Raw genomic sequence first — 142,536 nt, forward strand, 5'->3', positions numbered from 1 at the left:
CGTGATGCTTGTTGACGTTGAGTTCGTTGTCTGAGAATGGTTAAGAAATATAACTGAAACGGTTGCGATTCGCTGGGTCAACAATGGTCAAACTCCTGCCAAGAATCTGATGTTATCGTGCAAGCATACTTCAATAAATGCTCCACCACTAAAATATACTCAAAATTAATTATGGCTTAGTCCGGATCAAGTCCTGCATCGCAGGCCAGCTGTCAATCGCCTGACAGCACAAATAGTTATTTAAATATTCATTTATTTACACAGAGGTTGCACAATATTCTGTGTAGTTACCCTCGTTATGGAGTTGGCTGCTTTATGGTAACATTTTCAATAGAGAAACGCTAGTTTACAAGTAATATTGCAGAGTCAGTTATCATCAATTTATTTTTGTCAGTTGATTTATTAGACCACAATTAAAAACAACAAACGGTGACCAAAGGGCTTTACAGGGATATTAAATTATGGGATCATTTGATTGATGATTACAATCAAATGAAATCTCAGGAATGATCAAATAAAAACACAGACACGCATAAGAGGATATAAGTACGTTAGTAAAAGAATAGAGCATCTGGATTAAATCATAAAAACAACAGCATTGGGCAAAGAAAAAGTAAAATACAAACACATAAAAGATGGAGTGTGGTTAGTCATGTCTTCATGTTGACAATTGAGAGGCTAAAGAAAACAGATCGGTCCTTAGACCAGTTTTAAAGATATCAATGGAGGGGGAAGATTTAATGTAACATTGCAGATGACTGACAAAAAAGACTTCTTTATTCGGAAAGGCAATGAGATAACAATGATATCTTTTAATACCCTGTCATAGGATGAGTATCTTAACCACAACTGTCTAGATTATTTAGCAGGAAACATGGAAAACATCTTTTTTTTTTTTCCTTTGGAAACTCACACACAGCGAAGCGCAGACCAGTGTGAGCTTCAGTGCAAGTTCATCCAAATTGCCTGAAACTTGTGTACTGGAGAGGAGTTTTGTGTTGTGTCTTAATCTAGATTCAACAATGCCGGTGATGCAGACTTAAGTAATGACTTGAATGTTTTCCTTATCACTGAAGAATATCACATGGTTTATATCTGTGCTTTAAGGTTTCAAATTTGGTTCCATGCTTCCTGTTTTCTGGTTCTCTAATTAAAATCTTTTTGACTATCACAGATTATGCCTTAATCCTCAGACCATAAATGTTATGAGCAGTTTATTAAAGAAGACTGTGGTATGTTTTTTTTATTGTTTAGGCTCTAAATATAACCAACATAGCCCGCCAACTTTATCTCCTTTTTTGCAGGGGGGAGTTTCCTGTCTCACTGCAGGAATGCCGGGTGGAGAGTATGGGGAGCTTGGGGGCAGCCTCCCCGCCATCGCCTCCCTGAACGCTTCCTACTCTACGTCACTGTCCCTCCCTTCCCCGTACTTGTTTGTACCACCTGCGGAGCGCAAGGCCATTTCCGATGTCCGTCGCACCTTCTGTCTCTTTGTGACGTTCGATCTGCTCTTCATCTCGCTTCTGTGGATTATTGAGTTGAACGTGAGTGTTGAATTTTTTTTGGCCACAGAACTGATGGTCAACACTCAATTTGACTCTGATGTGGACTCTGCTGTGTTCTCCTTTAGATCTCCAGCACAGTCTGGGACAGTTTAGGAAATGAGGTTGTCCATTATAACTTCAAGTCTTCATTCTTTGACATCTTTGTAAGTGGTTCAATCCAAGTCTGTGTACATTTCATTTGATTTCAATGTAGAATAATAGCATTTTAATTGATAGGTATTTGTGTGTAACCCTGATCATATTTTGAAAGCTTTCGCCCCTCAGTGACTAGTCATAACAGGTAGATACTGTAAATCAAGCCACATAATAATATAAGTATCTGAATTAGCGTGTCTGCATTTGTTGGTGCAAGTGGAGAAAATATTAACAAAGTCAACATCTCTGCAACACATGTCAACATGAATTGCCTGAGCTCATTTTCCATTTCTGTTTCTTCCTCCTGGTCTCAGCTCCTTGCCGTGTTTCGTTTCCTGTGTCTACAAGTGGGTTACGCTGCTTTTCGGTTAAAGCACTGGTGGGTGATTGCGGTAAGTGAGCTTAGTCACACACACTGATGAAATACTGTAAAATCTCATATTTTCGGTGCTAGCCATGAAGTATTTAACACATTCAAATCTTCCTTCCTCCACAGATTACCACTTTGGTGACCAGTGTCTTCCTTGTTGTTAAGGTCATTGTATCTAATGTGAGTTGTGTGTGTGTGTGTTTGTGTTTTTAAAAAAAATGCCAGTAATGTACTATCTGATAATTGATCGTCTTTTCTGTCTGATACATTTAAATAGCTCAATGAACTTTTTATATTCAACAACGGCCAAGTAAACCAGCATAAAATGCAACCGCCACTTATGTTATGGAAGCTGTGATAGTGTATCTAGTCCTTTTTAATACTGTGGAGCCTTAGAATGACATAGTTTCGGTCTCTACACAGCTCCTGTCCCAGAATGCCTTTGGCTATGTTTTGCCCATCACCTCTTTTGTGGTGGCCTGGCTGGAGACCTGGTTTCTTGACTTCAAGGTGCTCACGCAGGAGGCAGATGATGAAAGAGGTGAGAGAAAGACGGCAGACAAATTTGAACATGACCCGACAAAAATCAGTTTCTCCTTTTTTCTTTTTCTTTTATTTTTTGAAACTGTTTTCCCTCTTTTACCTCAGCCTACCTAGCAGCAGTGAACGCAGCCTGTGAACGCGCCCCCATGATCTACCCCCGCGCTGTTTCAGACGGACAGTTCTACTCTCCACCTGAGTCTGTCGCAGGTGATGTGTGCTTATAGATGAGTAATTGTTGGGTCAGCCTCAGGGACAGTCTGCTTCAGTGGATCCATTCTTTCCAGTGTGTTTTGTACATTTCCCATTTGAGCTACAAACTGAGATTTGGCCCTGCACTTGTGTCTGCAGGCTCTGAAGAAGATCTGGATGAGGAGGGTCTTGGGCGCAGAGCTGTCACTGCTCAGGTACCTGCATCGCTTTGACAGGTCTTCATACTTAGCTGTTATACCAGCTTGTCTTCAGCCGATGATGACTGTGATTCTTGCTATCTTAATTCCTCTCCGTCCAGGAGAAGGAGTACGTCCGACAGGGTCGTGAGGCCATGTCTGTGTTGGAACAGATCCTAGCCCAGGAGGACAACTGGAAATTTGAAAAAAACAGTGTAAGTGTATGACTTAGTTTCATTGTATTTGATTTATTCCAAGAGACCCCCCCCCCCTTCTGGTTGAGATGCACGTTCAAGGACATTTCACTGACTTGACGTGAGCCCCACTTACACCTGGTATTAACATGCGATCTGTATCTGGATAATGAGATCCGATCCATGGGTTTTTACATTTACAGCCGGCGTAGATCCAGTCACAGTGTGGGCCTGACCACCTCCACATGAGTACTGGCCGATCTGATGGCATTCTGACCCCAGTGTGTCCTGCAACTGGCATTAACATATGTTTTTAATACCAGGAGTAAGTGGGGTAGGGAGATCATCCCAGTAACCGAAGTCCAGTCTCTTACCTCTTATACGTTATCCACACCTCACGCACTTCAGCTGACGTTTTCAGTCTCGCACACGTCTGACATTTACACATACGTTTTAATCAATACATCTGTCCACACTGTTACATGTAACAAGTCACGTTTAACTAGTGTTTTAAGAACGAACCAGACCTGAAGCATCTTTTAAGGCTTCGAGGCTTTATTTTTTTCAGCTCGTGCATAACTATCCAGTAAGTATATGGCTGCTAAAACGCATCTGAAACACAGACAAAGGTCAGCTTAGATGCATCACAACGGTACCGCTGCGCCCATTTTTGGGGTTCAATAATAATTTTAAAAAAAATTGAGTTGAATTACAACTCGATTCTTCTGAATCTGAAATTTTGTGTGATTTGAATTGTCTCTTACAGTAGTTTTCCTTGAAAAGAAAGCAAAAGCATCGTGACACTAACAGTGTTCTGTCTCATGTCAGGACATGGGAGACTCTGTCTACACCCTGGAGATTCCCTTCCACGGAAAGACTTTCATTCTCAAGGTACAGTGGCCCAATGTGTATTCATTGTGAAACTGTGTCTTACCAAAACACAAACTCCGGTAGTGACCCGAAGGAATCATTTTTAGACTCATAACAGTCTTTATATTCATCATGTTTAGACATATCATATAGTAATTCCTCTTTAAGTCATTTAATGTGTTCTGCCTCACTGACATTTTATGCATAAGTCTGTGTATGTCAGTGCAGCTCTCTCAGTCCTTTATAACACTCTGCCAATACTGAATTAAGTTCGCTTCGCAGCTGATGGGCATGTACGTATATAAACAGCCTCTAGAGGGCGTAGTGGTGACATAATCAAGATTAATGGGAGTTAAATCAGTTATTGAAGAGAGTCCCTGGTGGTGTCACACTAGCTTCACAGGAATTGCAGTCATGTTACGAAGGAGCTCCTTTAGCATGTGTAAGTTGTCACAGAGGAATTCAGGGGAAGCCTGCTGTGTACAGGATGCTCCATAACTAAAGGCTGTTTGAAGCGCTCTGCTTTCCAAGGGTTTTACGCTGTTACTTGTGGAGTTATTACTTAAATTAGAACAAGAGAGAAAACAAACAGAGATTTTTACACTTGTAAGTGTGTAATAAACGTGCCCAGTGTCAGTCTTACATGCACTTGTAAGTGACATGCATGATGCTCTGCTACTGGACTTGAATGGTTTCTGCAGTTATCATTTTTCTTCTGCTATACTAAAGCACTTTTTTTTTCTTTATTAAAAACAATCTTATTTTTCTTCTGAAAATAAAGGAAAATTTGCTGCATCCTATACAGTATATACAGTACTTACAGTGACACAGATTATTAAAGATGCCCTGGGGAGTTTTCTTGTGAGCTAACAATAATTACATTTCCATTCAGTTTTTCTGCAAATGCATGCATTGTGTTTATCCTTGAAGGCTAACAAACCTGTTGTGCGAATTTATTTCTTCATAAAGCATTTGCATAGCCAGTTCTTTAAATATTTTAAATCATGATTTGTTTGAGGTCTGTTTCACTAGAGGTATGTTTCATGGCAAGGTACCACAACCTTTGGTCAACAGCACAGCACAAAACTGACGGCAGGAATGCGTATCGTGTCACCTGCCTGGTCATGCATGTGCGTGATGTAAACAAAGAAGGGACCCATACGTTAAAACACTACTCTATCAGTGGTTAAGATATTTAGTGCCACAGTCATTTATTATAAGAGTGATGTAATGAAGTTGTGGTTTGAGTAAGTAAATGGCAGTATTACACAAGTTAAGAATGTTACTTGAAACCATGTCTGTGCAAACAATTGTCCAAGAGTCCAGTATGTCTCGGAACAGAGGACTCCTTGTCAGGATGCAGAAGAAAATATTACATGATGCGGTTCTCCACCAGGACAGTGACCGTAAACACACAAGAACTGGTTTTTAAATGGCCGCTACATGCTACAGGCTACGGTTAGGTTTTTGAAATCCTCAGTGCTGGCCTCTGCCTTAGGAGATCATATAAAAAAGAGAGACTGTGCTAGAAATTCAGCAACTGTGGTTAGATTTATTTCAGTTCTGGCGGAAATGGTGAAAATAAGCTGAAGGACATGCAGCCAAATACTAAGATTGATGTTCAGTCATATTTTTTTGTCATATTACCCTTTTTTTTTTCCCTAACAGTTTGATCAAAATTCTGAATTTATGTTGACATACTTGCTTTTGATGTGTATTATGGTTTTTGGTCAGGCCTTAATGCAGTGTACTGCTGAGCTTGTGTATCAGGAGGTAATTCTACAACCAGAGAAGATGGTCCAGTGGAACAAAACTGTGTCTGCCTGCCAGGTGAGAACTTGGACATATCTTTACGCATCTTTCTATCCTTTTGAACATTTTTCTTAGTTCAGGTCACGCTGTCCCAAAGTTTAAGAGTGCTTCCTGCCCTCTCCTCAGATCCTCCAGAGGGTTGACGACAACACCCTAGTATCATATGATGTCTCTGCTGGAGCAGCAGGGGGAGTTGTGTCTGCCAGGTACATCAGCGCAGCATACAGCAGGCTTCGATATTTGGCTTTTTTGTATCGGTTATCCTTTCTTCCCGTCTTTCTGTCTCTTGTGTCCATTGATTGACTGACTGGTTTTTCTTCCTTTAGGGACTTTGTTAATGTTCGTCGGGTGGAACGCAAACGAGACTGCTACCTGTCTGCCGGCATGGCAACCGACCACGACGCCAAACCTCCAAGCGGTCGCTACGTCAGGTCAGGGTGCGCCTTTAGCCGGGCTCCGTGTCACTGATCCAGTAAATTAGAACATTGTATTGATTTAATAAAAGCGCAGCTGTGTTGGTTTAATTTCTTTAACTTCTCTGTCTTCTCTTCTGTTTTTATTGTCGGCCTCAGGGGAGAAAATGGTCCAGGAGGGTTTGTGGTCCTCAAATCCAGCAGTAATCCATCTGTCTGCACCTTCATCTGGGTACTCAACACAGACTTGAAGGTGAAAATATGCACACTGCTATTACTCGTGTACTTTTTTGATGTTTGTGACCAGATAATATGGTCTCTCCATTTTAGGATTTGTAAAATTTAAATTGTCTGTTTTTTAGAAAATGGGTTGCTACAGCTGCAAATAGTGACAGGATGCAGAAAAATAGAATGAGGAGAAAACAATTAATACTCTCTGTTTTTGTCTCATCAGGGCCGTCTGCCCCGTTACCTCATCCACCAGAGTCTGGCTGCCACCATGTTTGAATTCATGTCCCATTTACGCCAACGTATTGCTGACCTGCGGCCCTCTCACCGCTCCCACCACCACCACCACCACCACACTTAAAACAGAAGAGACATCTAATCGTGCCACAGCTGGCTGGGAGGTATCACTACTGGTTTTTTTTTTTTTTTATTAGTGAACCCCCAAAAAATGGGCCTAGCAGGGCCCTTGTGATGCATGTAAGTTGAAGGGATGTGCTACAGTATCTGAAAAGACTGCGCTTCTAAGCATAAGATATGTGAGACATGTGACCACACATTCACCACATTTCAGTCACATGAGAAGAGGAGCAATTCAGTTGTTAAAGATGATGTTCCTCTTTCTGAAACTTCAACAATGTTGTGATTTTTTTTTTTTTTTGATTTTTTTTTTTTTAGTGGGATCACATACATATTTTTGAGTGGACCTGTAATTATTTTGCCATGTCTCTCACCGTGCAATGAAAACTGTTTTGTGAGGACATCTCGCAGCAGGGTGGACTTTACTCAAACTGGAAGACTTGGATGAAGATGGGAGTGATCCTGGCTGTGTCGGGATCCGTCTTACTTATTACAAAAGAACTGATGCAATGGCATGAATGAGCCTTATCTTCCTGCAAACATTGTTAGCCATTGATTTGCTGCCTTTGTTTTTTTGTTTTGATTTTTTGTTTTTGTTTTTTGTCTGTGTTTTCACTGCAATGGCTTAAATATGCTTCACCGGTGCACCTGCCCTAAAACAAACCCACACTTCAGTAAAAGCTGTTTCCACACAGTTTATTTTCCTTTGCTACACTGTGAATGATGGGGAAACGAGTCACTGGCTGCCTAAGTACCACTAGAGGGAGACAGCACTGATCCACCCAGTGAAAGCCTCCAACTGTAAGCGTGTTCTCCGATCTTAGGGTGCAAATATCTTATCAGCTAATCATCTAACATTTAATCAACTATTGCTGAGGTTTTTTTTTTTTTAATACTGCTTTTGTTTTGCACTTTGAGATCAGCCAGGAGGTCAAACTATCAAATGAGGAGGCTGTTAGTTTTTGTTGCAAATGCATTATCAAGCCCAGTTTTAAAAAATTGTAAATGATGATTATGTTTATAAATTAGGATGCTGTACACTTACTAAGGCTATCCCTTGTGCCAATAACCCCAAGTGGCCTTGTCGTAAAAAAGCTAAACTCATTACTTGTCATCAAAAGTTATCACTGTACCGATATGATTTCCATTTTCCTTAGTAATGGCCTCCCCTCAGGCCCTGAGATGTGGTGCCCAAAGATGTTTTTCTATCATTTCTTACCTTATGAAGCATTAGGTCATGTTTAATCATTTAAAAATGCTACTTCCAGCTTATTAAGTTTTAGTTTTGTTTCAAAATCTGCACCTCAGCGTTATGATGTACCTCCAAAAAAATCATTTATCATTGCGAATGTAAAGAAATGGGGCAAATGTCTGCGGTCTGGTCATTGGTTCAAATTACTGTCGAGTTGAACCAGAGAAAGAAAATTATTGTGCTTTTCAGTCTTGAGAAATAAGACAAGAAACAACTCTGTTGAACTGTTCACACTTTAAATGTGCATATCTAGGGGTGTAACTGTGATGTTGTGACTGTGATGTGGAAAATGACCACATCAGCCACAGTAGAGGTATTTGCAGAAGCTGCCGTCACCGAGTGCAAATATTCTTGATCATGAAGTCCAAAACACGTGGTGATTGAGATTTAGCCGGGTAATTTGTCAGGATCGATCTTAGTTACTTACTGTAAAGAAGGAGTGTCAAGATTAAAGTGATTAATGATATCAGCAATTTGGTGCCTTTATCACGGTAACATTACACATCAGCCTTTTCTTTTGCTTTGCATTTATTTTACTCTGTTAAGTCAATGCTTAATACCTTCAGCAAGGGTATGCTGTGTGAATATGAACGCTGCTTAGAGTACTTAAGTTAGTGTTTTCTAAATAATAGTTTTTGAATGTATTTGTCTATAGATCATAAATCAAACGTGTTAATTTAAAGCCATCATGACTGACCAACGGTTTTTATTGAGTCTTAACCAGTGTCTTATGTCTAATAAAATACATGACTTCATGATAGTCTTCTACCTCCTTTAACTCACAGATATAACCTGTTCATTATGAGAGACCTCTTGCTGTATGTATTTTGTACTCGACCTCAATCTAACATTAATAGGATTTAATCTGCATAATGATATAGATTTTTTTTTTTTTTTTCTCCCCACTGTTTAGTAGGTGATACTGAATGACTCTTATGTATCACAGTAGTTTCTACTCATGTATTTTCCAGCATTGGATCCTTTGGGTGATTATGTCATGAACAATAGTGCCCTGTGACTCGAGCCTGAGACACATGCATGACTTACCATTGCACAATGGCCACAAGTGAACTCTCTAGAATTAATCTGGCTTCTGGAGGCCAGGTCACCCTCCAACATCATCGTCATTGTTATCCCATAGCATCACGCTGTTCACAATCCTTTACCAGAATTCTTCTCAAAAATGGAAAAGAAAAAAAAAACACCACGGACATGAAGCCATCAGAACCGTTCAGAAATTCAAAGCAATCCATTTAATAAAAAAAAAAAAAAAAAAAAAAAAAAAATTTCTTATTCAACCACTTTTATACAGATACGTGGTTATGTAATTCAATAATCACATAAAATTAAATCAAATAATCTTTCAGTAGATACAGCCATGTTAGACTTGGTACAGCCTGTAATTGGACCTACTGTTAAAGAGGAGATGTGTTGTCCTCGGGGCAAAACACAATGCCAATGACTAGAGATGGAGCAGCTCACATGATTGTGCTGTGACTATCTTCTGAGGCTATGGGCGTGTGAATATGTCTGTTTTTTAATCGATGAGAGAGTGAGCGTCTCACTGCCCTCATTGTCCTCCACGCAAGGCTGAGGAGAAGCTCCAGTCCTTGGGCTGCCATCGGCCTGAGCTTCCCTAACTAGACAGGCTCTGGCCAATGACCCGGAGTAAGAACCTCTACTGGATGTGGAGCCGCGGTGAGATCCTGGAAAATGGGAAGCTGAAAATTAGGTAGAGTCTGGGGAGCAGTGACTTTTGTAACTTTTTTTTTTTAACCTGTTGTTCTTTCTGATCATTTTTACCAGGCGCTCATCCTCTGAGATTGAAACCCAATTATAAAATTTATTCTAGTGGACAACATAAATGTTGTGCTGCAGCTACTTTTTCTTACTTTACCAAAAATCTTTTTTTTAAATATAGGCTTTGAATAAGCTCCACTTTCTAAGGAATCTCTTCAGAGCAGCATTTCTTCAGATCATCCTCTGGGACGGCAGCAGTGTGGAGCTAAAGCAGACCAGCTGAGTTCATACATATCAGGCCAGAACCAGCACTGGAATCCCCTTCACTTTTGCTTGAAGAACCGAGAAAGTTGTTCTGCCATTCAAAGAAGTGAAACACAACTTCTCTCTGGATTATCTGACATTGTGAACACCTGCTGCACGGTGACTTTGTTCTTAATAGATGGGTTTAGCCTTGAAGAAGTTTTGCATGCAGTTCTGCTGCTGCTGTTGCGCTGGTGACGAAGATGATGAGGATGAGAAGCAGCCATTAGTACCGTAAGCAGACATTAGACAGGCCAGAACAGAAAATTTCTTCACTGCATTTCACTTTGTAATACATGAGTATTGTTGTTATCATCACCATATTAGTTACCAAGTTGCAATTAACAGCTGGAGGATATAATCCACTTAAAATGTTTTTTGTAGTGTCAAAATAATGTGCTTCCTCAGGTGTGCCACACCCGGTTGTTTATCAATGAGTAATCTTTGTATGAATGTGTAATAACTGTGTTTCTGGGTGCTTTTGTGTGTTGGCTGACAAAGCAGTCAGGATCCATTGGAGTATTTCAACCGTGAAGTCCAGAAGCGTCGTGATGAGGAGACCAACCTGTGGAGTGAGCCAGGAGACCCTAGCCACTCGGAGAGAGACGACGACCGGACCCTTTATACCCTGCTGCAGGCCAGGAACAAGACCCGCATGGGATCCACGGTACGTGAGGGAGGCCTTTCTAGTCACAGAATTTAGTCTTTAGGCCTTATTTGGTCGTATTAATCTGAAGTAAAGAAAAAAAGGAAGCAACTTGTGGAAAAAAACTCCAGGCGATGCTAACTGGTGAAAAAAAAAAAAGGGCTGAATGTATTCACATTAAGTGGAAAAGTTTCAAATAAGTGAAAGAGACAGAAAACATGAATAAGTCATTATAAGCTTTATTTGATTTGAGCATTGTCCATTATAAGGACAATGCTCAAATCATCCAGTTACAAGAGAGCAGACGGGAAATGACATAAAACTGAAGGAAACTAGTTTTTAAAAGCTTTGCCCTTTTCTTGTTCAGGGCTATCGCCGCCTGAGTGTTGATATTGAAGCCATGAGAGATACCCGGCGAGAAGTCAGAGACAAATGGAAGACAATTCTGGAGAACCTAGGTAAGGCTGGACAGATGTGAGGCACAGTGTCACCTGCATACACAGAGTACCAGAAATGGTTTGCCTTCTCTTCTAGGTTTCATGGCGGAGGCAGACTCGCTGCTGACAGTGTCTGCCGGTGCCTCTCATGACCGCATGCGTAACGCCCCAGCAGCACGTGCCCTTCTGCATACGCTCCACTCTGAGACCTCCATCTTCAGCAGCAGAGAGCCACCCCCAGAAAGATATCTGTTCATCCTGGTGAGCGCAGGGGCTTGTCAGAGAGAAGCGCAGTGTCGCTGAACTTTGAACCCTTACATTTGGCTCGAGTGAGAGCGTCCCTTTTGTGACCTGGAGCCTGGGCTGAGAAAAAAAACAAAAAAAAAACACCCTTGGCTGGTTGTGAGACATATCGGTCATGCTAAACATGCTAACCTAACCCAATTTAGCGTGATTTATTGGCCCTGTGCTCCAGGCTGCAGCAAGGGGTCATTTTCCTCAGCCCCTGCAGCAGTCTTATGAAGTGGGTCTTGCACGCTGGAGTCACCTTTGAATCTTTTTTGAACTATGAGGCAAAGGGTGCGACCTCAGGATGAACCTGTTACCTAAACTGGAGGTCAGGCCCCTCCTGAGAGTCACAAGATAAATCTAAGGCCTTGTGAGATGATTAATGGGGTAGGAAAAAAAGAAAACGCAAAGTTCTGGCTACACAAATCCTTATTCATTTTTCTGCAGTTTTCCTAGTAGCTAAAGGTACACGATCATACTCGTACTTTATAACTGGATGGGACCCACCCTTACTAAATTTAGGGTGGGTATGTAGGACAGAAGCTTTGGTTTGAGGGTAAACTGTATCATTACATTCAAAATGTCATTCATAATCACATTCAAAGTCCAACGGGTTTCCCTCTCCCTCTTCTCCTCTTCACAGGATCGTCTTGTGTATCTCGATATAGCTGACGATTTTCTGGCAAAGGCAAAGCGCTTCTATCCGCCAAAGGAGGATTCCGACGAGGAGGTGACAGGCCTTAACATTAACCTGCCGCTGCTGCTGGCCAGGGTAGAGGCCATGAATGGAGGAGTCGACGACGATGAAGAGGATGAGAGCGAAAGAGAGGATGGGAACTTGAGTGACAGATCCTAAGGTCCGCTGGCTGCAATAATAATAGACACAAGGCAGGGGGCAGTAGTCATCAACCCTTGAGACCTGGATGAATCACATAGCTCCTCTCTTCAAGTGTCTGTCGCCTCGTACGGTGTTGCTGCTGCTTCTTGGAAGTTTTAGGCTGAAGAAGTTCTCCCTTCTGTCCCAGCCACAGAGCTTGAGTCTTATTCTGTGTTCTCTGGTCACAATCTAACAGAGTTAATCAGATTTTCAGGTGAATATTACAGAGGTGTCAACTGTGTGCGTGTGTGTTTTTTTTTTTTTTTTTTTTTTTTTCCTGTCTACAAGTTCCTAGCCTGTTTATTGTTTAGCTGTTGTGAACCTTCAGGGTAGCGATGTTCCTTTGAGCACAGCCTCTTTATATTTTGTCCTATGATTATCAGCACTCATTTCATCCAATCACATGTTCAATAACAACGCTGAAAAAATAGCCCTCTATAAGTAATACTTTTAACTACATAAAGACTGCAGTGTTGGCTTCGAACATTTAGGAACATAGCAGATGGAAATACAATGCAGTAAGTTCTGTATGTTGAACCTTTTAAAATGATTGCGTGTGTGACTTTCAAGCGATGTGAGGGTGCTTTTTCCCTCCAGCAAATTTGCTGAAAATGTGAAAGATTTCTAAACTCGTGGCCGTTTTTCTGTGTGTTACGGTGTCCCCCCTCATGATGAAATAAAGTTGCAGCCCAAAGCCTGTTACTCGTACAGTGTCACATGTGGGTGTGATGTCTTCCCTGGAGCTGCCTCTTGTGAAGTAACAGGAGTTTGCAGTTACTAAACAATTACTCAAATGAAAGAGAATAACGGAAGAATTTTCATGGCTTTTGACAGTCCGAAAGTCAGACAGTTGGCTGCATGGAAGTCAAGTGAATGTAGGGAAGTAATTCCACGGAAACTGCGGCACAAGAGCGACATTCCCTTGAGGTGAAATACAAGGATCTTCTTGAGTCTCTTCCCATGCCCTCACGTGGCCTGCCGCCTGTGTACCCATGGCTGCCGTCCACGCTGGTCTGCAGACATAACACAAATCCTGGCCTGGTGCAGCCTGTCCAGCATCTGACCGTCCCATTGGGACCAGACTGGGTTGCGAGATGGATGGTCATGATGCTGTTTGGTGGCCAGTTGGATGCTGCTGTTGTTATGTAAGAGAGACACTCTGCGAGGCACATGTTTAGACACGGCACCGGTTTACTGGCACACAGATAAAATACCAGTGCCGCTCTTTGGTGCTGAATCAAACACTAGAGTCAAGCCCAAGATTTTGTGCAACTATCAATACAGGAATCAGCAGAAGGTTAACTTCGTGTGTGGGAGGCTCCTATCTGTCCTCCCAAATTCACTTTCAAAAAAAAAAAACGAACTTACTCAAACTCAAACACTCCCACAATATTTTGCTTTATTTACCACTTCCTGACAGGGCCTGGGCTTTATCCTGCGGTTGCCCCTCTCCTCCCTCTCTCCCTCCCACTCCATGTCTCTTTCTCGTTGACAGCTTATTTAAATGTCACTTCCCAGCAGCTGCGGCAGTGTTGTTATACAACACACAAATTCTTCTCTGCTGGGCCTGGTCTGGTGTGAGTGGATGGATTTTGGGAGGGGGAGGGGGGCACTGAAAAATACAAATTAAAGGCATCAGTGTGTGTACTAGTTTAAAACCTGATTGCTCAGTGTCCATTTGATTCTAAAAAGATATGATCTCAACAGTGAGGAACCTTTTACGGTGACTTTTACTAGGTTCCTGAAACGGCATTTCATGGTTGCCATGGTGTCGTAACAGGGCTGAACGCATGACCCCAGGTATGCCTACGCTGCCCTCGCTCGCTTTCCGCTCCCTGACACTGGGCAACGGTCTACATACGCAACGTCGCTCTTCTGGGAAACTGCAGGAAGGAAATCGAAATATTGCCACACTTGACAAGCAGAAGGAAAATAGCACTTAACTGTTGCATGACATGTAGAGGACACGAATAGTCAGTGGAAGGCAACGCTTTACCTTAATTCCCCCTATTTGCCAAATCATACGCGATATAACATTTAATACACGGCTTAACACACTATTGTGTATTAGTGCCCACAGGAGTTATAGCTGTTGACAAATACAGTAATAAACAACAACTATAACTCCTGTCGGCACCCATAATTGGGGCTGGTGTATAAATAGATAATGAACGACAATATAGTAAAACAGCTATAGATTTAATGCCATAGTTTGGCACGGATTTAGCAGGTTACGTAATTTATCCATTACTACACATGCCACTAGGGCAAAAGACATTTAATGGCAGTGTGATTGATCAAACCTCTCGTCATCGGGGTTATCGTCCTTCTGATACATCTAACATATGCTATCTGATGACCTCAGTACCTGATGTGGAATGAATGCGTCAGACACAGGGACTGGTAGTAACATCACACCAGCGGGAAACTGTCAGAGGTGAATGTCTGTGTACTTGTGCGCGCGCGTGTGTGTGTGTGCGCTTCACAGTCTGTAACCTGAGTTGATTATGGTCACCGAGGTAATGAATCACCGGGGAAGGAGCGCACACTGCTACTGTGTAATGGCATCTAATGTGGGGGTTTGATGTTGTCACAAAGCACAGCCTTTGTAAAAACACCTCCTGAGCTTTATTATGAAGAAAACGTCCGCAGGATCTGATGAGGCCACTCCATAAAGTTTTCTGCCTTTTCACCTTTTATCCTCAAGTGACAGATGTGTTATTCCTGACCTATACATACTTACAGCGAATGAAAAACAGCTGCGTCGCTGTTATCTTTCCACATTAGCGAGGGTTCGCTTGCTGCTTTGTGTACATCAAGACCAAAACCTTATTAAGATTCCTCTCGAAAGACTAAACCTGTTGTGTGCGCCTGTCTACATACTTATATAATCTCCATAAAGAGTCTCCGTGATACTTTCCCTTCTGAGACACTGTGATCACAGCTGAAGTGGAAAATATTGTGCTGAGTGATTACTGGGGTGGCTGGGCATACAATTTGAGAATCAGGGGATTTTCAGCCCAATTACCCTTAACCCCTCCTCAGAGAGGCTTCCAGCTCTCAGGGAATGAGACATGGAACACTTGGTGTCGGATATCAGTGCACACTGATTGTTAAGTGACAACATGGATCAGAAATAGCAACAGAACAACTATAAAAGCCACGGACAGACCCAAGCCCTGGCATAGACAGCACAAAGAGAGAGAGAGAGAGAGAGAGACATTGGAAGCCAGGAGATACAGCCCGCCGAAGCATCACTGTTTCCTTGGACAAACATCTCAGACACGAGAACGAGACCAGACCTTAGGACTGATCAACAAGACCCCCTGCGAACGATACACCTGAGACAGATCTTCCCACAGCAGCGACGATGCCAATCTGTACCGTCCTTGAGAAGCGCAATGGTGAGGTGGCGGGAGCTGAGCTGAGCTGCAGCGTACGCGAGGAGAACAAGGCTCAGAGGGAGAGCTACAGTGCTGACTGGCACAGCGTCAGTCTCAAAACACAGCCTCAAGACAGGTGAGAGCTCACAGACCAGCCGCACGTCCCTAAAAACGGTATGCATTTGTATTTCCACTAATGCTACTAAAACTGTGATTTTAAACCTTCCTTACCATCGTAACATATGGACTAAGATCTACTTGCTGATCTACTTGGCAAGTTCTTGGTAGAACTATTCTCATATTGGAAGGCAATTGTAGTCTGATTAAGTAGTTAAATCCCATTGAGTTCTCCTGCAGTTTCAAGCTGTTCTCTTGATTCTTACAGGCAGACGATGAACATGAACGACGACTCTCGCAGGGAGACTCTGTCCCGGCAGTGGCGGGCCCGTTCGCTGATACAGACCTGCCCCTCTGGTGTCTTCAGAGTGGGAACCGTGGAAAGAGGGGTGAGGGAGCACCAGCTGCTGCCAAAGAGGAAAACCCTCCCCCTGCCCATCTTCACCCCCGCAGAGCTGGGTGTCCGGCTCGGACGCGGAGCCCCACACACCGCGGAGGACCTGCAGCCCTACCCCACTCCAGATGGGGCCTGTCCCAGCAAGAGGCCCATGGACGAGATCACAAGAGATCTTCCCCCGCTCAAGCCTACCCTCATGGAGTTCGCCAAAGCACCCAAAACCCTGGGTCGCTCCATGTCCCTGGAGGCTCAGAGAGGGTGAAAAGCAAGGAGGGCAAAAAGAGAAAGAGAGGATGTTAGGGAGAGACGAGAAGGATGACAGATGGAGGATAGTCGTCGAGCAGAGCGTGTCAGGAAGAAGCATGACAAGATGTATATAGATTTATCTCTAGTGACATTCATGATAAACCCTACTTACTGTAGATTTTTAGCACCGTCTGTGTTTCTTGGCGAGCACAGCACCAGGTAAATGTCACGCTTTGTCATTGTGGTCAGTGGTATTAGAAATGGTCACGTGAAGGTATTTGCATTGTGATGGAGAGGCAGGGTTCGTGCTCTCAGCCGTGCGATGGGCTAATCTCTGCCTGTGCTGGCCAGCTGGGCCCACCACATCCACCGATCTCTCAGTGGAATCACTGGGGCCCAGCTGCCGCATGCACCGGTGCATCCTTAACCACGCTGCATGCCCTTCCTTTTGACTTTCTTTTGTAATTGAAGTGTGCAAATATCCCCGTACGGTAACTGAAAGTGTTCTCGTGGCCACCTGACTCACGGAGTACACCTTTAATAGGTGGCGAAGGCATGCAACGATGCAGAAAGTGACAGATGAGAAATGACACGCAAGAGGCAGCGGCAGGTAGGAAACTGCAAGGATAGAAAGGGATAGAAAAAGGGAGGGAGAGTGAGAGGGCAAGGGGAGGGGTGAGGGCTCGGGGCACATGCCTTGGACAGCATCCAGGCCTCCAGAAAGCCCTTGATAGTCTCTGATCTCTCTGAAGAGTACAGAATGCTCCGGCGTGATCACACACTACGGCTGTACATATGTGTGTGTGTCCTTCTGTGTGTGTGTGTGTGTGTGTGTGTGTGTGTGTGTGTGTGTGTGCCGGCTGACACCTCTAGTCAAGAGGACTTAGAGCAACTAATAACCTGTTCTTTACTGTGTATTGACTGATCTGTCTTCTTAGCTGAGTAGCGGCTCATATTTATATCTGGTGGAGGAACAGATACTGTAGTAGCTGAGAATACCTAGTGGTGTAAATAAATTCGAAAATGTGTGCAATGATGTTAAAATATTTGTCCTAGATATTTATTATTTTTACAAATAAAAGCTATGTCGCTCATCACTTCTTGGTTGTAATGTGTTTTTGTCTAAAGTGCAACATGAACACACTTTGAGTACATTTGATGGAGAAGTGCAGGAGCTTTGTGTTATAGTGAACGTTTGGTTAACAGTCAGACAAAAACACAACGATCCCTGGGGATAATAGGGAGGTTGAAAATGGGGATAAATATTAATACAGCAAACAGAGGTTACAACGTAAAGAATGATGTGATATGACAGTAGATCTAAATACATATGAATGTAACAAATATATGAATATGACCAAAGGGCTTCTGAAAAGCAGCAGTGGAACATACTGATGAAAATACTGGAAGACGAATATCAATATGGAAAATAATGAATTTTATGAGGGAAAATGATAACAAAAATCTGCCAGACAAGCTGATATAAATAGCAATTTGGATATATGCATACTGTCACAATGTCCTCCACCCTCTGAACAAACCCCACATCACCACTTTATAACCCTCATTTATCTTTCGTGTTCCACCTCCCGTGCTTGTTCTCAGCACAGAACGCGCTGTTCTCCTGTTAGTGTGCAGAGCTGTAATGGATGCACTGCATCACTTCCTTTTTCTGTCACTCTCCAAATCCACAATTTTCTCAGTCCAACTTATCAATTATTACTTCTGCCATTAGCTGTCCTTCTCTAATGAAATCCCATTGCTCTTCAGAATCATATTTGTCTCTTTAACCCCCTCTGACCTACTGTGCCTCCGTCTCTCCCTCGTCGCTCTCACTTGTCTCCCTGTGATAGGCAGTGTGTGGTGGTTTGATATTAATAGCCGGGTAAACATTGGCATTGCCCTGGAGACAGTGGAGAGACAGTCGTATCGGCACGTTCTTCTCATTTGAGCTCTTAATCCTAGTGTTTTATCAGAGATTTGGGTGTGCTGCTTTCGCTCGCCATGTTTAAAATTACCCTTCCACGCCGCTTCTAAAGTCCCGTGCTGCCCGACCCGCACTGTCACACTGTGATCCACTTTTCAAATTCCAAATAAACCTCTAAACCCTGAAACTATTTTCAGCGGATGCCAAAGAATGTGGGAATTGAGATGTGTGTGTGTGTTTGTGTGTTGGCACAGACAAATCTACTAAATTGACACTGAAATTCTTTCCTATGCCTCAGCTGTCTCAGCTGCATCCTGCTCACTGTACCAACCCATTTGGCAAACTCAACCCACCTGCTACCGCTAGCAAGTTAATGCAAAGCTTAAGAATTGGGTCACAAATTGTACATCAACTTTCCCCTTTGCCTGAGTTTGAACCGATGAGAAAAAAAACACTCAAACGCCTCACCTGTTTTTCTTACATAGAAATATCCAGAATTTTCAATATAGTTCTCGAATCGCCCTATTTTTTAATACACTTTTCATTATTCTCATCACCTGTAGGGATTGAGTAGTGTGCCTCCTCTTATCCTTCCAAAGGTCATGAAGTGTTACACAAAAATAGATTTTATGTGGTGGCACACTCTTGCTATATTGCCCACAGTGGTGTGTAATGACCTACGTCGGCACTATAACATGCAGAGTCACTGTGAATGTTTGTCAATACAGCTTGTGGTCTATTTGCCATCCCAATTAACATCTGTTGCTGCTCCCTGCTGGGTAATTTGAGTAATGCATGTTGAACAAACTAAAGGTATATAATGCCATTACCATAGCACAATATCATATTTATTTGCCTCTTCCATCCATTGTAAATTTACATGAAATACATTTAATTGTCTTAGGAAAGAAAATGACAAACATAAGCATGAAATCTTTGAGTTAGGATTAATAAACTCAAGACCCCCCCCCCCCCCCACTGGTGCCCATTAAAAAACATATTTGGTGAGAGAATTAATAATCAGACTCTCTTCTTCTCTGCTTCTGCCTCAGCAGCACCGTTGCTCTCCATGAAAAAAAAATACAGAAAATAAAATATTACACAGATCTGAGGCATCTAATGAACTCATCTTTTCAGCCATTCGCAATCAACGGCACCATAATCACCAGCAGTGTCCCCGGTCGGTACCCTTCCTCAGCGCAATTACCGTGATGCTTGCTGTTGTCATCTCTCTCTTGTCACCCTACTTCAGAGAGCCCTTTGACATCATCGGAGCAGACCGTGTTAATTGGCTTGGTGTCGGCGTGTGGCTGGCTTTACCTGCCCGCAGTAGCGACGTTGACTAACATGGTCGCGGCGGGGGCCGGGCGGGGAGGAGGAGGAGGAGGAGGAGGAGGGACAGCAGGCCCGATCAAACAACGGCAAACATATTCATCGGTGTGTGATGCCTCCAGGATGTGGTTATCATCCTGGTATGAATGAGCAATTAAAAGTCTAAAGCCCACTGATAAAAAAGGGCAATGATATACAATCTAAAACACAATTTAGTCTATTACAAAATATGTGGATTTAATAAATGGATGGCAGATGCATAGTTAGTATTTCAAAGCCTACTGTAGATATTTTGAATAGTTGGGGTCCTTCTCTCTTTGGCAGAGAAGGAATGCAAAGTCCTTCTCTGCTGCTTTTTCTACTTTCCTAATAGTGTTGACAGTTTCTGAAAGGGTGAGAACTGGTCCTTCAGGCACAGCCCAATACGAGTGTAGTATCCCCCGCCTTGCTTCCCTAAACATCCCGAAAATGTCTCACGAAAACGGTTTAACGTGAGCTGTACTGACAACGGATGTGGTGTCATGCATGTATCATGGATGTATGCTGTACCTGACTTAAGTTGTAACTGCAATTTCATGGCAATAAATAACCACCATCCACCCTCTTCTAAATAAGCCACAATTCAGCAAATCCCTGGGAAAGCAGCTGCTGATCGCAGTCAAGATATCATTTCATCAAGGTGATAAATTCAGAAAAAAAACGAACCACCTACCTGAAACAATGAACCTGGAAGCTCCTCTGACGTGAAATTTACATAGAAACATCCTCAGAATAGATTTCTAGCTTTTTTTGCCAAATCCTTGCAGTCTATTAAAACGATTAAATCGACAACATCACATACAGATTCACTTAAAGTGAGGTCCTGCCACAGCTGCAGTAATTAACACCCGTTATTGTTACCAAAGCATTAGGTAATTTGAGCTGGAAGAATACGCCGGTTGAATCTGCTCCGAACAGCGGAGCCTAGGTACATAAAATGTCCTTTCCTCTTTAATTGAAATTTCATGGATTTGTGCTGTCTGTCCAAATTAAATTCTGGTGCCTGCTATAAAATCTTCTCAGCCTGCCAGCAGGTGATGATTTAATACAAACTGCCTCCTAAATAAACCCGATTACTTTTCATCATTATTCATCTCGTTTCAGAGTGGTAAATGTGACTTTGACTTTTTTCTTTAATCTGACAATTAATTCTCTGCGCCAGCAGTAATGAGCTCACTCATATGTAATGTAATGGACATGCAGGAGGGCTCTGATCACGTGTTTCTGTGTGGCGGAGCGGAAATGGGTTTGCTGGGGTCTTCTCGGTAGACCAGTGTGGCCTGAGGCAGGAGCCATGAAGGACAGGCCAGGTATGGGAACGACTGGTAATAGTGGTGGTATATCCCCTGGGTCAGCCTCACTCTTCGGAATTACTACCAGTTCTCTGGGCGCCTGACACAGGGAAGGAGAAAAATCAGTGCAGTTTCATTACTTAGTGCAAAACCATGATCAAGTTTTCACTCGTCGAGTTCTAGTTTAGAAACACTAAAACAACAAGGTGGATTCTTGCCTCAGAAAAGTCTTTACAATGGTCAGAAATGAAATGAAATGAAAATTGATTAAAGTGTTTTACCCGCCAGGTATATTTTTTTACTAATTTAAACAAGACTAGGTCAAAACCTAGTATATGACTGGACCGCCCCTTTACCTGTTACTGTCTGTGCTCCCATTTATGGTATTTTATTACAGCCAAATTCCCAATGAAGCCGTTTCATTAACATTTTTTTCTGTCTCTGTTGTCAGACAACGGAACAAGTAAGAAATAGTGAGCGAAACGTGAGACGACACGTTAACCAGCAGTCACTTCGAAGCCATTTTCAAGCTGCGGCTCAGCACTTCTCCCAATTTTGTAACCGCAACGTCGTCTGACAAAATCACCACACACATGGATTAAAGACAACGGCTGTGCTGTGATTTCGCCTATATTTACTTGTAAAATGATCGCTCGATGAGAAAGTCAGAAGCTCATTCACATCTGTGTCAGCAGCTAAGGTGGGTCAAAAATGTCGCTGGATTTGTCGCTAGGTGCTTCTGTGAAGAAAAGGCGCTAGAGGGGCCTGAAAAGTCAGTAAATCTATCGCCACCTGACTTAATTTATTAACTGAACTCACCATGACCCTTGTCTTGTACCCACCTCAGGGCCCGGTGGTGGGTCGGAGTCACCGAATGGCCCGAGAGCTGAGAAGGTCATGTCGTTCATGATGATCTGTAGCATCTGGGCTTTTTCTGGATCATCATCAGCTCTACAAGGTCTGCACATTGAGAATATCAAACACACGCTTATTCACCTCTATCTGAGCGTCCTCTAACTGTCTTATCAGTTTCATCAGCCCGCTATTCTGTCCTCTCCCCTTGGGCTGACTGTGGCCCTGTCCATACCTGGCATTAACAGGGGTCTTGGGTGATCTGATCACAAGCGGACAGCTCAAAGGCCAGCTTACGCGATTCGTACGACTTGCATTTGTTTGTGAATCAGTACGTATTTCCGCTTGAGCAGAGGATGTCGGTTGAGTAGGCGGCCCTTCAATGGGGCCCGGGACCCATGCGCGTACGCGCCGCTAAAAGAATGTGGCCATACGCAGCCCAGACCACCTCCGAATGCGGTCGGAACGATCGGTTCTCAGCGCGTCCTCAGTGCATCTAGGCTGCATTCACACCTCTACATAGAGCTGTCGACTTGTGATCGGATCAACCGGGACGCATGTTAATGCCAGGTATGAACAGGGCCTGCGTGATTAACCCACACTGCACCAAATGAGGGGGTGAATGTGAGGTGCCAGGCTTAATTTTCTCACCTCCTTGTCACTCAGTATTTTTTTTTTTTTGATTTGGCAATGACTCACTTCACTAAACTATTTAACTCCTTCCCAGCAATATAAATATGCTTTCTGACAAAGGTTTAAGAAAGTCTATTCAAATGACTATAATTAAACTGTCATTTAAAAGCTTATGTTATATATGCGGCCAAGCCATATTTTTTCAGCCTGATAAATTAGTAAACGCTTTCCAGGCCATATGAATGATATCTCTGGGATCCAGTTGTTTGTTAGCTCAGTGATGCAACATTCAGTAACTTGACAAACTTTGTAATATTTCACCATCTTGAAGGGGTAAAGTCAGTTTCATAAATCAAAAATGTCAGCTAATGTAAGTCTATGAACTATTCATACAAAGAACATGTGACTCATCGAAATATGGGATGGCCTGGTTGGGCTGGATTAGCCCGGTCTTTGTCAATCTGATGGACAACATTTCTAAAAATATAACATTTGGTTATTATATCCTCTCTGGCGAAATAGTTTTGTCAGGATTGTCACGTTCCATGGTTGTATCCACATTCTTAAAAAACTGAAAATCATTTGTGCTGGCAAATTCAATGTTCTTTTTTTGCTAGCGTCACAAAATTCGTCCCATCTGCAATAACTGAGACTCTACATATCTATATACTTCATTCCCGAGAGAAATTTGACGGGGTAAGGCCGTTTTCAGTGCACACAAACTAAAAACGAAAAAGTAACGTGCACAACACCGTATGGCAGCAGGAGAGTGAACACTGAGGAGGGAAACTTAGCGGGACTAACCTGTAAAGACCGTCTTAACCAGCCACCTTTTCCAGTCGCTGAGAGGACAGGACTTAAGAGCGAGGTATATGCCATCTGGTCATAAATAATCAAATTGCCGGATTACAGTATGTGATTAACCAAGGGTTTGGCTTTAAATTAATTCAATTTCAGTTAAAGCACAGGATTGTTTTATAATCTGTAAAATAATATATTATAATGTTTTATAAGTGACACAGTGGCTGTTAACTGTTTCCTAACATCCAAATGCACAGTAACATTTTTTTTTTTTACATTTTGGGAACGCATGTAGATAGTCACTGGATCACAAACAGAGGCTTCTGGAAGACAGCCTTAACAAATGAGTCTCTGAACTAGATGCCACTGACTTACAAAACTTGATTCTCAATAACCGAATGATACCTTTAGAGGTATTGAACAGGTCTGACTAAAACCTGCTGCAGGACTTGGGCATGAATTTAACACACTCTCATACACAGACTCATGCGCACACATTTATGCTATTGTCGAACCCAAGAGTATCCCATAAATAATATATCTGAGTGCTTGTTAGCAGGCCGGTTGTGTGACAGTTGAGAACGGAGCTGAGTGTGAAATCTTGGGGCTTAGTTTGTGTGTGGTGACAGTCTGCCATACCTTCCTCGACGTGACCGGCAGGCCCAATGGAAGGAGCCAAGCTGGGAGGCGTCATGGTCGCTGGGAGCTGCTGCGGGATAGCGGCGGACTGCTGAGGAGCCTGGGGGAGAAGAGGTGGGACTGTAATGAGGCTCTCTGCCTGGAGGCGCAGTGGCTGAAAATAAAATGAAGTATCTACCTATACAGGAGGAGAAGCTCTACTCCACGGAAAGGGGAAGAGAAAAAGAATTATCTTCCCATATGCAAACAATATTAAAAACATCAATCCTTCTAATACTAGAAATGATTGTGTTATGATGTAAGACTCAAGATCGGTAGTGGCAGGTCAAATTACCTGCCACAGACTGAATTAAAACATTGCACACTTACAGCAAATATGTGAAAAGCGTTCGATTGATACGGCTCAAAATGTGGATAGATATCTTCTGTCTGCGCCATAAGTGAGAGCTTCAGTTGATAATATTTACGAGATACACGGTATGTAATACCGACTCTAACTGCTGAAAGTGCGGAGGCACACGGTAGCAGGTTGCCCAGGTGCCAAAACACAGGCAGCAGTCTGCACGCACGCTCCCCCACACGACACGTACACGTGCACACACACTCCCTCCATCTGTGCTCACTACATTGACCTATGTATGCACTACACGCTGTTTGTCTAATTAAGCTCACTTTAGAAGCAGCTGGCAACTCAAAGAACTTAAACTATAATACTTCGCCTATAAAAAGTATCCACCCGCTTGGGACATTTTTTTTTTTTTAATGTTTTTTTGTTTCTACAAACGTGAATCACAGTGGATGTGATTTTTTTTTTTTTATGACACTGATCAAACAAAAAAAACAAAAAACAAAAAAATCTTAAATGTCAAAGTAAAGAAAAATCTAGAGTTTCATTTAAATTAAAACCAGGGTAGGTGTTCTAAGGGTAAGAATTTATTTACTCAGATGTGTGAGTCAACAATTATTCAACAACCAAGTAAAAAAGACTGGTCATTATTGTGCTAATGAGATGTTTATCCAGAGTAAGATCAAAACAAAACCACTTTAATTTAACATGGAGAACAAAGCATCTTGGAGTTTAAAGAAATATACGCTGTTGCTGATGCGTGATACATACATCACATGTCCATTAACACACACCAGTTTATTTTTATGTTAAATTACATTACTGATCCCCACATATGTTTTGAAGAGCTGCCGACAGTGTGTCCGTATTCCTGTTTCTTACATACAGGATGTGCTACGGTCTCAGTGCTATCTCAGTGGTGAGCAAAAAAAAAAAAAAAAAAATTAGAAACCACTGTTGCTCTTCTTTTCACCAGGAATGATACAAAAGAGGGCAGAGCTCAGTCAAACACAGCAATTTAAAAAGACGTATTATTTATTTCTGTTGCTGGAGCTGCCCACCATTTTCTCCAATCAGCTGTTAGAAGCTTGTCCGATTCCATTATCCATTACAGTAAATTGTCAGACAATAGTGTCCACACGCACTCGGAAGATGGCTGATTGTAGTCTGCGTTCCGACATTGACAAGTATATCATTTTGTCATTTTCCCAGCACTAACATGCAACTGAGATAATGGAACATGTTCATAGTGCTTTTCAGGTAGCTTAAAATTTAAATTAAATAAATGAGAAATATTCTGTCTTTCTATCTGAGTATGTGAGCCCAGACAAAGAAGGTGCTGCTGACATTATGGCATGTGGCTCAGTTACATGATAATATATTTATATGATGCCTATTGGCTAAAATATTACAACAGGTGATAAGTGAGACTACATCCTTAGCCAATACCCCAGAAATAAAACAGGTATGTTTAGACTCCCACCCTATTTACTATTTAGCATTTATTATCTCTATATAAAAAGTGAATACAAGGTTTGTAGCACATAATTGTGGTTATAAACAGATTTAAGTTTGGTTGTATTTTATATATGTGTGTGTTTGTATTAATATTTAGTAACAACTTGGTGACAAAGTGGTTACACACAGTTCAACTTACAGTGAGCTGTGATATGTCTTCGGTATGTTTAATTACAGTTATTAACAAGGCCATCTATGGTAAATCATGAGCACATGTGAAATAAATACTTCATAACACACTTTAAAGTTGTCATTAGGCAAAACGTAAATATCAGGAATTTATTTTATAATTGACCCATATCAGGACATTATAAACCATTAAAACACAAAGATTTTTATATGTTTATAATTACTTAAGAAATATTTACACCCTATTCTATTGTAGTAAGCAACTACAGGGATATCTTTCATTTTTACTAAATATTCATTTTTATAAACAATTCAAATCCCCCAAATGATGTATGTAAATGATGCATTGCCATTTAGGCTAGCACTACAGCACAGTGTAGTTTTTTATCGTGTTAACCATTTATTCCTTCTTATAAAAGCTCAAACGGGGGATTAAGATAAAATGTTACCCTAAAACTTTCATGCCTCAAAATCCGTATTTGTTCAATTGTAAGTCTTTTTCTCAGGTTGACAGATAATCGTATTGAACTCATGCAGAATAAGTGTCATGACTCTAGTTTTTTCCCCCTGATTGTTAGACCTAGGTGTGATACAACATCCTTGTTTTAAATTGCTCCCAGTCTCCCCAAAAGTGAACTTTGAGCATTAATATTTAAGATGCGATGCGGCCACAGGTGTGCATTTGAGGAGTGCTCAGAATGCAACAGAGCCAACAATGCTTGTATAATAGATGGTTACAGCCCGGGAGCTTCACTGTGACAGACGACACTAATTAGCACGCAGTTTACATTCACTGTACCGCTCTGCCTTCCAACTCTCCTTCCCTCCCTCAACACTCCCCACTCCCTGTCAGTGGAAGGGGCCTCAGCACCCCCATCGCATCTCCAGCTCTGTAATTAAAACGCTGTAATCTGGGCGGATCGTCTCTATTTTTAAAAGCCCTCTGCCGTCGTGTGGGCAAAGTGACACAAAGGAAAGCATCAAGTGGTGAAAGAGGAGGAGGAGGAAGAGAAGGAGGAAGGGGGGAAATGGGAACAACTGCAGCAGGAGGGGATGACCAACTCTGTGAGGGATGAGGAAACCAATGAACTACGTTTAATTGGCAAAGTGGCCTAAAGATGATCTTTATCCATTTGTCCAGGGCAGCCCGGGCGCCTCACATCAGGTCCTTTGGAAAAACCGATTGTTTTTTATAGAAAGAAAAAGAAAAGAGTGAAAAGTACTGTACAGATACCACCAAAGAAATGTAGTTCACATCCCGATGCGATGCAAAGACAGATTTAACACCATAAAGTGGGGACTGAATATTAGCAATCTATTGTCCTTCACTGGAATAACATTATGATGATGATGAAAATTATGTTGTCCAAAATAATCATTACAAGAAAACTGTAACAGAATGGGTTGAGTGTTTTGTCTCATGTAAGGCAGGACAGTGAAACACAGTTAGTTGAAATTAACAGCAGTTTAATTATTTTATGTGATTTTGCATAAATTTACCCCTCTTGTATTATTAGCTATATATATAGTAGAGGAAAAATACTTGGCCCAGCCCCACCGTGAAGTATAGGGAGGTCACACAAGGTCACCATACAAACTCTCTGTAAGCATCTATAGGATATTATTAGAACCTTTCAGGAAGCACATATGCATAGATGAAATATGTCAAACATGAATGTGACCCTGGAGCTTCCTGACACTTAAATAGCTCTCCGTAGGCACTGGGCTGCTGAGGTATGATTAAATTATTTGCACTTCTCAGTAATATATAATCACAGTTATGCAAACACACACACACACACACACACACACACACACACACACACACACACACACACACACACACACACACACACACACACACACAGACGTATGCACAGCTATCCTTGTTGGGGCATTGCATTGACTTCCATATATTTTGGACCTCAGCAATGACATTTTGCCTCATTAGGACCAAGCTTTGGTCCCCATGAGGACTACCGGTCCCGACAAGGTTGGTGTTTATACCGGCAAAAGGTCCCAAAGAGGTAACGAGCGGGCGCGTGCGCACACACGCACACACACACACACACACACACACACACACACACGCACACACACAGACAGAAATGGTCATCAGTGTTAGCTATAGGGTAGCTCATTGCATTAGGGATCATTTATTCATACCCCAGGAGTGGTGATGGAAGGCCATGCATCGAGACGCCCAGCAGTTCCCTCTGCATCCAAGCTGAAAGCATTAACCACACTAGCTCGACGCATTAAAAGCAAATAGCACGGCGTCGCTGTTGCCTAGAACTTATTGCATTTCTTTAAATGTTATCCTATTAACTGGTGTTCTCTGGAGTTGTCGCTGCCATCAGTTGGCAGATGGTGACAGTTAGATGGTAAATTTGAAGTTAAAGCTCTTATCATTAGTTCATAAGTCTGACTCACTTTCACCCCCCCAGACACACACACACACACACACACACACCTCTTTTGCCCCCCCACCCCCTGTGGCATCGGCTCAAGAACATGGCCATTACCTTTCCCCGTTCCTATGGCAACAGCACCCTGCAGCCCCTATGTGGTGGTAGCAGTGTGTGTATGTGTGTGTTCACATGTGTGTGCATGTGCACGGTGGCTGAGGTTTGTTTAGATAATGTCAGCGAGAACGTATTTTTTAAGGTTTAATGTCGTCCTCTTCCTCTCGCTTTCTGTCACTGATAGATGTGCACGGCTCACAGCTTCAAAAAAGCCACTATTCAACAATAGATAGTTTAAGTTGTTTGGATATGAGTGCTCGCATGTTCCAGACCAGTGAATGTCTGTGGGTTTTGCAGTAAGTTTCTGGCTGCGTTGTAATTCCTTCTGATCGAACCCCTGCGGCAGGTGATTAGTAAATCTCTGATTAGGGCAAGTGGACAGTCAGAAAAGGCTCTGTGCCTTCTCATCAGGGGCCATCCAATGTCCCCTTGATTACCTCAAGGAAGCAGAAGTTTGGAGCCTTCTCTCTAGCAATGTTCCGTAATGCTGAATGAAATAAAAGAAGAGATGAAACGCGACGATGTCTGGAGACGACGTGAGAACAAGGGTGACATGACAGAGCCGAAACAGAGTACAGGACAGGGCAGAGAGGATGAATATTATTCTCTCTTTGTCGGCCCATTGTCTGGCGTACAGGGATGAAGCAGAATAGACAGCCAGAGAAGCAATGTGAGATACGGCTTTGAATATATCTCCTCTCACTCTCTTCTTTTTCCTCTTCTCCCTACAGAGCAGGGCTGACTGACAGACACTCCTCACCACCACCACCGCCGCCGCCTACCCAGGCTGTGGGCAAGCTTTCGTCTGGTGCCTACCAACATCTCCAGCCAATTAACACGTCTCTATGCACACGCTGAGATTATTAATACATAAAACTAGTTAGCCGCAGACACCAATTATCTTGCATTTGCCATTTGAATGTAAGTGGGTGGGGAGGTGTGGCATAGGCGATGGGAAGGGTTTGTATTGATGCCGCGGAACAGCGTACCAGTTTATGGTCAATGCAAGTGATTTTCAGTGGAAATCAAAGGGATGAAACACCCACTGTCCCCTTGAGAGGACACAGCCATTAGAGAAAAGCATAGTAATGACATTTGCCTTAGACAGAATGATCTCCCATTCTTTTGAATGTTTGCTTTTTGTTTATTTTGGGCTTGATTAGTCCCATGGTGACTGTCTCCGTCTAAGGCGGCCAAGCTGGTGTCATTGTGTCTCATCTCCCTCTGTCCAGTCCTTCTCTCTGAATGCTGACTTAATCAGACACAACCAGTGCCAAGCTCCTTTCTTCTGTTTTGATCTGACGTCCCCGGTGCCAAGCTGTCTCCTTGCCCTGACGGGCTCTGTGTGTGTATCCAGATGCCGAATGGACCCAGATGTGAGCCTTGGTTAAATACAGAAACGGAGATGAAAGATGGTTTAGTGCAACGTATGACTGGCCAGCCCTCGTGAGAATTAGATTTAACCTCACTGCAGAAGGCCTGCGCAGACAATGAGCCTTAGCAATATTATGCTCCATCTAAAACTTTCCTTCGGGTTGGAGGCTCATTAGATAATTTAATTTAGAATAGTTTATGATTCCCTCAATGAGAGAGTGGGCACATGGGAAAGAGCATATCATTCTCAATAACAGTGACTCACAGACTGATGTACTTGTTCCGCTTCTTTTTCTCTCAATGCATAAACGCCGAAGTGCAGAATCAGATTGTGGGGCCACCTGTGCCGCTAAAGAGCACACTACCACTGGCTTTCTCTCTGTTTGTTTCATTTTATTGCAGACACCTGTTCCTTCTGAATATAATTAAGTTCTTTACACAAAATAGCACATGTGAGAGCTGAACCTGTGAATACTAAGTATCAATTTGCATATTGTTTGTCATGACTCATACAAAATGGACTGGGGTTTGGATTCAAGAGACCCACCTTTTAAAAGTGTAAAACCACTACTTCCTTGAGATTATGGTTACTATTAATATTGTGCTTTTCAAAGCATGCAAATAAAAAAGTGTCCACATTTGTTAAGAATTGAAAAGGAAGGAGGATAATTCATTTCTTTTAACTATAAGGCTTTTGTTGTTGCCTATTTTCACTGGCCAATTCTTTTTCCTTTTATATCCCAGAGCCACATTTCCACTTATTTTTAAACCGGACATTGGGGTATTATCCCAGTCAGCTTCTTTTTGTTCTTTACTATCTCCTAATTTCATCCATTGTTACTTGAAAATGGGTTTTTTCGTCTAAATTCAGGGGCATTGATTGTTCGTAGTGTCTGACAAAGATGCTTTTTTTTTTTGAAAGCAGACAGGTAAAAAGCATCAGGTGAGAACGGGACAGCGCCGCTGGAGAGAGAACACACTGACATGCTGCTCTGGCTGGCGAAGTTCGGGACCGGGCAGGTAAAAAAGAACGATAACACATCACATCACCCAAAATCCGAGGAACGCCTTGGGGTTATAGCTGACAGCACAGTATTACTGTGAAATCAAAAGCAGTCACTTTGGCAAATGATGCTCGCATTCACGCTGAGAATATGTGCAGCGTAGAAACACATTTGTGAGTGTGAAATGATGTAGGTGTATCATTTTGTTGATGGTCTGAAATGTGTTAATTGAGTTAAGTGTTTGTGTGTGTCTGTGTCTGTGTGTGGGTGTGTATGTGTGTGTGTGTGTGTGTGTGTGCATTTGTATGTATGTGCCTAATCGCTAGCTTTTCGACTCCATGGTGTTGTGGGTAATGGAAAGAATGAGGCAATTTTGTTCTTTGTTGTTCATTTGCCTGCACATAATAGATTTATTTAAAATTTCATGAGTTTGAATGCAAGGACTATTGGTCCCCTGCTGAACTGGATGTGGCACAGTTTGCCTGGGGCGATGTCGAGAGAAGGTGTGTGTATGTTTGTCAGCATGTGTGTGCATTTGTGCATAGATGCCTGTGTGTTTAGTGGTTTTAGTTTTTTCAGAAATGACACCAGTTTTAATGGTCCAATGACATCTTAAAGTAATTTATAGGTTTAAGAAAATAACGCGTTTTAGAGAAAATTGTGTTTTAGTGGCAATATAAGTGAAAAAAACTTCAATAGGCTGTGTTCAGGTGAAATGAAAGATAAATATACTATAATATGACACCTTTTGAAATGATTTGCTAGTTATGTCGCTTTCTATTGTGTGTGTGTGTGTGTGTGTGTGTGTGTGTGTGTGTGTGTGTGTGTGTGTGTGTGTGTGTGTGTGTGTGTGTGTGTGTGTGTGTGTGTGTGTGTGCGCGTGTGTTTGTGTGTGTTTGTGTGTAGTTGTGTGTGCATGTGCGCATGTGTAGACCAAGGGTAGAGAGAGGGAAAAGCGAGTGTTTACATCCACTCACCTCCGTAAGATATGAGATACCGTTTCCATTCCTCAACTTCAGTGCATGCATTGTTATTGCTTCCTCTTTTGAATACAACACATCCTATTAGAAACAGATTGAATGGGACTGAGGAAGGCCACTTCATCCTCGTGAGACCTGCATCAGCATAGAAAACAGATCTTTTGTGTATCTTGCCCTCTAATCAAAAATACTGAGGGAATTACAAATGCTCCACAGTGTCGCCTGCACTGACAAATCTCCATTGTGTCCAACTCTTCCGGTGGAAAAGTGAAGCACAAAGAGACCTTCACTGTGATGTATTAGGTATTTTCACTCAAAGCCGAGCTTCATGGGAAAGCTGTCTTAGTTTCTGAATGGCACTGCTGGTTTAATCACCATTATTTCTGTCATGATTTCATGGCCAGTGCACAGTTCATTATTTTCTGCGAGGTCCCCGTTGTAAAAGGTCAGTGGTGACGCTTCTTGACAAGCAAATGTACAGTAGCTCTATGAAGATGGAGCTTGAAACACACCAAACCCGCACAAGTGCACACATGTTGATCTGGGTCAGGGGTTAACATGCTAACGTGTTGTTCCTGCACTGCCACTGCCAAATTAGCACATTAATATCCTCTCCCTGCACTTATTATAATTAACTACATCTCAACCTTTAGTGGTGCAGTCTTACTCATCATAACAATGGCTCCTTGTAAAGCAGTCAAACTTGTGGGCCTGTAACAGTACATATCTTCCTTCTCAAAAGAATATACTATGATTATTGCAGAGCATTCAATTGGTGAAGAGAGGCACCGTAATGAAGCATGTCCACGGCAGATTGTGGACACATGGATGGTGCTCCATGCTAACTCTTTAGCATATGCTCAGTGGCAGTGGGCGACTTGTAGTTCCGCTGAAGTGAGACAACTGGAACTCTAAGTGGATCTTAGGCAAGATGGTGAGTAATTTAACTGACATTCGGCCAAGTCAAGAGGAGAGACTTCTGGGTAAAAAAAGTGGCAATACTTACACAGAGGAATTGGAGAAAGATAATGTATGTCGAATGCATTCTCCTAATTGAATCAGCTCATAAGGAAACAGGGGCTTATAAGCAACACTGTGGTCATGATATGCCATTATTCGTGTTTTTTCAAATCCTGCAGTCTGCTGAATGCATTCATTTGTTGCGACTTTGCACTAATGGCGAAAGTTTAATTGCAACATTCAGTGCCAGTGCTAATAATTGTTATGTGATATTCCTTTAGTGCAGAATAATGTAAGGGTTTCTGTCACAAATTTAGTTATTGCATAGTAAGAAAAGTTGCATATGAATGGAATTTGTGTGTTGGTTGTTTCACATCCAGACCATGTAATGCTAATTCCTGAAAGTCAAGTGACAAACGCTGATTTAACAGTGAGTCTCGACAGTGCGGCTATTCAGAGCACAAAATGTTTGGCTGCTTGATAGAGGCCAAATATCAGTGTTTCCAGATTTGTTTACCCTGGTTTAGTCACTGCTCTGCTACGGTGTATGCTAGCAATGGATGCTAGCAGTGATTGCAGTCATAATGAACCATCAGTGAGTGGCATATCCCATCCCATCTACATCATTTTCAATTGATACAGATACGGTCAGTGGTGGCAGCTGCTACCAGCAGTTAACATCTGTCATGTCAATCGTAGACATTTTAGAGTTATTTCTGTAGCTCTGCTCACCCCTTTCTGTGCTTGTTAACATTTTTCTGGCCATTTTTCTGTTGCTATCTTTCTGGCTCTGGCACAGTAAGATTCTCATTCTTATATTTTCTGACACCCATGCCTTCAAAGACCTGATTGGAAAAACACCCAGGGGGAAAAAAAATGACTGACTTAGTAAACAATATCTTTTATGAAACTGAGTTTCAGTGTAACAATTTAAGGAAAAAAACAGTTAACAGTTATCTTGTCTCTAAAAATAGCATGCGTTTCCAACAAGCATTCACTGGTGCATCGTAACAATACCAGAACAATTTTGTTTATTTTATTCCCAGAGGATTACATGACGTACTTTGGGAGGAAGGATGAGGTTTACAAAGAACTGTCATAAATTATTTTAATACCAGTTCTCTCCACCAAAATTATTGTGTTCACTGCAATAAAGCCTGAGCATTTGACCTCCTCCCTATATACAATCTGATACAGTTTATGTTTCATAGTGTGAAATCATAGGCCCACTGTTAATTTAAAGGCTTTACCACATGGTTTCCTGCTTGAAAAGAAAGTATGACACTGAAACTTTAAACACTGAGCTCTGCAAGGATGAATAATAATTAATTATTTCGTATTAATTACGCTTTGTAGTGCTCTGATAGATGATGTGGTATATATGTGTTTTGTAGTGGTTACCATGTCAACATGTTTAGATCCACAGCATTTTTCATATGCATGCTTGATTAGTGTTGTGTCTACAATGGACTGTAGAGATGTTCTCAGCTGTTAAAGTCTATTTGTCTAATGAGTTTTATTTATTCATGTTGTTTTTCTGAGACGCTTTTGGTTGATGTCAGTATTTGCTGGTCTGTTGATCATCAGTGTCCTATGTGTGCATGGTGAATGGGCACACGTGTGAATGCATGGCTGTGTTTGTGAGGATTCATCTACCCCATCTCTCCTAACAAGTACTGAAATAATAATGAGAACATGGCTTGCTTCTGAGTGGGGCACATAAGAGAGACGGGAGAAGGGGTGCAGATAGAAGTAGAGAGAAAACGGAAGAGAAATTGAACCAAAATGCTGAGCTGGATGCAGTGGAAGCCTAATATCTGACACGTGGACTGAAACTTTCTGTGGGTTTTGTGTCTGTCTGAAATAGAATTTTAGTGATTAAGTAGAGAAAGGAAAGAGACGTGTGCAATCTTCAGGAAGATCTGCAGGAAGAGCAATGATATCATAAAGCGCAGTGACAGTTCATAAATGTCCTTTTTTGTATGAAGTCCTTCTTAAGCTGTATTGAGGTGCTAAAGGTTCTCTCACTGCTGACTTGTTCACAGCTATGCTCCCTTTCACACGCTTTCTGATTGATCAAAAGAAGAACACAAACTTCTCTGAATGCCGTACTTAAGCTCTTTAGGTGCAGTGGGGGCAGCTGGGAAGTGAAGTGAAGTGGTCAGGGTGAGCATGAATGTGTCGTGATTGCAGTTGGTCACCCTTCAGAGAGATCAGATTAAATGCTGTGAAGCCAATATGAGCTCGGCCTGTTGTCCTCAAGATGGATAACTCAGCCTGGCCTCTCATCACCTCTCTATATAAAACTGCAATAAATGCCAAGCTGCGTTTACTGAGTACTTATTTATTATGGGGGACTGTGCCATGTAAGCTTTCTGCCACAGATTTTTTATCTTCATTTTAAGATAGCACTACGTAAAATAACATTTTCTGTATAGTGTTTTTTAAGATCATTAAAAAGGATCCAAATCTTTTTTTTAAAAGTGCATCTACTGTAGTGCACTAATGGACTGTCTTATTGCTATCTTCTTGTGCATAAATAATGATCAGATCTGATTAGCTGTGACGGGAGAGATGGATCGGAGAAAATTTCACAAGCCTGATGTTGATTGAGTTAAAAATTAAAAAGATTGTCTTAAACATTGTGTCTTAAACACAATATGGAAAGAAAATATCTTTGCAAACACAATTTTTTGAAACACAGTTTGCCAAAAAAGACCTAACTAGACCTACGTAGCTATGTTGAAATGAGATTTTTCATGTTAATTAACAGATGACAGAGATTAATGTGGCCATTTCAATGTTTTAATTGCATGCTGCAATTTCGGGTTCAAAGTTGTTTTTTTTTTGGTACAAAATAATTCATGCAGCATCAGTGATTTCAAAAGTGCAAAACGGGTCCAAAAATCACTTTACAGATCAATTAGCGAGCATGCCAAACAGGACCAGAAAGACTCCATAAAGCTGTGACGGAGTTTGTTGAAAACATACAAGATTTCCGTGTTTAGAATGTATTTACCCAACGAGACCAAGAAAAATACTTTGTATAGAGAATACCCACATATCCATCAAGTCCACGGAGTACACTGGCAGACGTGGAACTATAAGAATTCACAATCATGCTTTTGACTGTTTTAAAAACATTAATTAACAATCATTTCAAATTTACAAAAAAAAAAAAGGAAAATAACTACACAAAAAATGAGGTAACAGCTTGTAAACATTTCGTCACTTTGTTCAAGTTGGCAATATTAAATTCACTCAAAAGATTCAACAGATCGGCCCACGTGTAAACAATTGCCTGTCCTTTACGCACAAACTTTACGCACAAACATTGGTCGCTGGACTGCTTTCCTGTGGTCATTTCGGAAGGAAATGTGAAGTTTTTGCATATCTTCCACCAGCAGGACATAGAGAGAGCGTCTTCGAAGTACATGCAGATGCAGATCTTGACCTGCGGTTGGAAATGCGCACCAGATCCTCATACCGGATCCCCGCTCCAGTTCTCCACTATATACCTGCTCTCCCCGTTCTAGCTGAGCCCGATCATGACCGTCTCCACGTCTTTGGAGGGTCTCCGGTCCTTCACCAGGAAGTTAATCATGCTCTCCGATTTGATCATCAGGTTGCACCCGAGGAAAAAAATACCGAATACCACGGTGAGCGATAGCACGCACAGCACCGCGATTTGCACCACACGCATGACAAATAGTTTGCGCTCCTCTTGTAGCAGCACTAGGGACCCTCCGCCGTCGCCGGTCACCACGTTGTCGGTGCCATTGCCGGAGTATGTAGCCAGAGTTCCGGCGAGGGTCCGACTCCCGTTGAAGAGTGCGACCTGGGTCACGTCGAAGAGGGAGACGTTCATGTTTCCTTGCGGGTTATCAGCAAATAGACACGCGGCTCCGCTTGGCAGGCACACAGACTCACCACCAAACCTGGACTGCAAGCGAAACTTTGCGTCATGTGACTGTGACCGTGACTTTTAAAAGTAAGAGGAAGTAAGCGGAAAACCATAGGCTTTTAAAGTCCCTGTCTAAAGGCAAACATCCAGATTTGCACAGCTCCCATGCGTTATGACCTCATCCACATCACCGGACTGTTTCCTGCATTTAAAGGGGGCCGCATCAGGCGCAGCCAAAAGTAAGTTTCTGCGACTCAAATTCCACGTTTTGCGTGCAAAACGTGCCCCCCCGCCCCCAGTACAATAAGAGACAGTCCCCGTTGCTTCTTCTGTGCCAAGTCTCCGGTGCGTTTTAAAGTGAGCTCCCCGTGGACCACACCACCGCTCATCACCAGGGGAGGTAGTCAGGTGGCTGCTCCTCGGATGTACAAAAAGATAAAGACATAGATAGAGAGAAAAATCTTAATTCGAAGTCCTAATCTGGCACTCGGTCCACTTATTATCTTCTTCTTTTTTTCTTGTGAGTAACGGTCATGGGAGGACAGTGGCATCTGTTTCTAATGCAGAATAAGAGTTGGGCATTACATCCATATTTTACTTTCCCAGTTTTTTTGGTTTTTTTTTCTGGAGTAGTGTAGGGATTCTCCTTTTTTTTTTCAGGAAGCAAGATGTTTCCTAAAAATCCTTCAACAAGTGAATGCTTTTCAAACATGCGGTACTTCCTGTTAGTCTATCTATTGAAGAGTATTCGTTTCCAAGAAGGAATGAGGCTAAATGACTCACAAACATGGATATTTTGAAGTGTGATCTTCTGAAACCCAGTAGCGCTCATTCCCGCACATCAATAACGACTGAACGCCTCAGCAATATAGAGTCAGACATACATTAACTTTAATGGTTTCTCGTGGAAGTGTCCAGAATCCTTCAAAACCTGAAAGCATTCAGTTCAATTAGAATCAATATGAGAAGCGGATTGTTATCTGCACTGAAAAACAATTAAAACTTTGGAGAGGTATCTGTAGAGTTTAATGCCAGCTGCTGAGGAAATGTCACCGTGACTTAGGAGGCTTGAGAGATTGACCGATAAAGGAGCAGCATGCTATTACTTAGAAATGAAGACATGAATAAATAAACTATGATTGAACCGTGGCAAATATTTATCAGAAATATTGGCTCCCCTGCTTTCATTGCGCCAGCTGTTTTTCTTTCCTAGGCTAGCGGCTGAAACGAAGCCCCCGAACAGCAGATAGCTCATGTCTTTATTGGACTGTGTTGTTCAAATGATCACTTTGTCTTTCACGGGGTGTGTGTAACTATTGCAGCCTCCTGGGAGACCAGCTTACCAAAGTGGATGTGCAGAGCCCCTCCAACCTGATCTGTGAGACTCAGGACAGCATTGTTCAGTGCAAATATACCACTGGATGAATAAACTGAAAATGGAAGTTTCAAATCATTGTTGATTCTTAGTCCGACAACACAGTATTCTTCTAGCTATGTGATGCTAAATTTATTCTCCGTCATCACTCACACCCTTCTTCTTGCATAACGAGAGGTTTTTCGTTTCATGAGGTCAATACTTTATTGACGGGCTGCATGAAATAACAGTGAGTTTGGGGATTATTTGCTCAAAAAAATAGTGTCCCCTCTTAAGGTTGGCAAGTAATTTGTCATAATTAAGTCCTACTTGTAATAGATAACTCCAGCGATTTTATTACTAGATTATTTCTAGATATTCAAGGTGATCTCCATCCATGTTGAAAACTCATTTGAACATTCCGACTGTCATATTTGCTTATGGGTTGGGTCTATCTCACACAATTACACATGAAGACAGTTTTGTAACCGATGGATGGAAACCTGCCTACCAAATTTGAAACTTACCCCAGGGACCGTTTTCTGCTGCAGGAAAAAATGATGTTGTGGACGTGTTTTCCATTCGGTTTGTGCTATGAAATTTGGAACGTTTCAAATTCACGAAGTTATCTGTGCAGATTTTTGTGGAGTTGTAAGTGCTGTGAGGAGAGAGGGAACCTTAAAATGTCTGAAAAGAGGTTCTATAACCAAATTAAAAGCACTTCAAATATCTTGGCTGACTGCACCGATTTGATATTTATTGTCTAATTACATAGCCATAGGACTACAGCTGTTGAACTCCTTCAAACTTTTAATATCATGTAATTATATAAACACACTCAAATGTGTCTTTTCCTATTTTATCTTAAGGCCTCACTTGTACTTATATGGATGAAGTTTAACAGTTGAGGTGATGAACTTTGACAGGTTAATAAAAAAATAAATAAAACAAAACTGCCTCAGACATTTTGAAACGACTCCCCAAGACTCTTCAGTGGAGCCTGTCAGATTAATCTTCTGTTTGTCTAAAAACAAAGGCCGTGAAATTCAATTTGGGACGCTCCCAATGTCTGGGTAAGCAGCTTTCAGCCACCACCTGACAAGCATTTGTACAAACAGTGATTAGCTTCATCCACAAATACATTTCATAAGCCTGGAGGAAGTTTACTGTCAGATCGTTTATTAATGGCTGATAACGAAAAAACAGGGACTATTTTGTATGTACAATAAGATCCGATAATCTCATTAGCCTCTGGATTTGGTTGCCGCAAATTAATTGGCAGCATGTGAATCAGTGCTGTGCAGTTCGATTCTGTTCTATTATTCATCGCAGTGTGATTATGGAAAGCCGCTTGTACTTACACTTCATCTCTCTGTCAATAAGTAAATCCTCCGCCACGGTTAAAACGCAACAATGCCTCTTTGACGCTTAACACTGCAAAACTTCAAAGAATTTGCAAATGAGGAGAAAGTGATTGAAAAGTCAAGGAGGAGGAGACCCTCTTGTTAAATGCTACTCTTTTGAACTAATTATCTAAATATTTTTGGAAATCTGTCACATCACCATTAAATGTCTTTCAAGAAGTCTCGCCCATTTTAAAGCTTCATAAACTTAAGAACCTGTTCCCGATTTATAACCTCAAACTCTCCGGAGCATCAGACTGAGGATTTGTTGTGAATGCCACACATTTCATTGATGTCCTGGTTACTGGCAGAAATAGGTTTCTAACCACTGGTTATTGTTATTATAGCTGTATATGAATATATATTCATATGAGGATGCATATAGACATGGATGTGAGTGTCTGACTTGTTCCTAAGCAACAGTAGACCTGTGAGCCCGGTGACAGATGGTTGGTGAAGTTATTTTGGTTTAGAGGAGAAGGAGAGGGAGGGAGTGATGAGGTGCCTGGACGGAGGAGAGGGGGGGAAACGTTTCCACTTAACATGAGGGAATTGGCAGCCTAGCAACACAAACTAAGTGAAGACATCCCTAGCAACAAGGAGGTGGTGTTTGACCCCACCCACTCCCCCTCTGCTCCTTCCTCCTCATTTTTGTTCGTGGTGCTGCCAAAGGATCTGACATGACTCAGGACCCAAAATTGGCACACCCTTTCAAGCCCCTTTGTCCCAGAGTGGACAGACTTTCCTCACACTTTCGCTCTTTGCAATTAACAGTTTTCCCCTAAGATGCCCCATTATTAACCGATCAAAGCGCACTCAGGACTGTGAGGAAGTTGCTGTGTCTGTGTCTGTGTGTGTGTGTGTGTGTGTGTGTGTGTGTGTTTGCTGGAAAACAAATGTGCGTGTGCACAGTTAAATGCCAGGAAACACCAGGCAGCGTAATGTGTACACTGAAAAGTGATCTTAATCTCTTAATCATGTAGATGTAAATACAGTCATTGATTACACGCTGGCACAGATTGCAGGGATGCAGCGCCACAGCAGAGTGGTGCCCCACAGCAACCCCGCACCAAGCAGCCATCAGTCATTAAAGTTATTTTAAGGTGGTAATGACTTCATTGCTTTGATTTGCAGGGGGGTGTGTGTGCTGCACCTCCTGCAGCCTTGTCTGTCTGAAAGGTTGATGAAAATCTGATACAGATTACAGATCTAATGAATCTAACTGAAGAAACCCTTGCTCTCTTTCCGCAGTGCAGACATCTTATGCACTCATCCGCTACCCATTAACATCATTTCCACCTAGACACATCTCCAGATCACAGTAATGCAGGCTACCATGATCCATCTTGCCTTTACTGTCCTTTCATTTGCCATGTGCAGCCAGTTTGTCCTCTTTGTTCCCTCAACTTCTTTCTTTCCAGCTGCTGCTCTTATATTTAACAGTAGGCTACATTAGACTTCTCTTAGTCCTGAAGTCTGGATGTACTTAAAAAAAAACGCAAGAACCGAAATGCCGTCTTGCACTCTTTCCATTCCTCCATCCCTCATTTGTTCTCAATTGTCTGTTTATTTGGAGGGGGAAGTTGCAGATCAAATAGCTAAGCATCACAACAAGGATACGCATCGTCCAATGTCAGTGACTCTGGGGCACATTGCATAAGCCAACCCACCCCCTCCCCGGAGAAAAACTCGAATCTCCCCATTTGACCCTCCCACCCGCCACTTAAACCCAGTAAAGCGGGAAAGGGTAAGCCGGCTGAAGCCAACCAAACACTGATTTTGTCTGAGCGGGATTGCATTTTGATATGGGCTGTCTGCGACGGCGTCCTCGGGCTCAGTGAAAAGCTTAAAGGGCTCCAGATAGATCCGTAACACAGGTCAGGACCCTTCCATCCCCTTTTCCTCCTCCAGCCCCCCCTTCTCGCTACTTGTTCAGTCTTAATTGGCTGCCGTCTGACCCAGTTTCTGGCTTTTTGCACAGGACAACTGGTGCTGTGGTCTTCCCAAAATGCCATTCATCTGTGGGGGTGGTCACCACAGATGGCTTGGGAACCAATAGATCCAGATCAGTCAATACTGGAGAGGGGGTTTGATTGCCCGCAGTGCATTACCTGCACCATCCACCCACACTGAGACTGTTGACTATTGACTATTACAGCTTTTCTAGTTATTTCTCTATTTCTGTAATTTCTTCTATCGGCAAATCGCGGACATGGGTGGCAGTAACTTAGCAACCAGCCGGAGAATAAGTAGGGCAAAGGGATAAAGATTCAATAAACGGACAACTGCAGCGATAAAAAGCATTGTCTGCTTCTACAAGCCCCACCATACAAATATACACCACCACCACCACACACTTCCTGTAGGGCAATCTTCGCTTTTATCCCATTTTCTGCCTCATTTTCTTTTTAACCCCCCCCCCCCGCCTTGTTTTAGTAGCTGGCAAATTAGCTCCAAATCATGCTCCATCATTCACGGAAATGGGAAGAGGTTTTCCGTGGCAGGCACTTCTCGGTTTCATACTTTTCGTTAGGAGGACAGAGAGCTTGGCTAAGACTGTTTCTAGGGAATGCGCATTGTGTATGACACAGCAATAGCTTGCGACAGAGACAGTCCTTTTAGACCCTGAAAAGTCAGGAAACGACTGCTTGTTGCGATAACCTGCTCATGAGGAGCCCTATTATTATGTATATCCCGTCATACAGTGTATTATTTTTTCCCACCAGGGGTCCTTCTATCACAGCTCCACAACTTAGTGTTGGTTTTTGTGGTGATTCACTCATTTTGAGCCCATAGTTCTAAATGGATGCTTTGGGTTTCACGGCAGGTTTTTTCCAGTTACACGTCGCATTATTTAAAACAACAATCTTTGGCAGCTTATCTATTAACTGTCTTTGAACTCCAGTAGAGGGCAGGGTGACCTGCAAAGCAGGTCATATTTAATGGGATGCATGACTGGTGAGAGAAGCCTATGGCTGAAAAATGAACTGCATCTGTAATATGGACTACATGCGAAGCAACAAAGCACCGACTGTGCCGAAAGCAGCAGCAGTGTGTCTTGCCAGTCACCTCGGCACAGTATGCCGGTGTCCGAAACGCTGCTCATCTCCAGCACTTAATTCCACTGCCACTTAATTCAGTTAAATATTCACCCTACCACAGCAGACCTACTGTATTTCCACACTAATTCTGACCACGTTTTGAGTCTGTAGTAGTTTCCCACCCACGGATCACTAAATAATATACATTAATGTCCATTAATGTAAGTATTGACGGGCACCGTTTTTTTTTCCACAACAGAACTCACAATTGAAACAGATATTGCCTGGAAAAGGTCAGGATTTGTGAATGTAGTGTTTGGTCTAGTGGCAGTGCAGAAGTTGGAGAAAAAATTATTTAGAGACGATGAATAGATATTTTTTTGATGTGACATTGTGTTCAGAAGTTTCAGTTTGATTGATTTGATTTGATTTCATGAAAAAAAACTGACCGAAACTGAAATACATTAATTTTATTGTAGAGACTTAAAAAAAAAAATCTACAAATGAAGTACAAATAAAACCACATTGGTTGTTAAAGTACTTTGTTGAGTGGATGTACTGCAATTACTCCAATTCTGCCAAAATAAAGTATGGGCTCCGAGTGATTTTTCCTTATCAGTCATGGTTGTTTTTTTTTTTTTTTTTTTTCTGGTAGTGATCAAATACTATAAAAAGTTGTCATCCCATCAGGAGGCGAGTCTCGGCATGCCATACGCGTAGCCGTTCCCCGACAGACGGAGTGCAAAGAGAGTTTCATGTATAAGGCGAAGCTGAATGACCCGACATGCGATTAGTCAAGTCAAGAATGAGGAAAGGCGTTCGAGTTGCCCAGTGAAAAAAAAAACAACCCATCGGAAACACTGACGACTCGTGTCAAGTCGGCTCCGTTACTCTTCAGCCATGGGAACGTTTTTAGACCGTCTAGTGATACTCTTCCTCTTTTTGTCAACGGCATCAAAAGTTTTCGGTAAGATGGTTTTTATTTATTTTTTTTTTATTCTTTGGGCTACTTTGAAATCTCTCACCTGCCTCGGCGCTCTGGGGGTGTCTCTGCTCGACCTGTAAGGCCTCCATGAGGGTACATTCGCCGTACATTTTTCTGGCGACCACACTTGTTCACTATAATGTGCTCAGACGGAACATAGAATAATTCCCTCTTGGCGGACTTGAACGGAGCCACGCTGTCGTAATTGCGCTGCACCGCTGGAGCTTTCGCCACCTTTCCTTATAAGGGAGTGAAAATAGTCAGGATGTGTTTCCCAGAGAGAAATGACCCGGGGGGCTTCCGCAGGCCCCCCGCGGGCTCCACAGTAAAAATCAAGGGGAATTTTTTTTTTTTTTAGTTTAATTACCAGCACGTAACTGAGAATGCATATACGGATGTGTGGTTTTTGGCTTTACCTTTCCCAACCTAAGTCAAAAACTAACTGACTAAGCAAATAAACAAATAAAACTCTGCAACTGACTTTCTAAGTCTATGCCGTCTGACTTGTTGGAATAGCTCACGTACTGTAACTGAAAAAAACATATATCCTGTGTGGTGCTTTCAACTTATGGAATTCATCAGTTGTGTGTATTTACTTCAGGGGCCGCGGAAGATGTGTTGATTTCAGTGTTCATATGATTCCAGGCAGCTATTCATGAGATAGATAATGTCTGTGTCTATATATTCTGTCGGATTGCTGATTTTCAGTCACATTTCACACTTTTTACAAGGGTAAACTAACATCAGTGACCGGGGGTTAAACGCAAGTGAGCCACACCCTTAGACCACACTAGATAACAAATAGAAAAAGGGTTTGGAATCTATTTATTTGTCGACTTACATCGAACGAAAAGTTTGGCGCAATTTTGCTAACACAGTCGAATAACTTTCTGAAAGCCCAATGAGGATTGGCATTATTAATGCAGTGGGTAAACTGCAATGAGACTTCATCACGCACATAGATGTGTTACCATTACTCTTGCGAAGGACTGAATCTTATAGCAGTGGTATCAGCGTTTGTGGAAGTGGGACAGAGCTGCTGACTCTATTCTTTGAAAGTGTGGTCAGCGGTGTTACATTCTGTATCTATGTATGTCCCTTTGCCTCGACCACGAGTGTACGGAAATGTGTTCTGTGTTACATTTGTGTTGACGTGGTTATCACAGGTTCCAACATCTGCACGTCACGAGGAGTCACCACCTGTCAACAGTGCTTGGCTGTCCACCCCAGCTGTGCATGGTGCTCTCAGGAGGTAAAAACACCAGACATACATGCAGTGTCTAGTTGCTTCTCCCATTCCACGCTCAGCGAAGCAAGTTGCAACATAAACCTCAATTCCCAACAGCATTCCTCGTGTTGTCATCCTCTGTTGTTTGTTCATGCTGATTAACCAACATGCTTATACAATGTTGCCTCTGAACAGGCAGGATTTATTACAGACCACGGGGCTCCTGTACTTGGGAGATACCTAAGCCTGCTATTGGGTGGATAAACCGGCAAACCCAAGAAGCTTTTTCCCCCATTCATTTTCTCTTATGTAACAGTTGAGTACCTCGTCAACTCTTAGAGCGCTTAACAGATGCGTTGTGGTTCTTTAAGGAGTTTGGGAAGGGGGGATCCAGTGCATCCCGCTGCAACCTGAAGCAGAAACTACTGAGTGGAGGGTGCAGTGAGAAGTCTCTGGAGTTTCCCTCCAGCACCCTGACCGTTCAGGAGGATGCACCGCTCAGCGACAAGGCCTCGGGTACAGCTGACGATGTCACTCAGATAAAGCCTCAGAAACTTCACATGGTACTAAGACCAGGTACTTTTACACCCATCAGACACCACCCATAAAAATGCTAACGACCAAACAAACCAGATACCTGCACTGGTGCCCTTGCGAGACACACCTAGGACCATTACTATTGTTCCACAGAAACTAACAGCCTGATGCTGGTTGCAGACTCATTTGTATATTTTACTATTATTTGATATTTCATCTTTTTCGCTTGAAAGACAAATAGGAGGTTGAGAGACACCTCTTGAGCTCATTTAATCTGCCGAGCAATTCATCTGTTTTATCTTCTGTCACTTCCCCCCTCTGCGGCTCTCTACTCTTCCCCTCTCAGGAGATGCCAGGCGTTTCACCGTGTCAGTGAAACAGGTGGAGGATTACCCAGTGGACCTCTATTATCTTATGGATCTTTCATTCTCAATGAAGGATGACTTGGAACGCCTTCGCACTTTGGGCAATGAGCTCGCTGTGACAATGGGCCACACCACAAGCAACCTTCGCATGGGGTTTGGAGCCTTTGTGGACAAGACCACGTCCCCTTACATGTACACCTATCCTCCAGAGGCAGTCGAAAACCCTTGCTCTAGGTAGGTGGGGAGGTTTTGGTTGGTGTTATTCCTGAGGAGGCAAAGGAGCGGAGGTGGAGATTTTCTTATATTCTGAGAAAACCTGTCCAGTTGTTAACAACTTCAAATGTTTTTCTCTCCTTCACTGATTTCTTATCCCTGCTTCACATATTTAAATATATACAGAATTGGTGAAGACTGCCAGGCTCAGTTCGGGTTCAAGCACGTACTGCCACTGACAGAGAAGGTAGCACGCTTCACTGAGGAGGTGAAGAAACAGCAGGTGTCTAGAAATAGAGATGCTCCAGAGGGTGGATTTGATGCTGTCATGCAGGCTGTGGTGTGCAAGGTATACAAATTGTAATCACACAGAGGTAGACATACACATGCTCAGTGACATGCAGAGCTGAGTGTGTGTATACATACAGATTAGTCTTTCCTTCACTTACTTTATTTCTCTCTTTGTCCGTCATCATTAGGAGAAAATTGGCTGGCGTCCAGACGCCTCCCACCTACTGGTATTCACCACCGATGCCAAAACTCACACTGCACTGGATGGGCGTATAGCTGGCATTGTCCAGCCCAATGATGGACAGTGTCACCTGGATACTGCCGACATTTACAACAAATCTACCGTGCTGGTAAAGGCAGAAATTTAAGTCATTTCAGTAATCCACCAAGGTTTTTAATAATTATTTGAGTCGTTGGACAGACTCTGCTTCTGCTGAAAACTGCGTGCTTCCTTTGTCTTCCAGGACTATCCCTCCTTGGCGCTCATGACTGAGAAAATGTCTGAAAATAACATCAATTTAATTTTTGCTGTGACGAGCTATATGGTGCCACTCTACAAGGTAAACAAAACTGCACTGCTTGTGCCAAAGCCTGAATTTATTTTAGCCTTTGATAACACGAAAACTCATATTGCTGTGACGTCCGTCCTCCCAGGAGTACAGTCAGCTCATCCCGGGCACAACAGTGGGAACACTGTCCGATGACTCTGGGAATGTTATTCAGCTCATTGAGGAGGCTTATGAGGTAAGGACTTCCTGAGTTTGGGACAGTGAGGCGGACATGCAAATCAATGATATTTATTTCATCTGAATACAACTAACTAAATAATGCGTGGTTGATAACTTTATGTTGAGCAGAAAATTCGCTCTAAAGTGGAGCTGGAGCTGCTGGGAGTCCCGGACGAGTTGAATCTCTCCTTCAATGCCACTTGCCTGAATGGGGAGGTCATCAAGGGACTCAAGTCCTGTTCCGGCCTCAAGATCGGAGACACGGTACGAGTCAGCTGAGATGCTGATAATGTCCCACATCTGGTATCTACACTCATAGATTATCACAGAGACATCTTCTCCTCCTTAGGTGTCATTCAGCGTGGAGGCTCAGTTGCGTGGCTGCCCTAAGGAGAAGAGCCGAACTTTTACCATCAAACCTCTGGGCTTCAAGGATTCCCTGGAGGTCACGGTGCACTTTGCCTGTGGTTGCGAATGTGAAGCAAAGGCAGAGGCCAACAGCCCCCTCTGTAGCAACGGCAACGGGACCTACGAATGCGGCGTGTGTCAGTGTCACCAGGGCCGCCTGGGCCCCCATTGCGAGTGCTCGGTGGAAGACTACAATCCATCCGATGACGATAACTGCACCCCAAAGCAGGACATCCCGATCTGCAGTGGGAGAGGCGACTGCTTGTGTGGACAGTGCTCCTGCCATGCAAATGAGTTTGGTCGGGTGTGGGGAAAGTACTGCGAGTGTGACGACTTCAACTGCTTGCGCTTTAGAGGGGCACTTTGCTCCGGTGAGTAGATACACTTCTCTCTGTCATGGTCAGTGTTAGTTTTCTCTGCAGCTTTGCCAATACCAATACGTTAAGTTATTTATTTTGTTATTTCTATTTTTTTAAAAACGAGGGAGTGCCTAACGGATCTGACAGTGATGTGACATAAAACAGGTGCTCTTGATGCACTGGTAGGCAATCAATATCTACTCAAAAAAAATCAAGGCACACTGCGTTGTCATGGTACAAAAGTTAAAAAGCCTTTATTATAGTGGCTAAATGATTAAAAACATGTATTGACGTCACACCGGTCTTCCTTGGGGTCAAACACTCCATTTACTTTATGCCAGTTTCAGCAGGAAAGATAGCGCTTCCTTTCCTTTTCCCTGCTCTGAGGCCTCATCCAACCTTACCGGAACTTATTCATGCTTCCAGTCACTCTCGGTCTGTAAACACACCTTAGTCACTTTACATAGTTCTCAGTCACTTAGCTTGACAAATCAAAAAATCCAAAGCTTTTTCAAAACTAACGCCCCTTTATTATGAGCGTCTTTGCTTCCTTGTAAAAGACACGTAAATACTTGCATAATTTCACTGCTAAACACGAACAGTAAAGCTTACAAATGACCAGTTCACTGTCGGCCCTGTAAACACTGTGTGTGTACTCTATTAAAGGCTAGTCAGAGAACACACCCAGTTACTGATGCCTGAGTTGGACCGTTGTTCTTACCACACACTACCTATCACTCCCTATTACAAGTCTGCACAGCTCAGTGCACAGTTAATCAATCACAGTGATAAAACTTTAATAAGCTTTGTCACTGGGTAATTTAATGTAAAAGCAGTTTTGGCCTGTGAATGTAAGGAGGGGGGGTGTAGGAATAGCAGAGTAGGAAAACTGCTCTTTTATCTATACATACATTAAGCAGAGGAAACTTTAGCTAAACATACTAACTCTGATTCAAATGGAAATAAGAGAGACACCAGTGTTATGTTGTCTTGGACTTGGAAACATAAATTTTGAGTGCGTAGTGTTTAAAAGATGTGGGTGGGCTGGGAGGGTCTAAAAGATACATCAAGTTGCATACTGGAAAGGGTACGAACCAACATTTGTTGGAGCTTGACAAATACTAGGAACAAAATAATCAGGATATCTCTGCCTCTACTGCACTGAGTTTGATCATTTCTTTATGAGGCCCAGAACTTTATGACGGCACAATACTAAATTACTAGAGTAAACTTTTGGTGTAAATCATGAGATAGAAGCTTCATACTGTTCCACAGTGGTGGACTGTGGTTTCCAATAAACTGTACTGAATACTCATCACAGCCTCATAGAGGGCCCCTTGTGGGTGTACCATGACCTAAGGAGAAGATGGAGGGTAATGTGTGTGTTGGAAATTTTGCAAGAATATGGCATGCTTTTATCAACAATCAGGAGTTTGGAGTCTTTCTGAAGGGAGGTTGTTTTTCTGAGAGACAGGTATTAAGGCATTCGGTGATGACACCAAAGGGCTTGGGCACAGACACTCCACACACCTACACCCGCAAAGCCATAACTGCTGTAAGACAGCCCACAGAGCTCAATTTGGGACCACTAAGTTGCTGTGTCTCAGTACAGTCATGAAGTTGTTATCTTTAAAGAACAAGCGTCCCTCGGCCCCAGCACAATTGGAGCTACGAAAAGCTCTGTCTGTGATATCCCTGTGGCTGTGTATTTCTTCCTCTGCCGAGGGGCTGTCGGACTGGTGCGGGGCCAGGGAGCAGCACTCAGCAAGCACAGCCCCGGGCCCAATAAACATGAGGACAGAGAGAACAGGAAAGTTTGCATTCCTTCTGCTGGCAATTTGCCCAACCTTTTCTCTCTCTAGCATGTCCGTATCTCCAGCTCTCTTCATCCAGCTGTGCACTGTTCCGTTTTTTACGGTTCTGTCGTTATCCTTGTTTTTGTCCTTTAATCGTGGCCCCCACGTTAGCATTCTCTAAAGCCCAGGCATAGCCTTCTCTGAAGCCCATGTGATTAATGGGCAGGATTACTGCACAGTCTCACAGAGAGAGTAGGATGATGTAAACCTAAAAACTCCCTTTTATGGGTGTGAATCAACTTTTCACATAATGAGAACAAGACATTTACTTACTCATGTCAAGTTTAAGTGCTCTGCACTGCAAAAAATTATCCATTGTTACAATTTCAAGGTTGTTTTGCAAGGTTTTTAAAAGGAAATATCACAGACGTTTCTTGTCTCCAAAGTTTTTTACATTACTGAGCTACTATCTTGTTGACATAGTAGGAGAGATTACTCAACACTCTGCATTGCAATATATGTGAGATTGTTAAGTATTAACCAGTGACGGCACCACCGGTAACCATGTCTAATCCTGTTACTGCTGTAATGCAATCCAAAAGAGAAGCCGTAGTTGACAGGATGGAGACTGGAGAATTGTTTCCCTCAAGTTTACAACACTGGCTGATTTGTTTTGAGCCCTGGAATTAGGGACCCTTCAACCCTCTGTGATATTTTATGACCAGTCATTGCCCCAGTCTGATCCAGCTAGGCTGTGACTCACTCACTTTGCTCTTAGTTATCCAGTGCCAAATCTTGTTTGGTTTCTTGCTAAGAACGCTGTAGTGTCTGGGGTTCTGCCTTTTCTTTCTAAGGTAGCTTAATGTGCTGATGTGGGGTGGCTCTATGTAATGCCTCCGGGTTCTGTCGGAAAATGGCTGCGTCACTGTAACACTGTCCCTACAATGAGCTGTGCTTTCTACACTTTACTAGAGTCTGAGTTTGTGTGTGTGTGTGTGTGTGTGTGTGTGTGTGTGTGTGTGTGTGTGTGTGTGTGTGTGTGTGTGACTGCCTGTGAGGAGAAGAGGGAACAGTGTGTATAACCATTTCACAACAGAGCATTTCCTGCCTTTGTCAGAATACGGATGATTAGGAGATATGTGTAATGTCTCTGTTTGAGTAAGATTAGATTTAGGAACTGTTGCTGCTATTTCTTACTAATTGTTTTAAAGAGGAAATGTTGTATATAAAACAAAGCTGCACACGAAGCTTACTCATACTCATAATTAACTAAGTAACTCATTAAAGTAATTTTGCATTACCCAATTGAAATAGCATAAATTTATGGGCACCCTTGTCAGATGTTGATCATTGTTTTAAAATGCAGGCTAGTGCTTTGTTTGTCAAGGGAAATAGCCAAGAGCAAAGGCAACATTCTAATTTTAACAAATAACAGATAACAGATAAGAAGACAAACAACATTTTTAGTTACACTTTACACCTAGGTAGTAATTACATGGTTGCAGAATCTACAAACAGATCCCCGGTTACACATGCCTAAGCATGCAACATGCTTTAAAAACACAGAGGTTAACAGGCAACAACAGACAACTCACTTGACACTACAAACCTAAAACAATCAAACACACACACTCTGTGATTCATTTTCTAATTGCATAATTTGTATTTCATAATTTTGCTGACCTGGCCCCACCCATTTTATTATGGAGATTTAAAAACGTATTTGAATACGCATGTATTAAGATGTAATATTTGAACTGTACAAACCTGATTTGAAGTGAAAGAATATATATTTTGAAGGACTATTATAGGATTAACATCCTCATCCTTTTCAATTCCCTCAGATCATGGGAAGTGCAGCTGTGGCTTCTGCCAGTGTGATGCTGGCTGGAAAGGAGAAAACTGTAACTGCACCACACGCACAGACACCTGCATGTCCAGCATCGGCCTGCTGTGCAGCGGCCGGGGTAACTGTGAGTGCGGGGTTTGCCATTGCACTCAGCCTGGTGCCTACGGAGCTACCTGTGAGAAATGCCCCACCTGTCCTGATTCCTGCACTATAAAAAAGTGAGTTCATCGCATTACATTGCAAACATTAGTTTTGCCCTGAGGTTTGGCACTAGAGGAAATGCCGTGGGGTTTATTTCCCTGGGAGCATGAGTGTGCTCAACAAATTCCATGCAGTCTACCGCGAAATTAGTTTATGAGAATTTGTTGACATTTTGACCTGAGGGTGGTGCAAAAGGAAAACTCATGGAGTGGCCAAAATGGAAAGGGTTCATCCTTTGGCGACTATGAATATGTGCAGTAAAGCCAGTAGATTTTCCAATTTTTTTGTGAGGTACAATTGAAACGCTTGGCCTTGTAGTGGCACTAAAAGAACTGGAGGGGAAATATGAATATCCAAAGAAAAAACATTTATGGAAATTCAACCAGTAGTTTTCAATATTCTGTATCATGCCATGGTTCGCCAATGGATTTTCTTTGACCTGATCCTGGCATCAGATGAAAGCTCAAGGGGTCACTCAGATTATTAGAACTCATTTTGAAGAGTGTTGATATGGCCTATAACAAGGCAATCAGGCCAGTAGTTGGTGAGATATTGTGTCATGCTCTATTTTGGGCTCAGTGACTGATCAGCTAATTGATAAACAAAATATTATATGTTTTTAAAAATAACTTATTATACCTTAAAATTATTTTTAATTACCCTGTTTCCCCACTAAACAACTGACTTTGCCATCTTCAGGCCCTGCCGCTTGCCAGGAAAATAATCTACGGCAATGAAATTAAAGGCTTTGCTCCATCACGATGTTCTGACATTCCATGATGATAACAACTCCCACAGGCATTTTTAACAAATTCATTGGTGGTTTAATGAACAGAAGAAAAAGGTCAACCTTCTCCCATGGCCTTGACATTCAGTAGAAATTAACACAGGTTCATCTTGACATAACTATGCTCTTTGTGTTTCTATTCCTTTGTTCACTCCTTGTATGTCAAATTGAACCACACACCGCCAATGAGGAGAATCATGAGTACATACTGTACACTGTGTACTGTATAAAGGTAAAACTACGGGACTCTGTTTGCAGGAAGTGTGTTGAGTGTCAGCACTTCAAGAGAGGGCAGTACATCAAAGACAACAGCTGCAGTAGAATCTGCAAAGATGAAATCAAAGTAGTGGATGAACTGGGTGAGAAATCTTCCATCTCTGATCTCCTTACTATATATTGTAATGCTGATCTGTTGTGGAAAGACTTTACTGTTGTTTTCCTGCTGCTGATCATATGAACAGCCTGCTCCTGAATTTAGTCAGAGCCTTGATACATGCATTGTGGTTTATTGATGCATTTATGGACAGATGAATATTATGTTTTTAAAGATTATTTACTGTCCCTTGAAATAATTTTTATTACCCTGTTTCTTCTTCTTATCGTCTTTATCCCACAGTTTTCCATGACAGAAATGCAGTGAATTGCTCATATAAAGATGAAAATGACTGCATTGAGCACTTCCAGTATTACGAAGATGAAAGTGGCAAATCCATCCTGTTTGTGGTAAAAGAGCCAGGTACTGTCAGAGTTTCTGTGCATGTTTGAGACATTTAAACTGCCAGGGAACTGTGCATTGTATTGTGGGTACATTATTAGGACAGAGTGGTGTGCTCCGCAAATCCATTTAAGCCTGTGTCTGGCAAGCTACAGCCTCAGAGGAAAACGGTGTGTGCATCTAGTAATACGCTATTCTCTGAAGAACACATCATCAGCCACACTCTGCCACACCACAGAAACCCAAATACATCAGTGTACTGAACTGTTGTGCAGTGGAGTGTCTGACACTGGACTGCAGTGGCTGCTTAACTTCACGAGTGTGCCCCAGTACAACTTTTTGAATTAACCCCCCCCCCCTTCTGTCTCTCATCTCTCAGAGTGCCCCCAGGGTCCAGACACCTTGGTTGTGCTCCTGGCGGTGGCTGGAGCCATTCTGCTACTGGGCCTTGTGGGCCTGCTAATCTGGAAGCTGCTGGTCACCATCCACGATCGCAGAGAGTTCGCCAAGTTTGAGGAGGAGAGAGCCAAAGCCAAATGGGATACGGTGAGAAATACTTATAATTAAAATAATAAAAGTTGGATATTAGTGTGAGATTGAATTAAACACCATTACCTCTCTTTTCCTTTCCTAGGCTAACAATCCTTTGTATAAAGGAGCCACTTCCACCTTCACCAACATAGCCTACCGGGGCAACTAACGACTAAATGGAATGAGAAAAACTCAGGGGTCAATGACGAAGATGGAATGTAGTTGCACAGAAATGGATGGGAAGAAGCTTACACTGTCATGTGACTAGCTACTGTAGCTTAAAAGTAGTTACTGCTGTCAACAACGTGATGAAATAGTTGTACATATTATAAAAATAACTAGAACTGTTAATATACAGTAAGTCACAGACAGTTGCATGCTCTTCGGTTTCCTGTTTTACTCTATGTAATGCCTGTAGCGTTCTCTCAGCACTGCACACTCAATCCGATTGGAGTTCAACCAAGAACACTGTCGGGTCAGCTAGGGGAACCGCTGCCACTTTTGTGGTCTTTTTGAGAAGCTCTTCTACCACTGCAATATTTGTTGTTTGAGATCTTTTTTAGCAACACTTTTTATCTTTTCTCACGTTTTTTAAGATAGAAAATAGGAACCACCATGACCTAATAGTAATAAGTCGTCGTAGAAAATACATTAATAAATGGACACTTTGAGGTCTCCCTCATTGTCTAAAACCAGGTTTGATGTATTATTTACATCCAAGCCTTGTTTGTTTTTTGAAAATGTAATTTTCTCTTTCTGAGTGCAGCTGCAGCGTGTTTCAAATTTCAAATTAAAAAAGGCAATTTCAGTTTAATCACAACAAAGTTTTTCAGTATACCTAAAATGTGAACTATAGAATTTAAATACATTATTAAAACGTGCTTCAGGGGCTTCCATATACATTGCATCTCTATTTTTTCTAATACAAAATTGTTTATAGGAAAGATTTTGACAAGAATGCAGCACTCTGTGGAGCAGTTAACTGCAGCCTTTAGGCTGACTTGGTTTACAGTCATGATTGTGGTCTATAATGATTTTATATGTATACCAGCAATGGTAACTTTATAAATGCGATGACATGTTTCTTTATCACTATATCATCACCTGTTTTTGTGTTTGTTGGGCTGTTTTATTGTTTGTTTTATTTGTGAAAGTGTGTCAAAAAATAGTGATCTGTCCTACCATTGCTGAAGTGTAAATTGTTATGTTTGTTTCAGTTTTCTACAGACCAGCACTGTATCACGCTGAAATACCATATTCTTTATTAGTGTGTCTGAGCAGATTTCATTGCACATCAAATTATATTGACCACAATGCCATGTAACTGCTAATAATGAACTTGCCCTTGCTCTTTTGTGACATCTATATAGGAGATTTAAGCACAATGTGAGGTGTGTTCTGGTTGTACAGCTCTTATCCGCTCTCAGGTAATAGCCTGAAAGCCCACTGTCCGTTTTGTTTGTTTGTTTGCTTGTTTGTTTGTTTATTTTTTTTGCATGCTTTTTAAAGAAGCCTGTGGTTTAACTCTAGTTCTTTGCACTAAGGGAATGCATAAAGATTAATTATACCTGACTTCACCAATTTTTGTTTGATGCTTAACATTTGGGTGCTTTTAACAAATGTCAAAGCTGTTTCACTGTACACGGCAATATGGTGGTATTTAACTGCAGATGGTTATGGATCATTGTATGATAAATAAACCGGTGTAGCACTACCAAGAAAAAACATGATGATCATAAGATGATCAATTGAAGTCGGATTGAACTCTGCATGAAGTGGAGGACGCGGGTCAGTCCGTGACCGGGAGCGATTGCGTCTCGCCATGTTTCACATAGACATGAATGGGAAGTGAATTCCAGTGTGACTGCACCATTTGACTGCTCTCTGCGCTGTGCCACCAGGTTTGTGAAAATAGGGCCAATAATTTGTGTTCAGTTTTGAATGAACAATCCAATAAATATCACTGATGGCCTGTGTGATTTCAGTGAGAAGCTGATTGTTTCATTCTGCCTCCCAACTTCATTCAGACAAACACCAAGCTATTACACAGAGCACTATGAGAAACACTTTGAAAGGATCTAATTGTAAACCCTGAAAACATTAAATAAAGTAGAGAGAAATACATCTATTTCCAAGCAGAGCTCAGTGTGTTAATCATATTTGTGGATTCTCAGACATTTTTAATTTAGGTGTCTCTTTGATTCACAAACGTCACAGAAGTAGGCCTATCATATCAAAGAAACATCAAGGGATAAGTTAACTAAGCTCTTGCATTCAGTTCGGACAAGTTCAAGTTTGAAAAATACTACTGAAGTAGATGTGAGTGCGCAGAGTCGAGAATTCCTGTCTGTTACCACCTATCTACCGCATCAAGTCATAGAATATTTCCTGCTGCATGGCCCATGTGATTAAACTTAGGCTGTTATTCTGCAACACATACAGCTTTGTCACCACATCCTGCTCATACCAGCCTGATGGTATGTTCTAAATGGTGAGGGTCTCTATCGTCAGCGCCAGAGGACGGTCGCTGCAAATCTCATGGCTCGGACTAGATGTTGACAACCTCCTGACTTTAAAGTCAAAACAACAACCAGGTCGTGATTGTTCTCAGTCTAGTGAATAACATTTTGGGGTTGCTCTTAGCGCACGCAAAACTGAAATTTCAGATGTGCATAAAACTGAAAAAAAAAAAACTGAAGGCAAATGTAACACCGAAACTTCATTGCTTTTAATGCAATGCATTTTGAAAGTCACACTTGGCACATATGACTGGCCTCTGTCAAAGTATTTATCAATAAATCTCTAACTCTAGGCTAAAAATATAAAGTGACAAACTAGTAGTGCATGCAAACTCTGCTTTGTTGACCTTCGCAATTTCGGGCCCAGCATGCGGGTCAGATTGACACCAGTGGGATAATCCTGGCATATGTCTCCCTCTAGTGTATAAACACTGCACTGATCAAATGCTGCAGCATACCTGTAGATGCGCAGGCTGAAAAGTCTTGTGCAGATCATTTTATCGTCAAACATCATATAATCCAGAGCTGGATTTACAGTCTGGTCGTGAGTTATCAGTGGAGCTGGAATAATGCTACTTAGGAGTCCATCCATGACAGGTTATGCCGAGACGAGGTCTTATGATGCAGTCTGTCTCTCGGCCAAGGAGAAATAGGAGTAGTTCGTTTTACTCTGGCGACGGAGAATAACGCGGACACGGTGTGTTGCAGCGTTGGGCAAAGAGTAGAGGAAAAGATGACGGGGAAATGTTCCCGAGCTATAACAAATCGCAAACATTTCAATTTCAAATTTTAGAGCCAAAGAAACAACGTAATTCGTTAAAACCATCATCACCACCAGTTTAAATGCACTGCATCCGTCTCCCGCAACTTTTCCAGTTGTATTTATATCATCGGTCTCCATTGTGCCATCTCCGATAGTCACTGAACGCAGCACAGCTGAATGTACGGCCCTCCTTCCGTCGCGTCAGATCCAACATGGCGGCGCCTCACGCCGTGGACGGAGTGGAGGCAGGCAGCGGTGAAACAGGGCTGATTTTGTCAGACTCGTCCTCCGGAGACGTGAGGAGACCTCAGTTCGGGACTCGTTTCCTCACAGACCCGCGGCAGGTCTTCCAGCACAACGCATGGTGGGTCACTGATGCAAGAAGTCCAAGATGTAACCGCTGTCATTCGGTAGCCATAACTTGTCATTGATTATTATTTCTGTTTGGTTTTTGTTTGGATTAGAGATTTACCAAAGAACAGGTCTTGTTATTTTCGTGTAATGTTTATTTTTATTTATTTATTTATTTATTGCTGTTTATAGAAAAACTCTCAAATAATCTCAGGTCATAGTATCATCTGAACATCCAGAAGAACTGGATGGTAATGTTAAAATAGTCTTAATTTCAATTGAATTAAATGAGAGTTAGGGCAATTGAAGCTGCAGCCAACTATTATTTTCATTGTAGATTAATGTGCAGATAATTTTCTCAATCAGTCTCCTGGTCAACAAAATGTCAGAAAACAGTGGAAATCAAAATATCCCAAAACTCAAGGTGAAGTCTCGTTTTGTACGACCAACAGCCCAAAGATAAACGTTTACTATCAAAGGTAAAATAAATAAATAAAACAGCAACAGATTACCATATTGTTTCAGATTAAGTTTCTGTTGATGGACTAATCGATTATTTGCCTTTCAATGCAATCCTGTATTCTGTCTTCTAAATTAACTGTATGAATCGTTCTGAGTAACATCCGTATCCAAATATCACACAATAAAATCTTAATGAAAATGTAACTATTGTTTGAAAACTTAGTTTCTACTTACAGGTCAGCCTGATACATAAGTTTATAAGTCTCTTCAATTGCAGATCTGATCTGTATCACCATTCAGACAAGGCTGGGAAATTTCCCAGCCTTGTCTGAATGTCACATGAAAACCTTTATCTTTACGTATTTAATTTTTGCCAAGTTTATTCTTCCGTGCTGATATTCACCAAATCACTTCACCCACACTGGATAATAGTTTTCTGTTGTCAACAGGGACAATGTGGAGTGGACTAAGGAACAAGAAACAGCTGCTAAGAAGAAAGTCTTAGAAAACAGTCAGCCACTACCTCCAGAGAAACAAGGTTGGATCGTTGTTGCTGACATTCATGGCACATACACATATAAACCACACAATATGACTGGCACCAAGCATCAGGAACAGAGCTGTAACTGCTTCTAATCAGCAGGACGGCGTACCCCAACGTTGTATATGCACATTTTCAGTGTGCTGAAAGATACAGAAATAGACCTTCTCATCGTTGGAGAATGTTTACATTTGTGGTGTGCACAAATCAGTTCACAGATCATAAAGTTGTGGCTGTAATTCATTTGGGACAGTTTTCTTTGATGATTGACTTTAGGCAAACTGAAATGGAAACTGACACGAATGACTTCTGCTTCAGTAAAATTCACAAACAATTCTATCCTTTGTTTATTCATAGTATTTGTCTTATTAAGCTGTATAATCATTTTTTGTGATGATTCATAAACATGGCGAAATGTGCCAGAGTATCACTTGATCACTGGCTTTACTGCCTTACCTTTTCTTGCAGAGGAATACGACAGCCGGGCCAATGAGTTTTGGAATAACTTTTACACAATCCATGAGAATCGTTTCTTCAAAGACCGCCACTGGCTCTTCACAGAGTTCCCAGAGTTGGCCCCACAGTGTGGCCTGAACCATGAATCCCATCCTGATGTCTCTGGCACAGATGACGATCAGCAGGACAGTCTGGATCAAGTAAAAAGCAGAGAAGTTGCTGCTCCACCTGATACTGATGGTGACTTTCCTGGCTCCTCTGCCACATATCGCATTCTGGAGGTGAGAGATTTATTTGAAAGCAAATTATCAAAACTTTTACCGCACACATTTAATGACAAAACAAAGCTCTCTAAATACTTGCTATTATATGTACCTCTTACAAGGAGGTTGTTTTGTCTCCAAGACTTGTTAACAGTTTTGAGTAAATTTGGTGTAAAGTTTACATTTTTGTGAATAGCCAATATTTGAAAGAATTTCTAACAGACTACTGCACTAACTCGAATGAATCAAACAATCTGGCTCATGTTCCATGATTATCTGTTAATATGTGTCTTTAGGTCCAGATGCAGATAAAACATTTCTAAAAGAAAATTAAGTGGTTGCTATCAGTAAATTATCTTTAAATATTTACTAAAAAATGTAAAGCAAAATGTTTTCAGCCTTCATGATCTCACTGCAGGGTGGGATGGCAAAAACACAGAACAAATTTCATTACTGTGTGTGCCTTGGCAGAGGTATACATGTTCCAGTGACTGCGGCAATCTGGAATTCTTGTCAGGATTCATTCTCTTTAAAAAAAAAAAAAAAAAAAAGGCTGCTATATGCGCCACTGTTTGTCTGTGAGTGCAAAATAGAGTCAAAATGCTATATGAATTGATGTACAGGTTGGCTGCGGTGTGGGGAACACGGTTTTTCCAATACTGAAGACCAACAAGTAAGTGCAGGCAAGACTATGACATATTGACGTTTCCGGCCATGTTTGAACAGTACAGTACAAGGTGCACTGAAAGATGTACGTAACTGCAGCTTTGCTTTTTGCAGTGACCCGGGACTCTTTGTTTACTGCTGTGATTTCTCCAGCACTGCCGTGGAGTTAGTCAAGGTGAGATGATCGGGTTAATGTGAGGATGATGTGTTGATAGGTTCTCATCTCTGGGGTTGCGGGCCAACTAATGAGTTAAAATTCACTTGTGGTTGTCAGACTAATCCAGAGTACGACCCTGGGCGCTGCTTTGCCTTCGTTCACGACCTGAGTGATGTGGAAGCCACTTACTCCGTCCCCGATGGAACCCTTGACGTCATAGTGCTTATCTTTGTGCTATCAGCATTGCATCCCAACAAGTATGAGCTTTTTCTCGGCTTTCCTCCTTCTCTTCTTTTTTGTTTTCACTCAGTGTGAGTCATTGAATATTGCACAGGTTGTCTTAACGTTTCACCCCTGTCTCAGGATGAAGGCATCCATTATTAGATTAGCGCGGCTCCTTAAGCCTGGGGGAGTGATGCTGCTCAGGGACTACGGACGCTACGATATGGCACAGCTCCGCTTCAAGAAAGGTTAGTGAGGCTGAAGTCCAGCAGGACTCCAGTCCAAATATGTTAAGAACCTCCAGGTCAAGTGAGGTCCATTATTCCTTAGCTGATTGAATGGTGCTGATCCTTGAAAAGGTGTTTCACTTAGGTTTGTTTCTCTGGTGGCAACATTTCAGAACTGGCTGCTGCATTAGGTCACACCAAAACAACTTTCTGTGTTAAGGCATTTTAAACAACAGTCAAAGTATTCTGCACTTAGATATGTAATAGAATATTGTAGACCACACTTGCAGATAGTAACAGTAAATCTGGCTGCACAACACTTGTCAAACTTGGGGTCTATATGAAACACTTCTAATGGCACACCACAAATTAAAATGGCACTGCATTAATAAGTGTTTATTTAATGTTTGTAATTTGTTGTAGTATAATCGGTGCGTTGTGACCCTTTATTTCTTTTAGGGAGGTGTCTGTCAGAAAACTTTTATGTCCGAGGTGATGGAACAAGAGTATATTTCTTTACCCAAGGTAAAAATAAGGACCTCTTAATAAAAATTTCTTATGACTATTTTGCAGAATTTTGCTATTATAATGTATATGAAAATATTTTCGTGCTTCTTTTTATTTCAGACGAGCTTCATGAGCTGTTCACCGAGTCGGGGCTTGAGAAGGTGCAGAACCTTGTGGACAGAAGGCTACAGGTGAACAGAGGGAAACAGCTCACCATGTACAGGGTGTGGATCCAGTGCAAGTACCGCAAGGCTCTAGTTCAGCCACCGGAGACGGAAGACTGAGACGGAGGAGAGAACCGGCCCGGCTTGACCTTCAACCACAACCGAAACTAGGAACTGAAATCAAGGCGGTGCTGGCTTTTTTTCTGAGGATATATGGAATTGAGAAAGCTCTATTGTGACTGTGATAAAGGGAATGCAACTAGATAGTTATATGCTGTAAAGACCTTATACTATCTCAGCTTCTATAATGTTGACGGACTCCTTTCGTGGCTAGTGTTCCTGTTGGTGCTGCAGTCCTAGCTACAGGAGTGATGATTTCTCATGTTCTGCTGATGCCTTCAGTAATCTGAGAAAAGGGCTGGTTACCCCAAAATGAATGTTTCTACTCTGCCGGTGGCTGTTTTTAAAGAGGTGATGATGTTTTGATATAAATTGCATGGTTTTAAAACAAAACAAAACAATCAATGATCTTTTTTTTTTTTTACATACAAAACGAATAAAAATCTAAACTTTAAATCTGTCGATTATTTTACTTTGCATTTCAAAACTACTTTCAGAATTGTTTTGTTTAACAAAGGAAATTGTCATTTCACGATACTGGTCGAATTACTACTTTGCTTATCATCACGGCATCTTGAGTGGTTAAACCAATACATATTCTTGAATGGCTACTTTTAAAAAGCATGAGTTTTGCAATTGATTGATATTATGTAAGTACAGTACGTGGTTGTGAACATCAAGGGAATGGCAACTTTCTGATAAGTGATCATTTTGTTGGTTGTGTGGGTGGGCGCTGATAATGTGTGTTTTGTACAGAGGGATTTGCCATTGGTCCAGACGAGATTTGGGGCAGGCGTGGACTAAACTAAGGTGAAAATACTTGAACAATCTCACGAGAAAATATGAGATTTTACTGATTATTGTTTACATTGCAAAAACATGAGAACCGAACCGAATCGATCCGGATTCAACTGAAACGGCTTGCAACAGCACAACTTCCGAATAGATTGGTTTCTTTCCTGCAGCGAGGAAGGCGACTGGAGCCGAACTTTTTTCTTGATCGACCTGAAAGCCAGGACCCAAAATTCATCTCACCACCGGGGGAGAAAAAGATAGGGGGTAACTTACGCTGGCTAAAAGATAGAATTTTTACCTGGTGAAAAACGCTGAATCTCGAGGGTCGCCATTGTGTGGAAGGAAGGTACCCGACATAGACACGGTATGGTCCTCGGGAAGAGGGATGTGATGGGGATCCCCGCCTAAGGAGTACAGAAAGGCGGGTTTGGGATACCCGGAGTTGTCGAGGCCTCCGAGGGAATCCTCCGTCGTCTACCTTGAGCTACACCGCGCGCTCCCGTGTCCTGATCATTAACAATCAGCACGCGAGGGACGCGGCTGTGGATGCGGCCTAGCCTGGGAGGGTCTGCCGAGCACCGGGGAAACAACGGGGACGGTTTTAGGGTTAACAACAGGCCCTCCGGAGGACCTAGAAAATAATACATTGCAGTAAGTATCTCGTTAGAGTGCCAGACAAAATAATATATCGGCACAGATCTCGTTAAAGTAAGTCCAGGTGTCGTGGCCCGAGCACCTGACAACACAGATCTGAGGAGATGCTTTTTTGACATACGAGTTAACGTTAGCATGTTAGCTACCTAACGTTAGCCATCTTATGTGTATTTTTAAAAACAGTTTACGGTTGCGGACCGTATTTGTGATTTTTTTTTTTTCTCTGAGTCGTTATCTAATCACATGACATAAATCATCATTTGCCTCGTATGGGTACGTTACTTGACATAACCAGATCTAATGTTACTAGCTAACCTTAACCGTTAGCTCCTAGAATGCAATGCTAAGTGATGGCCAACGTCGGAAGGCTTGTTAGCTCAGCTATTCAGTGTTAGCTAGCTACCTCGTTTATCACTTGCTGATGATGTTTCAAATCGTTATGCTGGTCATTACAATGCTAGCTGAGCTAGCAAACCCACTCCCGACTAAAGTGTACAAGATTAGGGACTAAAACGTTTCCCTAAATGGACGCGAGTGCTGCAGATTACGTTATTCATTTAACGAATGCAAGCCACAGTCTTAGCAGTCAGTGTTGGGAGTGTAACTTAAATGTCAACCTTTGCACAAGCTAGCAAGCTGGGCACTTATTGTCTATTGTGGCCTTTTCCATTGCTCTGAGTATACTTGGTAGTCCCTCCATTAGTGACCTTTCATAACTCCAGCGCCATGTAACTTAGGCCTATAATGCCAGGGCGTTATCACATGATGCTATAATTTTCCAGGCAGTGACTCTACACATCTGGCCTACGTCTTTGATGCATATTTAATATCCGTTATTGGCTGTATTTCTGTCCAGATTGTGCATTTAAGTGCTGTGAGTATTTTCCTGAGTACTCAAATTGCATGGCTGGTGCTTGCTTAACACACATGATAGTGGAAAACATTATTGTCAGGTTTATTGATGACTCAGAACAGGAATTTTCCACATCCATATAGCTAAAAACAGCCATGACTCATCACAACCAATGCCTTTGAAACAGTGGTCCGTCACTCCCGTTTGAATATACCAGACCTCACAACGCCTTCCTTAATCTGTGCTCTTCTCTCTGCAGCCATGATGGAAGAACTGCATAGCCTGGACCCCCGACGGCAGGAGCTGTTGGAGGCTCGCTTCACTGGGGTTGGTGTGGCTAAGGTTTGTGTTACAGCAGATGTTGCAGCGATGGAGCATGGGAACTCTCGCTTGTCAAAGTGCTTATAATCACAGATTTTCTTGATTTAAACATTTTTGTGAATCTCTTCCTTTCTTTGTCTCAGTCTGCCTCAGTATTATTCTGCTGTTTGGCCTGGACAACCTTGGCCCCACTCCTTTTCTTTGTCTGTCTCTGGAGAAGGTTGAGCTGTGTCTGTGTTTTTTGGCTGGTGTGATATGGCATCTCTCCCTGGCTCATGATGTAGTGGCTGTATGTGCAGTGGTTATGCCTGCCAAAAAGGCCACAGACGGGACAGGGGTGATAGGGGGAGGAGGAGTGAAGGCAAAGGAGGAATGCAGAAATAGTTCTTGACCAGGTGTGAGTGAACGCAGCTTTTAGCCTTCCACCCTCTTGCTCACTATATGGATGGAGCTGTCTTTGTGGAAGGTGATCTTGGAACAGTTAGGGAGTGAGAGTCAGCGCCAGGAGTGGGCCCTGTGCCAGCCATAGGCAGAACTGAGCCCAGAGCATGGCATGGCTGCTGCCGCAGAGAAAATGGCGGCTCTCGCTAAGGCATCATGATATAGCCACCCTGTATGACAAGATATGCAATGTGTGTGGGGGGATGAGAAAGAAGTGTGTCAACAAATGGCTAAGAGGAAATATGGCTTGGTGGTCTAAAGCCCTTCAATGTCAAAGAGCAGCTTTGAGTTTTTTTTCTTGACCTTGAGCAGACCTGTGTCACTGCTGCTCTGTCTGTCATCACTGAATTGGTATAAAATAAAGAAATTCTTATCCTTTGAGGACAAACAGCTAGCACACCTTTTAATACTACTTTACACCCTTTATCTACTAAAATTATTGGAAAGTGCATTTCCTTTTGAACAAATCTGATCAAGCAAACAAGGTTTTTTAGGTTGTTTTTTTTGTTGGGGGGAAAAAAAAGCTGTCATTCTTCGATCAAGCAGAGCATCTTTCTCTGGCTTTCTCCAGAGAGAGAAGAAAAGAATGGTTAAGACCGTGGTGAACAGGAGAAAAATGGATGACATTATCTAAAGGTGACAGACAGAGGGAAGAGTACATTCCCAGCAGCATGCCTTAATGTTCAGCCATTTTAGGAGGGTTCAGTGAGAGAGCTCTAGTGTGCTCTGAATGACTAAGTATCTCTCCCTGATTGGACAGTGCCCGCTGAATTCTGATGGGATTCATTTGACTGACAGACATCACCTAGGGAACCGACATTAAGACTGATGCAGGTCTAAATTCAGTGGGAAGTTGATGGTGATGGTATTAAGCCAACCCTTCCCTCAGTTTGTCACCCATTTTACTCCCGTTTTCTAACTCTGTGTTTGTGCTCTCTAACAAGTACATGCATTCACAACAAGTACATGTGCACGTATTTTGAAGATGCAGTTTTATGTGTACATACCTCTTTCATCTTTGTATTTATTTACTCTTTGTTCTTTATTTTCTTATATTTATACCTCATTTAACAGGGCTCGGGTCAGAATCAAAATGAGTCATCCAATCAGAGTCTATGCAGTGTGGGCTCACTCAGTGACAAAGAGCTAGAGGTTAGTCTGTATCACATACCAGTATTTTTCTCATGCCAACCATTTCTCTGTGTTACCTTATTGTACAGTTAATTGACACTGCTTTCCTTACAGACACCTGAGAAAAAGGCAAATGACCAGAGAGTGAGAAAACGGAAAGCAGACCACTTTGACAGCAGCCAAGGTAAATTTGTCCCTCTGTTATGATCTTTTCGCCATGTATCCCAAATATCAGCTCCCCTCTGAACTCCCTGCCTCTCTCTTCCAGGCAAAGCAGGAGCAAGGGGGCATAAAATTAGTGATTACTTTGAGGTGAGTGGTATAAAATTGTTTTTTTAAATTAATTAATTAATTTATTTATTTAACTTTGTGAGTATCCAGCAGAGCTCCTGTCCTCTAAAATGCGTCCTTATTGGGTGCATAACTTTTCAAACTTACTTTCTACCCCCTTGTCTTAGCCATCTTAGTCTTTCCATTGAACTTTCCTATTCTTCTCTCTTTACATGTCTGTCAGTTTGCGGGAGGTAGCGGTCCTGGTACCAGCCCTGCCAGGGGAATTCCACCAGTGGTCCGCTCTTCCCCACAACACTCTCTCTCCAACCCCCCTGTCACGGTGAGCACGTTTGCTCTATGGTCTGTCTTGGGCTTTTTTTATGTCTTAACACTCTTTTCCCGCTGTTCTGTCTTCTGCGCTTGTTATTGACATCAGTTATAGGTGGGAAGAATCAGATGTAGTCTGTGTAGTAACGTTTAGTCATAAAGTGTGTTTTAAGTCTGTCACCATCATCTGTCATTACTGGCCCGAGTTCCTACAAGAGCTAAAACCAAAGAAAGCAATCATGAAGATCAACATATTGTAAAAATTGAATATACTGATATAAATGCAAGCAATACAAGCACACACATTAATTTAATGCAAATTTCTTGTGCCAGATTGGTCTCATGTTTTATCGTGACCGGCAGCTCCAGGCCTTGACAAATTTTTTATTGTGATGAAATTCACACATTAAGACGCCCTCTGTATGTGGAAGGTTTTTACTGGATGAATGTGTCTGCCTCCCAGGTGCAGCAAGGGAGCCCCTCCTCTGTCAGCTCAGCCAACACAGAGCACACGTCGTGTACACTGAAGCCTGCTTCTCTCCACATGCTCCATAAAGCCACACAGGTACTTGACACTCTATCAGGGCTTGCTGGCTATTGCTTTAATTTCAAAAGGCAGTTGCTAAATAGTTGGCATATGAACCAATAAAACTAGAACCATTAGCAAACTTTGAAGATATTGTAAGATGGGACCACTTGTTGCACTACATTTGTCACTGATACAGAATGCTGCACCATTAACATAAAGACTGTTTTGTGCTCACTGTACCCTGTAGTCTGACCTTACTATAGAGAAACTAACAGCAATGGAGAACAACAAGAACTCTGACCTGGAGAAGAAGGAGGGACGAATAGACGATTTGCTGCGGGTACTAATCTCATTACATTTCATCCCTGCTACTCTGCTTGCCATTTTCAATGGTTTTGAAAGGGTTTCAATGGTTTTGAAAATAATGGTTGATTTATTTTTTTTCACTCAAGGCATGTTAGAGTTGACACATTCCTTCTGTCTGTACATGTACAAACCGCTAAAATAAAGCAAATTCCTTTTTAATGGACCTTTTTCCTGTTTGTTTGTATGTTCTTCTCCAGGCAAACTGTGATTTGAGGAGACAGATAGATGAACAGCAGAGGATGCTGGAGCGATACAAGGAACGCTTAAATAAGTGTGTGACCATGTCTAAGAAGCTGCTGATTGAAAAAGTATGTTCGTTGAATAGTACTTTGATTTATTATAAGCTTTTAGTTTACCAAAGTGATTGGGTCACTGTGGGTCTTTTGAAATGAGCTACTTTTAGAAGCACTAATGTAAGCCACATGGAATCGATAGCGCCGATTTTATGCCTGTATTTCTCTGCTCGTCCTTCAGTCCAAACAGGAGAAGATGGCGTGCCGGGACAAAAGCATGCAAGACAGGCTTCGACTGGGTCACTTCACCACAGTGAGACATGGAGCGTCTTTCACTGAGCAGTGGACGGATGGATATGCCTTCCAAAACCTTATCAAGTAAGGATCTAAATATTTTAACATTAAGCTTCTCCTTTCATGCTTTGTCTCTGTTGTAACTTTTAAGTAATTGTGCTAGTTCAAAAGGTAAAGTCAGACCAGAAAGAAGGCCAGACAGCTTACAACAGACATCAGAAAGACAAACACAGAGATTAATTAGGTCTATATGTCACACTGATGTACCGTCTTATTCCAGACAACAAGAAAGGATCAACTCCCAGCGAGAGGACATTGAAAGGCAGAGGAAACAACTGGCCAAACGCAAGCCGCCTTCCATGGCCCAGACTCCACCTCCAAGCCTGGAGCAAAACAAACGTAAAAGCAAGACCAATGGAACAGAAAGTGAAACGTACGATGCTTTTGATAATTTATCTTCTCTTTTATACAAGCTCTTTTTCCCCTGCATTCATGTTTGAAGTTGCGCTTAGGCTGGTTCTGTGTTCTCGCAGGTTATCACAGGCAGAGTACCACGAGCAAGAGGAAATCTTCAAGCTGAGACTAGGCCATCTTAAGAAGGTAAAGCCTGATATATTTGTGACAAGTTTTTGATTTCAACATACTTACTGTGGTCTTTTCTTGTTTAGTTGTTTTGTTCATTGCACTGCTTTTGATATTCACATTGTTATCCTATGCAGGAGGAGGCTGAGATCCAGGCAGAACTGGAAAGGTTGGAGCGAGTGCGAAACCTGCACATTCGTGAACTGAAAAGGATCCACAATGAGGATAATTCCCAGTATGATTACTTCTCATATGTACCATTCCTAGTTAGAACTGAACTGATGTATCCCTGTGCTCTGTCTTAATTCCTGAATTTGCATTGTTTTTTCACTCTGTGCAGATTCAAAGATCACCCTACGCTAAATGACCGATACCTGCTACTCCATTTACTTGGACGGGGAGGTTTCAGTGAAGTTTACAAGGTGAGAGACACGTCATACTTTCCTGCGAAGGAAAAGGCACTTTGGTTCAAGAATGATAAAGAGGTCAATCAGTCTGAAATTTACCTTCCTTTTTTGGATGAATGTAGTGAATGTAGAACTTTGCCAAAACATTTCTGTAGCGATAGTACACAGACTTGAAAATGAGGTACAATATCAGGTCAGTGTCAGTGTCAAACACATGTTGATTTGGTGCAATCTTTTACATTAGCCTTACAATAAATGCCAAATGCATCTTGTAACTAATAGGAGAAATTTATTTTCCAGGCCTTTGACCTAACAGAGCAAAGGTATGTTGCAGTTAAAATCCACCAGTTAAACAAAAACTGGAGGGATGAGAAGAAGGAAAATTATCACAAGTGAGTGTTCAGTTTTCAAAGCAATACAGCAGTATATTTACTGTTACACTGTGTAATATCCACGTTTAAAATGTATGGTGTAAATGTTGAAAATGCTCTTTGTTTCAGACATGCTTGCAGAGAATATAGAATCCATAAAGAGCTGGACCACCCACGAATAGTTAAACTGTACGACTACTTTTCGCTTGACACTGACTCGTAAGTCATTTCCCTTTTAGTTAAATATGTGCCTTCCAAGACATATACTCATGTTTATACAGATTGTGTTAATTTTGAGCCAGAACACAGACTTTTCAATACGTAGAACCTTAACTTTGTTTGGACTTGATGTACTAAATCCTGCTGAACTCGTTTTATACTTCTTCCATGTTGTGGGGCAGGTTCTGCACAGTCCTGGAGTACTGTGAGGGCAATGACTTGGACTTCTACCTGAAGCAGCACAAGCTTATGTCAGAGAAAGAGGGCCGCTCCATCATCATGCAGATTGTTAACGCCCTTAAGTACCTCAATGAGATCAGACCGCCAATTATCCATTATGACCTTAAACCTGGTGCGTCTACACACCACAATGACTTTTACACTCTAAGAGCTTGCATGATGTTGTTTCAGTTACCTTGGCACAGCATTAATACAAATTAAATTGGTAATAACACTGTCATTGAAATTAACCGCTTGGCACGCTGCTGCCTCTACTTTAGTATTGATACAAAGTTTTCACTCTGGTTCACACATTGCCTAACACCAGTTCCTAAAAAGCAGGCAAAGAGTGTGTTTGTTTTGCCGATAATAGTTATGATTTAGTCATCATAACTGATTGGACCAAGTTGGACCGAGTCTATTCAAATCTGGCCCAGTTTCTGTTGCCAGTGAATGATTTGCAAGCAATTTAGAAGGTTTGGCTTCTAATCTAGTTGCCGCCCATTATCACATTAAGATTGATTTGAACATTTTTTATTTTAACGTCAGAAAACAGACACTCATTGTGCATTCAACAGAGCTGAGTCATCCATAGATTAATTGTCAGTTAACTCCAAATGTGAATATAAATCTGAACAATGCAGACATTTTCTTTCATGCCTGTAAATCCTTTCCCCACCCTGCTCAGGCAACATCCTCCTGGTGAACGGCACTGCCTGTGGAGAGATCAAGATCACAGACTTTGGCCTGTCGAAGATCATGGATGATGACAGCTACAACTCAGTGGATGGGATGGAGCTGACGTCACAGGGAGCAGGGACATACTGGTAAGATTTACACTGCAAGATGACACACTGCTGCAGGGGGGCCATCGTCTTTGATACAACAAATTGGGTTTTTGTTTTTACGACTGAGCCTTAGTCCTCAAGGATCAAATTTGTGTCAGATAATCAGTTCTGACATATTTCTCTATGCTGGAATGCTTTCCCACACATCCATCCAAAGAGCAACATAACAAAGAATATACAGTGAAAAAAATCATACATATTGTGCTGAATGACCAGCCATTTCTACCGGGTTTTATCAGCTTCCTAATGAACACCTTCAGCATTTTCTACACACTGCCAAAATAACATTTAATCTCTGAAATGGCTGTCTTATATCTGCACAAGCAAGTTAGTGAATTCCCTTTGAAACTCTTGGAAAAAGCGCAGAGGGGAGTCTTGACACTAAGCAAATAGAGTGGTGTTCTATATGGTCACTATGTCTGACAGCACACCAGACTGACTCTCGTTTCCCAGAAGCAGCAATCCAGGCTTAACGGTTTAATGGCTTGTACATGGGGGATTTCATTACGGCAAGAACAAGTTAACATACACCAATCAGCCACAACTTTCAACCAGTTACCGATTTTTTTAATGATGTCGTTGATCGGCGTATGAACATTTTAGTCGATATTTAAGAGAAAAAAATGTGTATGCGATTGTTATCAGTATCTGCTTCTAACAATAAATGCGGTATTGATATCAAATGAGAAAGTGCTATGAAACCATAGTAACAGTACACTACATACCCCAGCATTTTATAAATAGATGCAGTGTTAGAGAGTTTCACTGTATGTACACTATGAAATATGTTCAGTAGAGTAAGTTCTTCGTCACTTTGTTGATACTAAATGTCAAGGCTGGGGATTATGCATGTGTAAAGTAACACTAACTAACTCCACCTGTAAAAAGCAAAGTGCAGATGTAACTTAAAGGCATTCCTCCACAAGATATTTGGGTCATGCATTGCTTTTCTCTCACAGTATTTATAAAATTCCAGAAGTGTGTCTTGATTTATATGGATGCACAGGGCTTCGGCTTCCATTTGGTCGATAGTAGTTTAACTTCTACCATCTTGCCTAGTGTACAAGTGAACACCCAAAGGTCTCCTAAGCAAGATGAACTGCCCAACACACAAACAGAGCCTGATGCTTATTGAGGGCTTCCTTGTGTGCAGTGTTTACTGAAATTACTGTAATGTTACTTCATACATGAGAGTTGTCATGTTGGGGGAAAAAAAAAGATTCTTATGCAAGTTTTCAGGCCATTACTAAAAAATTCACCTTGAACCTGAACAGTATAATCAGGTCTGTTGAACTTGATTCATGTTAACATGGCTCCCCCTTTCTCCTTCAGGTACCTGCCCCCAGAATGCTTTGTGGTTGGGAAGGAACCCCCCAAAATCTCCAACAAGGTGGATGTGTGGTCTGTGGGAGTCATTTTCTACCAGTGTTTATATGGCCGAAAGGTACGAGACGCACACTGAAAAAAGACATTTGAGCTGTTCTAGAGTTATATATTTTATCTTTTTTAGTAAAGTAGAAAAAAAAAAAATCTAAATCAATTAAATTTTAATTGTATGTAACATAATTAGAGATTTGGATTTTTTTGGCAAAAGAAAATTTGAGTGTCTTTTTATGATTGATAGTGTACTGAACATCAACACACTTTAGTTGTTCCTGTTCACTTTATATATTTTGTTAGGGAAATGTTCTTTTTGTTGTGTTTTGTTTTTATTTTGTTTGGTTTTTTTAATAACACTTCTTTTCTTCTCTTTGCTCTCTAGCCCTTCGGCCATAACCAGTCCCAGCAGGACATCCTGCAGGAGAACACCATACTGAAGGCAACCGATGTGCAGTTTCCTCCTAAACCAGTAGTCACACCTGAAGCTAAGGTACTGAACTCCCTCACATCGCTGCTTTTGTTAAGTCTGTCTAGTGTTTGCATTAGATCCATGCATTTTCAACCCCCATAATACCCTCCTTTCATTCTCTTTGTATATTGTAACTAATTATGTTCACATGCATAGTTTTTAGGAGGGATTTTTTGGATGTATATATTTAGGAAATTATCTTTTAATCCCAACATTTTAAAGGCTGATATCCGCGCCTTCACAGTCATCCACTCTTTTATTCTTCATCCCTCCAGGCCTTTATAAGGCGCTGTCTAGTCTACCGTAAGGAGGACCGCATTGATGTGCACCAGCTGGCCAGTGACCCCTTCCTCATGCCCCACATCCGAAAATCAGTGGCCTCCTCGGGCTCCTTGGGCATGGCCATGGCCTCCACATCCAGCTCCTCCAACAGCAGCGCCTCAAACTGAGCCCACGCCCCTTAACTGACTGACTGAACCATTTTAAAGAGTCGAGTGGGTGGGGGTGACGCCATACTGTGCCCCACCCCCCCAAACCGCATCCCACCTTGCCATGAAGATTCCAAGAGAAGCCGGCCAGATGAAGGCAAGGGGTGCGTGAGAAGTCATGGATGGGTTGGGAAGGGAGAACCACTTCACCCTTACACCCTCTCATGTCCACCCACCCCAGCCTACCTGTCCTCCTCTCTCAAAAGGGTGGCATTGTTCTGGGGGTCAAAGCCCTGGACGACTCACACAGCAAGGGGCGAGGTTTGGCACTGTGTTGGTTAAAAGTGGGCTTCAGTGTTTGGGATTTTTCTTTCCTGCTTAAAAAAAAGAAAATAAAAAGAAGTATAGATCTGCTTCAGCTTGGCCAGATGGAAAGGACTGCGGAAGGCCTCATACCCATACGCACTCACACACGTACACCCATGCATGAGCCATTCTGGCCCGAGGTAGTCTGAACTCTCCAAACTCAAACATTTTGTTTGTTCTCATCTCCCTGAAACCTAAATGAGAGAACCAGTATGGCCTGTTATTGTATTGAACCCTAAATATCTATGGCACTATGTCATACAACTCGCTGTTCTGGGATCCTCTGCCCTGCTTAAATTCCAGACCCAGATAGTTTGTGACGAGGAGGGACAGAAGCTACTCTCCCCTCTACAACCCCCCCCTCTCATCTCCTCGTCAAACTCCTGTGACCAAAGCTTTTAACTTCCAGCTGGTGGCAGTGTTCCACCTCAGTTTTTATAATGAATGGTTTTAGAGTCGTGTTACGTGATATGGAGTGGAAGCTGTTGAGGAATGACCCCTTTTACATTTTTTTTAAACACTTTTCAATTTAACCAGTTTTATGGAGAAAACTGTTTTGTTTTTCAAGTTGCCTTTAATTAGAACTGTTATTGTTTTGATTGACCCCCTACCATAAACACAAATATTTATTTAGGTATGTTTTGAATTTATTTTTGGCCAATAAAATGCAAGGGACTGGTTTACCTTATAGTACTGTGGGGGAGATTGGGCCTTAGCAGACAGTTGCATAAACCATTAAATACTATTGGTTAAAATGTGTTTGTTGTTCTGGGCTTCTGTCGGACTGGGATTACTATCACTGCTTCCTGTGATGGATTAACTTCTGTTTACAACACAGCCAACAATGTATTCGTGAGCATTATGTCTGTACTTAGTTTCTGTTTATCATTTTTCAGCATAAAATTGGTTTTGCAGACTATAAATCAAAGCTATATTCAGGAGAAGACTTTCATTCAGCCTCGCCAAGTTAGTGCTAAAAATTCCTCGATGGGTTTTAGTGTTTATATTCAGAATTCAGTTTTGTTTTCTGGTAAGTGAGTAAATGGGACAGGAGACAGACTGTATATCTAGATTGTAATGTCACATTGACTGTAGCCTGCTCCATAAATGATGTGGAGAAAGCTGATTTTTATGGATGAATACAATATTTGTGTAGTGCACAAGTCAAATTAGTAAAGCATCTTAAATCTGGTATAGGTCTGGAGTCACCCTGATTCTGTCAGGAGAAGTTGAAGGACAACATTAATACAAGCACCAAAGCCAATATCCAATGGGTTCTCATTTGTCTTCTGTGTCTGTCTGGACATGTCGAATAATATTAGACACTTTTAGTATTTGAGCGCACAAACTGGCATGCATGTGAAACACCACAATAGGCCACAGTTATGAATATAACTGGTCCACACACTCTGGCAGCAACCTCCAAACCTTGATTTATGCATCCTTTTCCTGTATAGATAGTGAGCAGCTCTCTCTAGAGACATTCTGTACATGTTTACTGGATGGGGATACATCAGCTTTAGGCAGTCAAATCAAGTATGTATTTTCGACAACCTATATTTTCCTCGGGAGAAAGCTAGAGAAAACACCATTACTTGAAATGCTACTAAATTATTTCAGTTTCAAGATTCTAGTTCTCCACAGTACCTGGGGAAAACTGTTAAAAACGAAGTATGATGATGAAGTTATTGTAAATGCTGCGAGCACAAGTCTTAATTGGAATATAACAGGACAATTATGGGATTTTATGGGACATGACTTGAACTTTAGAGCAGATGTTATACAGGTTTTGTCCATATAAATAAGAGTCATACAGCATATACAAAATAGGAGTTTCTAGAGCAAGAAACAAAACTGATGCCTTGTAAATGCAAAGAGTAGCATGTTAGGTACATTGGAAATGTCTTCGTTGTAGTCTGTGGCCAAATAAATACACCAGAATTCAAAACAAAACAGAAAAAAGTCTAAAGAGGAAAGCGGAGATTAAAATTTGTGCAAAGAAAGACCAAGCTTGCCTTAGAATTAATATTCTAATTCTTATTTCTCCAGGAATTAGAATATGCTTTTGAATTATGTTATGAATGAGCGCTAAGATTACAAAAACACAGTTTTTTATTTTAATGTACTTTTTTAAACGTTCATTTTTTTAAGTTTTCATTTTTCCAGTCCAGCTATTTTTGGGCTTAATTCGGATTTGCTGCGTGGCTAACCTGCTCCGGGGCAGGTAAACTTGAGAGGATCACATCAAAACCTGTCAACAGCCCAACCACTGGCCGGTCAGGTCTTTGGAAACCCGGAGTCGTCATGTCTACAGGATCCTGACAGGGGAACAGAGTACTAACTTTACAATGAAGAGCAATAGATGTTTTTGTAGCTCAGGAGAATCGCTTTGCCCTTCCGGCCTTATGTGTCCACCCTGGTTTTAGTTCATGACACTAAATATAGGTTTTGATGAGGATTACAGCTGCGTTTTAATCGCGCAAAGATTCTGTAATCCCGCCCAGGATCCCTGACAGTGTCGATGCTTTTAAACTCTTATTCCATGACTGCAGCTCAGGATAACAACTTTGTAATTGGAAATTAAAAAAAAAAAAAAAAGAACTGCACCACCTGTTGTCCTTTATTAGTAAGCGAATCCACGCATGGTTAATGATTGGTCACGGTTTTGACTGCAGCATTTCATATCACCACATTGACCTGATCAGGAACCAACTAGGCTACTTTTCCTCTGCTCTCTCTGCTCGGGCTGCACGAGCCGCGTCACATTGAATTGACCCTTTCCATGTGCATCACATCGGTTATAGCTCGTTCATCATCAGACAAAAAGAAAGAAATGCTCACTCTATAATAATTCCCGCACTTATTTAGCCTTAGCCTTACTTTAAACCTTTGGAAATACTGTCTGCTGTTTTTCCACAGCCTCTTAATTTCTTCTAGTTTTGTGATTATACAGCACTGTTTACTTTTCGGCGTTGCTCAATTGTCGCTTTCACTTCTTCCAGGGCGGCCGACGTTGAACTCGCTCCCCTGGTGCGGGCCTCCGGAGGTCCCCGTACCTCATGTTGGGAACCATGCAAACACTGACACACACGTCCACACGCGTACACACACACACACACACTGTTGATGCTGCTCCATTCATTTCAGTCTCATCTGACTGAGAGGCAGACGGAGCTCTAGCGGTCAAACTCGCCACCGGCTCTGCATCATCCGTCCTCAGAGTAAAACACTCGCGCAGTTTCTTCTCCGGCTTCATTTTTTTTTTTTTTTTTTTCTTCCTCTTTTGGTTTTTTTTTTTTTTTTTTTCGCACGCTTGTGAGCGCGTGTGTGTTGTGAGTGTGTGTGTGTGTGTGTGTGTGCGCGCGCACGTGCGTGTGTTGTAGCCTAGTCTTGAGCATGCGAGGCAACGACCGTCACCGAATAAAGGAATCAAGGGGAACATGGAAAAATCGGCAACTTATGTTTTACAAATGCACTTTATATTTATTCATCTTTAGTCTGGAACTGAAGAGGAGCGTTTCGGGTGAGAAAAAAAAAAAATCTCAACTCCTGCTTCATTTCATTCACGTAAAAGTGGAAAAAAACCGGGGCAGACGTTGAACCTATTGTGCATGCTTTTTTTGGTTTTTTTGTTTTGGCATCGACCTCTGGTCAGAGAACGCACTAGACAGCAATCACTGAAAGCTGATTTCTGCTTATTCCGGATTTGTTTGCTTCGGTATGCCACGAACCAGAAGTCCGAGCAGTGAGTGGAACCAGATGTGGAGAAAAACGGGGGGGCGGCGGGTGGGGGGCTGCAGGCTTAGTTTCTCTATTGTGATTTGTCTTTATGCATAAAGTTGATCTCGAGCCGCAAAGCAACGCTTTTTCGGCTTTTTTGCTCCATTTCTGCGCCGGGTGTTTTTTTGTTTTGTTTGTTTTTGTTTTGTTTTTTTAGGCAGGAGCGTAAAACTGACGTGGAGTGACGCCTCACTGGGCAACCTGAGGGCAGATCTGACCTTTACATCCTGTTACAGGCTGCAATTAACACATTCAGTCCCGCTCTGAACAGCCACCGCACTATTACATGTTATGGCGTGCTGTGGGGGGGGGGGGGTAAAACCACCCAAACAAGATCAGACTAGATATTTAGCCTATAGAACCTTTTGTTTTTATTACTATGAAACGGATGACCTTCTTGTTTCACGAGCACGTAATTATTTCTCTCCCCTGTTTTTGCTCGTCAGCCTGACGTCAGAGTCCCCAAACTTCACTCTCCCCTCAGTAACTTCTTTTTCTGCTGCAGCGTGGGTGAATGAGACTATGAAGCGGACTCCAACGCGGATTAAGTTGCAGGAGAAAGAACATATGCAGTCAGTATCTAATAATTCAATTGGGATTATTGTGAAATCTGGTTCACGTCTGGCCATCATAACACAGGCAGCTATAGAGAAGTGGTTAACCACCTGTTATCTAATGGATTTCATATGACTGAAAAGGGTTTCAAATGACCAAATAGATTTTTTTCTGGTATCATCACATGAGGCACAGCACACCAAGCAGCTATTTAATATGTTAATTTACGTTTGATCTCAAAGTTTGATTTAAATATTGAGATTATGTGGGTTTACACTCTCACCCTTTGCACCCTCATCCCCTAAGATTATACACCTAGATACAGATCCGAAATAATCTGGGGCTCTTTCTGCCGAGGGCCAGTTTCTTCACTTTAGAATGACTCGCACCCATCTGCAGTCAAACTCCCATGCTGCTGAAGCTGAGAATCTCTCCTCAATCACTCTGAGACCGAAAGGGATGAGATGCGAAAGGATATAAGGGGTTTTTTTTTGATTTGTTCTATGAAATGTTCTCTCTGGATTTGTTATGTTGATTGTTTTTCTTTTCCAACCCACCAGAGTTCAACAGTGAGAAATATTTTTTGACCTGGAAAAAGCTCAGCACGTAGTCATGATCTTTCTTGCACTGTGTAATATAAAAAGAATCCAGGCTCTCCTTGTGCCGCACCATGTATCTTCACCTCGATATCTTTTGTAGCCAACAATGGAGCGAAGGTGAACTGTGACAATGACGAAACCCAGGACAATTTATAGGAAATACAGATATTTTCCATTACTGGCAGAGCTGCAATATGGTAGAGTTTTATTTTTGAGCATGAGAGTTAAAATTAAAATGCTGTGGGATGACACTGCGTCTCCAGCAGCTCCGGATCAGTGGTGTCCTTAAGTGCCCAGACAGTGAATTGTTCATTATTTCACACTGCTCTCACTGAGCACTGCTCCTTTATCAGCTGAATTGCACGTAACTCTGGCCTTAATTATGATGTCAACTTAAACCTGCACTGTGATAAGTCGTTATCCCCATTATACTGCGCATTAGCGTGGGAGTGATGGAAAGTTTCGACAGTGTGCACTTATTCTCACTCTGGTTTTTTTTTCTAAATTTGAGACACACTTTCCCAAAGGTTCCAGTTAGCTCTGCTTGTGATTGTGGCTGCAGAACGCAAATATGCCCTTTTCTCCCATCGTCCCTCTCTCATGCTTCTTGGATGAGGTAGAACTCAGCCACAGTTTGGGTTGCCTCAGAGGCCAGACCACCATAAAAAACCAAAGAAACAAACACAGCAGGCTGGAATTTCCTGGCTATTTGTTGGTTACCATTTTGTCACTCTGACCGGTTAGAGAAACCGTTGTTTTTTTTGTCAGACATCTGTCAAAATATTAAAAGGTCCTTTCGCTCATCCTTCAGTTTAGATCTTTAGATTAGATTTACAGTTAGTATATAAAGCGTATAAATGGAAAAATTATATGGCAGCAGCAACGAGTCACACTCATCCACCAAAGAGTGTGATATTGAGAAGTTTGTCGTACTACTACATCTTTTAGCAAAAACTTGCCATTGACTAGTTACCTGCATTCCTAAGTATTGTCCTCAAACCGCGTCCAACAGATGACTGTATAGAGGAGGTGGAGGTTCTGGGAATATCTGCCCCTCTTGGCGAGTATCGCCGGTTGTTCTTGGCCGCTGGTTTCAACCTCTTTCTTCAGCAGGAAACTGTCTTCAGCGTTGAAAAAAAGGGGTGACAGGCCGAAGAGGAGGATGAGATCACAGCAGGAGAGCTGTTGTGGCTTAGCTTTCACAGGGCTCAATGGCTTAAAGTTAATCTGGAATTCTGCACTCTCTTTGATTGCCCGGGAGTTTTTCTCACATCAAACATCCCGTTGTGTCCCATCCAGACTGGAATTAAAACTTCTTTTTGAATTTGCCTCTTGCTGTCTGGAACTTCAGCGTCAGGTTGTCTAGTAGTTCGGTAGCTTTCGCCAGGAACTTCTCGTATTGACAACGTATTAATACTGAGTTTATATTCAGTGAGGTGAATTCAGCACACGATGTAATGCTGATTTTTACTGCGGTGGTTCTGGTGTGAAAATCTACCTCTTGTGGTCTGTTTCCCAAAATGGCTTTAATTTCCATTGTGAAAATGACAAAATGGCATCAGATTGATTTATTGGCATTTACGCCCCGCATTGGGAACAAGTCAGCATTGTGAATCTCTACCTAATCAAGAATCCACATGGTTTGGACTTGCAGAGAGAAGCGTCACTAGATCCAGAGCTAAGATTACAGCATATCAACATTTCATTCGTTGTATGCAGTCATGCCACTGTAATCGCTGTTATAGAAGGTTTTATATGAACTGCATTGAGGGCCCAATGCAAAATATCCTGTATGTTTTTAAGAGCTGAAACGATTACTGATGAATCGATTAGTAAATCGACTAGGTTTTTCTTTGTGTTCTATGATAGTAAATGAAATATGTGTCAGGTTTTGATAGGTGAACAGACAAAACGAGTATATAAGTCAACTTTGGCTTTGGGAAATTGCGATGGACATTTTTCACCATTTCCAGACAATGAATTAGTTAATCGAGAAAATAGTAGGATTATAATGAAGGGAATTGTTAGTTGCAGCTAGTTTTTTAATCAACTGTTCGTACTGTGAAGAAAACTTGAGAAGGAACTGATGTGGCAGAGCTCAGTGATGTTTTTTGCCTTTAAACGTTTGACTCAATGGATACACCAGGCAGTGATTTTCCACAGGTCTTTGCTTGCATTTTTTTTTATATTTCATCCAGCTCTGGATTATGTTGCATCAACAGAAGTGACTAGAATAACAGCCTCATGGAAAGATAGTTTTATCATAGGAGGGACTGAGATGTTTTGTGTTAATCGGAGCAGTGTTTCGATACAGTATAAGTTTATACTTTTCTGTAGCTCTCTGGTAGGACTGAAAGGATTTGGTGTCCCTGTCAGGCAACACACTCGCTCTGGTTTGATTCTTTCATGAATAAAACAATTAACTGGCAGTAAACAAGCTCAAGAGCCGGCTTTTACTGTAAAATGGATGGCTTTATAAAAAGAACAAGGTGGTGATTATATCTGATTATACACAGAGCACTTTCAAACTGATTCTGAACCGCTCTGCCAATGCGCTCTGTTACTACATTTGCTACCAACCAAATGAGCTAACACTGATTCTGAGAAACCCAACCACAGAGCCTGAGTGCAAGAAGAGGGGTGTGTCGATCGTCTCCTCCAGATTACAGGGTTTTTTTTATGGGGCTCTTGGTGAGACTCCATTGTCTCTGTGTCCATAAAAGCAGCACAGGAGGCTTAGAGTGTTTTAGCTGAGAGGTAGGGAGCGAGGGGATTGCTGCAGACTGAGCGGGCTGAAGTGCCCACATATGAGATTCGTGTTTTTCAACCAAATGCCCAGTGATCTTTCCCACCTACCCCACTTCCTGGCCTCTCACAGGAGCCCGCCCAGTAGGAATGCTGAGAGTCTTACTGTCTCTCCTCTGAATGTCAGGTCTGAGAGAAGAGATTTGTGTTTATTTTGAGGACGTGTTTTTCAAAGTAGTTTTAATTTAGAGTCACTCCCACACTCCTGACATGTATTTCTTTGTCCTTCTTTCTCCCACGTTCACACAATACCACACACCAGTACATTCACAGTCCTTTCTTCTCGGTTACCAAAATCTAAATCCTTCTAGAAAAAGAAAAGAAAAAGAAGAGTGAGGGAAAACCGCATATTTTCTTTGGAGAAAGGGTGTTGGGTTTTTTTTTCCCGAAATTCCAGTCATTGTGCCTGGCGTCCAGCCACTGCTCTAGATATGTTAAATTCAACCCCCTTCTTCAGTAACTCTTTATTTTTCGTTAAGATTTTATGTATTTTGGATACTGGAGTGTACTTTATCTATATACTGGATATAGATTAAAATACTTTAAGGCTCTGTGGGTAACACCTTGCAGGCAGATATAGCTACTCAGAGAATCATACTGTAGTAATGCCTATAAAGACAGCAGTCATCCATTTTACCCCTGAGGATCATTACAGTTTCATCAGATCAATCCAATTCAGACTTGTTTGCACATTCAGTGGCGTGAGTCAAATGTATGTACAAGTCACTCTACAGATTCCCAAGATAAGTATCACTATATATTGAATCCCCAAATCCACCGGCTGCCGCTCTGTCCACAGTCAACACGAACTGTAGTGAACGAGGAGGGAGGCTATTCCAGGTTAAACCTTCGAATGGGGGGAATTCTTGAGACCGGGTGCACGTCGAAATACTTGGACCGTGATTGCTGACCTTGCATTAAAAACACGTGCAACCACTTTTTACTTTTTTCATTGCATATCATTTCAGTTGGTTCCTGCTGAGACCTCTGTCATATAGTGCGTATACGGGATTTTAGGATTATTACAGGATTATTAAAGGATTAATACCACTGAAGTGTATTACGCAGGGGTGACTCAAACTAGTTCTAACCCATTAATGGAGATATTGATCCAGTCCCTGACCTCTTCTCTTGCTACACTAGCTGCTAACCTGGGATCCTGTTTTCATCAGCATTATCGACTGATGCCAGTGTTTCCCTCTCTCTGCACAGCGCCGCTGGACTCTGATGATTTTGCTTTCTTCCATGAGGGCGCCCAGGGGTGCCTGGGGGTGCGGGATCACTCCCTCATCCTGTCAGCATCCTGTAAGGAAGACAACCAGCGCTGGAAGTGGGTGACCCGGGGACGCCTGTTCAACCTGGGCTCCTCGCTTTGCCTCTTCGTGACCACCGGCAACCTCACCTCTAAGTCTCCTCTGCGTGTGTACACCTGTGACCCCGAGCCCCCCAGAGTACGTTGGACCTGGAACTGTGGCCAGGTGCTGGAGAACCTCAACAACTACCTTCCCTCCCCCTCAATTTGGAACTCCTCCTCAACGCCCCCCCCTTCCAAGCTCAAATGGACTCTGCATGGTGGCGTGCAGGACCTGTGTTCTAAAGTGCATCGCGGTAAGCATAAGGAAAGTAGCTCTGAGTCGCATCGGCAAGCCTTCGTCAGATCAGTGTACGCGCTTTACCACTTTGATCCAAACTGCTTTTCAAAATAACTACAACTCCAGATTTGCATTGAAGTACCTTCACGTTTCAAACCATTAACCCTCAGCAACATTAACATACAACAACATAGTATGACCTGCCTGGCTAATTGAGTCGGTAGATTATTTTTTGTGATCTTTTTTTTTTTAATTGAAATTTGAACAGGAAAATAGGAATTGGATTGCATTCATTTATCCAACGATTGAGGAACATTAATAATAAAATAAGATAAAACAATTCAAGAATAAGTAAGAATGTTAACAAATAAATGAAATAATATACCAAAACACAGTAAAATCCACAAAAAATAGATCACCGATATTGCACCCATTTGAAGAGTCTGCAAATCCCTCTCAGTTAAATGGACTCATCTGCCCAGCTGTAGTGACCCAGTGACCTGCTCTTTCACTGTATGTTTCGCTGCCTCTGTGCAGCAGACAGACTTTTACTGCTGTGGATGCCACAGCTGTAGCTGATCAAATGGATACAGGGAAATGTTGCTTTTGGGGGAATCTTTTTAGGACAAGTGGCTGGCTGCCAGTCAGAAAGCCAAGGAAAACACTACGGGTGTTTGTAAACTCCAGTAAACATCAGAGCTGTCCTTTGCCTTGAGTATATTTGTATTTATATATAGTTTTCAGTCCAGATTTAATCTAACCATGGTTGTTTGCAGCTAAGTTTAATTTCCACATTCAGTTTCATTCTTGCCGGGATCAAATGTCACGTTTGTTCGTTGAAAAGCTCTCTTGTGATGCTCAGTCAGCTGCACGAATCTATAGTTACCAGGCTCTGCTTGACTGCAATTAAAAACCGCATCTGCCATAAATGTAAGACCCGAAAATCTCCTTTTACTTTTTTCTTTATCCTTCCTCTCCTAAGTCTCTTACTTTTTCGTGGCAAGGGGATTGGGTGGATTGAGATTTTTAACTTTCAAGTGTCGATCTTCACAAGTTTCCTTGTGAAGTCAACTTGCTGCAGGAGAGGAATACCTCTGACATTAGTCAGCCGGGGAGCAGCTCCACTGCAGCCAGCCAGCCAGCCAGCGGTGGAGCAGAGAGGGAAGTCGGGGAGGGAGCTTCAGAAATCGTTCCTCCTTCGATTAACATGTCTGCCCTACTTTCCATTGGCCTAACTTGTTTTGGTAACACTACAGATCCAGCCTCTCTCTCTCTCTCTCTCTCTCTCTCTCTCTCACTTTCCCTTTTCTTCACATCCTACTATACTAGTGAAAAAGTAGAGACTCCTGCAGAATGGCAACCTCAGGGTATTTTGTCAAGTCAGATGTAGATTATTAGTTAAACTAGTTTAAATGCTGCATGTAATCACACAAAGATGCTGCTTTGGAATATAAATATCCCTAGCTGTTGATTCTGTTTTCCCATTAAGTTCATTATAAAAGATAGTTTTCCAAATAACCTGCCTGTTTTTATTTCTTTCCTCTTCCTTTTCCTGACCAATATTTGATTTTACTTTTTTGACTAGAACATCATGCTCTGTTTTCACCCTTTGTTTGAGTATACAAGTCGCTGAGAAAACAGATAAGGTAATTCAGTTCAGCACAGTCTGCAGCCATAACTTTGGACAAAACACACAAGGCCCATCTCTGCTGCATCATGCAGGGATGTGAAGTCTCCCCTCTCTTTGCTCCTCAGAGATCTACACAATCCAGGGGAACTCTCGTGGCCGTCCGTGCTACCTGCCCTTCCTCTATGACGGCCAATGGTTCCACAGCTGCACTAGCATCGGACGTGAGGATGGTCACCTTTGGTGTGCCACCACCTATGACTATGGCAAGGACGAGCGTTGGGGGTTTTGTCCTGTCAAAAGTGAGTTACCACTTTTCAAGTTCAGGGAATGTACTTCGACATCTCTCAGCTGACTGAAACTCGACGAGCTTCACCACAATCTTCCTGTTACTCAACTGCTCACTTATCTCATTTCCTCCTGCTTTACCCTCTAGTCTAACTGGCTTCTTATCTTTTCCCCTGACTGTCAGGCAAGGGCTGTGAGACATTCTGGGATACTGACCCACTGACAGACAGCTGTTACCAGTTTAACTTCCAGGCTACGCTGTCATGGAGTGAGGCTCGGATGAGTTGCCAGCAGCAGGGGGCAGACCTGCTTAGCATCACCAAGCTGCATGAGCAGACCTACATCAATGGTAAACTCAACGTACATTTATTTGAAGAGGTGTCCACTCTGGTTGAAGCTACTTGTTTGAAATAAACTTAAATAGATATGTTTTTTTCTCTCTGAAAATAAAAAATAGCAGTTTATCCGGATACAGTACATCAGCAAATAAATCCTCAGAAAGCACAAATCAATCAACAATGAGGAGTTAAACACTTAACTACTGATTCCAGACTACTATACCAAAAAGGAAACAAATAGGGTTATTTGGATTTTCATCTTTGTCTCGTACCCTTAGCACTCATCTCAGAATCAGTGACTATGATAACCTAACCACATTATTGAATGTTTCCTTGTACTGTATCACAAAAAGTTCACAAAAGTACACAGAGAAAACAGATGGTATTTGCCCATGTCATAGGTATTGTCCTGCTGTTTTAGGTTTACTGACTGGCTACAGTGCTGCTTTGTGGATTGGCCTCAATGACCTGGACATCAATGGAGGCTGGCAGTGGGCCGACTCCTCACCGCTTAAATATCTCAACTGGGAGCAAGGTTAGCCTGTAAAACCAAAACAACCTGTTCTGCCTTTTTTAAGCTTTGAGCGTGATATTTTTTAAACACTTATTTCCCACAGAAGGCTGAATGAGCACGCGCTCTCATTTTTAGCAACACGCTGCTCTGAGTTCAAACACACACTTGGCGGCCTTCCAATGCTACTACAGTCTTTCACTGTTGAAGCACTGGAGTACTTGGGAGTTAGGTCCCTTGAACAAGGGCACCAATGGCGTTTGGGATGTTCTGTAGAGATATTTCTTACTCTCTACCTCAGACCAGCCAAACCACGCTGAGGAGGAGAACTGCGGTGTGATCAGAACTGAGTCATCAGGTCGTTGGCAAAACCGCGATTGTTCTGTTGCTCTGCCATATGTCTGTAAGAAGAGGCCCAATGCCACCATGGACCCCTTCACTACTGGTTAGTGTATAAGCACTTGCGTTAGTCCATTAAAGTCAAATACAGCAGTTAGAGTCCTGCTAATGAGCCAAAGTCCAGAATTCACTGGGTTTTAACTTTTCGCTCCCACAGATTCGTGGGCAGACGATAAGAAATATGAGTGTGATGTGGGCTGGCAGGCCTTCCAGGCTGGCTGCTACAAGGTGACTTCAGACAAGACTGACTGGGATACAGCTCAGAAAACCTGTCAGAAGATGGAAGCCAACCTGGTCAGCATCCACACCCTACCTGAGCTGGAGTTCATCATGCTCAACTTGAAGAAAGGTGATTTTTTTTTTCATTTTTTTATAGTACTTGCCTTTCCCCACTGAATTGCATTGCTCTCAGGAGCCAAACATGAAATGAATCTTCACAAATCATATTGATTCTTCACTTTGTCTTCATTTATTCACTGTTTCTGAAAGGTCCAATTTGTGTTTCAACCGTACACTAGATTTCTGTAACCTGTTTTCAGAGTGTTATGCCTGTGCTGCAGGGGATCCCACTAGTCGTTGAATTAAAGGAATAAAATGTACATTTTGACTGATATATTGTAGACAGGGGAAGTCAGGGATTTTAATATTTTAGAATAAAAAATAATATCACGCTGAACAGACTACAGAAAGAAAGCACAGGCGTGCATGTAACTGATATTGAAGTCCAGTGGATTAACCAAGAGTTCACGCACTCAAATCCATCACAACACTTTTTAAATGTTATTTTTCAGTTTTTATTTGAAACAAAGTGAACAAAACACACCAATAATTCAGCTTTGCAATCTCAAAAAATAGACTTAAAAAAGCTTCCTGATGGATTTGGATATATTTTCTGGTAAAAAAAATTTAAATAAATAAATAAATAGAAAACAAATATTAAATGTATTAAATGATGGTTTCCAGCTGTTTTCCTACATTACATCATATGCCCATATCTTCGAATCAAGCTCAAACGTAGTGGAAACCAGACAGTTCAGCCCTTTTTTTCCCTTCCTTTCCTGAGCTGAAAAAGAGCGAAGAGTGAGGAATCAGATTTTTAGGTCATGGAAGTGCTCCGACTTAATCATTGAACCTCATGGAAAATGTGAAAACTTCATATGAAGGTCATAGTTGGAAACCCTGATCCTATTTTTTAAGGCTACTTCTTTCCTCCATTATTGGCTTCCCAACCCAGCTGTCTCGTCTGTGTCTTCTTTCAGACGTTGACCAAATGTGGATTGGGCTCCATGACACTGACATGCAAATGGACTTCCAATGGACCGACCACACGCCCGTCATCTTCACTTACTGGCACCCCTTTGAACCCAATAACTTCCGCAACACCCAAGAAGATTGCGTCTCCATCTGGGGGCCTGTGAGTGACCTCCTCTATCCTCACACTGACCCCCGAAGCCTGGGGCCTTAATTGCTTCACAGCAAAAGACTCTCACTGTCACTGATTCTCCTCCGTTTGTATATATTTAACAGCTGTACTCTCTCCTTCTGTTTGTGTCTCGCTTACATGTGCAGGAGGGCCGCTGGGATGACAGCCCTTGTAATATGATCCTGCCTTCCATCTGTAAGAAACCAGGAACAAAGACTGATGGAAAGCCACAGCACCAAGACTGCAAACAAGTATTACTCTTTTTCTCTCTTTGCATGTGGTGCTACATACTTCACTTTTCCCTTGATATTTTACGCCACACAGATTCCATTCACATCCCCTGCGACATTTCGGTGCTCTTATTCCAGCTGCTGACAGTCTGTAGTGTTACAGGGAGCATAATTATTATTCTAAATATATCAGCCATTCTTTCACCTTTGACCCCTTTTCCTCGATATCCCCTCTATCTCTCATCCTTCCACTGGTCCACCAGTCAACCCCCAGTCTGTAACTGTAATATAAATAACTCCCTTGAGACTTGGAGGGTTATCAGGCACACCAGACAAACTCAGCTCTAGACACACACACTCTCCTTTGGCTTAAAACATACTTTTCCAAGGCTGTAAAAATCTAAACACAAAATACATTATATTTTTTAAGACAATCAAATTGGAACTAGATGCTTGTATCTTCATTCAACAAGTGTATATAGTACATGCAACATCAATATCAATATCATATCGTGCCCACCACTTGGAGCCACATGGTGAACTTAGACACATCTGGAAGATCGATCTACATCTGTCTCTGATTTCACACTTCATAATTTTCTCCATTAAAGACCATACAGCCTCTCATACCCGACTTGTCCCTATCTGACCATTGCTGCAAATGTTCACTGTCCAAGTGCTACATTTACAGGGTTTTTGTAGTAATGTGTCCCATAGGGGGATTATCAAAGTGAGAAAATAAATCATAGTGTACGTCTGTATTTCTCTGTTTCCTTCAGCAGAGATATATATTGCGTGTGTGTTGATTTTCAGATGCAAATGATCTGAAGTCGAGGGTCGCGCTGGGTCTCAGCTGTTACATTTAACAAGCATCTCCGTATGGACGGACCATTTGTTGGGTGTAATGAATCTTTACCCCTCTCCCGGGGGAGTGAGGCATCATGGGTGGTAATGTGATAGGGGTCATTTGGCACGCACAAGCTGCACGGCCCCGTGGCAGTGGCGCTTTGTTTTGACCAGATGATTTCACTGCACGCAACATGTGAAACAACAATGACAGAAAGTCCACTGACCGTTCCAGCAACATTACACCACATGAGCCCCAAACCATTTACCCCGTCCAGCACATTGAGCTCATTTCTCAAAAAATGGAATGGATTGCTCATTGCTGTAATGCCGTCATTTTTGCTTACTCAGTGGAGCAGCAACTCCCTTCATTGTTTTTTTTTTTCTGCTTTCTACTTCCAAAGATAGTGATTTTATTAAGAGGTTAACTCAGTGGTTTTGTATGTGAATAGACAGCAAGATTAGAAAGCACTGATTGCTAATGTCAGCGGCAGCCGGTTGTGTAAGCAGCTGCTCGGGCACCTCAGCCGCAAGGGGGGCCCTAAAATCATTGAAAATGGGACTCTCTGGATTCCTGTGTTCATTTTTGTGATTCTTTACCTGTTTAAAGATACAGTTCCTGAATATTGCGCCAGATGTCCTCAAAGATTGGGATTATATTTTTGGATTGGAAATCAAAATTTTTCTGAGGGACTTTCCAGAAGAAAGCCAATGTTGTTTTGCTACTTAGGGCTACAAAAAACCTTAGGCTGATGCTGTCTATTGTTCTTGCGTGATATAATCAAAGAACCGGGAACTTCAGTATATATTGCTTGCTTTCAAATGTTTCTGACAAAAGCAAATTTAGGGGAATGTGCTTCAATATAATATTTGCATGGTTAAGCTTCAATATGATTTATCAGGGTGAAAACAGAAGTAAATTATTTTCGTGACAGATAGCAGTCACATGGTGTAATATCCCACAACATTAGCAAACACAAGAAAAAATACTTTTATTATTGTTACATGTTATGGGAGTAAACTAACAGTCAACATTAGATGCCTGCTGTTTTGACTGTAGGACACTAGAAAAAAAGGTTAGGAAATAGTGACAAAATTATAAGGAGATGTGATTTTCGACAGATGTAAACTCTCCAGCAAGTGCATTCTTTGAGGTTTCTCTCTGGATGCCAAACGTGGTTGTCCAAAGAGCCTGAGGTTGAGCTTATTCCCGCAAAGCTGTGTACAAACCGTCTCTTACTTTTATTCTCGCGCAATATCTCACCCCTTGTGAACTTCTGCGCGTTGGCTGCGCTCCGCGTCTGTACACGTCCACGACGGCAGCACATGAGCTGGCAGGAGGGAGTGGGGCCAGGGAAGAGTTATTTCTGCATGCGTAGACTTGTTCTTTTATTCAGCATATCGGCCTGTATAAGTGGACTTATCTTCTGTTTTGACTGACAAAATAATTTGTTTTCCAAGAGACCGTTTATGTTCTTTACCTCCACAGAGGAGGATATGTTTTAGGTCGTGTTTGTTTGTCTGTCTCGTAGTTAGTAGGATACATTTTTAAAAAGTAATTAACAGATGTGAGTGAAATTTAGTGGAAGTTCAAGTTCAAAGGAAATAAGCGATTACTGTTTGAAGTGGAATGAATAGCCCCGCCGCCCAAAAAAGTTCCATGTCATTTGACACTCTATTTTCCTTTAACTGTTCCAATATGTTGTTGGCCTATAAATTGCCACAGTTCCTTACTTTTACTAAGTAAGTGGTGCTACTGAAACATGATCAGTTTACTGTAAATGCCCCTAACTCAGTAGTCGTGAGTCTGAAACACTTGAAATTTAGCACTATCCTTCCATATGTAAACCATGATCCAAAAAACAGCATGTTTGCCTTCCTCCGTGCGTATTTTGATGCACATAGAGATCCCGATTTCAAATGATTGAATAAGCAATATTGAAGAGTTGCTCAGTTTTGGTAGAAGATGGGTTTATTTTTATTTTTTAGGGTTTTTTTTTAAATTTCATTTTCCATATCCTACTACTCTCCTCTCCTCTCCTCTCCTCTACTACTCTCCTCTCCTCTCCTCCTCTCCTCTCCTCTACTACTCTCCTCTCTCCTCTCCTCTCCTCCTCTCCTCTCCTCTCCTCTACTACTCTCCTCTCCTCTCCTCTCTCCTCTCCTCTCCTCTCCTCTCCTCTCCTCTCATCTCCTCTCCTCTACTACTCTCCTCTCCTCTCCTCTCCTCTCCCTCCTCTCCTCTCCTCTCCTCTCCTCTGCTACTCTCCTCTCCTCTCTCCTCTCCTCCTCTCCTCTCCTCTCTCCTCTCCTCTCCTCTACCTCTCCTCTCCCCTCCTCTCCTCTCCTCTACTACTCTCCTCTCCTCTCCTCTCCTCTACTCCTCTCCTCTCCTCCTCCTCTCTCCTCCTCTCCTCTCCTCTCCTCTCCTCCTCCTCTTCCTCTTTTACCTCCTCCTCTCCCTCTCCCTCCTCTCCTCTCCTACTCTCCTCTCCTCTCCTCTCCTCTACTACTCTCCTCTCCCCTCCTCTCCTCTCCTCTACTACTCTCCTCTCCTCTCCTCTCAGGGCTGGAAATGGCACAGTCCAGCGTGTTACTGGGTGGGAGAAGATCAGCTCACATTTGATGAGGCCAGGAAATCCTGCGAGGACCATGGAGCCACCCTTGTTACCATTACCAATAGGTGCGCACAGCAATGTACACATACCTTCACAAACGCGCACACACACACACACACACACACACACACACACACACACACACACACACACACACACACACACACACACACACACACACACACACACACACACACTCCCTTGCAGCAGTTAAAAGTTTTGTTGTTTGCTGTTTTGTCAGTGCTGCCTTCTTAAAAGCCCCTTTAAATCTTCAAAGGTTTGAGCAGGCCTTCGCCAACAGCCTGTTGTACGGTCGCTCCGGAGACTCCTTCTGGATCGGGCTCCATGACCAGAGCAGCCCCGGCTCTTTCCAATGGCTCAGCGGGGATGGAGTGTCCTACACCAACTGGAACCGAGACCAGCCAGGTAGGTCACAACATGTCATGTTGAAATGAGTTTGTGAATGACTCGAAGAATTAATTCCAGTCCAGTAACTTGTCAAACCGGACAACTGGGAAATACCTTATTGGTCAAAAACAGATTGTCATATTGTTTGTGGTTGAGCAGTTTTGCTGTCAGTTTTAAGGATGTAAATCATTTGATGTTCAAGAGAAATCGAATTTCATTGTAACTTGCTAAAAGATGTATTAATACCAGGTGGATCTATTTTACCTGTGAACATGTTTGTACAGCTACGTTGGTCTACCTGACTCAGCTCTAGTCTTTTATATCTGCTGTAGTATTTTCATTGTTTTTTATTCATTGGTTGATACATTATCTTCCCTACCCAGTGCTTATTCATTTCTTTATCCCTGTTGCTATTATCAGGTCACTTCCCCGAGGGGATTATTAAAGTTTCATCTAATCTGTAGCTGGAGATTTTCAGTTGCCCAAATCACGAGGTCCATTCTGAAGCTGAGCCAGTTTTGCATTTAATCTACAAAGAATAAGATGGATTGTTCCCAGGTGTGTTTTTCCCCTTTTGCCAAAATACAGATTCAGAGCTACACCCTGATATCCTGATTTGGCAACTGTGGCACCTATGGCAACTTCGATTACCTGACAATTCACCTGTCTAGAAAATAATCAGCAGCAGTTGAAACCAGTCAGGGTATATTCTGATTTTAATTGGGTTGGCTGGATAAAGGCTGTAAATTTTCAACTTTTTCTGAAGTTTTACGTCACATGACGATATTTTTTCTATTGGCGCTTGTTAGCGCTCATAAGGCTTTATTCATATCCCCCAAAATCCAACACCTGAGGTTGCACCTGAGGCTGAGTAGTGGCAGAAAGACTCACTATAACCCGAGGAACTTTACTGGGAAGCCGGTGACTGTATCATGAGGTTTCAACATAGTATTTCTATTCGATACAGAGAGTACCACGTAGACACCTATGCAAGTGTTTGGAAATGTATTTAGAAAAAAAAAATGCTTACTGATGTAAACAAGTACAAAAGAAAAGCTACTGAGTTCCTACAGGCAGCATTTTATAAATCTCGTGAGTAAATGTTTTTTTAGAATTAAACAAGTCACTTAACAGACCACCTTCTACTGGTGTACATCCAATTTTTGGAAAATATGATCCATTATGACGATCCAAAAGAGACTAGAGGAATAGAGCCTGGCAGACAGTGTTTACAGGAAATGTTGCCCTTTATTTGACTAAAGTTTAATGCAGGATCGAAGGCTCATAGTTATCCTATAAGACACATTTCTTTTTTTCCACATCATTCCTCTATTTCCACACGTTTCATCGGTGCAGCCTCTTCCTCTCTCCACTCACCTACGTTTCACCGTGTATCTATTTCAGCCAGCGTCCGCGGCGGCTGTGTTTCCATGGCGTCAGGCTTCGCAACAGGTCTGTGGGAGGTGAAGGAGTGTGCGTCATCGAAGGCGAAATTCATCTGCCGACAGAACCAGGACACGTCTCTGAGCCCCGAGCCCCCCGTCCCTCAGCCAACCCCGAGTCTCAGCGGCTCCTGCCCCAGTGGCTGGAAGAGCAACAGTAACCTGCGCTACTGTTACAAGGTTCGTCCCAGAAATGTTTCAAACCATCAGAACTCTGCTGGAAGTGTCTTTTAAGTTCGGTCACACTTTACTTTTCATTACTTTGCTGTCCTGTGAAAACCATGTATCTCCTTGTGTCAACTTTCCGTGTCTAAAGAGCCCTGTTTTGTTGTTGTAGTGATTTTTTTTTTCTCGAAATAATCAGTGGGTACATTCATGTTTTATTTGGCTTAAGTTGAAGTAGGAGAATTTCCTCACCACTAAGAATCTGACCGAGCATTTAGTGCCAACTTTTTGTTCCTGACAGTCTTTTTTCTGTCTAGCACTGTGGACACAATTTGGTCAGTACACAACAAGCACTAAGGCTATACGCTTAACTGTATGTAGCAATGGTAAATTTTATTTCTTATGGTAAGAACAGCAGTAATAGTAACGCAAGGACTGCTTGTTTTACACCATTTGTAATCTTTACTACCTGTGTGCAGGTGTTTCATTTCTCCCAGCTGGAGCAGAAGCTGAGCTGGCTGCAGGCTCACCTGCTCTGCCAGAGACATGGAGCCGACCTGCTAAGCATCAGCGGCGCCGAAGAGGAGCAGTTCGTTCTACAGGTCCTCCATGAGACCTTTGGGTAGGTGTGCACCTCGGAGCAGCTGACACATGATGATGAAGTTGATGACAATGACGACGATGATGATGATGATGATGATGATGATGATGATGATGATGATGTGGTCCACAGCGAATCTGAGGATCATGAGCAGCATTGGTTTTGGATTGGGCTGAACCGCAGGAACCCCACGGACGGCGACAGTTGGAAGTGGAGTGATGGACTGGCCGTGAGTAATAACAACGATTCCTGGTCCAAACAGTCGCAAATTACCTGTGTACCAACAGATCATGAATAAAAAATGCTTGAAACAGAATCGGTTTATCTTTCTGTGTCTCAGTTCACATACGAGAACTTTGGCCGCTACTATTACAACATTCGGCAGTGTGCCGCAGCCGACTTGGGCACGATGACCTGGCTGGCCATGCACTGTGACTCTGAGTTAGACTGGATCTGCAAGATCCCCAGAGGTACAACTGCAGTGGACCTCTTCTTTGGGCCTCTTTAAAAAATGTCTTTGATTTGGATGGGTATTTAGGTCCTGGACATGTTTAAATTCTACAGCTGAAATATTGTTTTTCCACCTGCATCTCATATTGGGGGCATTTGTATGGCATTAATACACCTTTCCCTTGTTTATGTGTTTTTAGGTAGAGTTGAGAAGGAACCAGAAGTCGCAGAAGGTCAGTCTTATTATCTTAGCTTTCAATTTTACCTCTCATCACAGTGAAATGTGAGTGTGGAGTGTTTATTTGAAAACTATTATGTCTCACCAAGGTTTTTCCTTCTTCTCTTATGTCTCATCTGTCAGGATCCAGTTCACCAGAGTGGATTGGCTTCCAAGAGGCTGAGTATAAATTTTATGACCACCGCACCACTTGGGACCAGGCCCAGAGGATTTGCTCCTGGTTTGATTCCTCGCTGGCCTCCGTCCACTCAGCCGAGGAAGAGGCTTTCCTGGCCAACACTTTACGGAAGGCATGGGATACTTTATCAAAATGTTCATCGTACTTTAAAGGGGTTGATTTAATCCAAAAATGCAATTGATTATGATGGCCTTGGCAAGCAGTCCATCTTAAACCGTGAGATATACCTAACAAGCACAAACCTGTGTGTGAAAGTCACCACTAATTATGGTGTCTATATTCTGCATAGTAACCACACTGTGTAACTACAGTTTAGGATCATATAGCTGTGTATTTACAGTTACCCTGTGGTATAAATCTGCCATATTCCTTTTCTGTACACAAGCCTTGTATGTTTAAAGGTCACTGTACCCTCGACACGCTTTTTCACAGTTTGTCTCTCACGTTTAGATGGTGAAAGTGGAGGGTGACAACTGGTGGGTGGGGCTTCACACCTACGAAAACGACGGCCGTTTCCGCTGGACCGACCACTCTGTGCTCAATTACGTGTCCTGGGCTCTTGGGAGGCCGCATCCACTCAGCCGAGATCGCAAATGTGTCCAAATGTCCGCCAGCAAAGGTGAAAACAGCCGGGATAAGATACCTCAAGAGACCAAATCAAATACAGTGCACTTACATGAGCTCGTGTCGTTTTCCTCCAAACAGCGGACTGGGCTGATCAAAAATGCCATTCTGACCTGCCTTACATCTGTAAGAGAGTGAATGTCACAGGGACCATTCCTCCAACTCCATCATCCCCCCACCCACCCTCAGGCTGTCCTGATGGATGGGCTTCCTATCAGCATAAGGTAGCGCAACACACCTGGATTTCATAGTATATTTACCATGTTAGTTGTGTAAAGGATGAAGAATGTCCAGAATGCGCTGAATACATATACAGTTACAATCAGGCAGTGAAATATAACAATTTAACAGTAAGTACTTAACGGTCATATCATGCACCTGTTACTGTCCTAACTCAACCTGGCCAGACCTAACCTGGGCAGTCTTTTTTTTGTGCTGCTGCGTCTGTAGTGCTTCAGGGTGTTTGATCAGTCATACCGGGTCACATGGTCTGCATCCAAGTTGAAATGCGAGACACAGGGAGGTGTACTGGCAGTGGTGTCCAGTCATTTGGAGCAAGGTAATTATGGCAGAGTGCAGCTGGCACACAGTCACAAACAGTGGGGTGGTGGAGGGCAGATCCATTTTAAGTTTGTGTAGTTACTTTTCTACTTGAATGTAGTTTGCCTTTTTTTAAGTCTCAATTATTTTCAGAACGTAAATTTGTATTATCTGTCACTGTGAGCAGCATCAAATTGGTGTGGTGTGCTACATTTTAATAATCCAGTCATTTTATTTTCGAAGGGATTGATTTATCACCAGTTGATGGGTGGTTTAGATTTTCATGTTTGTACTCACCCGTCCTTATAACTGTTGAGAAGCTTCTCATACAAGTCGCCCCATGCACATGCACCCTGTCATGCAATCGCTTCCCCTCCTCGCAGCCTTTGTCACCACCCTGCTGAACAACGCCAGTATTGCCCTTTGGGTGGGTTTGACCTCAGACTCCAGAGGTCATTTCCAGTGGGCCAAGGCTGGCCTGCTCAGCTACACCAACTGGGCCCCTGGGGAGCCACTCGACAACAGCGGACCACACCACAACAAGACCCGGGTACTCACAACACCCACCGATCACCGCTAATGTCATGGTGTTGTCCCCGATCTGTTCCTGTGCTGATGATTTCACTGTCACCTCTCAGGGAAACTGTGTGGTGATGATTCATGGGAACCCACGGAAGAACACCGGCATGTGGGCTTCCCGAGCCTGTGAGATGGAAAGTAACGGCTTCATTTGCCAAAGGCATCAAGGTGTGACATTCAATTACAACCACAGCAATGTGTCCTTTAAAAGTGGAGAGCACTTGCACAACAAACAGAAGTGTGTTGACTTACAGTAACTCTTGTCTGTTCTTTGCTGTTTCTTCAGACCAAGGTCTCCCTCCAGCACCCGCCCTGATTCCTGCCTCCCTATCAAAGCCTTTTGAGCTCGGTGGGGTGACGTACCGGGTGGTAGAGAAGCAACTGGACTGGGCCGGCGCTCTGCACCTGTGCGAATCTCTGAATGGGACCCTGGCCGCCGTGAGAGATCCCTATCAGCAGGCTTACCTCACACTGATGATCAACAGCCTGCGCCGGCCAGCCTGGATTGCCCTCTACAACTTCGGAGTGAGGCCACTAACTTACAGAATAGCGTGCTTTAATTCATCACTAGAGTCACACACAAGCACAACAGTGTTTTCCAGGCTACAGGAGACTGGCAGTGATTTGAAACTTATTGCTCCATGCTTTCAGGGACGGAGCTTCACCTGGCTGGGTGAGGAAGAAGTGTCATATTCAAACTGGAAAGTCGGGGAGCCCAATCAGATGGCTGGATGTGGTCACATGACCACTACTGGGCAGTGGACTGTGACTCCCTGTGATGCTAAACTGGAGGCTGCTGTCTGTCAAATTAGTGGTATGTGTGTGTAATATAACAACAATATACAGCAGTTTACATGGTGCCCGTAACAAATCACCGGGCCATAGACATGCAGAGTGCTGTGGTGTTTAGTGACCGAACATCTTGTAAAAACCTAAACTTAGCATTAATGTTCCCTGATAGTATTTCATTGTTGAATTAGACTACAATATGTCGATCCCTGTTCTTTTTCTCCCTGCCAGATGAGCCTGTTGTTCACCAGTGGATCTACCCTGGCAAGTGCCCCCACTCTCTGGGAGAGTGGGCGTGGGTGCCTTTCAGAAACCACTGTTACGCCTTCAACCTGCAAACTCTCAAACTGCAGCAGGATGCGCGCATGTCCTGTAAAAAAGGTAGGGAAGAGTTGCAGAGGCTCCCCCACGCCTTCCCTAGTCAGATTCTGCTCAGACTCCTGCTGTGCTGCCCACACAGCTCATGAAACCGAATTGAATACCAATTAAGCGCATCACTTCTGACCTTTTCCGCTGCAAACATGATTGATCAAATGCATCAATAAGTCTAATTTTAGAAGTGTTTCATTGGGCCTGCTGTTAAATCTCCCTACATGATCAATTCTCTTTTGTTCCATCCCTGTCTGTTTCTTTCTTTTGCTCTCTTCTAGTGGGAGCAGAACTTCTCTCTATCTTGGATGAGACGGAGAATGGATTTGTTTTGGAACACATCCAGAGCTATGCGGAACAGGCACACGGAGCTTGGCTGGGCATCACCGTGAAAGGTCCAGTTTCAGACAGTCCCTTCCATCTCTCTAAACAGCGGCAGACTTATTAACCTTCAGCTTTTCAAAAATTTAAATTCAAGCTTATTAATTTTATGCTACTTTCAGCCAAATTATCTTGCTCTGCTATCAAATAATTTTCCTAATTTAATATGTCTTACTTGCTTAATTAAGAAGTCTTTCATAGAATAATCATGAAAGAATTCATTAAGTAGATTAAACCTGAATAAGACTGTTTCTCTCATGTCAAATAAGTGGGATAAAGAAAGGAGCGTTACCTTGGAAAATTTAATTTATTTAAATAACATTGTTATTACTCATTTAGATAATTTGAGTGAAATGCCCTGAAACATGCTTGGTAAGGTAATGGGAAGAACTAAATCTTAATCTCTGATTGGAAACCTCTATGACTCAGCAGAGAACGTGGTATGATGAATTAGCTCACTTTAAGATAAAACTTGACACTTGAGACTGTTTACTTCTCTGAGTGTGTGTGTGTGTGTGTGCCTGTGCTCCTGCTGCAGGTAGAGGTCTAGTGTGGAGTGAGGACACAGAGATGTCATACACCAACTGGGAAGCACATGATCTTGCCTTCTCTGTTCTGTCTCCAAACTCCTGCTTCTGGATCCAGAGCAACAGTGGCCTGTGGAAACCGGGCTCCTGCAGAAATCGCACACATGGAGTCATCTGCAAGCGGCCACGCAGTAAGCACACACAAGACCGCTTTAGCCGCGGGCAAGTCATTTGAGTTGAATCTGCTGAGTTTGGGTGCAAACTAGTCAGCGACAGGAATACAGGAAATTAAATTGTTTTTCAAGGTTTCATAGATGATGAAAACATTCATCGAGGATGATGATCAGGAGCCTGTACAACGTCATTTAAAATCAAACCAATTAATAAACTGAACATTGGCTTGTCATTTAAAAGAGGTTCGGATACTACACATTAGTGATAGATAGTGATAGAAAATAAATGAACAATGAGGCAGTCACAGAAAAACATATCTTTCAAAGTGACATGCTGGGAAATCACCCAAAAGGACAATTAAAATTATTGCTAAAAAAACTAGAGCAGTCAATGAACTATCCTTTCTTCCATTCGCAGGTGCTGAAACCTCACCTGTAGCATGTAAGTATGGATATCGCCCGCCATGTTAATGTCTGCGCTTGAAACCTAACATATATATCTGTTACTATGCTGTGTTTACCGGAAAATGAATTAGCAGTATGTATGCTGATCCAGATTTCCATCCTCTGTCTGTGCCTAGTGGACGGCGACCATCTGCCCACTCTGATCGTTGTCATAGTGACGGGCCTGGTGCTGGTGGTGCTGATCGTCGGTGTGATCTACCTGTACCGTCGGCGAACTGTTGGCCTGCGGGGTTCCTACGAAGGCGCCCGCTACAGCCGCACCAACTCCAGCCTTGCCGAGCAGGCCGAGAAGAACATCCTGGTGTCCGACATGGAGCTGAACGAGCAGCCAGAGTAGCGGAACTGCACCTGGATCGACTAACTGACCAACCCACGACTGGACCCGACCCGACACAGGAGAGGCTGATTTCAGTGTGCTGACTCAGAAACACGTTGTGGCATTTATGTTTTTTGTTTTCTCCTTTGAAACCAAAAAAGATTTTTAAAGCGCTGAAGGGCTGTGTAGAGCGCAGCAGCTTTTTAGTTTTTAAATTGAATCCCCCACGTCTTCAATCCTTTTTGCCAAGACTTCAACAAACAGTTCCAGCAGTTTCTCTCCAGACAAATCAGATCATTCCACATGTACAGTCTTTCCCCAAAAGCATGAATGAAGGCCAAAAATTGGTCTACTGAGAGTTTAGTTTTATCACAGCTGGAAAGGTTCAACATAAAATTAGTTTTATGAAATGACTCCTCATTGTCTTCCCGGGTGCCAAAGTAAATTTTTGCTTGGCATATATTACCTTTCTTGTTCCCATTTTGATTGAAAGACTTGTAAAGCAAAAAAAAAAGGACTATCACAGCCAGGATTCGACCCTTAACTAAAACCATTTGTCTCTGTCCTCGAAATGCACAGTCAGTCTTCTTCAGGACCAAATTCGTTTTTCAATTTTGTAATTTTCTTTGCCATGACAGTATTTACCTGAACATGAGGTGTGTTTTTTGATTGTTTTATTGCGTTCGTGTCCTTCCCATTGGTTTGTCATTATCTGTGCAGCTGCAGAGAACTATTACTGATGATGCATGTGTGGGTATTGTGAGCCTGCCTCTCTCCTCCTTTCTGATCTGACACGTCAGCACCAGCTGTCAGACGACCAGTGGAGGAAGAAGTCCAAATGTGAATGTGTGGAAGGTGACAGGGACCGGTGACCTCAAACCGTCTGAGGGCAGTACACTAAAATTGTGCACATAACTAGAACTTAGTATTGAAAGCTGGTCTTTAAATAGACTACATTGTCTTTTTGGTACAGCAGGACTTAAGGTTGTCATCAAACGATTAGACTTTCAGCTTCTAAGGCTCTTTGTACATTTTTTGCACTTTCTACTATTATCTTGATCTGAATCCATCTAAGTCATCCGCTTGCCTTTAGTCATTATCCTTAAGACATAGTTGCTGCTCTGTGATTCTTAACTTTTGTTTGTTTTGGCTCTTCATGTCACCATCTGGAGCCGATTCAGCATTTTTTAAAGATAGTAACTTTCTTTGTATGTGCCATGAAAAAGGGTTTGCAATTTGATATTTGTCTGATTCATCATTTTTATCACTACGATATTTTTCTCTCATTTTTGTCTTTTTAGTGATGCAGGTTTCATTATGTGTTTTGACTTAAGTACAACTGGTAAGGACAATTGGAAACTTTCCTACTTTGATGGGATAATTGCCAACACTTGAACCTCTCAATGCCCCAACTAAGGAAAACATCCCTTATGTGATGTTTTCATCCCTCTTAAGATTTCACATTGGTGCATCATAATGACCAGATTTCATTTGCCTCCTCAAACAGTTTTCTTTTTCCCTCAGCTCTTGCCTCTGAATACATTTCTGTCCTGCTCAGAGGAATGCTTTGGAGCCATTTCAGTCTGAGGCTTTTGGTGTTTCACTGAGCTGCTGTGAAAAAAAACAGCTTTCTTTGCTCTGTGAGTTGGACTAAGATAGAGGGGGAAGGTAGGAGGAGACGGAGTAAATAGGACTGCGTGTGTGTGTGTGTGTGTGTGTGTGGTTGTGTGTGTGTGGTTGTGTGTGTGTGTGTGTGTGAGAGAGAGAGAGAGAGAGAGAGAGAGACTTTGTGTGCAGTCTCCAGCTGTGGAATGTTGAGTCGGCAAGAAGAGCTAAGTGGCACGTCTGGAACCAATCAGAGAAGGAGGGCTCAGGGACTTGAAGGGTCAGAGCAAAGATTGAAAAAAAAGAAAACCATATGAAGGAGAAAAGAGAAAAAAGGAGGAGTGTAAGGAGGAGTTGGGGATGTAAGAAGAGCGGAAAGCCTGGAAGGAAGAGTGCGAAGGCTGCAGTGGTTTGTCCTAGGCTTACCCTGGCCTCTGCTGGTGGTTAACTGTACAGGTCTGCCTCAATGTGCTGGAGATGTGAACTAATTGAGGTGTTGATGTGAAGGTGTGACGGCCCTTTGTTTGTTCCCCAGTGAGATCATGTCTGCGATGCAGGCTGGCTCATGTCCCTGTGAAGATTACCTGAAGCACCTGTTCAACTTTTTTTTTTTTAAGTTTTTTGTGTCATTTTTATATGAAATGAATAAAGTTTATGTTCTCAAAGCTTCTGCTTTTATAGTTATTTATGCATTATTATTCATTACCGAGCCAACTCTTATGTGAAGCTGCTACCAGTAAACTGTCCAGTTCATTATCCATTTGTTTGTAACTTGGTGGTAAGTTTTCCCTGGTGCGAGTTTTCCACGGCAGTGAGCTGGGGACAAAAATTGATTAGCGTGGACTGCGATGTTGATGTTTTTCCACAAGAGGGAACACCTCGCCTGGTTTGTGAGATGTGTGTTTTCTATTGCACCAGGTCCCCACAGAGGTACACAACCAAACTACAACTGCCAGTTTTATGTTCATATCTGACATTGCAGACAGACTCTTTACTACATGTTGTTCAAAGTGCATCTTTTTCCTGCAGTTCAGCTGTTTTATGCAAATCATGTGCGATTTTGCCTGATAAGACGCTTCTACTGGCAATTACTAGGGTCAATTTATTTGACAGTATGAGCATCTATGGAAAAATTACCGTTGCTGGATCATGTTTAATTAGCAGGCTAAACCTCTTTAATTAGATAGTTTCATTAAAGTCAAGATGTCTTTTTCGCAAGAGACCTGAAAAGAAATAACTATATTGACGGACCTTATATAAAACCATACAACTTGTCTATAAAAATCATATTAACAGTTAAAAAAATATGAAGTCTGATAACCAACAACTACAAAATACACTGTATTAAATACACAAATGCAGGAATGCAAGTAGGGAGATGCTTCCAATCACAGTTCCTTGCAATACAATGCAATGCAATGTACAGTATAGATACAGTGGCCTAGTCATAAATGCTAGCTTTGTGAAGCTTATTATATTCATTTTAAAAATCAGTTGTAAATGCTGAGGCCATTGTTTGTAATTTTATTGTGTTTAGCTCCCACTAATTGTGTTCATCCCCATCCATTTAGTGCCTTCTGAAAGAGTTTCGGGCTCTGTGCTTGTGCTGCTTCTCGTCACAGCAGCAACACTTGACCTGTGCTGGGATCCCAAAGTCTGATGCTGCCAGAGTGTGGGTGCAGACACTGCCGCTGCTAGACTCCCCCCCCCCCATCCGCCCTGCTGGACAATGGTGGAACAGGTAGGCCAACACCGAGACAAGTGGATGTTTTAAAACCAACACCTGGTGTAACGGAAGCTAGTGGCCTCTTCTTATCAGAGGCAGGCACCTCCGCAGCATCACATCTGAGCCAGTAAATGGCTTGTTATTCGAATCCAACTGGCTCGGTGGAATCTGTCTCATTTAGGATGGGTGTCAGAACTCATCCAACTGCTTGCCGCTGACACTAAAATATCCAGGGGTTATATAGTCCAGCAGTTGTTTATACGTTTCCCAGCCCTGTCGCCTGTTGTTTTTAATGTGTCTCTAGTGTAAGGAAACTATTCTCGAGGAATTTTTGCTTTCTCTTTACACGTTACAATTTGTGTCTTGGATTTCATAAAACAGTTCCACCATTAACCCTATTTGTATGCCACAGCTGCTACTTGTAGTCTTTGTTGTGTTGTATTTATCGTCGTACCTTAGCGTTTTAGTGCTCTGTTGTCCTCAGTATTCATCAGAAAGCTTGCAAGGTTCTTGAATTTTTCTTCCAAAGTATCACAACAGCTGAGAAACAAGTTTAATTATAATGGTTCCCTGGCAACAGCTGAAGGAAATCGAAAGTCTTATATACAGTTTGATACCGTGTGTGCGTGTGTGTGCGCTCCCTTTTTGCCCATCTCCATCATCTATCGTGATAAGAAGATCTGACCTTTCAACATGAGATGTTTCTTCGCAGCCATTACACCACCTACTTTTCATTTTAATGACTTCGGTTTATTAGCATTCTTCACAAGCCACAGCTGCACTGCTTTTGAATTTTTTTCCCTTATTATTCGCATTTGATGATTAAGTAATGCCTCACAGAGAGGTCGCATGGGTAATTTAACCCTTTCACGCACAGTGGTCGCTACAGTGGACAGTCCTTGAAAACACCATAGGCACCCACCCAGTTGCAAGCCAATGTAAGTGCAGCTAAAAACCCCAACATCCAAGATGGCTGACAGAATGTCAGGCATGACAAGCAACTCAGGTTTATCTGCCAAAGTCCTACTGTAGAGGAAGACTGTTGCAGGTAAAAAAATATGCTGATAACAAGTAACATCTAAGGCTCAATATTATTGTTATATTTCTCAAATATTGAGTTTGTACAAGCTGAAAATTATAATTAATCATGTGTCCACTGAGGTGGATATCATGCATTATTTGCTAGAATTCAGCTGCGAACCATGTTTTACTAAACCTTTACTGATTTGTTACAATTTTTTAGTAACATTTATAGTAACATTTTCTCAGTAAACCGGCCCACATCTGTCTGAATTATGTACTTTGCAGGGTGTTTGCAACAAAAACAATATTTTTCGCTAATGAAGTCCAACGTGCGACTGGCATTTGATCATCATCTTTTGTATGTCCTGAAGTCAGGTTGTGGCCTTGAAAACCGCTGGCCTCTGCTCACTGAAAACACACAAAAAATGATGTACATCTGTCTGTGTCTTGTGGCTTTGTGCCCTGTTTGCATTGCCAGTCTTCATAGTAGACAGCACTGATTGTAGATTTCTAATTTTTATTAGAGGAGAGTTTTTGGAGACTCATGGACATTATTAGGGCTGAAATTAACAGTTTTTTCCATTATCAATTAATCTCCTGACCATCTCGATGATTAATTGATTAATCTTCAATTAGAAATAAAGCACAAAAAAAAAAGAAATACAAATTATATCACTTTAGCCAAAGGTGAAGGGTCCAAATTGCCTTTTTTCAATCAACCAGCACTCCAGAACCCAAAGGTTTTCAGTTTACTATCAGATACAATAAAGAAAAGTCTCAAATCCTCACATCTGAGAAGCTGCAACCTGCAAAATGTAGGCATTTTTGCTTGAAAAATTAAATATCACATTACATTGAACAGTTACACACATGCTTTCCACCACAGTGGACATGTCAACAACTAAAAAATAAATGTAAACTAAAAAAAAAAAAAAAAAAAATGTCCACCAAAGAATAAAAACACAAGAAAATCTTGATCTGGACTTTCATATTTCATGCATAAAAGGGATATAACTGTCAAAACTGAGTTGAAAAAGGGCGACATTAGGAGGTTTTCATATCAGCCTGAGGGCTTCTCTTTGCACATGTACAGCATCCATTGCTAAGGAAGCAGCCGTCTTGCCCGAGGCATCTTTAAAGCACCTGTCTGGGGTTTTGGAGTTTAAAGACAGACAGCGGCGATGGCGGTCTCTGCTCTGGGAGTAACAGAACAATATCACTGCTTCATTCCTCCTTGCCTCCTCTGAGATACTTGAGTAAAACCCTTCATGATTAATTAAGGAGGAGAGAAAGGAGAATGAAACTCAGCTCATGCCTAATCAATGTCCTCTTAATTCTAAGGTTTGATGTTAAGATCCTGCTCTTGTGCTGTTCACAAATTGTTGTTTATTTCCCTTCCCCCCACTCGGAGTTCTCTTCCGATTTGACAGTGTTGGCACTGCAGGTTCAGGGAGGGGAACGGGAGAGAAAGCGGCGTTAAGTGAAATTAAAAACCCATTCACTCTCCTCAGTCATCCATTTGGAGGCTGGCCAAAGGAAAAGCAGCTGTTGGGCTGGCGAGGGAGGAGAGAGACGGAGAGCGAGACACAAGAGACGGAGAAAAGGAGGAGAGGGAAGAAGTGAGCTCTGAATGAGAGAAAGAGGGAGTTTTGAATGAAACAAGATCATGCACTTTTCCCTCTGAACTCCAGCAGTGGAAAGGGCCCTTTCAAACAAGGCTGCATAATAAAAACCTGCTCTGCATTCAGAACTGTTGGCTTATATAATCAATTGCTTTTGATGCTTCTAGTCCAAAATGAGACTGGCTATGCAGATTATCAGCAAACAGCTCTTGTTGATAACCACACAGCACTTTCACCGAATTCCCATTTACAAAACAATATGCACTGATTGAAGTGAAGGGTTCGTCAAAATGCATTTTAATAACAATAATGCAGTTGGACATTGACGTAACCTTTACTGCAAGGTAAAGGTTACATCAGTGGTTGGTTTTTTTGTCTCGTTTTTCAGACAGCGTCTTTGTGACATTAAATAGTGAGGGAACTCTGACCTAATGTTGAGTCGTATTTATTCCTTCTTAAAAAGAAGAAACAAGTCAGTTTTCTCTTCCATTCGGCACTTATGATGGCTATTTTTAAAGAATCAGTTCACCCCAATCACAAAAAAAGGATGTGTATCTAGTTATGCAAATAGTTTGGGTCTTTGCGCAGAGATTTTGAGTTATTTACCTTGGTTTGGTTAACCATCGGAAAACCTCGAGGCAACTCATGACATTAATGAAATACAGTATTTTAAACCCAATGTCAGTCCTGCTCATCGATCTGCAACATCACCAACACTAGCCTAAAACAATCAGACCTTTTAAAGGGATAGCTTCCTTGACATAAACGATATAGCAAAGTCTCTGGAGTTTGACAAATTTCTATCATCTCATACTGCATATCCTCATATTACCCACCCCTTCCTAATACCGTGGAGGTGAATGGAGTTTTTTTTCCTGGTGTTCAAAACATTGGAAAATGACATTCACAAAAACCCCATGTAGGAAAAAAATAATGGTTCCTTGCTATGAACAGTTTTCGATTTTGCTTTCTATCAGACAGAGTCCCTCAGAGACCTCAAATCTCAGTGACAGTTAACTTCATCAAATAAAACCCAAACTATCAGCATGACTGCATAACAGTTATCGAGAAAGCATTTTTTAGTTGTTATTTGGGTGAACCGAACCTCTAATCTATCTGGGCACTGAGCTTCTTCTACAAGGGGGGCAGTCCTAATGTGCTTTTAAGTGGCCACGGTGTACTTGCGCTGCACCTGCTTCATTTTATATGGAGGCACCACAGACATGATGATGTCCCCGTCCCTGTTATCTGCAGTGGTAAGAGCTCTTGGCTGAGATTGCTTTTGGGTTTGTCATCATCCAGTATGACAGCTCTCTATCCACCTGCTGTCACATCTAGATGCTCGTGATTGCCGAACTCCTCTGAACTGTGAGTGTGGAGTCAATATAATAATCTCCTTGGCCAGTGGGTCGCCTGATAAACACTTTGAAGGCACACTGACGTACCCAGACATGATGCACCTCACTCCCAGCTGAGAAAGCCCCATCTGGAATCAGCCATTGATTTTTCGTCAGAACGATTTTTTTATGGCCGTGAAAACAACCCGTGTGCCAGCTCCACTAGAATGGGGATCAAATTCCCTAATCTTTGTCCAAATCAAAGGCTGCACACTTCAAAGTGACTGGATCAGCAGAGATACACACAGAGTGCCAACGCCAGAGCAGGAGGAAGAGAGAAAAAAAAACCGCTTTGCTCTCACTTTGCTGTCCAAACTCATTTTAACTCCCGTCTTTCTTCTCCCTCCTCATTTTTCAAGTGAGTTTCTGCAGTGGCATTGTGCCTAAGTTTGAGTGTGTGTGTGTGTGTGTGTGTGTGTGTGTGTGTGTGTGTGTGTGTGTGTGTGTGCTGTGATGGACAGTTGTAAGAGAGTAAACTTGGAGGGCCAGGAGGATGGATGGTGTGCAGAGGCAGGTTGGTGGTGGCGGAGAGGGGAAGGGGGCTGTGGAGGAGAGGAGCCTGGGTGTGGTGCGGTTATCTCCTCTCTGCAGATGAGAACATGTCTTTGCCTGCGGGATGCTGCTCTTTCTCAGGCCAAGGACAGCATCCGTGTGGTGAAAGGGATTATGGGCACGCCGTTCCCAGTCTCAGCCTTTGGGGAAGATGGGATCTGCATTTGGTGGTCTTGTTTGTCGGCCATTTTTTGGCTATGTAATTAGCATCCTTAATGGGTGTAATTAGGGCCTGCACAGTTTGCGTTAATATCAAAAGCAAACCCTTTTATGTAGAGATGATAAATAGACACAGGAGCTGAGACTTAGCCAAGAAAAAGCGTCTCACTACCCTGAGACAGAATAACAATCCTTATTTTGTATCAAGCATTTTAAGATTATTGATTTTTTTTTCTATGGCCATCTTCTGCCTCTAAGACACAATTTGTTGAACTATTTGGGGGCTTCTGCTTCAACAGGAGCGCTCTTGTGTTAGCTGAAGGCACAAAATGAAGCAAAGTGAAATAGTAGGGACAGGATCACTTCACAAGGTGCCCACTCCTCCACCTGCTTGATAATAATTCCTTACTTTAAACAACAAAAGGTACCATTATCATCCCTAACCAGGGACAGGATTAGACACGTCCTCATTTGCATGGATTTCCAACCCAAAATAATAATAAGGAAGCACAAATAAGAAGGAAATAGAGACAAAAGGTGAAGTTAATTTATGGAAAGCTTGGCTGCTTCAATGCTCGCTGCTTTGATGCTTAATCCGTTATTAACCCCCACAACATTAGGCATACTCACATGAACATGCATGTGCGTACACAGTTCTCTCATGCACACACACCTTGAGGAGCTGAGGATTCCTGAGTCAGGGGAGCCAGGTACTGGAGCCAATATTACTCCTCTGGGAAATAAAGATAGGCTGAGGAGTGCGATGAGGCTACTGTGAGGACACGCTGCGGAGCAAACCCAATCCCACTTGTGTTTGCTCCCACTGGTTTCCAGGGCGATGGCAGGAGGCTCTGCCTTTCCTGTAGAGGCAAACCCACCAAGAGGAGAAAATTTTGGCCTTGAGAATAAAAATGTTGCGTGTGTGTGTGTGTGTGTGTGTGTGTGTGGGGGGGGGGGGGTTGTTTAATTACCAGGATAATTTTCTATTTGTGTTGCAGATGTCTCAGAATATGACTATACAGACTGCATGTGTGCATCTGTGTGTGCATGTGTTTTAAAATAGGCCACATAACACAAGAGAAACTGCATTCTAACCAGAGAGCTTCTTGGTTTAATCTCATTATTGACCTGCCTTTGAGCAAGACATGTCACATCTCAGGTACAATCCGCAGATTTTCTGTAGGTGCTGTTTGTGCTAATAATTATATTCCTAGTCAATTTGCTCGAAGTAAACTGAGTAAAAATAAATGTGCACCCATGACTGTCTCTCTGTCTGTGTGTGTGTGTGTGTGTGTGTGTGTGTGGGTATGTATGTGCGTGTTTTCACCCAGTGGTTTTCTGCTGAGTGTTTTCCTCTGTGAAGCAGTTAAGATATGCAGGGATGAGCTCCATTGTTGGTATAAATTGCTTGGCCCAGGCATGCTGCCTCTCCACTGGGCATCTCCCCCCTCATACTGATCGATCTAATCCTTAGCTATAATGAGTTTCTCTGTCTGAGAACGAGGGGTGGGCCGGGCCATGAAGTGGAGAGGAGAGTAAGCGGGAGGAGGTGGAGAGATGAGGGATACTGTTGGTGTTGCTGGTGATTAAGGAAGACAGACTTAGCCAGTGAGAAGTGGTTGTGGTATTTGCAAGGCCTGAGTGTTACAAAGTACAAATCATCACAACTTCCCAAAGCCCTAAGTGAGTGTCATCAAATTACATGGAACGACAAAAAAGCAAGCAAGTCTTCATATGTATGAAGCCATGAACTGCAAAAGTTTCATTTTTACTCGGTCAATTACCAAAAACATTGATAAATTAATAATGTAAAGCGACATCATCCAGCAAGGCACTGTGGCGTCCAACTAGATAAATGCAAACACATTGCTAGTGACCTAACTTCTGTATTTCTGTGTTTTACCTCTCGATTGTTGAGGTGAAAGATAAAATAATTATGACTGCGATGACGATCCAGAGTTGTAAGTTTTATCATAAACCCCTTTGCAGTGTTTGGGTGTTGGATAAGCCATTAAACTCATCATCAATTACTCAAAGCAGCCTGCCTAAATTTTATTTAATCATCTCACCAGTAACCGAAGCCACACACCCTCGCTACGTTTTCAACACAGGGCTGTTTTTGTTGTGACTGCCCATTTACCTGACACAAATTTAACACGTAATTTTAACATGCTAATGTAGTTTTTTTTGCAGCATCCAAATAGCTATAGCCATGCAACAGTCCAGCCACCTGTCAAGATTGCCTAGCATACATTACTACATGAGCATAAATTCAATATTATACTCTTTAGACATTGGGCAAAATGAAAATAGTGTAAAAATACTAAGTACGTGTACATACATCATTTCTGGATACTCGACCCCAGAACACACAAAGAACAACCCCCAAAACGTCACGCATCCTCAGCTGGAACAAGCTACAGCGAGATGAAAACAGGGAGGGAACAATGAAAGGCAATGTTGCTTCCATCTGGCAGAGACCAGACAGCCGAAGAGACGAATAGCAAAACTGAGAAGCTGAGACAGAACAGACAGCACTGCCTGTAGTTCACAGACCGACTGTCCATCACCTCCCAGAGAGCCAGGACTCTGCACATCAAGGTGGAAGACATGAAGATTTCTCACTACATAAAAAGGCTTTGGAGGAGCAATAAGTCACACAGAGCCAACATCTCTGTGAATATATATATCGCCCATCTCTGAACCTTCACACACTGTGTCCAACAGGCTTCTATATGTCTGGTCTTCTTCGGTTCCTCCCTTATCTCCAAGGAATTTTGAGACAAAAGAAGAGAGCGTACTGTCTATTAAGTTTAAAAATGGTGCAGGAGAACTTTCTCCCCTCTCAGAACGGGCCACTATTTTTATCTTTCTTGTAAGTGTGATTTCTCTTCCATCTGTTACTGAAAAAATGGCAGAAGTACGGCTGCAACTGATGATTATTTTCCTGATTTCCATTATCAATTAAACTGTCTGCTACTGTTTAGTATGCCAATGATTCATTTTCATGTCATAAAACAGTAAAAAAAAAAAACAAAATCGATTTTTCAACTGATTGTCTCACCTCTGTAGACAAGAATCTGAAACAGTGCTGCTGTGTCTTCGTGTGCTCTGTGTATCTTTGCGTGGACGAGCATCTCTTAGTGGTTTAGCAGGTTCAAGTGTAGCTAATCTGACCACCACGTGCCTTCAAGGCAACAGCCTGGCATGTCGGAGAAGTCCGTGTGAAAGGCCTCTTTGTTGAGCCGTGTCATCATTTGTATTCAGCAGGATCAAAGTCTCCCTGGCTGCTTTAACATTTGTCCTGTGACTAGTGTTGCTGGAGCAGTGAATGACGGCGTCGAGGGATGCAGAAGAGCTGCCAATTTACATAGAAATGGCCCCTCGATATGAATGTGTGAGGAATCAAATCAGAGTCCGCAATTTGGGATTGTGTGGGCATCTATTTGTGTTGGCCTCCCGTGTCTGCCGCTGAGTGTGTTTTCGTGTGTGACTCTGAGCAGTATGTGTTGAATGTGGGAATGGCAGTGACTGTTGAAGTCAGTCTTATGGCTACGTTCCTCTCTCCAGCACTTTTTTTTAAGAATCCTTTTTGGCCCTTTCACCTGTTACCGGATAGTATGACAGTAAGTTAGTCCAGGTTAGCCCCATGACACCTTGCTTGCACAGATCAATATGAGTATACCCCTGCCTTCTTACCACCGAGGGATGAGGGATCAGGTCGCCCTGAGAAAGTGGCTTTGGATAACAGTGACAAACTGAGTTATCTTAGCATTAGCTAAATGATGTGGTGATGTGGGACTTTGAGGCTCCGACCTGGCTCTTTCTGCTTTTAGATAGATGAAGTTCTGTCCCAACTCATTTAATAAACCACACCTGCATTTATTAATATGGAAGCACCGACGAGCCTCACAACTTTTCAGACTGTCCATCCCTTCGCCATCAGTAAGAATGAAATCAATAAAGTAGCTAAATACGCTACTGTATGTCAAAAAGATTAGTCCTTTAAACTTCCACGGCCCTAACCCAGAGGCTGCGTATTTGTTAAAATGTGCACTTTAAAGACTAACAACGGCTCGATCTGTATTTTCACATTAAAAACTCATTTGTTTCACAAGTGGTCAAACCAGTTGTAATCCTGCAGGCCTGCCGGGCGGCCACATGTCACAGCTTGGCCTTTCTCCTCTTCATCACTCAGAGAAAGGCTATCCGAGCATACACTGATTACACTGTGGCCGCGATGACATCGACCATCTTCATTATTATAGCAGACACACAACAGATAATCAATAGGGTCTTTGTAGACTTAATAAAGGTAATTTCACCACGGTCCTGCCTCATGCGACGCCAAACTACAAGGCTTATTTCTCAAATTATTTTATCCCTCTGCGGTGTTCAATTTGTTGCAAAAATGCAGGAGGGATTGATTCATGAGCCATTAAAACTTTCAAAAGCAGACTGAGAAAAAGGAAGGCGAGTGCTTTATTTTAGGATTTGAATGGAGCAGAACTTTTCAATCGAATGGCCTGTTTTAGTACAGTGAATAGGAAGTTTTTATGAGCTTTCTTGGATCTCTTTTATGAAAATGTTAGAATGCGAAAGTGAATATGAATTAAACTGATCAGGCATTTCACAGTCCAGGGATCTTGTCTAGAGAATAAGGGCGCTATCCATGTCCACAATTTCCCTGCTCCTGACTGAGTATTATCTGTGCCTGCAGCGTATATTTGATTCATTAGCGTATAAACAAAACTGTATTACTGCATATGCGCTTTTATTTTATATATGTTGCTACATTTTCTTCTTCTGCACAGTTGATTGCAGCTGAGATAACGATAACACACATCACTGCACACACTGTCAAATTTTATGTAAATCTGTCTCCTCCATCGGGAGTTTTTACAAAGAGAACAGCCAGCAACACTCACATCCAGATATAAAGACCATGTACATATCATCTACATCTTTAATTTGAATACACTGCATGTGATGAAATATATAGGTCTTTCAAACATTTACATACATACAGATAACTGTACATACATAGAAACCAGCTGTGGGGCAGATACTTGTGAATTAGAAAAAACTTTCACGTATTAGTTCTATTCAGATTTTTTTGAAATTGTTGTGCTCAGAGATCCAATATATTTTAATTCTTCTTTACTGATGCTTGTACTCCAACAGGCATCAATGGAGTTTCATCTTGAGCCATTTATTTGTCCAGACCAAAGATCTGCATTCTGCATGCATATAGTGTACACAGAGTGTCCTTTTAAATTGCAGTAAGATCGTCCCTCAAGGAAAATGATCAGCCAAAAAGTAAATAAACAGCACATCTCTGCTGAGAGGAGTAAAAAGAACATTTAAATGATGGTCACAGGGTGGACAAGAGGCTGGATAAGACGCTGGTTAAAATGGATTGTCTAAGCTTGTGTGTAGCTTTTGGCGAGAGATTATATCATAAATAGGAAAGTGTGGTGGAGCTTGCCTTGCAGCCATGCATCAGATCAAGGACAGTTTCAGCCCGTACACTATTAAGATAGTTTCCGGATTAAATTCCTATTAAAGTAGAGTTTTAGTCTGTTCAAAGTTTCTTTTCCTCTCCACTTGGACAAGCAAGTTAATCTGCTGTAGCCGGAGCACAACGGCCATCGGTAACTGCTCTGTGTCTTTGTGATGGAGGATGCAGCGGAATTATACAGAGCTCTCAAACCATCCAAGCCAAGCTTAGTACTGTCGGTGCCATCCTGAACACCCAGGAAAGCTTAAATATTGCAAGATGCAGTGACTCATTCTATGTCTTCTGCGAGGCAGGTCGACTAAGCCTGTGACGACATAAATGCTGCCGTTGAGCCCAGGTGAGTTGACTGAGAAGACATTGGCCTTGCTTTGGCTCGGGGCTTGCTGTGTTGCGCATGCCGACCTGAGGCTACCGTGGTTTTCATTTCACCTCCTCCCTCCGCTCCTGACATGCCTCTTGGATTTAAAGGGCTCCTTTATGAAATTTAATGTCCACTCCTGATCTTTACCCACCAACTACACTGAAAACGCTAGAAAATGCTGACTTACTCTTCCGGCATGTACACGGCGTCCCGGCAAAACAGACAGATGGGAGCACGGGTCGGTGGTGTTTACTAAAAGCGAGGAGGGTGCTGAATTATATAATGGACATTGAGAGGAAGAGTGGTGAATAAGGAAGGAATCAGAATTCAAAGAAAATTGAGAATCTATGTGTGGAGAGACTGCTGACTACGTAAACTAATAATGTAGATTTTTTTCCCTGTATGTTAAAAATATCATCTGATTTCAGTTTGTCCTTAGACGAATGTAACATATAAGAGCTTGCTTAAAGGGTATACATTTGCCCTCCACTTAACTGAAAGGATAGTGGTTAATTCAAACTTGGGTGACCAATAGAAATGATGAGAATAAGACCCAGATTGTAAGAAACCAGAATTAACTTTTAATTTGTTATTGTTATTTTGTTAGAGAGAAGCGCCATAGCAGTTAGTTGAATGAGGGACACAGCTGCAGATAGGACAGTGTATTTGCATGTTGTGTGCGTGTGTGTGTGTGTGTGTGTGTGTGTGTGTGTGTGTGTGTGTGTGTGTGTGTGTGTGTATGAATAAAGGGATGTAATTACCAGTGGGGAGTAAATGGGCAACCTGCCTTCACAGCGAGCCAGAGTGACATAATGACTTGCATCAACCATATATCCCAGCATGCACACTTTTTTTATATTCTTCACACCCCTCCCCTCTCTGACCACTCTCTCCGCACTCACTCTCTCTTTGCTCATTCTCCTTCGTTCGCTCACACACACACACACACACACACACACACACACACACACACACACACACACACACACACACACACACACACACACACAGACACCGGCGATGTCTGTGGCCGATCATGCCAGTGACACAAATCGGCCTACTTTGTCTCATCAGGAAGTGACGCTGAGCCAGCGGGCAGTCTAAACCAGCACTTCACTGCCTCCTTACAGACGCCTGTTTGACTTTGAAGACTGTTTTAGCTCACCTTTAGATGTCTGTTTGTCACAGATCGACAGCAGAATACAGGCAGTGAATACTGAGAAGTGTTACCAGTTGTTTTGCATGGCGATGGCGTGTACTGCATTGAGGCAGCAGTTTTTCTTTGCATTGTCACCTAGTTTTCTCATTTATGTCTACATATATAGGCCTTTATGTGGGTAGGCTGGTTGGTTAAACTTACATGTCTGTTTTGAGTGCACATGAGCAACATATGCCTGCGTTTTCATCTGACAGCATGCGGTCTTGTTTGCGTGTACTGTACGTATCATTGTGAGGCCGAGTGCTTCATGAGTGATTCTCTCGGCAGGCCGGGTTATAATGAGATCCCTGGGGCTGAACACAGGCTGCCTGTAAAACAACAGATGTGACTGGACCCACTCAGTCTCCCCTTTCTCCCCGCTAGCCGACAGAGCTGTCACTCAGCGGGAAGGAGGATGACTGACAGGTGAGGAGGGCTCCGGTGTAGGGCAGGAGATGGGTGAACTACTATGAGGAATGGGGCGGCATTCACCTAGGCTGACATCTCCCACAGCTCGGTGCTCTCCAAAAACAAAATAGTCTGTTGCCCGAAACATGCCAAATGTCAACAGCTGTATTTGCACCGGAGATGTGATGATGTTACACTTCAAAAGCAAGCAGAATAATCTGATATTTAAAAGACATCTGGAGACTTTCAGATAAGGTGCCATCTATAATCACATCAGAAATGAACAGCTACTGATGTCCTATATGCAGAAGGCTTGTAAGCTTCACAAAGGGAAAAATCTGATTTCCGATAAACATGCTAAAAGTCAACTATAACATTTTCTTTGACATTTTTCCCTCCCCAGAATACCACCCTGACAGGGTTTTCGCGACCATAGAAAAAGGTTTAGGTGCTGCACCTAAGGGTTTGTGCGGAGCGCCTTAAGCCAAATTAACGTAAAAAGAATGAATGAATGTAGAAACAGCAGTGAGATCAGTATATATCTATACAGTATAGACACATACAGTGCTGCCGATATATATTTACTGTATACATATCTGTACAGTATACTACGGTATACTTTATATATATACACCATTCTGCCAAAACATTAAAACCGGTAACTGGTTTTAAACTTGTCACTAATCGGTGTATATTTTCATTAAATCTCAAATGTGTTATTTGCTTAAATGAATATACTTTTGACTGTAAGTACAATAAGTGTTGCCACCTTCCTTTCATAAATGATGTGAGGGTAATGGTCGAAAACAACATGAAATATTGTAACTTATAATAACTTAAAATTTCCTTCGAATAACCCACACAGCCCCGAAACCCAGACAGCACCTAAGCCCTTTGAAAACCTAGGGAAAACCCTGTCTTATTCATACTTTCTATAGGAAAAATAAGTCAGGATGCGAGTCTTCACCTGTCTTTCTTCTTTAAGTCCCGAGAGAGAGAGGCAGGCGGGGGAACTGGCAGAGGCCCCGAGTCAAATGTTACTGCAGAGTGCCAGAAACATCACAATAGAGGTTCTGTGCGAGGAAAAGAGCAAATGGGCACACACACACAAGAACATCCCTCTGCTCCTGGGCAGACAGCCACTGGCCCACTGCAGTCTCTCAGTCAATAGGCATGTATTGTGCTTGTTCTACCAGGAATCTGCTGCAGAAACCTGTTACTGCGCTGTGTGCAGGCCAGAGCAAAATTTGACAATTAGTCCGCGGTTGCATGAGATAGAAACCCTGTAGTTCTGGTTTTTTTTTTTCTTTTTTTTAAAGGATCGCACAAAATACAAGAAACAAACAAACAAACAAACAAACAAACATGAGCAAACAAAACAAACTCATTTTGAGTCTGCACTTTTCACACAGTCAACACGCGGTCAACAGTTTTTATAGTGACTTTTTCTTCAGTGAGGATTATCCAGTAAATAGGACATTGTGAAAAGGCTCTTTGCGGTTTTTAGTCATGCTATCTCAGCGACTATTGAATGGTTTACTGTGAAACTTTGTTCAGACTCTCATGGTCCCATGCGGATTCATCTTAGCGACTTTGGTGACTGCGTGACTATTCCTTCAGCACCGCCAGCAGGTTGACTTGATTTTTGGTTTTGAGCGAAATGTCTCAACAACTTGATTGTCAAGAGAGTTTGGTTCTGGCATTCACGTTAACAACAGGATGAATTGTGAATTAGCAAATGTTAGCATGATGACACACTAAACTAAGATGGTTACCAAGGTAAACATAATACCTGATTATCATCAGCACGTTATTTGCTTTTTGCTCAACGCACCACTGTGCCTACGTATAGCCATGCTAGCGGCTAGAAACTAAATTTAAAAAATCTGCTCCTTAGTAATTTGGGTGAAGTGACACTTTAACCCAACTCTCACCCTGGCTTTTGTTTAAAAAATATATATTATATTAGCACTGGTCACCAGCCCATAGTGCAACAATTATGATCAGACAGTGGATCTGAAATATTTTAAGGCTACACAGTGTTTTACATTAGTTAATCCCTCTGCAGTAGTTCCCTGGGTTTTTTTTTTTTTATGAGACAACATGTCATTAGCTAGATAATCAAGCTTGTTCTCATTATCGTTGCTCATTTTAATGAGCTGTGTACATCCACGGCACGGCCTCTAGAGAGGAGCCATCACACAACTTCAGCATTCTCTGATGCTCTGTTAATGCGTTGAAATAAAAACATTTTGTAAATCTGTTATCTTTGGAGCATGACAATTAATGTTACACCGTCAGACATTATTTGCAGGCTGCTTATTTACACGCATAAATGGCAACTCCATATGTCCTCTATTGCCATTCAATCAGCACACACTAGAGGGCTATTTTGCAGGAAAAATATTCTGTGTCTCCATCATCAGAGAGGGCTGTGATGCATGACCTGCTTGACTCGGCTGATAAATGATGTATCCAAAGCACACACAACCAGTCTAGGTAAGGGTTGTGGACACGGAGAATGCAAGCAGGGAGAGGAATGAGAGTGAGCACTGAATCTGAGAGCGGAGCGTCGAAGCTCCAGATGGTATCGGTGACAGGTGCGATCATCATTGGGAATTACACTACATCTATGATACTCTGACTGCACAATATGTGATATTTCGGCCCTAATTTCAGCTACTCATCACACCACAAGAGAAGTGCCTTGAACATGAATAACTTTTGAAATCAACAGGGACAACATAACCGAGCAGACGGCCAATGTTTGTGCTGTAGGTAGACTTAAGATAATATGATTTAAAGCATCAAAAAAAAAAGGTTTGCGAAACATCAAATCAGATTGTTTAATAAAGTCTAAGGGTTTGAAAATTTGATTTTGTAAAATAAATGCTGCCAGCTTTATACAAATCAATTTCAAATTTAAATAATGTAATCATTATTTATTAATTACTGCAAACTCAAGCTCAAGGCTGTCAATATTAACATTTAAAACTGAATTTGAAATAGGTTTAAAATTTGCATAGAAAAACAAGCCCAAATTTACTTCTGCTATGCAACCCTGGTCAAAAACCAAATCAGTGGAAAGAGCTTATTAGTGCTAATTGAAAGTTATAATTGATCGTTGACTTTTTTGTGACAGATTTTACAAAAGAGGTCCTGGAGAATCCTGCCATTATGTAAATGATCGTGAAAAACCTTTTCATTTCATTTTCACCTTGTATTAGCTATATTCAGGAGATAAAAATTCCAGTTCTCACTTTTTTTTAGTTGCCAGTTTGAAAATGAAAAGTCCATTTTACATTCAATGTCACTTTACCTTGGCAGGAATTTTATTTTTTCAAACATGAACACTAAGATACAAAATGTATTTTTCAAATTTTGACTTTGTTATATATTATGCCCACACAAATGAACTGATTACATTTTAACATTGGCATCCCTGGACTTCCATACAATCCTCTACAAGGGGAAAAAATATATATGATTTGGATGCTGTGCTTTGTTTAGAATTTCACACTTCCCCCCTACTTTAATGCTTTTGTCCTTCTTAATTTCACCAGGGAACAAATGCGGTGTTATTGAATATCACTTAAATGCTCCATAGTGCAGGGACATTCATACTGTCTCCAAAATTTTAACAGTTCCAAATGCTCTCAGGAAAATGTGAGATGCTGGGTTCAAATCAAATTTGATGGTGGTATATTATCTGAAAAAATGCTGTGCGTGTGTGTGTGTTTTTTTCTGTCTCCAAATAATCACCATGGAATGTTTTCAAAAACTCTGCACGTCTGTCAGCTCTGGCAAAATAACTGTTTAGACTCCTCTCTCTTGGTGGCAGTTGAACGGCTACAGCTGTACTGATTTGATGGGACTCTGTTCCAGAGTACTTTATCACTATCAACTTCCCTCCCAAGTGCCATCATTTTTTTCCCCCCATTTATTCTCTCTCTCTTCTAGGGACAAAAGCACTCTGTGGCACTGTTCCTCTCGCTTCCTCAGTCCTCTCCTTGCTGTTTATACTCCCTCATTTGTGCATGATGCAGCTAATTTTGCTGTCGCCATGATCTCCATTTCTACGGGCTGTCTTTCCAACTCTGTTTAACACCACTTCACTTGGATGAGAAGACAGAGGAAAGATTGAGGAAAACATTGCTCGGAGAGTTGTCCATAGCTCTGAATACAAATTGCAGCTGTCAAAAACTGAACTCAAGGGATATTAACATTTGGCTTATAGTTGCTGTCTTCACTGCATCTTCATCTCAAACACCCATTATAATTAGCATTAATTCAGTGTTAGCAAGCAGTGAAAATGTAATTTTTAGTTCGAGAGCTCCAATCGGAGCAGCTGAAGTGGAGAGCATTACACTGCCTGTTGAATTGGTTTTGCCCGGCTAAGATTGCCCCAGCTCTGCTGAGACGGACGGGTTAGGGGATCGATAGCAGAGCAGGCTACGAGAATGATGCGGTCAGAGAGAAAAGAAAAGAGCAGGAGTGTGGTTATTTAGAGGTAAAAGGAGGAGAGAGGCATGTGGAGGTGTGATGGGGGGAGGGGATGATTGGCTTCATTCCCCCTGTGTGTCTGTCATCAGACGGGAGCCAGTCTGGCTCCACCAGCCGGCCTAGGGCTCTGCTGCAGCTCCTAATGCCACTCCTGCCTACATCACATGGCTATTTGCGAGAGGGCGCTATGGTTTGATGGTCAGACATATTGGTCATCATTGCCTCTGTGCAGGAAATGAATGAACAAAGGGGAAGGGCAATTTCTTATTTGGCCTTCATTTCCTTTCTCTCTCCTATACAGTAAATAGGGTGTGGAGATTTACTATATTGTGTTTATTCTTGCTGAAAATCTTTTAGTAAACCTTTGCTTTGTAGATGACTATTTGCCATATTTCTGTCCTTCTTCACTTTTACTGCCTTGTTCTTCCTATTGTCCAATTAATTTGGAATGTGTGCGTGTGTGTGTGTGTGTGTGTGTGTGCTGCCTGTCTGTCAGCTGTTTTGGTGCTGGTGTGTTTTAAAGTTTTGTGGGATTTGTTCTGTTTATTGGCTATTTGGTTCCTCCCTGAACTGTTTGGCTCCAGCGGAGGTTTGTGTGATAGTTTGACGTCTCTCAGGACTCCTCACAGCCAACCGGGCAACGCTGGCACATCTTTGTATATATTAGACAGCAGGCATGTGTTTGGTCCCACCTGGCAGGGGGAGATAGATAGGGAGGGGGGCCTGAGGGAGTGTGAATGAGAGGCCTGTTGTGACGCTGTGGGGAGCGGGTGGGCATATTGGAGAGCAGCAGGTGCTCAGCCAATCTGGGAGGTGGCGTGAGCCCCCAAAACGGCCACCTCAAAGGAAGGAGAGCCCCTGATTGGCTGCCGATCAAAACTGACAGGGACCACGTTGCTTTGCCAAGGACCCAGTCTGAGTGCACCTGGCATGGAGTCACATGACCGGAGATGTCTCAGACAGACCCTGTGTGTGGCGTTTGTGTGGCTGCTTTGAAGTCCTTGGTTCTGGCTTGTTTGTGTTGTGACCACATGGGGAGTGGAGGCCCGGCTCTTCCTCTCAGGAGAGCCAGTGGGAGTGGCTTTGTCTGTTTGCCAGTCGCCATAGATGTGGCTGCTTTTCAGAGGATGCCTCTTTGTTTCTCAGATAATTTGATTTTATTCTCACACCTCCCATCTCTCCAGGGGTGGCCAGACAGTGTTCGGCTTCTTTGCTATTAGAATACCAATAAAACACCCACCCGTACCAGATAAACACTCACACCGTGGGCCAAGAGCATCCACCTCCTCGTCTTGTGTCTCTTGAGTCTATATATATGGCCATCAAAGCCATCTGGACACGCAGTATGGCTGCTGCTGCTGCCCATAGTATATTCCACTCAGGTTTTTGAAGCATTGGTATAAGTAAATAAAGCATTAGCATATCACTGTAAAGCTAGGGTTGTCAAAACATTAGAGCTGTCCTCATTTGTCAAGAAAAAAGCAGAGGACTGCACAGCAAAAGAGCCAATGTATATTTAATCGTTGTGTTACTCTGAACCTTTCAGAGAGCATGTTAAACCCCATAGCTCCTGCAAGATACTAAATGGGTTTTTGAGGAACAGCCTCATGCACGTGCTTAAGTTCACAGTGAGATTACTCTCTCGTTAATATACGTCCAAGGGTTGTGATGTTGTCGTGTCTTTAATACAGAGACTGCTCACGTTGGTCTTTTTTTACTAGAGAGAAAAGACTAGATCAACAGAGCAGAATGATTCACTACATGTTCTGTGTCTCAGTTCCTCGGTTCTCTTCCCTCGAACTTTTCTCCTTGACCCTGAAGGACCCCTGACTCTGTACGGCCGTGACACAGGAAGATGAAATTGCCCAGAGGAAATAGCAACCCCCCCCCAACCTCTGACTGTCGTCGACCCTCGTCTGCAGCTCGCAAAGACAAACTACTGCTATTATGTCATTATCTCCAGCCTCAGCAATAAAAGCCTGTAGAGGAAAATGAAGAGAGATAAGAGCAGGGAAGAGAACAGAAGACTGAAAAGGACAGTCTATTGTTGTGACAAAAGGGAAATCAATAGGAGATATTGATGTTGAGCTCAAGGCTCACTTGTATCGTTGCTTTTTTTTTTCATCTTTCTGTTTCTTTCTGAATCTCTGGATTATGTTTTTTTCTGTTATGTGAGCGTGTATGTGTGTGTGTGTGTGTGTCTGTGTGTGTGTGTGTTTACACACCTACCATCTCCAACCCCGCGCAACCTTGCTCCTGGAGGTTAGCAAAAAAAAAAAAAAAGATTTTCAGGGGGTTGTAAGTTCATTAAACATGCCACAGTTGCCATGTGCAGACACCGTAGACAATGATGAATTTTACAACACAGACAACTTTCTACTTCAGGTGGCCGAATACTTGCACTTGCCTGGCCTCCCAAAAATCTAGGTCCATACCTGAAGTGAATCTCAGCTCTTCATTATCTATCAACCTATAAGCTCCGGTTATCTTCTCTACAAGAGTCGTCAGTAACATCTTTCTTCCGTTCACTTCCACCCAGCTTCATATTTAAAATATACATAATTATGTAAATAACACGTTTATTCTAGAAACACAAAGGTTCTCATTCCGCGTCTCCAAGAGACTGACGCAAGCTGTCTCATCTTAGTTACTTTCATTTTACAGTGCCTTCATTATTGGTGCTATGCTACAGTCCACATAGATCATATGTGCACAAGCACCAGGCCACACAGAATTACACAAAAACATTTACAAGCACACACCAAGCAGCACACACACACACACACACACACACACACACACACACACACACAAAAGTAATTAAGTCGGAAAATCTGAAATTAAATCACAAACACAAGCTAATTTCCCTGGTGATGGCACGGTGAACACATCTCTCCTCATAACTACCCATTTAGAGTGAGTCTGTGTCATTGTCTTAGAAAAAGAAGTAATCAGTGCGAAAGAGATAAAGATGGAATTATAGTAGAATAGCAGCTGAAAAAAGAGGGAGGTTGAGGGGATGGGAGACGGTTGGAGAAAAACAAAGAGAGGGCCTTTGTGACCGCAAGTTCTAGATGTATACATCTATAATCTGCTTAATTTTACATGCTGTTTAAACAGGCAATCCATTTTTAAATATTTCCATTCTCCTTAGCAAGCACTTTCGGTGTCGAGGTAAGAGAGCTCTTACTTCACTGCAATTTGCTGTCTGGCACAGACGCTGAGACACTGAGGAGAGCTGGAAGCACTAAAGCCATTACTGTAATGTTGTAGTGAAGCTGTGTCTATCACGGACACATCTGTACTTGAAAACACTGCACACAAAACAACCTAAGGACTAGTTGTTCCCGTGTTGTCCTGCTTCTGGGACGCTCAAAGTGAATTTTACTCAGATTTAGATTCATAATAATCACCAGTTTTAAAACTATTCTCTGTTTCTCTGTTATCTCTGTCATTTTTCTTCTTCCTCAAACCCAGTTAGACTATACATCTTAGCACCTGCGGATGTCAAACCACTTCAAATATTGAAAGATAAGCACCATCCATCAACAATAAGTGTCTGCTTTATTTATTTAAATTGATTTTCCTGTTTCATTTTCAACAACAAACTTTATGTGTGGCTGCCAGTTGGTTAAGTTTTTGATAAAAAATGATTTTATGGAGAAAAATGCCGCTCGTGTTGGAGCTGATGATTGTACAATTTCATTTCACCCCTTGAGAATATCAAGTGAAAAGCATCTAGCTGCATACAGTAGATTTTCAGGGACTGTGTTTAATATTATTTAATAAAACGCCCCAGCCTCTACAAGAAAGCCTTACAAGAAGAGGTGACTTGTGGAAAATGAAAGACAGTGCAACAGTGCATTAAGGGAAATAAACCACTAAGTTAAAAAGTAATGAGTGTTTCTTTCAGCCAACCAGCTGTCAGCTGCGTACCTGCACCTCTAATGAAATCACACATCCTCGCGGCTGCCAGCTTTAGCTAAGTCAACAAACCTAAACACGCACTTGTTTTTGCCTCAGGAAATCTCCCCAGAGTGAGATGCATTTACGCTTGTGTTGCTGCAGTGGCCAGCTCTGGGCGTTCAGCGAGGGTCTACTGACTCTGCCAAGCTATCTTTCCTCCAGTGTGCCAGACCCTGACCCTGGCTCCAGGCCTGCCCTGAGGGTGTAGGACTCATTTGTAAGCCAGGATGACATTCTGGTGTTGGATGCCTCCTCATAGCCAGCTCGGTTGGTCTAAAAATTTCATTAGAAGAGCCACTGGCTGCGGCTTGTATGTTACAGGATTGTGAAGGGAGAAAGGTGGATCTAGCCACTGTGGTTCAGGTCTTTCATCCTCTGTCACTGTGATGAGTCTGAAGAGAAGAAAGGAGAGGAGAGGAGGAACATATATTGTAACCGACTAGATACTGAAGTAGCTCATTATTATAATTTTTTCTTCAGAGTACTTCAATACTCCCGCTGAGGTAGAAAATACCTACAGTGTATGCTTGTGAACATTCATTTCGTTATAGCAGGCAAAGAAGTATGTAAAAGTTTGGGTGAGGAAATACTTTGTTGGATTTTTTTTTGTTGTAGCCAGCGTTGTTTCGGGGTGATGGGTTTGTGTGGTGTAAAGTCACTCAGCGGGGGAGGCAGTGATTTATGTGTCGTGCAGGAGGGAGGCTACACATCTTGCTGACACAACTCAGCCATCAACAGGAGTTATGTCCACCCAAAAACACAATGCAAACTCCGAAGGTGGACCAAAACAGGACATAAAATAAGCCTTGGTTATTACCTCTCACTCGCTCATACACACGCAAACACACACACACACACACACACACACACACACACATAAACGAAAAGCCTCCAGGCTGGCCCTCCTTCACTCGTTGTTTGTTCATCTGTTCCTCTCTGCCCAGCGAGAAATGTATGCATTGCCACGGAGCATAAATATACATGGACACACACATGCACACGAGCAAAGGCATAGATGCACACATACACTCGCAATGCACAACAAACAAACCGGATCACACAGTAAATAAGAATATTTAAACACACTCACTCAAACAAACAAAAATGCCCTACTAGTTTATAAAAAATCAGCAGCAGACCTACAGTATGGGCAGCTTGCAGGAAGGAAACATACTAATTAGTTTTTATTTATTAGCAGATAGTTTCTCAATGATATGTTTCTCTTGAATTAATGAGGTCTATACTCCTCATCTTATCGGAAAGACACAGACTGATGGATGCAATTGTTTGTTCATAACAAAGTGGAGCACAAGACAACGAAAACAACAATGTTCTCTTTATGCATGTAAGTGTATGATATCATGCCTAAATAGCATGCATAAATATGTGGTCACGGCCTTGAGGTGTCAATCTTTCCCTCGCTTCACTCCTCTGAATTACCAATTGCAAGTTATAGCCAGCCAGCTTCATCCTGCTGCCATTTACCTGCGGAGGCTAAATATAACGACCAACTCTGCAGCGGCAGTCCACACCGCGAAAGTGGCCATTCTGTTGGTTGCTCTGGCCTCTGAGTCCGAGAGCATTTGCTGCCAACTGGGGGATATGCCATCCAAAAGTGGCAACAATGGCTTAGCTGAGCCTGGACCGCAGCCAATATTTCCCCTGCCTTATGACCTACACAGACTCACAGAGCAATGCACAGCTTTGCTTGTAAAGCCGGATGCAAAGTTCAATATAATGTACAGAAACGAGTATGCGTGCACTGTAGGTACATGCCTACGACCACAGGCCCACATACATAAATCATGCACACACACACACACACACACACACACACACACACACACACACACACACACACACACACACACACACTCAAAGAGACTACTGAGGCCTGTCTGAGAGGCGGCTTGAAGAAGTTTGAATAAGTCTGAGGAGTCTTTGTAGGTACAATCCTGGCAGCAAAGTGTCCTGAGTAACAGGTTGGTACAACATTAGCGACCTTTCATAATGCAGAGCTTGACAAAGCAGGAAGAGGGGAAGGGAGGTGGGCAGTCGGCTAAACACACGTCCGCCTTTTGCATCATCTTGGAGTGTGTGCTCAGGGCTACTCAGGTCTGATTAGGAACGGCTCAGTGGCTTTTTCCGTACCAATAAACCGCCCATGTCCACATTTCCTCTCCCTCTCTTGTTTTTCCTCCGTCCGCCTCTCCTGCTATTTCCGCCTAACACGCAGTACTTTTTGTTTTGCTGCTGTGTTTGTTCTCTGGGTGCCTCTGAGCAGCGGCTCACCTCCGCCAGGTAACTGACAACATGGCTTGGACATCAGCGAGCTCATTAACATTCTGAAGCATCACCGCCGCGGTTGCCATGACGTCAGTGTCTCTTAGGAAACTCATTCGGGGATCAGGGTCAGATTCACACTCTGCCACGATCAAATTACTATTCATCCCATCGGGTTATCAGAGAACACACTTTGAATAATTTGTTGTATATTCCTTGTCTGGTTTCTAACAGCCATAATTTACAATCAGCGCTGTTGTTCTATGCTGTTGATGATAGATAGTTTAACAGTCTGAAACGCCTGCAGGGCACATGCATGGGAAGAAAAATCTAGCAGCAGCGAGAGGTGACAAAACGCCTGACTGGCTCTCTAATGTGTGTTTAATTGTCCAAAAGCACACTCATATTGTGTCAGAAAGCCTTCTAGCTCATGTTAGCCGGAGGAAGGATTTCAGCAGCAAACCTGTTCTGCGATACACAATGGGACATGGGTTTTATTGCTCCTTAATCACCTCTACCGAGCTGCTGAGAGGATGAGACACTTTCTCCCCAGAGAGACAATAGATGATGAGCCTGCCTCCTTGCTGACATTATGTTTGGATAGTGTGGGTTGCTTATTCTCATATCCAAAGGTGCAGCAAAATTATAATTACCTAAAGTGCTGCTCTTATGCACATGGCCCATAGTATTACATACAAACAATTACACATTTTCAATATCAAGCTGAATGCACAATACAAAGCAACATGATTACTGTATTATTTAAAGACCCCAATTATGTCATTTACAGTCTCTTAAGATGAAATCTTGTTTTTGGTTTAACGATGCTAATTTCTTGATGTCTGCGTTAAGTGTTTAAGTGGGCACATTTACTATGGTTGGTGCTGCTGTCTATGTCCTGCTGGCCAGCCTCATATTGCCCTGTGTAGCAGATCACTGCCTTTCTGGCTGACAATACCAATAAGGTCTGTTTGAGTCAGCTTGATCGGTAATTATATCCCAATCACTGATGGGTGGTGATAGTGATCATGCTTTTAAGTGAAACTATGTAACTTTTAATTTTACAAAAGGTAAATTCTTTCTCATAAAAACAAATTTAGATTACATTTCCAAGCAATAGAAATAATGAACCAAACCCAAAGCTACTTTCATTTTGGCTGCTAAATCTTGATTTTTTTCTAAAATGGTCGGGTGAGACTGAGGCCCCTTTTTTCAAACCCCTACGCCCTCTCCCTACCCACTTCCACCCCATTTGTGTGCTCACATGGAGGGGCTGCCACATTAAGTGCCATCCCAAAACCAAATAGCAGGGAGTGGAAGTGGATTACAAAACCAACAGTGCTCACTGCTGGCAACGCCTGCGTTGCGTTTGTCCTGGAACACACTCCATGCAAATGTAAGTCCAGTGGGACGCCATACAAACATTTACTCGTTAACTGGTCAAACCGAGATAGACATTTAATAATACAGACGTTAAGAACGGAAAAGGTTACATTGTGTTGAGGATCTAATATACAGGGACTGTTAAAACTGCAAAAACCAAGCACCTTATAAACATCAGTTAAAAACTAGAAGATGTTCACAAAAAAGAAATGCCAACAAAGAAGCTTGGGAGTTTTATTTTTCTCCGTAGGCTTAGGCCTAGTGTGGAATGAATCTAATGAGCCTGCCACCTCACTGCCCACACTGATACTTATGTAAACTATTACCAGCGCTGTGATTAATGTGCTGATACAAAACAATGGTTATGAAACAGTTTCTGTTTCCAACGGAGAGAGGGAAGCTCATACCAAAGCCTGCTGCTATATTCATACCCTACACCTTAATGAAAGGGTGCTTCATTCAACTGAGAGTGTGACTGCAAACACAGTTACGCTCCGTGACGGAGCGGGAGTGGGGAGGGTCCAGTTTGAGAAAGGCCCTGAATGTGCTGACTGAGAGATACCGTCATATGTGTGTCCCCAGGCAAACAAGGTGGGAACGAAGGTTGCACAAAGATACCAATGACAAACTCCGTGGCAGTGGGTGGCGGTAGTGAGTAACTTCATAGCTTGCCAGCCACCATAAAACTAAGAAAGAAACTAAAGGGAAGGTGACCCCAACAAATGTGTCGAGGGAAATGGAAGAGCCACCCACCGGAGCGCTGAGCATTACAAGTAAGAATAAAAGAAATAAGATCGACAGAGGGTCAACAGGCCAAAAAAGAAAGGGAGAAAGAAGTGACAGAAGCGTAGCAGCAGCTTGGAGATGGCATCTGCTTTACTTAGTAGACTGGCTTCTGATATGCATTGTTTACTGTGTCAAGTGCCACTTTGGTGTGGGAATGACATTCTTCTGTCCTTGATGTTTGTGGCTGTGATTCAGTATCCTAATGTTAGGAGGGTGAATGCTGCGAAGTAAATAACCTTGGAGTTTTATTCAGTGGAAGCAGAAGTTACACGCACTACCCCATAGTCTAGCAGGAATTGGCATGGGTTTACTTTTCTTATAATGTTACCACTAACAGTAACTGTAGTTATTGACAGACGAATCCCAGTTGCCTTCTTTCATTTATCAGCCCCTTCGATGATGGTCCCGTGTTAGCTTGTTAGCTCGTCGTCTCGTCAGTATGTCACCTGGCTCGTAATCAACAGAGCTAAGTTCAGAGCTGCCAACCCACGGACTGTATTCGTAACTTAGCTGGTCGTCAACAAAGCTAACATTAAGCTACATACGTTACCACCAGATATCAGTGATCATTTGTAACCTAGCACGTTATCAAAAGAGCTAAAGCTAGACCCTGGCAAATACGTTTTAGCACACATATACTGTGGGTTCAGATGTTTTTTGTCATGGTAATCAGATTGGCCGTATGCCGACTTGGCATGTGTGACATTACAATTGCTGGATTTTCTCTTTATGAGCTTTTATCTGCTTGGGGTACCCTGCTTCCATTATCCTACAATGCTTGGACTTGAAGCCCAACAAAGTTTAATGCGCAAGTCTCCTGTAATTACCACAACTGGCTTCAGGGGCCACTGTTACTGCTGCTCATCGAAGTTACATAGTCTCGCTTTAACCACCGACCAATGAGTTGGATGAGCGGGCAGACATAATATTCTCAATATTATGACTGCTGCTTGCCAACATGATTACATTTCATTGATCAGTTTCATGGCAGAGATACAGGGATGTGACAAAAGTAACACGTGTAAATTCAGTTTAAGCTAAACCACTTTATCTAAGCCACTTACTCAGTCACTGGAAGTGAAAAAGAAAGCATTCCCACCTATGAAACACAGAGTAGCTCTGCAATGCAATAGATTATAACTGAAAGTTTAGGGTAATCACTTCTTTTCCTTTCTTAACAAATGGACCAAAAAAAAAAATTATCATGTCAGGTTTCTAATGGAAATGAACTTTATCTTTTTCTTAAAAAATCCAAATGACATTTACCTTGGTTCCCTGACATATTTCAAGATATGATTTTTTTGAACACTCATTGTAAAAGAAACTCTCACAACAGGTCAAACTGTAAGAGGGATAAGTGAAATTATCTTACCATATTGGCAGTGGTGAATAGTAATGCCTTTCCCTCTCCCAGCGGTTGATAGTGACATGCCCTTTATTAAGGCACTAAAGCCCCTACCGCTCCAGTCGAGCTCTTCGGTGGTCAAATAGTGAACAGCTGAAAGGGCATCTCCCTAATGTGTGACTATGTAACTGGCTGCAACAAATATGAGAATTTGAACCCAATTGACTGAGGGGGTGTGAGGTTGATGTTGGGATTTAGTGACCTACCCCAAGCTACATTAAAAAAAAAAGAGAGAGAGAGAGAGAGACTGTTTAAATAAACCATTAATCTGCTATGTTACAATTTTAATTGTCAGACTATAAGCTACATAAGACAGCAGTGATATCACTTGATCCAGTTTCTGTGATGATGTTATACAGCAGGCTAGCAGATCGATGACCTCTAGTCCTCAAAATTGATTGATGTGATTGAACTTGATGTCCCAAAATATAGAACAGCTGTTTGCAAGGTGACAAAGTACTTCAACTGCAACTTGCTGCCGTTGTTATTCACCACATAATGAACTGCTGACAGGTGGTTAGTTTTCCAGCTTTATCATACGGGCTGAGAACAAATATACATCAGATTCAGCCAGTTCATGGAGCAGAAAATGTAGCTGCGACAAGCTAACAAGACTAAGAGTTTAGAGCCGTGTTAGTGGCTCTGTCAGGATGTACTTAGGCATAGCGGGTCATTGAGCTAAATACTAACATTAGAATGCTAATATGCTCACAATGATAATGCTGATATGCTGATGTTAAGCAGGTTAAATGTTAACCATATTCGCAATCATAGTTTAAAATGTCAGCATGGTACCTTTTGCTAATTTGCAATAAACAGAAAGTACAGCTGAGGCTGGTGGGAATGTCATTAGTTTTGCAGCTATCTGGTCTTAACCGAAAGTACTGGAAAAAGTGAAACTTTGATGATGATGATGATGATGATGGCGCTAGGTGAAAAGTCAGAAGCTCACTACAGTGATTCATTCGTGCTGAGGGGCACATGAATATGTGTACCGAATTTCACGGAAATCCATCCAACAATTGTTGAGACATTTCACATACAAAAACCCCACAAATGTCAACCTCATGGTGCTAAAGGACAAGTCAGAGGATCACCAATGTAAATAGGATACGTCGTCTGGGAACGATGAATGCCTGTGCAAAATTTGGTGCCAATCCATCTCGTAGATGTTGATATTTCACAAATAAGTGAAAATTTTTGACCAGCTGGTGGCGCTAGAGGAAAGGTCAGGAAACCAGCAGTGTCATTAGGATTCGTCTGATGGACCTTTCCCTCCAAGGTAGACATCTATAAAAGTTATAAATGTCTACCTCATTGTGGCGCTAGAGGAAAGGTCAGAGGACCACCGAGGTCATTGGGATTCATCATCTGGATCATGAATGTCTGTACAAAATTTCATTGCAATCCACCAGAATACTTGTTGAGATACTTCAGTCTGAGCCAAAGCGGTGGACCAACCGACAGACCACCGTGGCCATCCCTAGATCGATGCTTTGAGTATGGTTCAAAACAACATAACTAATTACCATGTATCAGGTGATTAGCCCAGCTTGCTTTTTAGTCCATCTTTAAAAAAATCCAGCTCATCTAGACTGCCCCCAGATGTGCAACCCTCGATAAACACTCAAAATTTTCCCTCCACAATCACAGATAAAAGCTTGTTTATTTTCCATGGACGCCCTCCAAGATATCTTTCAGTCTGTGGACTCCAATTTTAAAACTCAAGCACTGAATATCGTTGCCAAACCTCTCCATCCTTTTTCGTCTTATCAGACCTCCCCTCACCCGGCTCAGTCACACAACCAACTCATACGCAACCTTTAATCCCTCAGGGAAATATGTGTGTGTCCATCTGGAAACACATGATGGAAAAAAACACTACCATTTAAAATATCAATAACTGATACCATCAGTCAAGTCTTTCCATTCTACCTTTGATGATAAAAGATGTAAAAAATATATTTTCTCTGTCATAAGATGCTGGACCCAGATACAGATAAAGAGATACACACACACACACACACACACACACACACACACACACACACACACTCACACACATACGACAAACAGCACACACTGCCACATTTTAATTAGCAGCACTTTAGTGCAGAAAGCACTAAACCGTGGGCTAATTAATCTCCACAGTCTGTTTTCACTGCTAAACCACCTCAGACACGGGCCCAGGTTGGTCTCTGCTTTGTTGAGTTTATCTGCTGGGAAGCAGGAAACAATAAAGTCGAAAATCTTAAGAGGTAACAGGGGAAAGGTCATCAGATTAATATGCTGTTGAAGGCATTTTCGTGTGCAGTGTACACTGATGGTCAATTCCCGCACAAAGAATGTGGAATGCCAACAAACTCTGCCAGCTTGCTTGCTGTGTATGTGTGTGTGTGTGTGTGTGTGTGTGTGTGTGTGTGTGTGTGTGTGTCTGTGTGTGTTTGCGTGTGTGTGTGTGTGCACTTGCTTCTGTCATCCACTCACTCATTGCTGTATGCTGTTTGTGGCTTCTCTCTGGCTGTGTTGTTGTGGCCCAAGTTTGGCTGTCCTTTTGTCCTCTGTTTCCCTCACTCTTCACCAACCCCCCTCAGTGTGTCTCTGTCAATCGCTCTGTCTCTGTCTCTCTCTCTCTCTCTCTGTCTATATGTGCCGTTTCTGGGGATAACCCCATCTGCACATTGTAGTAATTAGCCAAGAACGCCTGCGACTGTGGGCTTCCTGTACGCATGACGTCAGCTCTGGCTGTTCGGGGCTAATATTACTGGGCGCTCTGTGCTTGTCAGAGCCACTTGGAACAGCAGAAAAAGAGGAGGGAAAGTCAAGAGTGTAGAAACAGAGCGTGAACCCACAAAGGTACTTCTAATCCTCCTGGCGTCTCAGCTGTAAAGGGCAAATGGCTGATCAGATTGCTGAAATCGAGGCTAGACATCCTGCAGTAATAAACCTGACTCTGAGTGGAAGTAGATTTTCCAGATAAACTCAGATGCCAGTCTAATTTCACAAACAAAGCAGCTGCTGATTTGTCTTCATCTTGGCGTGTCAGCGTCTGGATGACTGTTTTATTTGATGGATATGCAGGCTGACGGTGAAATGCAGGGAGGTGCAATGGAGATGATGCTGCCCAAGGCCCCCCACCCCGTTAAACACTTAAACAAACAAACACATACACACACACACACACACACACACACACACACACACACACACACACACACATACACATTGCACCACAAGACTAATCCTCTTAAGTGTCAGTCTGAACTGTAGGGGCACAGGAGGCTTGGTGCCCCTACTGTGGGTTCTGGCCTCATTTCCACTACTCATTTTCTACCCTGTGCAACACGTTTCTACAGCTCCTCTGTGACGTCCATGTCCATCAAAAAAAATGGCCCACTTGCTTTTTTCTGCTTTAAGGAATACACCACTGAAAAGCTATCTTTTGAATATCAAATACCCTCCTCCTTGTGAGCTTGAAAGCTAGTCCTTAAAGTTTATAGCTTTCTCCTTTGCAGAGTAGTGTGATGGCTTTCCAATGGAAAAAAAATATCAAGGCGTCTCAAAAAACCCACCAACTTCTCTATCGTTGAAGAAGGTGTTCGGTTTGTTTCAAACACTCATAGTTTCACCATGACAGAGTTACAGCATGGCACATATTTGCCTCCAAAACATAGGGAGATGTAGTAATTAAGTGATTTGTTCGCAAAGCAATGATTGTCTAGTTCACAGGTTCCCAAACTTTTCGCCTTTTACCCTTTCTAGCGAAGCGTTGTCTGCCCACAACCCCTTGTCACAGGCTGCATGAGATGTGAGCAATTTAGGCACATCTCATGTGCTTCTCAAATTGTTTCATTCAAATAGTTTTTTGAAGTGTGATGAAGAAAACTTTCCCAGTATTTTAAAAGAAAAGAGCAAAGATTTGAGAAAGGCTAGGCAGCTGTAAAATGTCAAAATGCCTCCAAAGAAGAATGTGGAAAAGAAGAACGAGGAAGTTGAGGAGATAAAGAAATCGCTTGACTTTATGTCAGAAGAGATTATAACTACCTCCGCACAACAGAAAATGATAATGGATTTGATGGGAGAGATCAAGGAACTGAAAAGACAAAATGTTGAGAAGGATAAGAAGATTTCCCTCTGGGAATGCCAAGTAGCAGACTTGGAGCAGTCCTTACGAATGAACAACTGACAGTTGTCAGCGGGTTGGAGACCAGTCCCGGTCATATGCCTGGGCTGTGGTGGCGGCAGATGGAGAGCCCACCGTGCCTCAACTGGATACCCTTAAGCAACAGCTGATCACTTTCGTCAGCAGCAAAGGCATATCCATGGACAGCAATGATACAGAGGGGTGTCATCCTCTCCCCCGAATAAATAAAAGCGGGAAACCTGCCATAATAATTTGCTTTGTGAACAGAAAACCAAAAAAACGCACTGCTCAGACAAGGGAAGCTAGAGAGAAAGCTGGAGGGATCCAACAGGCACGTTCTCTGAGAAAACAGAACAAGATCAAACTGACGTGGACAGGAAACTGCAAGGTGTTCCTAAAGCTGATTGGGGCACCAGAGGAGGCAAACGTGCTGGTCACCAGGGAGACTGCAGAATCGGACAAGTATCGGTGATGACAACTCATGGGAGAGCATCACACCGAGGTAATGAAAAAACTGAACATTACTCATTTAACATGGGTGGTTGCTTGAACTCAGGTCAACTTGCTAAGAGCATGGAGCGTAAGGATATTACTGACTGTTACCAATTTGAGTGGGCTAACCGAACTCTAACAAAATACAGCTCATTAAGAACCTAGAGCTTGACTGTCTGCGGACTGGAATGATGATGCCGTCTTATAAAAGAGTGAACTGTTTAAATCGTAAGACAACAGAAAGTGAGCCTTGTAAAGAAGGTAATATCATTTTTACATTTAACAGTGCTGTTGATGAAGAGATCAGGCGTATAAACTCGAGTCATCTGCAGAGGGCTGGAAGGCCTATGTGAAAAGTGTGACGGTTGGAATCACCATCGAAGAATATTTAAGTCAGTTCAAGAAACCATTACATTTCATCGCTATATCTGGGACCTGGCTCAATTCTGAGAAGGGCGCGGAGGTTGAGATGAAGGATACGAACTGACTTACATGAATAGGGAGAGCAAAAATGGAGGGGATGAGACGCTGTGTGGATAAAAGCTTAAATTACATGGTAGTGGAAAGCATGAGAGCTACTATTTATGATGTGCTGGAATGTATCACCATAGAAATCAGTGTGGAAAAAAATGTAATTGTTAGCTGTGGATATAAAGCACCTGGATCCAACACTGAAATATCCAAGGATAGTATGGAGGGAATGTTTGCTGAGAGAAATCAAATGTTTCATTCGTGGAGAGTTCAATATAAACCTGTTACATCCTAATAAGCACAAAATGACTGATGAGTTTATTGATGAGTTTATATCAAATGATCACTAGACCAAATAGAATAACATAACTCTGTGCCACTCTGATAGAAAATACATTTACAAATATAATGGCAGACATTACAGTGAGCGGGCTACTGATGAATGAGCTCAGTGACCATTTGCCAGTTTTTGTGATCTAAGACTGTGATTATGGGGAGGATAAGGATGCCAATATTTTTAAATACAGGCAAGTGATAATGGAGGAGTCCATAAATGCATTTAGAGATGAATTACTAACACAGAGCTGGAAAAGAGTATATGAAGAAGAAGATATTGACAAAGCCTACGAAACATCACTAAAAATATTCAAATCATCCCATGACAAAAACTGTCAGGTAAAACAACAAAACAGAAAGCAAAACTACAAAGATAGGCCATGGATCACAAAGGGACTACAAAATGCCTGCAAAAAAAAAAAGAAAAAGAAAAGAAACACCCTATGTACAGAATTCATAAAATATAGAACTATAGAGACAGTAAAGAAGGAATATAATAAAGAAATATCAGAGCATAACAGAAATAACACCAAGGGCATGTGGAGTGTATTAAATAGCATTATTAGAAATGGATCAACAATCACAAGGTACCCTCAGTATTTTATTGACACTGGTAAGATTATAAACAGTATGAACGATGTGGTTAATGGGTTTAACAATTTTTTTGTAAGCGTGGGACGTAAAATTGGCACAAGCAAATTCAATGACCCACGGCCAAAAGCTGCTTATCGTCGTAGGGATAGAAATCCAAGCTTGTCGTGGCTGAATGATGATCAAGCTTGTTGTGGCTGAATGTTGTATATGCTTTTACATGTCCAAAATGAATTCATAAACAAACACATTTTTGTGTAGCTGAGATGTGTTTCCCTATCTTGTCATTGATTATTTCTCGCCATTGATTCGTATTTCTGTTGTTTCTATGGACATTTTGATAGATTCCCCGAATTCCCTGACGACACCGTGACACCACGGTAACAGCTGTGAATCCAGTCCCAATCCACAGCTTCAATCCTCCATGAAGGTACAAGCCGCAAACCCTTTCAACCCTACAGGAGGTGAGTATTTGATAGTCTAAAGACATATTTTGGTGTAATATTCATTCAGTACTTCCCCCACACACCCTCTGTAACTTCCCCTTTAGTTTCCCATCTTAGGTTGTTTCTGTTTTCATCTATCCCAGTCGTGTGGCAGAATGTAACGGTTAAGTTGTGAGACAACACTGACAGTTACAAAGGTAAAGCTTTTAGCTGCTGCTGTAGTGTTTTGACTTACAGTGGATGGGCCTGTCCATTCTCAACTCCACTTAAACGCTGTCAGGATAAAGCAGCTTGTCAGCTGCAAAAAACACTCCAGACAGAAAGTCCCGCTGCCTAACAGAAACTGTCTACTCTGAGACTGACCAATGGACCGTTTTACCAAAACAACTTTGGAAAGGTCTGGAGTCCTGGGACTAACTGGACACCAAAATTGTTCTCTCTCGATGAAAGAGCTCACGTGTCATCTGCCGTACTGAAAAGACTTGAGGTTCCTGAAACCGTATGGAGTCATGCATCTAAAAACACTACATTAGTGTCCAGCAGCTGCTGCATTACAGTTCAATTTGGTTTTCGCCAGCTGAAGGGGTCTGCAAGGTGTGCACATTACCTTGAAAGACTGACTCATTCCTCAGGCTGCGACGCTGTTTGACTCGCAGGGCAGCAAGAGAGCTCAGAGATGACATCCACACAGGAAATGGACTATTATTACATACCGATATGGCTTTGGAAAAGCTGGTATAGGAAAGCACATGCTTGGGAGATTGAAGAGAAAAAAAAATTAATCGTGAAAAATAATCATCTGCTCTACCTGAGCGGAATGTGACATGTGGTTAAAGTCTGTAATAATCACAGGATCTACATCTCTGATGCCATTTAAATAAAGAATAAATAAAAAAAATAGGAAGGAAACTTCAGCCAGAAATCGTTTTGTCCCTGTACAGTCAAGCTGCTGCTTTATTTTAGAGTTTAGTGAAAGTACAACAAAATAGCCCTAACATTTTATCACTTTATTTTCCACATAGAAACATCTTTAAAATAGTGACAACAGAATTAGCTTCAGTGAAACTGACACAATTGGAGTTGATGAGAAAAATAGTGTTAAAATGAGAAAAATAAAAATCAGATATGTGATGTGTTGTAACTTTTTTTTTTTTTCTTAAAATGCACTTGTGGTAGTAATGCTCACACACACCTTCACAACATTGCAGTCAGTGTCGCAAAATCTCATTTCCAGCTCCTAATGTTTGGTTTGAGCCATCATTCACCTCTAATCCCCTTTCAGCATTACTGTACATACAAGTTTTCCTCTCAAATATGGCAACAGGAAGCAACCTCAGACTGTGCAGCTAAACAATTAGACCCTATGTCTGCTCAGCAGCGCTGTCTTTGAAAACAACAAGCTTCATCCACAGACGTCCTGCTTCGACATTGGTTCCCCTCACTCACACACACACACACACACACACACACACACACACACACACACACACACACCAATCTCCTCGCTCGCTTCGTCACCGTACCATCCTCTTAGTGGAGCCGTTGCGGGAAATGAATTCCTCTTTAATGCCCAGGACTAGATGGCACCTCCGCTATCACAGCTTTCCTCATGTCCAGAGAGTTAGTCCAATTTGCCATCATTTCCAAGTTACACAAACATGTAAACAGCTTATAAAATATGCACACAGGCAACAAAAAGAAAAAAAGAAAAGATCCAAAGCATTCGTTTTCACAGCGCAGTGTTTCTTTTTTCCTCACTCATCTGCAGTGCAAAAAATGAAAATAGGAGGAAAAAACAACAACAAAAAACAATAAATAGACTTTCTCTTATATATTTCTGTGTTTATGTATATACATATATATATTTATATTAATTGGTCTCTACATGAGCACACAGCTCTTGGCTCGGTCCTTCCTCATGGCCGGGGCCGGGTCCATTTGCTCAGTCCGACCTGGCAGCGGCGGCAGGGGGAGCTGTGAAACTCGCTTCAGGCCCCTGCGGGAACTACTGCGTTTTAGCTGCGGCTTGTGCGGCCGCCGTACCGACGCCAGCGTGGTGATGTGGAACACATCTCGAACGCTGTTCTCGGAAACCTTGGATGTGCACTCCACGTAGGCCACCGCCCCTATCTGTCGAGCTATCGTGCTTCCCTACAACACAAAGAGGGGCAAACGCGAGAGATTACTGGCAAGCAAGCAAGCAAACTTTATTTATATAGCAAATAAAAAAATTTTTAAAAAAAGAAGTTACAAAGTGCTGCACAGTAGAAATAAAAAGGGAAAGGGGAGACAACATTCAACATTTTATGAGCAGTGCCACAAAAACATCGTCTCGTGTAAGTTTGACATTTTCGTAAAACGTTTTTCTTGCTCTTCTCCTCCTCTTAGTTTTTTTTTTCTTTTTTAAATTCTGCTTCTTTTCTAATCGAACTCCTCACCCAGTCAAGTCAAGTCAATTTTATTCATATAGCGCCAAATCATAACAGAGTATAGATACAGATCTGGACCATACTCTTCATACTATTATTTACGGAGACCCAACATAACATGACCGAGCGTCCTCTCTCTTGTGTCCTCTGGCTTTGAGCGGTTATGTTAGACACGAGTTTACTCCACAACAAGGTGCTGTGCGAGCTCTTCACAAAGAACCGGAAATTTTACAATATGCGACCCATCCTTCCCTGTACCTTGGCATGAGCAGGCAGTACATCTCAACAGTGGAGGACTAAATGTCCCCGAAAGAGGCAGCGGTCCTGAGACGGAGATGCTGATCTAAACTGTAGATTGAATGTCAATGATCTAAACCGGTCTGGAGACAAATGAAGCTCCTCCATCTAAGGCATGAATAATGTAGATGCTCCGACTCCTCAGTCTGTGGTAACAGATGGGGACAGAGCAGAACAGAGCCCACTGGGCCCGTGTTGACTAAACTCTAACAGAACTCCTCCAGCTCTAGAACTTACCCTTGAGTAATGTTACAATATATCCAGTTAATTGAGACCGTGAATTGTTTCCCTGAAATCAAATCAGAAAAAAGAATTCGATTTTAAAAACCCTCAGCCTCTCTCTTCACTACAGTACAGTACGGCCATGATCAGACTTAAAATGCACATTCAGGCAGGATCAACACGTGCAATGTTTAGTAACAGATGAGACAGGACTGCATTTCCCATGACCCTAAAATCCCACGTTCTCCAACACAGAGAGCGCTTTTCATCCCTGGTAGACGAGGTTAGATTTTTATCGCGGATGTGCACTGAGCCACATATAAGAAGCAATGAAGTCCTCATTAGGTGGAACGACAGATTTAGATTCAGGGATGGCGGCGGCGGCGGCGGCGGGAGGGGGACGAGGTAGAGATTGCCGTGACAAGCGCAAAAGCTCGATCGGATCTCTGGCAGCTTAGTGCGGAAATGTCTGGAGTTCACCCAGTGGTCACTCTTGCCAGTAACTCCTCAGCTGTGCTGGAATTCAATTTAAGATCAACGACGGGATAACAACGCAGGCTATTGGATTAGAGTGCCAGAATGTACACAGCTTTGGCATCTGCTGTGTGACACACATTTTTCTGGGCACGTTGGAGGCACAAACAGTAGGTGCCGCAGATGAAAATAGTGAGTGAGAAAGAGCAAAACAATGGTGTAATGTAGGCCTGGCCACAAATGGTCCCCAGCCATTTTAAATTAGCTCTGTGGTTTGCCGCTCCAGCTTTCGGTTTTTTTTTTTAAACAACTTATTTACATGAACTCTGTTTTTTAGTAGCTGATTTTTTTTTCGGAGGCTTCACGCTTTTAGCCCCCGATGTGCTCTCAGACGGCGGCTGAAAAAAAAAAAAAAAAAGGGTCCTTTGTTCTGAGGGCTTTTGTGTGGCGGCGAAAAAGCCCCTCCACTTTTTGTATGTCCAACATGGGAGAGCACAAAATGAACACGCTGAAAGCTGATTAAAATTCACAGATTTACAGAACAGTTTATCATCCCCTCCCTCTTCTCCCCGTCCCCTTGGCTTAGAGGTCATGGCAGCATGCGATAAGAGGGCTCACTCATTTATCAGTGTCTGTTTTTCTATTCATTCCACATTTTGAAAAGCCCTAAATCTGCATGAACATTTCACTTAAGGGAAAAATGTGTCCCTGGACATAAGCTACAGTAACCGCCCCTGCCTCTCCCACAGACCTCGCCATAAGCAACCTTACTTAGCTTGTCAGCACATTTTGGTCAAAACGCCAACCCCAGCAACATGCCCTCGAGGGGTTTCACACAGCTCTTATTCATACTCCCTTCCTACGGGACTTCACCAGAGAGGCAATTCCACTGCTGATCTTAGATGGAAAAAATCCAATATTATTGCTGGTTTGCGTTCTAAATTTTTTTCTGCATCCGTTGTCATTTTTAAATCTGTCTTTTCTTCCCAGGGAAGCTTCCAAGTCCCTCTGTCATTATTTTTCCAACCCCCTGTCTCCTCTTATCCATCACGTGCCAGTTCTCACCTGTTCATGGGTGACAGGGATGAGCCGCTGCTTGGAGAGCTCCCTCAGGGTGTTGACGTCTGTCCTCATGTCCAGTTTACAGCCCACCAGCACCACTTTGGCGTTGGGACAAAACTCTTGCGTCTCCCCTTGCCACTGTTGAGACATGAATTGGCAAGAAAGACACGGAAATACATCACTGATTCGGCCAAAAGTGAGAGCTTGAGGGAGCTTAGTGCTCTCTTGATAAAATACATTTGTTCTGCTAAGGGGTCAAAGGGAAATTAAAATGTCTTACAAATATGTAATTTTTTTTTTTTTTTCTGATGTCAGTATTCACTAGATGAAATAAGTAGATGAGGTTAATTCCTCTATGTTTTGGAATATACTGTTTAACATTTGTTTTATTCCACTGTCAATCGACTAGATTTCGGTTCTTACGGTTGATTGGACAAAACAAGCTATTTGACAACTTCACCTAGAACTCTGGGAAACTGTACTAGATGCAATTAATTATTACTAAGTCAAATGAATTAATCAGACGGAAAATGTCGAAACTAATTAAAAGATATGGTAACTGGTAACTATGGAAACTATGTATAGTTACAGTAGAGCTGCAACTAAAAATTCGATTAATCTCATTTATTTATTTAAAAAAAAAACAACATTTTTCTGGTCAATATGTTGTCGGAAGGTCGTGAAAAATGCACATCTATTATTTCCTAAAGTGCAAGGTGATGTCTTCTGATTGTTTGTTTCGTCTGACCGTGACTCCAGAACCCAAACATATTGAATTTACTTAAAACAAAAGAATCCTCACAATTGATAATCTGGAAGAAGGGATAGTTGACCATCAATCTTCGGTCGAATGACCAATAAATTAATTGATTCATCATTTCTGCTCTAAGTAATAGCACTGTTAATAAAGGAACATCTTATTCTCATAATGCACTGTTCACTGTACAATGAAAAAAGTTTCATTGCACAAGCTAAATAGCCATGTGAAAATATGACAACTTTATTCATGCAGGCTTGGTCCCGGTTCCTGCACTACCTAAAGTGTGTTGTACTTTCCTCACGCAGCCCCCGTCGAAAAAAATCTATTTCAGGTTGTGTATAGAAATGGTTGAACAGTATACCTGCTAACATTACCCTGAGATTAAATGTCAAACTCAGCTGAACCAACAAAGTCTCTCCTCCCCACGACACAAATACACAACAGCAGCCGACAGCGTTGAAATATTCCACATGCCGTGTGCAGAATGTCAGGCTCTCCATTCATCTTTCACGTTGAAAACAGCCTTTGACCTTTCAAGCCCATCCCTATTCTGCCAATAACATCCAATCAAAAGCTTTGATTGTTTAACCCTCACTCCTCCCCCAGCTGCCATCCAGAAATCTTAGTAACCTGCTTGTTTCAAGAGGTCAAGAGTCTAATTTGGGATGGTGATTGTGCAACAGGTTTTCCATGTGCCCCCGGGTTTCAGAGATTACCAGGGCGACAGCTACAGGTCAGGGTTCATGGCAACCCCCCTGCCAAGGGATTCATGGGAAAACCAAAAGCTTGACGGCAGCTCTGCTTCCCCCTGTTGACAGAGTGCACCGAAGCTTGTGAGATATTTTTGGGTTAAAAAAAAAAAAAAAAAAAAAAGGTTTCTCGGGTTAGCTCTACAAAGTCTGTAGGGGCATTTTAGCAGCTCCCCTCAGACCACTAAACACGTCAACAGGCTAGCCGTGGGAACCGTCTTTGACAAGGAGCACAGTTCAAAGGCAAGCCCATACACATGGTTTCAAGATGAGAGACCACTAACAGGCACAGGCCTGTTTTACATGACACACATGCACGCAAACAAAGCCAATTAAGTTGGGTGTCTCTACATAGACAATAGGTATTTCACAGTGCGTGGCACAAAGTCTGCCACTGGCTGCGAAAACATATCCATGACCACAACCTCACCCGGCCAGTACCACACTTATCTGCCACCCAATCTCAATTCCAGTATCACAACATCTGAACCATAGGCCCCAAGTTAACTGCCACCATCTTGACAACTTTTCTGCACAACACTCAGACTTTAAATTTTAAATGCCCGCAGAAAGGCAGTTTCTAGTACTCGTGAGCAGGCTCTGCAGTAGCTCTTTGATATGGCTGGTGTGGCCAATTTGCATATCTGATATTTCTCTCAAACCCACCCAGCTGCAAAGCCGCTCTTCTCATTCTTCAGTCTGACCTTCCATTCCTCAGAGGGACGTGGGTCAAGTATCAATGGACATTTTGATGAGATAAAGGAATGGGAGTCTCTAACCTCTGTGCTGATTTGCTCTATTGTTGAGCCATGAAAATGCAAGCTGCTGGCACAGAAATCTGAGTGGATACAAGACGATGATCGGGGAAAAGTGATTTTTTTACCGGTTGGTTCTCCGGTGTCAACAGATATTAAATGCTGATCCAAAGTGATGAGAGGAGAAGATGAAATATAAAGCACTGACCTTCTTAATGACACTGTCCAAAGTCTCTGGGCGGCTGATGTCAAAACAGATGAGAACGGCATCTGAATCAGGATACGCCAGCGGCCTCACATTGTCGTAGTAAGAGGAACCTGCAGACACACAATAACATATGGCATAAGGTCATGATGTCTTCTGAGAAATTCTTGTGTGTACTTGTTTTTAAACCTGATTTAACCCCATGAGATCATTCAACTCAACCATATGGCTGTTTCTGTCAATTAGAAACATACTGGAAGGTGATCGAAAAGGTCATTAAAACATGGACAGCCCATTAAAGCAGGAGCACTGACATAAACTTGGACATGCTGCAGCTCGAGTGCGCCTGTTCACTCTCTGCAGATGCAAATGAGTGTTGAAATTAACAGTTGTGTGCACATATTTGAGTATCTTTGGCCCTCCGCACAGCTGGGGCCTCCCTTTATCAGAGTGCTTCACGAGGAATGTCGAGGGGTTACTCAGAGAAGTACACACATGCACTCAAAAGTGAATTATAATGGGTTTAGGAACGGAGGACTTGTGCACACAATCCATAATCATTTTGAAACGACAGCGAATGCCAGCGCAAAGGCCAAACTAAAGGTTGAACCCCTTAATTCTTTCGATTCATCCCTCTTCCTGACTCTCTTGCAAATGGTCCTTGTTTTAAAGTCTTTCATTTTTTTCCCGACTGTATGAGATCCACATGTACTCACACACACGTCTCCCCACTCCTGCTTTTCACTTCTATACCTTGATCAAATTTGAAGGCAAAGTGGCGCCTCTGTACTTTCACAAGCCGCTCAGTTACACGGCTCCT

General features: G+C 42.3%; 9 protein-coding genes across 12 annotated transcripts in view; 7 read left to right on the forward strand and 2 right to left on the reverse strand.

The window, feature by feature from the left end:
* Positions 1-8,881, forward strand: part of stard3 (StAR-related lipid transfer (START) domain containing 3) — a 9,493-nt gene extending 612 nt beyond the window's left edge. For both annotated transcript variants that reach the window (XM_040124146.1, XM_040124147.1), the window contains exons 2-16: positions 1,305-1,544; positions 1,631-1,708; positions 2,015-2,092; positions 2,197-2,250; positions 2,494-2,611; positions 2,719-2,820; positions 2,962-3,017; positions 3,122-3,214; positions 4,022-4,084; positions 5,798-5,893; positions 6,002-6,081; positions 6,202-6,306; positions 6,448-6,541; positions 6,743-6,917; positions 7,192-8,881. In XM_040124146.1, coding sequence (XP_039980080.1) covers positions 1,332-1,544; positions 1,631-1,708; positions 2,015-2,092; positions 2,197-2,250; positions 2,494-2,611; positions 2,719-2,820; positions 2,962-3,017; positions 3,122-3,214; positions 4,022-4,084; positions 5,798-5,893; positions 6,002-6,081; positions 6,202-6,306; positions 6,448-6,541; positions 6,743-6,877 — 1,365 coding nt within the window. In that variant the 5' untranslated portion in view covers positions 1,305-1,331 and the 3' untranslated portion in view covers positions 6,878-6,917; positions 7,192-8,881. The remainder of the gene's footprint in view (positions 1-1,304; positions 1,545-1,630; positions 1,709-2,014; positions 2,093-2,196; positions 2,251-2,493; positions 2,612-2,718; positions 2,821-2,961; positions 3,018-3,121; positions 3,215-4,021; positions 4,085-5,797; positions 5,894-6,001; positions 6,082-6,201; positions 6,307-6,447; positions 6,542-6,742; positions 6,918-7,191) is intronic.
* Positions 8,882-10,307: 1,426 nt separating this feature from the next.
* mreg (melanoregulin) lies at positions 10,308-12,572 on the forward strand. The gene is made up of 5 exons (XM_040123868.1): positions 10,308-10,402; positions 10,673-10,835; positions 11,182-11,272; positions 11,349-11,512; positions 12,183-12,572. The coding sequence occupies exons 1-5, from the start codon at positions 10,308-10,310 to the stop codon at positions 12,393-12,395; spliced, it is 726 nt and encodes a 241-aa protein (XP_039979802.1). The 3' UTR covers positions 12,396-12,572.
* A 3,019-nt stretch (positions 12,573-15,591) lies between these two features.
* Positions 15,592-17,656, forward strand: LOC120806063 (titin-cap (telethonin)). Its single transcript, XM_040156724.1, has 2 exons — positions 15,592-15,935; positions 16,185-17,656. Exons 1-2 carry the CDS (start codon positions 15,787-15,789, stop codon positions 16,573-16,575), a joined length of 540 nt encoding a protein of 179 aa, XP_040012658.1. The 5' UTR covers positions 15,592-15,786; the 3' UTR covers positions 16,576-17,656.
* Positions 17,657-35,701: 18,045 nt separating this feature from the next.
* rprml (reprimo-like) lies at positions 35,702-37,081 on the reverse strand. Its single transcript, XM_040116013.1, has one exon. It carries the CDS (start codon positions 36,776-36,778, stop codon positions 36,443-36,445), a length of 336 nt encoding a protein of 111 aa, XP_039971947.1. The 5' UTR covers positions 36,779-37,081; the 3' UTR covers positions 35,702-36,442.
* A 6,234-nt stretch (positions 37,082-43,315) lies between these two features.
* Positions 43,316-55,177, forward strand: itgb3a (integrin beta 3a). The gene is made up of 15 exons (XM_040116003.1): positions 43,316-43,579; positions 44,764-44,849; positions 45,197-45,401; positions 45,709-45,961; positions 46,127-46,289; positions 46,420-46,581; positions 46,696-46,791; positions 46,886-46,975; positions 47,089-47,223; positions 47,309-47,738; positions 51,367-51,589; positions 52,618-52,718; positions 52,976-53,095; positions 53,454-53,620; positions 53,709-55,177. Exons 1-15 carry the CDS (start codon positions 43,513-43,515, stop codon positions 53,772-53,774), a joined length of 2,364 nt encoding a protein of 787 aa, XP_039971937.1. The 5' UTR covers positions 43,316-43,512; the 3' UTR covers positions 53,775-55,177.
* Positions 55,178-56,588: 1,411 nt separating this feature from the next.
* Positions 56,589-61,473, forward strand: mettl2a (methyltransferase like 2A). Of its 2 annotated transcripts, none has more exons than XM_040124369.1 (9): positions 56,589-57,251; positions 58,150-58,238; positions 58,710-58,978; positions 59,584-59,633; positions 59,741-59,801; positions 59,901-60,040; positions 60,147-60,253; positions 60,692-60,757; positions 60,860-61,473. In XM_040124369.1, exons 1-9 carry the CDS (start codon positions 57,100-57,102, stop codon positions 61,021-61,023), a joined length of 1,098 nt encoding a protein of 365 aa, XP_039980303.1. In that variant the 5' UTR covers positions 56,589-57,099; the 3' UTR covers positions 61,024-61,473. The 2 variants fall into 2 exon arrangements, with proteins under 2 accessions (XP_039980303.1, XP_039980304.1); XM_040124370.1 differs by having other exon boundaries at positions 57,194-57,297.
* Positions 61,474-62,521: 1,048 nt separating this feature from the next.
* Positions 62,522-73,288, forward strand: tlk2 (tousled-like kinase 2). Of its 2 annotated transcripts, XM_040119846.1 has the most exons (21): positions 62,522-62,745; positions 63,585-63,667; positions 65,162-65,239; positions 65,333-65,402; positions 65,487-65,530; positions 65,733-65,831; positions 66,282-66,383; positions 66,595-66,687; positions 66,911-67,021; positions 67,188-67,324; positions 67,521-67,673; positions 67,774-67,840; positions 67,960-68,057; positions 68,163-68,244; positions 68,530-68,621; positions 68,730-68,819; positions 69,002-69,171; positions 69,727-69,865; positions 71,219-71,330; positions 71,649-71,756; positions 72,011-73,288. In XM_040119846.1, exons 1-21 carry the CDS (start codon positions 62,742-62,744, stop codon positions 72,182-72,184), a joined length of 2,106 nt encoding a protein of 701 aa, XP_039975780.1. In that variant the 5' UTR covers positions 62,522-62,741; the 3' UTR covers positions 72,185-73,288. The 2 variants fall into 2 exon arrangements, with proteins under 2 accessions (XP_039975780.1, XP_039975789.1); XM_040119855.1 differs by lacking the exon at positions 65,733-65,831 and having other exon boundaries at positions 62,524-62,745.
* A 2,622-nt stretch (positions 73,289-75,910) lies between these two features.
* Positions 75,911-100,655, forward strand: mrc2 (mannose receptor, C type 2). The gene is made up of 29 exons (XM_040123681.1): positions 75,911-76,052; positions 81,481-81,876; positions 83,616-83,789; positions 83,960-84,124; positions 84,535-84,648; positions 84,926-85,069; positions 85,181-85,372; positions 86,283-86,437; positions 86,593-86,697; positions 90,090-90,205; positions 90,418-90,566; positions 91,953-92,170; positions 92,635-92,777; positions 92,889-92,985; positions 93,097-93,226; positions 93,407-93,439; positions 93,568-93,734; positions 94,073-94,241; positions 94,328-94,470; positions 94,697-94,805; positions 95,170-95,336; positions 95,425-95,533; positions 95,652-95,890; positions 96,017-96,179; positions 96,386-96,535; positions 96,805-96,918; positions 97,443-97,622; positions 98,023-98,046; positions 98,186-100,655. Exons 1-29 carry the CDS (start codon positions 75,926-75,928, stop codon positions 98,404-98,406), a joined length of 4,413 nt encoding a protein of 1,470 aa, XP_039979615.1. The 5' UTR covers positions 75,911-75,925; the 3' UTR covers positions 98,407-100,655.
* Positions 100,656-135,685: 35,030 nt separating this feature from the next.
* Positions 135,686-142,536, reverse strand: part of rnd2 (Rho family GTPase 2) — a 25,692-nt gene continuing 18,841 nt past the window's right edge. Inside the window, exons 3-6 of the mRNA XM_040159524.1 lie at positions 141,720-141,829; positions 139,251-139,385; positions 136,649-136,914; positions 135,686-136,525 (exon numbers count right to left, since the gene is read on the reverse strand). Of these exons, the coding sequence (XP_040015458.1) occupies positions 136,522-136,525; positions 136,649-136,914; positions 139,251-139,385; positions 141,720-141,829 (515 nt within the window). The 3' untranslated portion in view covers positions 135,686-136,521. The remainder of the gene's footprint in view (positions 136,526-136,648; positions 136,915-139,250; positions 139,386-141,719; positions 141,830-142,536) is intronic.

Source organism: Xiphias gladius, chromosome 3 (genome assembly GCF_016859285.1).
Source record: "Xiphias gladius isolate SHS-SW01 ecotype Sanya breed wild chromosome 3, ASM1685928v1, whole genome shotgun sequence".
Lineage (NCBI taxonomy): Eukaryota > Metazoa > Chordata > Actinopteri > Istiophoriformes > Xiphiidae > Xiphias > Xiphias gladius.

What these genes read in the sequence shown, in the direction of transcription:
- rprml (XM_040116013.1), bottom strand. Translation starts at nt 36,778, where the DNA reads ATGAACGTCTCCCTCTTCGACGTGACCCAGGTCGCACTCTTCAACGGG.
- mettl2a (XM_040124369.1), top strand. Translation starts at nt 57,100, where the DNA reads ATGGCGGCGCCTCACGCCGTGGACGGAGTGGAGGCAGGCAGCGGTGAA. An exon ending in GTCTTCCAGCACAACGCATG is followed by an intron (nt 57,252 to 58,149) that starts GTGGGTCACTGA and finishes TGTTGTCAACAG; the next exon opens with GGACAATGTGGAGTGGACTA. An exon ending in ACTACCTCCAGAGAAACAAG is followed by an intron (nt 58,239 to 58,709) that starts GTTGGATCGTTG and finishes CTTTTCTTGCAG; the next exon opens with AGGAATACGACAGCCGGGCC.
- mrc2 (XM_040123681.1), top strand. Translation starts at nt 75,926, where the DNA reads ATGCGAGGCAACGACCGTCACCGAATAAAGGAATCAAGGGGAACATGG. An exon ending in AGCACCAAGACTGCAAACAA is followed by an intron (nt 86,698 to 90,089) that starts GTATTACTCTTT and finishes CTCTCCTCTCAG; the next exon opens with GGCTGGAAATGGCACAGTCC. An exon ending in GCGCATGTCCTGTAAAAAAG is followed by an intron (nt 96,536 to 96,804) that starts GTAGGGAAGAGT and finishes GCTCTCTTCTAG; the next exon opens with TGGGAGCAGAACTTCTCTCT.
- itgb3a (XM_040116003.1), top strand. Translation starts at nt 43,513, where the DNA reads ATGGGAACGTTTTTAGACCGTCTAGTGATACTCTTCCTCTTTTTGTCA. An exon ending in GTGCATGGTGCTCTCAGGAG is followed by an intron (nt 44,850 to 45,196) that starts GTAAAAACACCA and finishes TGGTTCTTTAAG; the next exon opens with GAGTTTGGGAAGGGGGGATC. An exon ending in ACAACAAATCTACCGTGCTG is followed by an intron (nt 46,582 to 46,695) that starts GTAAAGGCAGAA and finishes TTTGTCTTCCAG; the next exon opens with GACTATCCCTCCTTGGCGCT.
- tlk2 (XM_040119846.1), top strand. An exon ending in CCATTATGACCTTAAACCTG is followed by an intron (nt 69,172 to 69,726) that starts GTGCGTCTACAC and finishes CACCCTGCTCAG; the next exon opens with GCAACATCCTCCTGGTGAAC. An exon ending in AGTGTTTATATGGCCGAAAG is followed by an intron (nt 71,331 to 71,648) that starts GTACGAGACGCA and finishes TTTGCTCTCTAG; the next exon opens with CCCTTCGGCCATAACCAGTC.
- LOC120806063 (XM_040156724.1), top strand. Translation starts at nt 15,787, where the DNA reads ATGCCAATCTGTACCGTCCTTGAGAAGCGCAATGGTGAGGTGGCGGGA. An exon ending in AAAACACAGCCTCAAGACAG is followed by an intron (nt 15,936 to 16,184) that starts GTGAGAGCTCAC and finishes TGATTCTTACAG; the next exon opens with GCAGACGATGAACATGAACG.
- mreg (XM_040123868.1), top strand. Translation starts at nt 10,308, where the DNA reads ATGGGTTTAGCCTTGAAGAAGTTTTGCATGCAGTTCTGCTGCTGCTGT. An exon ending in AGACCCGCATGGGATCCACG is followed by an intron (nt 10,836 to 11,181) that starts GTACGTGAGGGA and finishes TTTCTTGTTCAG; the next exon opens with GGCTATCGCCGCCTGAGTGT. An exon ending in AAAGATATCTGTTCATCCTG is followed by an intron (nt 11,513 to 12,182) that starts GTGAGCGCAGGG and finishes TCCTCTTCACAG; the next exon opens with GATCGTCTTGTGTATCTCGA.